This window comes from Camellia sinensis, chromosome 1 (genome assembly GCF_055761805.1).
Source record: "Camellia sinensis isolate YWXY chromosome 1, ASM5576180v1, whole genome shotgun sequence".
In the NCBI taxonomy this organism is placed as follows: domain Eukaryota; kingdom Viridiplantae; phylum Streptophyta; class Magnoliopsida; order Ericales; family Theaceae; genus Camellia; species Camellia sinensis.
This window is the reverse complement of record NC_138961.1, coordinates 94,189,513-94,333,691: the sequence shown is the minus strand read 5'-3', so window position 1 is coordinate 94,333,691 and position 144,179 is coordinate 94,189,513. Positions and strand designations below refer to the sequence as shown.

The 144,179-nt window shown below is 36.3% G+C and overlaps 3 protein-coding genes, 1 long non-coding RNA gene and 1 pseudogene across 11 annotated transcripts; 3 read left to right on the top strand and 2 right to left on the bottom strand.

Annotated features, from left to right (window-relative positions):
- Positions 1-25,227: 25,227 nt before the first annotated feature.
- Positions 25,228-25,542, top strand: LOC114318531 (uncharacterized). Its single transcript, XM_028265449.1, has one exon. The coding sequence runs from the start codon at positions 25,228-25,230 to the stop codon at positions 25,540-25,542; it is 315 nt and encodes a 104-aa protein (XP_028121250.1).
- Positions 25,543-27,151: 1,609 nt separating this feature from the next.
- On the bottom strand, positions 27,152-31,819 carry LOC114283032 (endo-1,3;1,4-beta-D-glucanase-like; annotated as a pseudogene). Its single transcript, XR_014336797.1, has 6 exons — positions 30,671-31,819; positions 29,179-29,305; positions 28,691-28,781; positions 28,471-28,560; positions 27,559-27,595; positions 27,152-27,470 (listed from the first exon to the last, which is right to left on the bottom strand). The product of XR_014336797.1 is annotated as an endo-1,3;1,4-beta-D-glucanase-like (transcript).
- A 43,201-nt stretch (positions 31,820-75,020) lies between these two features.
- Positions 75,021-75,362, top strand: LOC114318494 (uncharacterized). The gene has a single exon (XM_028265399.2). It carries the CDS (start codon positions 75,021-75,023, stop codon positions 75,360-75,362), a length of 342 nt encoding a protein of 113 aa, XP_028121200.1.
- A 4,374-nt stretch (positions 75,363-79,736) lies between these two features.
- LOC114318475 (uncharacterized) lies at positions 79,737-84,032 on the bottom strand. 2 transcript variants are annotated; one of them, XR_014336799.1, is made up of 5 exons: positions 83,897-84,032; positions 83,334-83,492; positions 81,813-81,939; positions 81,053-81,141; positions 79,737-80,200 (listed from the first exon to the last, which is right to left on the bottom strand). It is a non-coding gene; the product is annotated as an uncharacterized LOC114318475 (long non-coding RNA). The 2 variants fall into 2 exon arrangements; XR_014336798.1 differs by lacking the exon at positions 81,813-81,939.
- A 22,755-nt stretch (positions 84,033-106,787) lies between these two features.
- LOC145796047 (UDP-glucose:glycoprotein glucosyltransferase-like) lies at positions 106,788-111,447 on the top strand. Of its 6 annotated transcripts, none has more exons than XM_082881026.1 (7): positions 106,978-107,153; positions 107,300-107,406; positions 107,615-107,715; positions 109,570-109,638; positions 110,446-110,534; positions 110,778-110,940; positions 111,060-111,447. In XM_082881026.1, exons 5-7 carry the CDS (start codon positions 110,497-110,499, stop codon positions 111,123-111,125), a joined length of 267 nt encoding a protein of 88 aa, XP_082737152.1. In that variant the 5' UTR covers positions 106,978-107,153; positions 107,300-107,406; positions 107,615-107,715; positions 109,570-109,638; positions 110,446-110,496; the 3' UTR covers positions 111,126-111,447. The 6 variants fall into 6 exon arrangements, with proteins under 6 accessions (XP_082737167.1, XP_082737152.1, XP_082737156.1 ...); XM_082881032.1 differs by having other exon boundaries at positions 106,996-107,153; positions 107,676-107,715; XM_082881038.1 differs by having other exon boundaries at positions 107,016-107,153; positions 107,300-107,389; positions 107,676-107,715.
- The last annotated feature ends 32,732 nt before the right edge of the window (positions 111,448-144,179 follow it).

The window sequence follows — 144,179 nt, the reverse complement described above, 5'->3', positions numbered from 1 at the left end:
AAGTTTTCCTCAAAGCAATGGACAAGAAGAAGCATCCAACAAAGTCATCTTAGATGGGATTAAGAAGAGGCTGCAAGCAGCAAAGGGAAAGTGGGTGGATGAACTGCCAAGTGTACTCTAGGCATATCGGACTACACTAAGGAGATCAACTGGGGAATCCCCATTTGCCATGGCTTATGGCACAGAAGCAGTCATTCCTCTAGAAGTCGGCATCCCAGGGATCAAAACCCAGGGAGTACAAAATGGAACTAATGATGTATTATTAGCCCGAGATCTGGATCTGTTAGAAGAAAAAGAAGGGAGAGAGCTGCAATTCAGCTGGCGGCATACCAGCAGCAGCTTGCCAAGGCTTATAATAAGAAGGTCAACCCAAGAGAGTTTCAAGTTGGTGATCTCGTCTTGAGAAAAGTCGTCGGCAATAAGAAGGACCCCAGAGAGGGACCCTACAGAATCATCTCGGTATTGGGCAATGGGGCATATTGGCTTGAAGATAATGAAGGCAAAGAGTTACCAAGGCCCTGGAATACTTGTAATCTGAAATTTTTCTATCATTAGACTTTCTTGTTCCTTATTATTTGCCGAAGTAATAAATAAAGTTTTAGCTTGATTTTTCTACACTTATGATTGATAAGATAATTGACGATGTTTATGAAATACATATATAATAAGAACCCAAGTGGAACTTAAGTTCACAGTAGGGGACAGAGAGTTGGAAAATGGTTCCTGGAAAGGGAGAATTTACAAGCTAAAATTAGTTTAACGCTTGTTGATACTTGAGTTTACAAGCTGAAAGTTAAACCGAGGTCATGTTTAACACTTGTTGAAATTTGTAAAAAATTTACAAGTTGAAGTTAAGCCGAGGACATGTTTAACACTTGTTGAAACTTAAGTTTACAAGTTGAAGTTAAACTAAGGTCATGTTTAACACTTGTTGAAATTTGTGAAAAATTTACAAGTTAAAGTTAAACCGAGGACATGTTTAACACTTGTTGAAATTTAAGTTTACAAGTTGAAGTTAAACCGAGGTCATGTTTAACGCTTATTGAAACTTGAATTTACAAGTTGAAGTTAAACTGAGGTCATGTTCAACACTTACTGAAATTTGAGAAGTCAAACCGAGGTCATGTTGAACACTTGTTGAAATTTGGGAACAAATTTATAAGTTGAAGTTGAACTGAGGTTACGTCTAAACTTGTTGAAATTTTGTGAAGAATTTACAAGTTTAGACCAAGGATGTACCAAAAGAAGTACTTATGTACTTGCCGAGGAAAACCATTGGTTTGTATAACCGAGGTGTATCACCCCGAGAAGGTTGCACAGACTAAAGTATATGTTGAAGATATCCAAATTATTCCAAGTATAGTCATATAAAGAAGACAAACATACAAGCATTTGGAAGAGGAAGTTGTATTTATATTCAAAAGAAGGCACATCGGCCACATGAAGAGCTTACATTGTTTCAAAAAACGAGAAAAGTACAAAATACAAGGAAAAAAGGAGAAAAGCATCAAAACTAATACTCTTAAGCGTCTTTAGGCGGTTGGGTCTGGTGTTCGGAAGACTGCTGAGAAGACATCTCGGCGACCCTCTCAGTCACGAGTTCAGCATCGATTTCTTGAAGAGTTTGATCGAGGCTCTTGTCGGCGATAAGCACGTCCGATGTTACCTTCTCAGGAACAGTGTCTTTGGAAACCTCACCCTCCTCGTCCTGAGTCAAGTCTAGGACTTGCTCATTTAGAGTAGGGGACTTGGCCCCAGCAGCTTCCTTTGATTTCCTCACCAAAGCTTCCTCCTCAAACTCAGAATCATCTTTGGATTGGCTTGGAGTGGGAGGGAATGGCAGGCGTAGGACATTGACATTCTTGAGAGGGGAGTCCTTGGGGATGTCAAGCTTTTTAGAGCAGCCATCCAACCAAGGGTGAAACCCTTGTTGCATGCCTGCTTCACCTGCTTTTTGTAGTCCTCCTTGACGCCGGCCGCCCCCTCAGAATACGCCCTCTCATTAGCGGCCTTGATCTCGGCCTTCTTTGTGGCCAAGGCATCCTAAAGTTCTTTCTGGGCCTGGGTCATCTTTTCCTCGGTCTCTTTCTTTTCGTCCTCAAGAACCTTCTTGATGGCCTCTGCAGCATCGGCTTTCTCCTCAGCCTGGTCTGATAAAGTTTTCATCTTGGCCTCAGTCCTTTTGATGGACTTTTGCAAACCAGAGACCTCTCTGGTCTTGTCGGCCAACACCTTCCTCGTCTCAAAAGATTGCATTGAGAAGGAGTGGGCGTGCTGGATCGCCTGAAAGAAAATGGACAGAACAAAAGTTAGTAGAAGCTCTAAAGGAATAGAGAAAGAAAAATACCAAGTGTGAAAGACTTACTTGAATAGAATACTGAAGCATCAGAACGAAGTTTTCATACTCGCTCATATCGGCGTTTCGGTTAAGGTCATTTGGAAGTAGTAAAGCCGTGGAGAGGGCGATGCCGACTTTGAGGTCGGTCGCACTATCGCTCGCTCTAACCAACTTGTCTTCTATGGTGATCAGGGGAGCCCAGGGGGCATTTGATTTCATTGGCCCGAGGTCGTGGCAGACTCGGACCTCGGCCTCTTTGACCGTGTTGATTGGGATGGTTTGGCCTCAACGGGCCTCTTCTCGGGGACGGAGGTGGTTTTCTCATTTGAAGCCAATTTTGAAATTGGTAAGGTGTCCTCAGTATCAATCTGAGTCATCGTTGCCTTTGGCTGAGCCTTCTTCAACCTTTTTTGTTTCGGCTTTGGAGGCTGAGTTGGTGCTGGTTGAGCGTCGATGAAGGATGGGATATTGGCCAAGAGGTCTTCAGCAACTGCTTTTTTGCGGCCCATCTCAGCAGCAAAAATAGTTCGGCATCGTCATCGGCGTTGAGATGGTGGGATCAATTGCGGAGCTGAGGTAGATGGCTGCTCTGCTGGATCAGAGGTTGACCCTTGATCTAGCCGAGATGACGAGGTTACTGGAGGAGTAGTGGCAGACGGAGAAGACTGACTCTTCTTCTTCTTTGGAACGTCGGGAAGAACTGACTTGCAAGTAGGAATAAAATTGAGTAGCAGAGGGGCTCTCCGCTTGTGGACGGGCAAATTCAATAGCCTCTTCAAGTCTTTGCTGAAGAAAAAAGACTTGCGGAAGTCTTTAGCTAGTTGGGGAAGAGCTGCAAGAAAAACAGACATTAGAACAAACGAAGTATTGAAGACTTTAAAAACAAGTGAGTATAAACACTGGGCTCTTACCATTACCCTCTACAAAAACTGTTCAAGGGAGAGGGTAGAGGTGGAGATCCTCATCTGGAGCGAACTCCCAGTTCCCCGAGATAATGAAGTAATCATCCCCAGCTCCCTTGTTGGAGTCTGGGAGGTCGGCAACAATTTTGTACTCTGTGGACCTCGGTTTGAGGTAGTAAATATAGCCTTTCTCATTTTTTAGGCCACACATGGTGTAGTAGTATTGGATGTCGGCTAAGGTAACCCTAGCATTCTCTTGTTTGGCTAAGGCTATTATACCATTGATGACTCGGTAGGAATTGATGGCAAGCTGAATTGGGTTCAATTTATAGTAACAGATTATCTCACGGAAGAGGATGTTGAGTGGGAGCCTAAGTCCGCACTCAATAAAAGCTATAACGGGGAAGGGCATAGAATCAATTGTTGGCATGATGGAGTCATCCTCCCTAGCCAACCTCAGATGGACGTCGGCAGGGATGGAAAACTCCCGCCTAAAGTATTCTAATTTGGTCAGGGTGTCTACCCTATGCTTCCACATACCCATGACGTCGGCTTAAGGGGAAGGTGTATAAATTGGAAATAAAGGTTCTGTAAAGGCTTAGAAGACCTCGACAAAACCTAAAATTCACGCTGGGGTAAGAATTCGTGAAGATCAGAGGGGGATTCGTTTCAGTTTTCCCTAAGATTCGTGTGTTCTAGGGCAAATCTCAAACCTAAGTCTAAGCAAACGGAGATTGAAGGCAAGAATCTGGAGAAAATACAGAAAACACAAACAAGAGCAATGACTCAGAATCAAGAATAGTGGTGAATCATCAAGAACACTGTGACAGAGTGTTTGCAAGGGTTCAAGGCCAAGAACAGTAGCAAAAGTGAACAAATTTGTGAGCAGTGTGTGAGTATTCAAGAAAGGATTGGGCAAAAATAGAATCACGAAGCAAACATACTCAAACACATGGTGAAAATTAAGGTACAGATTAAAATGATCGAAGACATGAGCAAGTTCGCACAAAATGACAGAGTTCGAGGTAAATCAAGAACTGAAACCAAGAGGAACAGTGGCTTGCCAAAAAAATTAAGGCCGGTGTGGGGATCGCCGAGGTCAGCCGACGGTGGCAAAAGCACAAGAGCGGTGAAAATCAAGCTGGAAGAGGTGAATGGAGCAAAGTTGCAAAGCTAGGAAAGCTTGAACAAATGGCAGATTTTGGAGAAAAAGTTAGAAAGAGAAAAAGCTTCAGAAACAATGGTGTAAAGTGAAAAGACGGAGAGAGGAAGGATGTTTTGTCTAAAACATGAAAACAGCAGCAAAGAGGCAATTAATGTACCTAAAACAACATATGTGTCAGGCGGCGCACGCGATAAAAATTTGACTTATAGGCGCGTATCGAGTACGATCCAGTAAGGAGAAGATGCGTGGCAAAAATGGCTGATTTATTTTGTGTGACAGCTCATACGCATGATAAACTCTTGGAGTTCTTGGTTTAAATGAAGCAATGACCTCGGCTGATAGGAAAATCTCGGCTAAATAACTCAAATGAACTAGGTTATTGGTTCTAAAAACCTTAATGAGACAGACTATAGGACCTAGTTATGTGAAGTCGATGTATTGGATGATATAGCAAGATCGCCGACATTCACGATATAGGTTACATCACCTCTGGATGCCGAGGTAATAGAACCTAGGGGGCATTTGTGGGGATATATTTTCTAAGTACCAACACGTGGCCAAGGTGACGTCGACGTGTCAACCGAGGTGCCACGTGTCCTGGTCATGACGCCGAGATGATCTCGGCTAGGCTGAGGTTATTTCCGAAGATATCGGAGTCCGGGATAAGCGGATAAGGGACAAGAGTCCTAGAATGAAAAAGGACCTCAGCCTGGATAAGGATAAAGCTCTTAGGGAGTTTATCTTTATCTATTGAAGAGTCCAGGATAAGCACTGAGCTAAAGTCCATTGAAGCTAGGCTTCTATTAGGGCTAGGATTGAGTTGGCTATAAAAGATAGGCACCTCCAATGGGTCTAAGGTACGCAATTTGTATTCTGAATAGTGAGTTAAGCACTATTGATTATCTTTGGGAGATATTTGATTACTAACTTGATCGTCGAAGTGCCCCCGGGTGAACGAATCACCACCGGAATCTCTTCTTTCTATTACAAGTGATTCAGGCGCCATTTATTCTGCCAGTGCTCTCCAGTTGAATGCTGAGTTGGCAGTGTGGTCAGAAATTCACTCACACAGGTTATATTTGAGAATTTGGGACCTTTTTTTTGCAAGGGACTGACCCTTACTAGTTGGTAGTCCAACTGGATGGTCTAATCCGATCTATTTTGGACTCGTTTCGATAACTCAAGCTGTTCAATGTGTACGGCTCATTGAGTATTTTATTCCTGTAAGAAAATTTCATTGATCAGATATCAATATCCATTCGATCAGATAGTCAACAATTTATTTTTAAAACCATACTTACTATTTGACACAAATTTGATTTGAACAAGTGATTATCGGTATTCAATCAACGTGATTTTTGCAAAGATGAAATACACGACGAGTCTTACATATTGAACGGTTTAGATTATCGATATGGGCTCCATAGTGGACCCACGAAATTATTAGGAATCATATAATTTAGATAAATTTCATAGTTATAATCTAATTTTTCAATTTTTTGATGAAATTTATAGTTTTTTAGTGTAACTTCCTCATTTTAAGTATGATTTTTTTTTTTTTTAAATTGTATTAAAATTTCTCTTAATTAAGTGAACCAACTCCATATATTTTATAAGAAAAAATTAGACCAAGTAAATATTGTTAGTTAAGTAAGTTAAGAAACTTACTATTAAAAATGGTTTAAATTGTAAATTTGTAATAAAAAAAATATTTTTATTTTTATATAATTTTATACTTAATATTAGTCTTAATTGATAGATTTCGTTGTATTGATTCTAGAAATATAAATTTTATCAAACATAAATTTATATTGTAAAAATTATTTTGTTTTGAAATTTTGAGAAGTAAAATAAATGTCATATCACCATAATTTTTTATAAACAATTACAAATGATGAAAAATTATTGTTTGAAAGATAATTTTGTCTATTAAAAATTAATGGGATTTGAAGGATTAAAAAATCTTATTCAGGACTTAATAGAGTATAAGTTCACGAAATGAGACTTGTGTGTAAATGTCCATTTTTTAATTCTTAAATTATTATTCTCATATATTTAGTTGTAGACACCCCATTTTTTACTGTCCTCAAGACTTGGACGTCATCGTTTGAACAATCGATGATCATCTATGTTCGTGTTCGTTTTGAGTTCTCGGAGGTCTCGATTACGTGTCTTGCCTTAGGAACTCTTAACTTGACTGTTCTGTGCTTGGTTTTGCACCAAACACTTGTTGTTTTGCTTCTGAGGGTAGAGGAAGGCTTGTTGGCCATCCCCACACCTCACCGGCCATGGCTTGAGGCCACCGGCCCTGTTTTGCTGCTACCGGTCATTGGTGATGGCCGGTCGACACTCTTTCTGGTCGGTCGACCATTGCTTTGGTCATTTTGTCATTTTTGGCTGGCCGACCACTGTTCATCTGCTTTTGGCAGATATTTTATGCTAGCTGTGATAGCTGGCATCCACAATGCACCCCCTCCACACACGTGTATGGAGGGATTTCCCTCTTGCTTAGCTTGTTTTGTAAGCTTTGCAAGATTGGAATTCCTATAAAGGGAGGGCTTCTCCTCCCTCCTCAAGGGTTCCAAGAAGTTCCAGAGGTCTGGTTTTAGGGTTAGAGAAGTCCTATATCTATCTATCTCTATATCTCCCTCTCCTTTTGATTTGTGTGTGTATAAGGTGCTTTTGTTCTTAGTTTTGCACTAAGGCACCTAGTGCTACACCATACCTTGGTTGCTGAGGTGCCAAAGGGTTGTTCTTGAAGTTTTTGAGCTAGTTTTGACCTAAGGAAGGTGCTGGAGTGGTCCTTTTGAAGAAGGTCTTCAAGGGTAAGAAACTTACCTCTTTATTCCCCATTTTTGCACAAGCTTTTGACCTATCTTGCATCTGTTTTTAAGCTTAGTGTATAACTAGTAAAAGTTCTGATTTTACTTGCTTTTGAACTTTGTTTAAGGTTGTTTCGAGGTTTGGGGTTGTTTACCCCCTCTTAGGCCTTGTTTGGTCTCCTTTTTGTGCTATTTTTGGTGAGCTCCGGGACCACCTTGTATTGGCCTCCTCACCACAGTGGTGGGGATGGTGTTTTGAGGTCCTAAGAAGGAGAGGGCCATCCCCTCTCCTTGTTGTCTTCAAAACTTGTCATTTTAGCCTCATGTGTGAGCACCTTGATTAAGTTCATGTTGGCCATGTCTTAGTTGTTATTTGGGGTTATTTTGCCATGCTATAGCACTGTTTTAAGTTGGTTTAGACACACCATGCATGCTTTGCATACTTGTCTTGTAATGCCATGAAATTGCCTTAACATGCATCATGATGTACCATGACTTTCTAGCATGATTTTGGCTTAGTTTTGTGAAGCTTTTATGCATGTTTTGGTGTGCTTGAGGTCTGATTTTGGTTATTTGGGTCATCCATGACTTGCTTTGTATAGCTACCATGCAATCTCCCTTGTAAGCTTTGAGTATTGGATTCTCTAGCATACTCTATTTGCATCATTTCAGTGGTTTGGCACCATTAGTTATGTCATTTCAGTCCATATGGCATGCTTGTATGCTTGCATTTGATGCTCTTTTAATGCTTTAAAAGGTTGATGTCTTATGCTCTATGTTTGGACCCTTGTGTATGCCATCATGTGTAGGCATTTGAGATGCCATCTAAGTGTGTCTTTGGCTTTGCTTAGGTCTGCCTTGGGACTGTTTTGAGTCCCTTTGGCCCTTTGAGGCTTGGTTGGCATGGTCATGGCTTGAGCCCCTTGGCTAGCCTTGAGTTTTGGGCTTGGTTGCATGCTTTGCTTGATTTGTTTAATTGGTGTGGCACCTTTTCTAACATGATTTCAGAGCTTGCTATGTATGCCATATATCCATGTTTGTCCCTTTTAAGTGTGCTTAAAAGTTGCCCCTTTATGCTTAAGTATTAGACCAATCACCATGCATGTTTGTATGTGACTTTGTCCCTTATCCTTTAGCACTTTGGCCACTGTTTTGGACCTATTAGAGAGCTGTCCATTTTGGTGTAAGTCTATCCCTGCATGTTGTTGCATGCTTGCCTTGTATGTTGTCACATACTTGTTGCATATTTGGTGAATTACATGTTGTAGCATGCTAGTTCAATTGTGCCTCATTGTGTACTTAATCCATGACATGTTGTTGCATGCTTAGGTTGTAATGCATTTGGCATGCATTCTCTCTTTTAGTTACTTAACATGTTGTCTATGTTGCATCTTGCATGCTTGCATGGTTAAATTACACTTTGCATGCTTGTTAGTTTGCATGCTTGTTCACATGCTCATGGTGCATGCCTAGCTTCCATGCCTAGGTTGCATAACATTAAGCATGCATCTCTTGCCTCTTGAATTGATTATGATAGAGGTTAGAGGCCTTTTGTTTGTTTGGTGTGCATCTCATTTGATATCAAGATGCATACTTGACTCTTTGGCCATCACGCATTGAAATGCGCGATTGGTGGCCCGAGGGTCGAGTACCATACTCCTCTGAGTCTTAAACATGATAGGGAGGGTGGTTGTGCAAACATTTGCTTGAAAATGCATTGCCATGCCTTGTCTACCTTCTGCTGCTGTCAAAACAAGGTTCTGCAGAAAGATATGGTCGACCGACCATTCTTAGTGCCGATCGACCAACAATGGATGGCTGATAGCATCATAGATGGTCGATGACCACTTTACCATGGCCGATAGTGTTTTCTCTTGGCCGGTGACCTTCCACAGTGATCAGGGAGTGATTCTGAAGCATCCTTGGGACTTGTGTAGTCTTCAGAGATGTAGAGCAGTGTAAACAGAGGCAGCTTATGCATGGTGGTGGATTTCCGAGTGGAGCCGAGCACGCATGCATTGGACCCTCTTCTCGAGCCTGTTTTACCGCTTTATTAGCTTAGTTAATTTGCTTAACTAGTTAAGTGGTCTATAACTATTTAATTAGCTAGTTAGTTAGTTAAATTTGTATTATTCTTTTAGTCCCTCCGAGAGAGGGCGAATTGTGTAATAAGCGTGCGTGTGTGTGATGCATGTCTTCCAACCCCCACTTCTTTCTCCCTTTTACTTACCTGCTTTTGATGGTTAGTATTAGGACATGTTTTGATTAGCATACCTTATGCTATGCATGAGTGCATCCATTCATCTGTATTGCATACACCGGGCTCGGCGCATCATACTAACTAAATCGTACTTCAATTCCAATTTGAATACGTGCATCGAGTTGTTGCATTTCACATGACATCCTCAGATTAGCCGAGCCTATTCTAGTTGCATTTTGCCTGCGATGCATTAGCCATCTTAACATGGATTTGGATCATACATTTGATTGCTAACATGTTCATTGTTTTGGCTCGGAGTACACTGTAAGTGTTTATGTTTTAACATCTTGCATATATGTGAGTGTTAACATGAAAGCATGCTTGCCATGAGGCTAACTGCTTAGTTGATTTATTGCCTGAATGCCTGTGGGTAAAGGTTGGATTGCTTGAATTAGAATAATTCATTGAAATCCGTGTTTTAGCCTACTTGGGAGTAGCAAACTTCAAACTATTTTCAAACAAACGGATACGCAATGCTTTGTTCCAAATTAGGCGATCTAGTCTATACTGGTGTGTTGTGCGCATCACATAGCAATTCTAGCTAATTAACCGGAATAAGAACGCATGTGTTTTCGAAAACTAGATATCATGGTTAGTAGAGGCCGATCTTTGATCTGGCGAGCGGGGGTGCTCATAGCTGACCTTCTCCAATCGTACCCAAGTTCCCGAGCCGAGGCAACTTTGGTGATGACGGACATATGGCCTTAGGCAACGAGTCAGGGTTTCCTAAATTCCCCCAAAATAAAATATTTAGGTGGCGACTCTGTATCTGGCAAAGCAGTCCATGTTTGGCACTTCTTTCTAAAAATCTGTTTTCCAAAACGATTTGCCGGATTTGGACTCTTTGGTGATTTATCAATCTCACATTGCACATTGTGAGATCAGATTAAGAACCAACACAAAACGAGTCCAAACTATGGAGGCACGGGGGCCCGAGGGGCGTCCATATTAGTCTATAAATTTTGTTTATTTATTTATTTCAGTTCATGTAATCCAATTGCAAATGATTGTTTAGTAAACGTTGAAGTCTAATTGATGGTAAAAAAATGTTATTTAAAAATTTGAACAATTTAACCATATACCCAAACACCCATCAAATTGGTTTCCTTTGTAGTTTGTTCAAAATAGTAAGAAAAATGAATAGCTTGTTGTATGGTTTAAGTTGCTCGAATTTTGAAATGTTTTTTTTGTCCACCAAATCAAGTTTTAAGGGTTAAAGATTTGATTGTCGACGGGTGGTAGCCTCGTGTGGAGAAGGCAGTCATTTCCACAAGGGTGTATTAGGTTCGACTCTTGAAAGGTGCGAAATGCTAGCTTTGTCCAATTGACTCTCTTCGAAAACTTCACATTGTATTCTGATAGATACTTGACCTCTTCTGTGGCATGTAGTGTAACACTTTAAAGAAATTAATGGTTCTCTTAATATACATGAGCAATCAATGCAAGGCCAACAATGTAAGAAACTAGACTCATAATCGGTTCTAATGGCACTGATTTGATAATTATCAGATTTATACCCAAAAAGAACGACACTTCTGAAGTTACGGTTTTACAATAGTTTTCTGGACAGATTTGAACGCACCGGTTTATATAAATTTTGAGTCCCAAAAATTATGAGAAAATTCTGATATGCAGTTCAATATTTAATAAAGTTATTACAAAAATTTTAGCTTAAAATTTATTCGGTTGATATATTTCCTACACCTCTATTCATGGTTGTAACCTATAACAAACAACAACAACAACAAATATATTAAATAAAAGATGAATGTGCTCCTATCTTTGGCACCATCTACATCTCCCAAAGTCAACCTACGGCTGAAACACACCAACACACATAAAATAATACATAAAATATTTATCTATTTACGAGAGCTCCTTCCCCTCCTTCGATTTTTCACCAATGATTCTCCTCCTCTCTTTCTCTGCTTCTCTCTCCCTATCTCACTCTCACGGCTGTTGCTGTTAGGAGAGCTAGGATTGATTAAAATTATAAATACAAAATCTTTAGGGTTTACGTTCCCTAATATATATAACCAGCAGTCCAACTTAATTGCTCCATTGGATGCCTCAGTGGTTAAATTTGGCCGTCAATCAGTTATTTCGAAGTTAGGACCCGCGAATGCTGTGATATTCCCACAGAGAATTCTTATTTTGGGAGCCAAAAAAAAAAGGGTTAATGATTTGTACAACGGTTTTCAATTCAAATACATAAAGTGTAATAAAGAAAATTACGAATTAAATAGATGAAATTGATAGTATAGAAATAAAATAGAAAAATGATAATAATTTGGGAATAAAAATGGAATTAACCCAAAATAATAATTATTTTTTGGAAAATTTAGCCATAAACCCCTCTTAGCTTCATTTTCTTGTTAAAAGGACAGGAAAAAAAAAATTAGTACTTTCAAGACCCCCTTATAGTTGTAAAATTCTGTATAGAGGACAAAATTTGTTATTTGAATATTTTATTTGACCATTATACACTCTCTTTCTTCCATTTCTTTTACAACACACACACACACACACACACTCTCTCTCTCTCTCTCTCTCTCTCTCTCTCTCTCTCTCTCTCTCTCACAACCAACTCGATGTTTGTTCATCGTCTCCACCATCTTCATCGTCTATCAGCGTTGCTCATTCTCACGGTCAGCCGACAACCATCATTTTTACTATTAAACCACCACAATCTCAGATTTGATACCTACGAACTCATATTTGAGATCAATAACTTCAAATCAAAGATTAAAAAAAAAAAAAAAAAAAAAAAAAAAAAAAAAAAAAAACTTAGATTTGACAAAAAAAAATGAGAAATTGAGATATTGCAATGAAAAATTAAGGTAACGTTTGGTAGAACTTTCTAAATATGATTTGAGAATATGAGTTGTATTTTGAGTTTATGAGTTTTGAAATTATGATTTGAGTGTGAAAAATTTGTTTAGTGAATGAGTTTTGAAATGGGTTTTGAATTGAGTGGAGAATTTTTGATGTGACATATGATATTTGATATAAAAAATTACAACTTATAACCAAACACACAACTCAAAATTCTATTAAAGCTCATAAAAAAATTGAAAAATAATTTTTGTTGAATATATAAAAATTGACATGTGTCAATTGCAAAAATAAAAAAATAAAAAATAAAAATTGCACTGTTCCGGTCAACCGGCTGAATGACCGGTGAGACGACCGGTTAGCCAAAATTTTTCCTCCTTCGACCGAGTTTTCAAAAGTGAGCATGGAATTAATTTTTGAAAGATGCAAGCAAACGTCATATGCAAACTAAAGAGTGGAACTAAAGTTCCAAAACCCTTCCAAACACAGCCTAAGAATTTTTTGTTTGTTTGTTCATAGATCTAAAAGTAAAATTTGACTATAGTTCGTTCATTTAATATGTATTCTGTTTTCGTAACAGTAAAATTTTACTTTGGTTAACAACATACTGATATGCTTAATGACAGTAAAAATTTACTTTGAATCACAGTAAATTTTAATCTGATTCAGAGTAAAATTTTACTCTCGCATTTTTTAATTACAGAGTAAAATTATACTCTAAATCCGAGTAAAGTTTGTCATAATTTAGAGTAAAATTTTACTCTGAAATAAGCTACGATGATAGCTTTATAAGAGAGTTTTGTGTTGTGAACCAGAGTAAAATTTTACTGTTGAAAGAACATAGAATCATAAGAAGAAGAAAGAGAGATAGAGAGACAGAGTTCGAAAACAGAGGATCAAGAGAAGAAGAAGAAGAAGAAGAAGGAGGAAAGAGAGAGAGAGAGAGAGAGAGAGAGAGAGTGAAGGATCTCAGATTTGAGGTTTGCGAATCGTCGCAAATCGTCATTTTCCAGTGACGACAACTGTGAATGATCTCAGATTTTAAGTTGTGGATGCAACAAATGATGGCGGTGATGAAGACGGTAGAGAAAGAGTTTCATAGTGAATAACGGTGGTGCTGATGGAGAGCAGTGATGGCATCGATAAAGAGAATAGTGATAAGTGCGAGACGGAGAGAAAAGAGATTGAGATGAGAGAGAGTGATTACAAGTTGATATACACACACGCACACACACACGAACGCGCGCGCGCACACACACACACATACACATACATATATATATATATATATATATATATATATATATATGAGGGTATTATAGTAAAATAAATAAGTTTTAAAATATTAAGGTGCCGTTTGGTAACACTTACGTTTTCAATTTTCTGTTTATATTTACAAAAATTTTAAAAACTCAAATAAAAACTTGTTTGGTAAATTTTTGATTTATAAATCAGTGGTCTCAGTTTATAAATTTGGCCAAAAAATATAAACTCAAAAAATGTGTTTCCGTTTTGAGTTTTGAGTTTTTTTTTTTTTACCACCCAACACTAGCCACCACCTACCATCATTTTTCACCACCGTCTTCCGCCACCACCACCCACCCCCTACCACCACTTGCTACCACCACTCACCACCCATCACCCGTCACCACCACCTAGGGGTGCAACTCGGGCGGGTTCAACCCGAGCAACCCGAGCCCAGCCCGAGTTTTTTTAGGGCTTGGGCAACTTTATCTTATAATATGGACGGGCCTGGGCAGATTTTTGATGCCCGAACAATTCGGGCCGGGTTTGGACAGAACCAATGGCCAACCCGAGCAACTCGAACCCGAATTGAATTTAATATATTATGTAAATTATATAATATATAATATATATATATATAATTTAATAAATTATATAATATATATAAATTAAGTAACAGAGTTAGTCTTAATTTTTATTTTATTTTATTTTATTTTTTGGTTAGTCTTCCACCATTAGATTAGCATCCTTTATGTCTACCCTTAGATTAAATCTAAAGAAACCCTATCTATCTACCTTATCTATCTACCTACAGGTTTCTCATTTGGTGACCAGAAAATAACTTTGAATAATTCTCAATTCTTTGTTAATTCTCAATTCTACCTACAGGTTTCAAAACAAATCTACCTACAGGTTTCTGGACTCGGGCAATTCGGGCTAACCCGAGTTCAAAATACAAAGCTTGGGCCGGGCTTGGGCAGCAATGCTTGGGTTCATGGTCGGGCTTGGGCGGGTTTGGGCACTGCCAAATACAATTCAGGTTGGGCTTGGGCAGACCCCCAACCCGACCGAACCCGCCCGAGTTACACCCATACCACCACCCACCTGCTACCCACTCGCCACCACCACCACCCACCACCCACCTGCTATCCACCCGCCACCACCCACCACACGCCACTACAATCCACCGCCCTCCACCACCACTCACCACCCACTTGCTACTACCATCTACCACCCGCCACCACCAGCCACCTGCCACCCACCCGCTACCACCACCCACCACCACCACCACTATCACACACCACCCACCTACCTACCACCCATCTACCACCACCCACCACCACCCACTCGCTACCACCGACCACCCGCCACTGCCACCCACCCACTCACCACCACCACCACCCACCACCACCCGCCATCACCCACTACCACCCGCCATCCGCTACCCACCTGCCACCACCACCCACTACCACCCGCCATCCGCCACCCACCCGCCACCACCACCACCTACCACCCGCCACCACCACTCACTCGCTACCACCCACCATCCGCCATTGTCACCCATCCACCCGCCATCACCACCCGCCACTTACTCACCACCACCACCCACCCGCCACCCGCCACCACCACCCACCACCACCCACTCGTTACCGCCCACCACCCGCCACCGTCACCCACCCACCCGCCACCGCCCACCATCCGCCACCCACCTGTCACCACTACCCACCACCCACATGTCACCACTACCCACCACCCACCACCCACCACCACCACCACCACCACCACCACCACCACCACCCCCCCACCCACTACCACTCACCACCACCCGTTACCCACCACCCACTGTCACCACTTTTCACCACCGTTTTCCGCCGCCACTTGCCACCACTTGCCATTTCTCACTCTTTTTATATTTTTAAATTTTTTTAAATATTTTGTCAATTACCAAACGCGTTTGTAGTTTATGTTTTTCTAAAAATAAATAAAAAATAAACAAAAACCAAATAAAATTTTTGTAAATATAAACTGAAAACGTAAACATTACTAAACAGACCCTAAGAGATTTTGAAAGGATCTATATAATTATTGTCCTTTTGAAGGACAAGTTAGATATTAAGAGGTCTATCACCAAATCCCCTTAGTTTTTTATTGTTTGATTTTTCATGAAAAATGAACCCGTATAACTAATATCATCATTCTCTTTTATTGTATTTTCCTTGTAAAATTTAAAATTTAAACATAACATAAAATTCAGAATAATTTTCATTGTTAAATATCCAATATGAAAAAGACTTTCTTTTTCAAAACATAATAAATAAATAATAATATAAATAAATAATAAATAATTATCTTTTCTTACCGCTCACCATACCCATTGTAGAAAGATATATAGTTGTTTTTTGTGTGCCCAAAATGATGAGAGTGGGTCTCAACTGGTCCAGCGGGCGCTTTTTGGCACGCAAAGATGGAGAGAGGCCGAATCCAAAGGCCTCCAATCTATGGGTCTATTTTTGATAATTTAAATCGTTTAATATGTAAAATTCGTATAATATTATATGCTTATAAAAAATCATATTGATCGAATATCAATAGTTTTGTGATCAAATCAGTTTTGTATATAAAAAAAATGGACGGTAAAAAAATAAACGACTGACAGAAATCTGATCCGATGAGACAGCTATTGATATTCAATCAACGTTTACAGACATATAGTACTCGACGTTCGAATTATCGAAACGGGACCCGTGGTAAGCCCCCACAATCCCAACAATACCCTCCAGTCCGATCACGGACTAGAGGGAAGCCCAACCCACCTAAAATGGTATTATTTTTCTTTTCTTTTTTTAGTCTTTAATAACATTTTAAAATAAATATTCAAATTTTCACTTTTCAAAGATTCTTAAATGTTTACTAAAACAAATGTTGCTGAAGAAAAAAAAATAAAAATAAAAAACCGTCATAAAAAACCAGATTGAAAACCACTACCAAACCAAAATCGAGCTCCCTAAGTGTAGATGGCCGAGAGAATTTAGATTCACAATTTGAAATTTTCTTTTATCTTTGCTCTTGAATGAAAGTCACCGCAGTCTTTCTGATCCATATAATAATTTCTGACTTAAATGACAGCTTTTGATCATTGGATTGTTAGGTATAACCTAGCATTGATGAAACATATAACAAACATGGCAAAATTGCTATGAAAATGTAATTTATTTAAACTTAAGTGAAGGAAAACTCCTAAATAAAGAATAAAAACCTTTGCAATCAATAATTCATGATAGAATAACACAACATGAAGAAAGCTGTTGGAGATTCTTCTTGCTTAAACTACCAAATGGTATTATATATATTAAGGTTAGTTGCATAATCAAACTTCGAGGTGCAAGCATGCATGCAGGAAGGTAAACCATTTATATAGACCAGCCCAACCGGAAGGCGGTTGCGTGGTGATTTTTGGGTCTAATATTTTTAGCCTATTTTGTTCATAACATCCCTCTCTAAAACACTTGGGTACCCTTGGGGCACACCCCAAGTACCAAATCCATACCTTATAAACCTATTCAAAACTTCTCACCAAATCAATGTGAGACAAGCCTTATTCAAACCTGTAAGGATTTTCAATCAAAACTCCATTTCTATGGAGCATACTTTGGCTTCAATTTCTCATTCACTCGGTAATGGTTTTGAGCAACCAAATATACCACGTGAATCACAACGCGGCATAGAACGTGTTACCACTTTGACCTGCGAAAATCGACGCACGAAACCCACCTAAAAAATAAACTAAACTTAAAAAAAAATTCTGATTTTACTCAGAATTTTCTAACAATCTCCAACAGTTTAAACTCCCAAATGTTATTATATATATTAAGGTTAGTTGCGTATTCAAACTTCGAGGTGTAAGCATGCATGCAGGAAGGTAAACCATTTATATAATATGAAATCATGCTCCTAACTATTGTCGTACAGTAAAATAATTTCATAATTATTTTCTTGAATTTAGACAAATGGTCTCCCATGTGTCAAAGGCTGCCGAAGATTATGGTGGTGTTTGGTGTAGCTGTTAAAACAGATTATAGATTATAGCTTAACAGATTATAGATTATGACTTTAATCAGAAGCGGTTAATCTGTTTGGTATAGCTGTTGGATTATAGATTTAAGTTGCTGAGTAGTGTTTGTTAAATAAGCTGTGAAGTAACTTTTTCAATTAATTTTTATTTTTTATTATTCACTATCTGTCTACATTTTTCATAAAAAATAATAATAATATTTAATAGTCCATTTGAGTCTTTTTCTATTTTTAAAAAAATAAAAAATAAAAAAATCTAAGAGTATAACCGTGAATTAACATGTCCACAGCAGAAGCTGATAATCAGAAGCAAGGGGTGAGCAGCTTCTCAGAATCAGCTTTTTTGACTTAAAATAAGTTGTTAGAATCAGAAGCTGTTTGAAATAAGTTTAACCAAACAGTCCAAAATAACTTTTTAAAAGCCAGAAGCCATAAGTTGGCTTAAAAAAGCTGCACCAAACACCCCCTATACGTACCATTTATTTTCAGAGTAAGATTAGGGGGACTAATAATAAGGAGAATATTAATGTGAGAATTAAATAAAATAAATAAATTGAAAAAAACTAGAAATTCCCTAGATGTTGATTTGTGATTATGTATCAATTTTAAGCAGAATATAACAATCCCAATCAAACACTCAAGACAAAGAAACACAATGATTTTAACGTGGAAAAAACCACAATTGGACACCTCCAACTGTGATAAAAAAATCACGGGCAACAGCCACAAGAACAATCCACTAAGAAGATTTAAAGGAATTACACAGGTATACTCTCAATTACCTAGCGAATCCACAACGCCTAATTGAACCAACCTCTATGTGCCTCTTCCAACCCCATCTTCACCACGGAATTGTCTTTCTGATGAGCCACTCCGGATTCCACCAAAGCTTCAGGCTCGAATTCTTCAGAATCCACAACTGAAGAATAACTCTCTCTTTTGTGTAACAAAACAAACCTTTGATGTACTCTCTTTAAATCATGAGTTGAAAACTCAATAAAAATATCAAAGTAAACTAGCAAAATCTCTCCAAATATAAACCTTAAGATCCAAAAATAAGATCTGGAGAAGTTCCATCATACCCCAGTTTTTGGGAGAAAACCAAGTATTTATAGAGAACCAAAAGTAATCCTAGATTCAGAAGAAAACCAACTCCTTAATCAAATCTGGAAATCTGGGATCGCGCAGTCCGCTCGAGCTCAACACAGCCCGCTCGAGCGGACTGGCCAAAAACTGCGTGCGAACAAACTGAGATGCGCTCGAGCGTAGGAGAATCCGCTCGAGCGTAAAATCACACCCACCAGTATTTTTTGCTTGCCTTGACAAAATACTGAGACCTGCTAATCTACGCTCGAGCTCACAAGGCTCCGCTCGAGCGGACAGAACAAAAACACAAAAAATTACAATTGAATCAACACAATGTTTTGTCTCCGGATTTGACATACATAGGTAGTACCTTCTCTGAAAAGCACAATTCGGGTTGGATTCGCATCTAAACACTCATAGTCTCACTGAAATAAAAGTGCGAAAAAAATTACAACTCAAAGGAGTTTTGTCAAACGGGTTTGCCAAGAAATAAAACCTAACAATCTCCCCCTTTGGCAATGCCGTGACAAAACACACCTAACAAATAAAATCCTAAACACCCCAACCCATTACAGCCAACAAAACCAACTTCTTTCTCAAGGTCATGATCTGCAAAACAGTCATTAGTGCCACAATCTCCAAAACACTATTAGTCCCACAAGAATATATGAAAAAACAATAAACATAGGACAAGATTATCTTGAAACATGAGATGGAAAACATGAATAGATGAAAAACTAAGACTCAGGAACAACAACTCTCGAACAACAAAAGCAAGATCATAAACCACACAAACAATGATATGACGATGTAAATATCAGGAACATACAAGAAGGGCAAACAGTGCATATCAACATGCAAAACATATAGCCAATCTCCCTTATCAAACATATCAAAGTGTTCATGCTAAACAAACTCTTGCAATGATAAACCAAGCTCCATTACCAACCCAAATCAAGATGAACCAAACTCCCCCTCACTAAAAGCAACCACAAACACTGAAAACAGTGAACAAGAAGAAAACGATAAAAATAATATGGTGGAGCAAGCAAGGAATTTCAGATTAGTACCTTAAAACACATAAGATTATCCAAGAAGCACTATTACAAGAAAACACAATGTGCACAGTCTGTAGAAGATTCCTCATGCAAGAAAGTGATGCATTATGTGAAAAGCATAGATCCCATGATAAAAAGTGTGTGTGTGACTATTGGAGTTCGACAAACACTAGATTCAATCCTAGTAGTGATATGAAAGCCGGACCTCCGACAAGAGAGTCTTAAGCACGCCAAAGGAAAGTCAAACCACTAGGAATCAAGGGGTATTTGGTGAGTAAAGGCAGAGGCTCCCCCTCAATCACTGAATCTTTTTTTTTTTCTCTTTCTTTCTTTTGCACATGTTTTCTTTCTTTTGCATATTTTGTCTTCTTCTCTTTCTTTTTCTTTTTCTTTTTCTTTTTCTTTTGCACAATCATTGGGGGCTGACACGCTCAAGAGTATGGAAACCGAACCAGAGAAGCATGGATATAATAAGGATGGCCTGGTTGGTGACTCTGAGGTAGCCTTTTCCTCATGGCTAGACTGCAAAGAATTAAGGGGAAAGCCATGGAGGTGCAAAAAGATGGTAGGTGGTTAAGAGACTCAACATCACCCAAGATATGCTAGTATAGGTCAATTCCTCTAGAAAAGCAAAAGATACAATGCCAGAAGTCCAAAAAAAATAATCACTAAGGCGGAAGACTCCAATATTTGCTAATCCAAGAGTGTGTACAGAATGAGACATACTAATAAAAAAAAACACACACTCCAAAATGAGTAATGACCATAGAAAGCACACACATATTAACATGTAATAGGTTTTCTCATCAATTCCAATATGTACCAAGGACCACTCAAAAATTTCAAGCTTGCAAAACCATACTAAGAAAATCTTTTTGGTTTTTATTTTTTTTATTTTATTTTATTTTTTTTCAAAAATAAAGCAAGACAAAAAAATGAACAAGCACGCATTTTTTTTTCCATTAAAAACAAGACACAAAAAACCCAAAAGCTAAAACAAATAAACAAATTAACACAAGTCAAGTTTCCTCACCCAAATCTTTTTGATCTTAACAAAATTAGGTCTAGTGGTCTTGGTAAATGTCGTGGCATTGTGAACACCCTCATGAATCTTGGTATTCTGCCTGGACATGTAAGGTTGTCTCCTAATCCAAAAAGTATTCGAATTCCTACCCTTTTGAGACACTCTCCCATGCAACTTATAACAATAAGGGCGAATATGACCATGCATACCGCAATGATGACAAATAAAAACAGGGTGTACCTTCTTTTCTTTTACCTTACCAACTCTAGGAAGTTTGAGAAGTCCATCCTTGTGTTGAATTTTTTGTTCTCCCTGTCCTTGAGTTCTTGTATCATGAGATGTTGAAGCACTCTGTTTTTTCTCTTTCTTACCACCAAAGCCAATGCCACTCTTGTCACAACTCATTTGTTGAGACCCAATGATATCCTCCAAAGTCTTTGATCCTCTGTTCCAAAGACCAATGGTAGCCATAGCACACTTGAGCTCTTCCTCTTTCTTGATCATTAGTTCTTCCAAAGCAACTTGTGACATCTCGAGAGATTCAATCTTTTCTTCATACATGGCATGGGTTTGCAGTAGCTCATTCCTCTCTGTCTCACAAGTTAACAGTTTTGCACAAAGAACTTGTTGATCATCAGCTATCTTGATGGCATTGATCCTAGCCTCGGAAATCTCCTCCTTAAGTTTGACATTCTCACATTCACATGCTTTGAGTTTCTTTGTGAGTTTGTCATTCAATTTGAATAACTTAAGAGACTCTTTATACAACTTCTCATAAGCTTGCTCAAGCTCTTCATTATCACTCTCCGAGGATTCATCATTAACCGATCTCTTTGAATCCATTATCACAAATCAAACAAGATCTCGTTCTAAAGAAATTTTTTTTAAAAAAAATAGAACGACCTGCTCTGATACTAATTGAAAAATCCTAGAAATCCCCTAGATGTTGATTTGTGATTATCTATCAATTTTAAGCAGAATATAACAATCTCAATCAAACACTCAAGACAAAGAAACACAATGATTTTAACGTGGAAAAAACCACAATTGGACACCTTCAACTGTGATCAAAAAACCACGGGCAACAGCCACAAGAACAATCCACTAAGAAGATTTAAAGGAATTACATAGGTATACTCTCAATTACCTAGCGAATCCACAACGCCTAATTGAACCAACCTCTATGTGCCTCTTCCAACCCCATCTTCACCACGGAATTGTCTTTCTGATGAGCCACTCCGGATTCCACCAAAGCTTCAGGCTCGAATTCTTCAGAATCCACAACTGAAGAATAACTCTCTCTTTTGTGTAACAAAACAAACCTTTGATGTACTCTCTTTAAATCACGAGTTGAAAACTCAATAAAAACATCAAAGTAAACTAGCAAAATCTCTCCAGATATAAACCTTAAGATCCAAAAATAAGATCTGGAGAAGTTCCATCATACCCCAGTTTTTGGGAGAAAACCAAGTATTTATAGAGAACCAAAAGTAATCCTAGATTCAGAAGAAAACCAACTCCTTAATCAAATCTGGAAATCTGGGATCGCGCGGTCCACTCGAGCTCAACACAGCCCGCTCGAGCGGACTGACCAAAAACTGCGTGCGAACAAACTGAGATGCGCTCAAGTGTAGGAGAATCCGCTCGAGCGTAAAATCACACCCACCAGTATTTTTTGCTTGCCCTGACAAAATATTGAGACCTGCTAATCTGCGCTCGAGCTCACAAGGCTCCGCTCGAGCGGATAGAACAAAAACACAAAAAATTACAATTGAATCAACACAATGTTTTGTCTCCGGATTTGACAACATAGGTAGTACCTTCTCTGAAAAGCACAATTCGAGTTGAATTCGCATCTAAACACTCATAGCCTCACTGAAATAAAAGTGCGAAAAAAATTACAACTCAAAAGAGTTTTGTCAAACGGGTTTGCCAAGAAATAAAACCTAACAATAAATATTAATAGTTGTAATTGAGCTTGTCCGAATGGCCCAAATGTGTGCCTGTCGGACGACCACCCGGATAAGCGTTATCACACTTATCTATTACGGTTGTCACCTTATCGATCTCGACTATTAGCCTTCTTTCTGAATGACCAGCCAACCGATCGGCAAGCCAAAATTCGAGCCATTCGGGATAAAGATGAAATTCGAGCTACCAATTATGATTCAAGTGAAATTGTGTTTATTTTTATCATAATTGTTAGTATGTGGATTGTTAAATTATTTTTATACAAAAAAATATAAAATAATAAAATAAATAAAATCATGGTTTTTACTGAACAAAAAAATACAAAATATTAAATATTAATGTTCAAAATGTGCTGCCCAACATGTATAAAATAAATAAATAAATAAATAAAAAGTTTCACTTGGCCAGTTGAACTGCCAGACGTCTCCCGGACGACCGGTAACACTTTAAGCCGAACGAACTATTTTCTAATAACACCTCCTTGTCCAGACTCGTAATTCACTCCACTAAGACCTTAATTCACTCCACTAAGACCTTTAATACTCTAAAGGAACTACCAATCCGAACCTCCATTTTCAAAACAAACATGACATTATTTTACTGTTCATCATTCACAATGGCTGCTATGGAGAAAAACAAACAGCCCCTATATATATATATATATATCTTCGCTGGGACGTACTGAAGCTTCTTTAAATTTTTCTTGCTTTCTTGATTTGTTTATTTTAATTAATACATGTTAGATTTGTTTAAACTTCTTGTATTCCATCTGACCATCGCTTTTTTATAATTAAAATAAAATAAAATTGTAGGGTGAGTTGCCAATCTATTTCTTGAGATTTGCTTTATTTATGTGAAGGAAGTACTTTCGTAGATTCTAAAATTAGTTGAGGTATGCATAAATTAACCTAAATACTCGGTCATAAAATAATAATAATAAAAAAACTTCGGGAACTAAAAAATACATTGGCATCCTTGATAAATAAAAGTATTGGGATTTTAATCGAGAGAAGAACAAAAGCAAATAATACACTAGTTTTTTTTTAGGGAAAACTACACTAACCTCTCTTGAAGTTTTAAAAAAAAATACAATTAATAATTTTTTTTTTTTTGACATAATTAAATAATCTTTTTCGGTAAATTAAAATGATTGAAACTAATGAGAATAATAGACAAACAGTAAACTAAACAAAGATATATATATATATATTAATAGAAAAGAGATAATAATATTATTTTTTTATTCATACGACTAACAAACTATTAATAAAAAAAAATGACTTAACTATTATGTAAATTAAAATATTTTAAGAAAAATCAGTGTAATTATGTCAAAAATATGAAATTAATTGTACTTATTTGAATCTCAGAGGAGGTGAATGTAATATACCTAGTTTTATTGTTTCTGCAATAGTAGATGTATCTTTTTTGTTTTGTTCTTTTTGATCGAGAAAAGAAAAGGTTGATGCATCTACTCATCTTTTCTGTTAGGGTTGTGAGTTTCATGATTGTCCAAAAAATACAACGGCCTTCATAAAATATGGTGGTCTGTTCTGGTAATAAGCAACATTTAAGAAAGGATAGCTGATTTTAGTTAAGAGTTGGAACTATATTCCACATACAATAAGGTGTAAGCATGCATTTGAGATTGTAATCAATGCAAGGGTTGTCCAACGACTCCAGCAAAAATTAAAAATAAAAAATAAGAATCAGTGGGCTTTGACTTGAAGGTTATTTAAGTATAGAGGGCAGTTTATACACATTAGACATTACTGATAGTTGACTTTTTTGATTTGAACTTTCTAGAATGGCCCATATTGCCATAAATTGCATGACAACAATACAAAATTGCAAAATGATCCCTAATAAAAAAATGTAATACAAAAAAATTATATTAGAAATATTTTTATAGACTTTATTTTTAAAACAATTGGATTTATGGTTGTCATATTGTTCTTCATAAAAAATATATATATAAATGTTTTATATGTATTATTTCTAAATTTTTCATTTCTTTCTATTTCAAAAAAATGTTCAAATTAAAAAAAAAATGATGGATTAATGTTACGTAAATAGAAAAAAAAAATACAGAAAACATTTATAAATCTTTTGTTTGCATTGTGAGTCTATCATTTCAAAATAAAGAATTCATAACTATTAATTGTAAAAATGTCACTACCACATCATTTTAGTAACAAATCTTGCTCGAATTATGGGTAAGAATAACTTTTTTCTAATTTGATAGAAGATGATTTTATGAATCGTGAAACAGTTGAAGCTAAAATAAAGTCGATGGGTCATCCAATCAACTTGGCCCCAAAAGTAATGGCTAAAAAAAGTCTTCCACAATTCCATATATAAACTCCATAATCCATCTTTCATAAAAAATAAAACCCATCTCTCTCTCCCTCTCTCCCTCTCTCCCTCTCTCTCATATTAATATATAATACATGGCTTCTTCTTCTTCCATGGCTGATGCAACTTCATGGTACTGTGCCATGGTCTTAGTGGCTCTCATGATGATGGGGACTGTTAAAGAGAGCTCTCTCGTCACAGATGAACCAGTCAGAGGAAAACACTTCTTGAACCGGCCTTGCGATGAAATATATGTGGTTGGAGAAGGTGAAACCCTCCATACGATCAGCGACAAGTGCGGCGACCCTTTCATCGTTGAGAAGAATCCACATATCCATGACCCAGATGATGTTTTCCCTGGACTTGTCATCAAGATTACTCCTTCAAAACCTAGGAAGTTGTCAAGTTAGTTTTTTTTTTTATAGATAACAAGGCTTTTTGTCTAAATATTTTTGAAGAATAAATTCTCACAGCAAGTTCAACACTTTGTTACACAATGAATAGGCCAATGTGTTTCTAATATGTTCATGAATAATCGATTGTCACACAGAAAGGTCTTGAATAGAATACAATAGTTTGTATGTCTCTTGGCGAACGAATTCTTGTAGAAAGTCTGAAGATTTCACCTGTTGGATATCACCCAATGCTTTTCGTATCACGGGATACTCAAGATTGGTTTTTCTTTATTTACTTTTAAAGAAATAATAAAGATAGATATTATAATACCATCTATTTGGTGATATTAAACTGTAAAGATGGTCCAGGAATGGGTTTGGTCCAGGAATGGGGCTGATGTTCTGTTTTGGTTTTCTGTTCTTGTTATTTTGTTTGGCTTTGTTGGTTGGTTTCTCACCAACCTTTGGGAAAGTGCTAGCTTTTGTTTGGGTAAGTCATGCAGTACCATCCCAATTGGGAAAGTGCTAGCTTTTGTTTGGGTAAGTCATGCAGTACCAACCTAATTGGGATGGTGTACTTCTATTGTGAAGCTTTGTACACATCTTCCACTTTATTGATGTTTTTCCATTGTTGTATATTTATTTATCAATAAATTCTTTTTTTGGTGATAAAAAAAATAATAAAATAAAAAGGTAACAAAATAAAGGTATATGTAACAATCATCTTTACATTGTTCATGTAGCTTGTTTTGTATCAATTTTACAATACGATAAATTACAAATGTATCCCTGAAATTTACCTAAAACACAAATTTCTTCTTATAGAAATTACATCATATTCCTTCATGTTTCTAATCGTAAATGCATCCCTGAAATTTACCTAAAACACAAATTTCTTCTTATAGAAATTACATAGTATTCCTTCAAGTTTCTAATCGTATAACAAATAATCATTTTTATTAAAAAAAATTATCAAATCAATTAACCGTTGTTAATGGTATCAAAAATATATTTCAATTAAAAATTTAGGTAATTTTATTGCTGTATGGGATGATAGTCAGAAATTTCACTTTTTTTGTTAATTTTGTTAATTAAAAAATCCTAACAATAAGGTATTTATAATTTCTAAAATTACAATAAGCATTTCGTATTTTAAACAAATCTCAAGAATGTATTTATAATTTACCCTTCTAATTATAGCAACTTTATATTACTATAATTTTATAATTTACTTTTAATTACTTCACAATTGAAAAAGACTAACAAATTTGGACAGAATTAAAATAGAGGGGCATTTAGGAAACACTACTACAAAAATAGATAAAGATCACACTTTTTTTTTGTGTGATATTTGTTATTTAATCACACCTTTTTAATTTTATTAAAGTGTGGTCTTTGGGAGTGTGATTAAAAGGGGTCATTTTTAATCACACTTTTTAAGTGTGATTAAAAACATTTAGATCACACCTTTTAAGTGTGATTAATAATAGTTAGATCACACCTTTTAAGTGTGATTAAAAATATTTAGATCATACCTTTTAAGTGTGATTGTTAACATTTAGATCACACCTTTTAAGTGTGATTAATAACTAATAAAATATGTGATAATAAACATTTAGATCACAGATTTTAAGTGTGATTAATATCTAATAAAACACGTGATTAATAATTAGATAAGATCACATGTTATATGTATTTAAAGAATGTAATACACACTATATACTATATTTTGAATCACAACCATATATTGAATAGAATAACATCATATATTTCATAAATGAAAGTTCAATGTTCAAAAAATATATACTCCAAAGGAATTAGTAAAAAGTTTTTAACTGTACTTACATATATTAAAAAATAAAAAATAAAAAATAAAAAACTTGAAAAAACTAAGTTGTTGAATTCTTTGACCATATTTTGCATATCTCCAGGAAATTTTTGACCTGAAAAATAAAAACACAAATTAATTCAGAAACCACTAGAAGCATATGAATGAACTTACTATTTTTGTAGAGACTATTATTGTCATACAAAAGACAATTTTCTCATCACACTAACTCTTCATCCCCTGCATCAATAGAAAAGGAATAACAACTTTAATTGTTACTAGTATAAAACGTTTGTATTACCATATATAAATATGACATATACATAGAATCAATAAATCCAAAATAAAAATCTTCAATGTATGGCTAAATATTTTAAAGTCATAAAACCAAAAATATATATAGAATCAACAAATTTAAAATTATAAACCAAACATAACAAATCCACAGCCAAGTGGTTCATTCCATGTATCCTTAGAAATTGGAAATGCCCCATCAGCTTGTGATTCCCAAACATACCTGAAAGTCAACAAATTAGATACATCCACAGTTACATTTGTTAAATTTTCGACTGTAAGAACAACTACTCGAGTTCACTAGAAAAAGGATATAAATTCAGAGGCATACTGTTTATCTTCATTATGTTTGCTAATGACTTCAACATAGTCAGTGACAAGATAAACAGAGTAGAACCCAACACCAAACTGCCCAATGAGATTAAGGTCTCCGCTTGTCTGCATTTTCTCCACAAAAGTTGTATAATATTAGAATAAATTCAATTACAGACCATTAATTATTAATTCCCCCCAAGGAAGAAGTTGACATTGTACCAGTAAAACACTCAGCCTTATTGATAAAATAAAATACCTGAAGTTCCAGATTTAGCTATTGTTTCCAGTCTTTGAAGATACAAGAATTTATTCTCATAAAATGCCTAACAAAAACCCTACAAGCACAGAATGCATCGATGTCTCACAAAACCTCGGCTCCCAATATTGAAATTGGGCACTTAACGTTGGTAAGAACAAGCTATCAGTCACACACACACACACACACACACACACACACACACACACACACACACACATGTTATGAGCTTAAGAAGTGTGAAATTTACCTTCGATTTCATCTTCTGTGATGCGACCGGGATACAAAACCACTGCAGCCTGAATTTCATCAGTCCTTGCTAGTTTTACAACTACCACCCCTGAGTCAAACGCAAAAATAACCCATAATCTTAGCAGCCGAGTCCATGACTCGTTGGTGAAGAGCAGCCCAGTTCAACTATGTCAAATTTCACAGCTTATTTCATGTAAAAAGCAATATAAATATCTTACCACCCTAGCAAAAACCTGCAGCCCCTATTGAAGTGACTCCTTTGCTTCGTAAAGCAGAAATTACTGGCTTGGCATCTTCAAACCCTTTATCCTGGAATGCAGAAAGTTCACATTAACATAGCTAATTGAATTGTTGAAGAAAAAATTCTTTCTTTCCAAACCTTTTGTCTTCTAATAGGATCAATATGCTTCTCATAACATTTAGTGATGAATTTATCCGCCTAAAGTTGATCTTTATTGATTTTTTTTTTATTTACTTAACTTTTTTTTTAATTTTATTTTAATCATGTTGAAAAATTTTGGTTTTAGTCCTATCTCAATTGGACAACCCAGAAAATTTTAAAAATTATACATGACGACAATTTGGAACCTTGTGATGTTGAAATAGAGAAAAACTATGTGCACTATCACTTCTATAATCTTTGAAACTAGCATGCCAATTTCGATGACCGACTTTTAGATAAAGGGTAGTGAAACCAGAAACTAACCACGCCATGTGCCTTTCTCCATGATTCCCAGTCCATATTAGGGTTATTAAGATCAAAAGGTTCACCATAGAAGAAATTAGGAACCACTACTAGAAATCCCTCGGCTGCCACTTTGTCTACAAGTTTCCTTCAAAATGATAAAATGCAAAATGTTACTTCAACTAAATTACAAGAGATAATGATGCAATTAGTGACAAAATAAGAGAAAATAAAAGGAGAGGAAAAGGGAAGGAAAGAGGGGACAAAATAACCAATCATTTCCCCTTGTTTGGTTGAGAAGAAAGTGGGACAGAAACTAAAAGAAAAAAATGTAGTTTATTGACTCTTAGCGTTATTTGTTGCACTTTAATCTAAATTTAAATTTTTCTCCAAAGTTGCTTGTGTAATGAAGATTTTTACTTATCAGAGAGAGAGAGGGGAGGGGAGAGTGAAGATAAAATATTTAAAAACTTTCCTTCATTTTTCTTCTATTTTCTCTCCAATTAAGTCAACCAAACAAAAAAAAATAAAAACTTTTTGAATCTCTCCCTTATCTTCCCTTTTTTCTCTTCAACCAAACACACCACTGAGAATTAAAATAGATAATCACTATGGTTCCTCAGAATGCTATCCAGGTTTTATAATATTATTATTTCAATTGGCCAAAATTGCAGCATTCCAGCACCAGATTTGAGAAAGTTGTTAGCAAACTAAATTCCTCATCTCCTTTTAATCCCTTAACAGTTCCCTAATGTTTCAAAATATAGACGAGACATCATAACCAGTTATACTACTAACCAATTTAAGTTCCAACTCAATTGCTCAGTTTCAGTCCATACATGCAAACTATTTCCAGAACCTTGACCTTTCATTTTTTCCCTCTAAGTCCAATGTCACAATTTAATCAAAAGATTTTTTTTTCCCCATATACTAGCTCTCAATCAAGAAATAAGAGACAAAATTTATCTATAATAAAATGAATTTACACAACTCCTATGTATGCATATTAGTTAATGTTGGACTATACATAACCAGGGATTGGTTAAAATGTATAAATAGTCTTTAACCTAAATATGGACCTAATTACATTCTTTCTCCAGGATCAGAACAAAGGCTTGCAATGCCATGCAAGCACCCTTATTGCATGCAGATACACTGTTATGTACACTTCCTACATCAAAATCACATTACACTAGAATGCAATTCCACAGACTCCATGACTTGTCTATTTTGCACAGATTACTTATAAAAAATAAATAAACAAATAAAGGTGCATGATCATGAAAATGCCAAGCTATAAGTGGAGCTTCAACAAGTTGATTGAATGAATTGATGTCTTGAAGTCAAAAGGATTAAAAAAATAAAATATGAAGACCAACAGGTCCAACACCAAATCTCAAAACAAAAACTTTCTTAGGTAGTATCTGATGGTCTGCGGGTAAATATGCAAGTTAAAGACAACACCAACAACAATATTTTACTAACAACAGATAATAGTAACAATTCAGCATACCTCATATTTGGAGCTTCATATCCTGCAAAACATTTTAAGAAAGCAAAACATCTAAAGCTTAGTTTGTGAAAGAACATTGAGAACTCAAAACATATATCATAATGCAAACTTTTAAATTTTCATCGGAATCATCTTCTGCATTCGCGATCTTCTGCATTCGCATGTAACTTCCTACCTGGAGATGCAAAGACCAGAACAAGGTCGATTCACAGAACAATATGCATATTGTTTGGAACCATTACCATTATGTGTCCTAATACCGCGATTTAAAACCTTAGTGATTAATGATTTTAAAAACATGAAAACCTGAAGTTCATCATGCTCTTGTACTTCTAAGTTCTCACTAGACTAGAAAATAATGAGTTAAATGCTTCTAATTTAACATAATGTAATGAGAAGGAAAATTCATATTCCAACTCTGGCTTTTCACACATAACCAATAACAAGTTATACCTGGTATTTTATCTCTATCAGAACCTTCAAGGACTTCCAGGTAGTGAACAAATGAGGGAACAACTATATCGAGCTTTCCGTCACTGAGATATAAAATATGAATACAACATAAAACATGTTGTGTACCACAAATATTAAAATCATTAGGCAAAAAATAAAGCATGTTCCCTACAAATCCTTGATATCAAAGAATAACAGCTACTAGATATTTTATTTCGTTTTTGAAGTTTCTAGACATTGAAGGTTTCTCTGCTGAATGCACTCATCTCGGAGGGTATTTGAATGTGAAGCTCGGGAAAACTGTGTTGTCAGTTAAAAGCAGCCCAGTGCAAGAGGTTGCCGCCTTTGCAGGATTTGGGAAAGGGGTCAGATGCACCATGTGTGGAGAGGCTCTTTCTACATTTCAAACCCACAATTTTGTTTTGTCATTAAGCTACAGAAAAAATAATCTGTTTATTTTTTTCTTGGGTTAAAGTTTAATTTTAAAAAATTGCTTTATATTAATTCCAATGGGTAACATCAAAGTTTGGCTTCCTTTCCTAGAGTGTTTTCAAGAAAATTTTGAGAAATACTCTTAAAACAAGGCGAAGAGAAAAATGATTAATTCAAATGAAATATGTCACATGAATTTAAAACCAAAATTGGCGGCATAAAATACTTTAAAGGAAAGCTTCTTTTTTTTTCACCTGTTTATATCTGTAACGCCCCGACCCTTTACACGTCATCGATATTGTCCGCTTTGGGTCACGCCCGCACAGATTTGTTCTTCCCAGTGGGTCACCCATCCTAGAACTACTCCAGCCTAAGCACGCTTAACTGGGGAGTTCTAATAGGGATTTCACCACTTGGGAAAAGGCCTCGATGCTATATAAGGTTCCAGGTTTTTACTTTTATAGCCCAGGAACTCCCCCTCCATTCCCGATGTGGGACACCGGGGCCTTACAATCCACCCCCCATAAGGCTGCACGTCCCCGTGCAGTAGCCTGCCAGCTCGCAAGCCCGCCCACATGCACCGAGAGACGCTAGGGGCCTACACTCGGTACTCCGGAGAGTCGGCTCTGATACCATTTGTAACGCCCCGACCCTTTACACGTCATCGATATTGTCCGCTTTGGGTCACGCCCGCACGGATTTGTTCTTCCCAGTGGGTCACCCATCCTAGAACTACTCCAGCCTAAGCACGCTTAACTGGGGAGTTCTAATAGGGATTTCACCACTTGGGAAAAGGCCTCGATGCTATATAAGGTTCCAGGTTTTTACTTTTATAGCCCAGGAACTCCCCCTCCATTCCCGATGTGGGACACCGGGGCCTTACAATATCAGCAATCAAGGGGGTAGCATATACACTAGAACTAACTTATGTCTGCCATCTCAGCTCCAAATGTTGAGGACACTGAGTATTCAACAATTCATCTTCATCCCTACACACACCCACAAGAAAAGTAAATACACAATCATCCTTTGAAGCTATTGATTCTATATCTCAAGAGAGCAATGCAGTAAGAACAATCAATTCTACTTCACTTTACCACGAATCTCATTGAAGTTAACTGAAAAAACAACTGAGAAATAGTACATAAATATATACAGCTTGTTAATTGTCATCTAATTCTACTAACACCACATTTCAAATCTAAGAACCTCAAATTCAATTGCTTAGGCTAACCTAAACCAATTTAGAGCAACAAATATGGGTCCGTCTAACACAAGTAATAATATGAGAGGAGAGTTAGGTGTACCTCAAGGCTGAACCTAGAGCTGGACTGAACCAACAAATCTAGTGCAGAGTTCTGATCCGAGAAGATCGAGGGGTCGATTGAACAGAAATGGAGAGAAAAATTAGGGCAAAGATGAACTGTCAATCTTCCGATTTCGTTTCTGACGCATTAATGTGCATCGCCACCTAATCTTTCTCATCGCAATTAGCCCGTTCGAGATTGCCGTTCTGACGAGTTCGACGGTAGTCCTTTGTAGACAAAAGGTTCTGAAACAGTTAAGGGGAGTGTAGGGTCTGGATTCGAAAATATGGCTTGTGGAGGGATTGGAGAAGATCGAAGGTAGGATTAGGATTTTGGAACCGATGACGAGAGTGGAGAATACGAAGTAGACGACCAGTGAAGAGAATAGGAGCAGAGAGAGAGGGCGGTGAGGGAGGAGGCGATGGCAGCGGCAGTGGTAGCGCCAATAGTATTGAACGCACTCCATCTCCATCTCCATCTCCATCTCCCCCTCTCTCTCTCTCTCTCTCTCTCTCTCTCTCTCTCCCGTGTGTGCGTTTGTGATGAACCCTAGCTTTTGATTACAAGCAGCCAAAGAGTCAAATGTATTTTGAATTTATGTTTTTTTTTTTTTTTAAATTTGTGTTTTGGTGTTGGGGTTTTTTTTTTTTAAAAAAAATGGGAATTGTATATTTTATATAAAAAATAATTTGGAATATTTTATACAAGGGAGTGTGATTAAAAAGTAATAATGTATATATAATCACATTTTAATTAGAATGTGTGATTAAAAAGTATGATTAAAAAATAATAGTGTATATATAATTACACTTTAATTAGAATGTGTGATTAAAAAGTATATAAATAATCACACTTTAATTAGAATGTGTGATTAAAAATATATATATATATATATATAATTACACTTATTTAAAAAATGTGATTAAAAAGTAGTAGTATATATATAATCACACTTTAATTAGAAAATGTGATTAAAAAAATATATATATAATCACACTTAATTGAAAAGTGACATAAAAAATAAATATTATCACACTCAATCAAATTAAGTGTGATTAAAATATCAATCTAATTTTTTTTATCACACTTTCAATAAAAGTGAGATATATTTTTTTGTCAAAGTGTGATATTTAACTATTTTTGTAGTAGTGAAAGGAAAGATAGGCATCTGAATTGAAGGGAGCACAATTACTCAAGCTTATTTGTATGAAACCTTATTGAACTAGACGAAGGTCCCTACTCTGTACTGACGAAGGTCCCTACTCCGTACTCAAGCCTATTTGTATGGAGCCTTGTTGGACTGGACGAAGGTCCCCACTCCGAAGTGGGCTCTCTCTCTCTCTCTCTCTCCACTCTATGATGGGCCGAACTAAAGGATCAGTCTTGGGCCACTCCCCACTCCGAAGAGGGGAAGACCATGGGCCTGGCCCTAGCACCACTCCCCACTCCGAAGAAGGGAAGACCATAGGCCTGGCCCTAGCACCACTCCCCACTCCGAAGTGGGTAAGTCCATAACATGGGATCCAAGGCTCTCACTCAACGACAACATGAGTGCTAACAGATCAATCAATACCCTGTAAAGTAAACCCGCAAATGACGGATCTTGCTCCCCTCTATTAAGGGATGTGCTACCATCACGGCTGAAGACCGGGCGTAGAATGAGGGAGCTTGATAAATAAGTCATACGATCCTTATAAAAGGCAACCTGACTCTCCTTGAAAGGTGCGATCTCTTAACTCTAGAAACAGATTGGTCTTCTCTATCTTGTCTCTACCAAACTCCGGTACTGACTCGACCGTCGGAGGGGTTTCCGACCAACCCCCGGTCAGGCAGCCTAACTATTTGTTCCTCGTGCAGGCCTTCACCCATTGGTGCACCAGGATTCGTCCACGAAGTTCCATCTTACTCTATTGTGGAAACTAGTCCGCACATGAATGTTATATCTTCTAACACTACAACAAAAAACATCTTTGGCGACGCTTTTTAGCAACCAAACTGAAATTAGTCGCCAATTTTACATAATCGGCGACAATATAATTGTTTGTCGCCAAAAGTACACTATTGGCGACGAGTTAATATTTTTAGTCGCCAAAAAGTTTGGCGCCAACTTAATTTTTTAGGCGGGAGCGCCAAAAATATTTTCGCGACCAAATGAACATATAGCGACGAAATTTTGGTCGCCGATTGTAAAGTTTTGGCGACGGAAATGAAATAGTCGCGGAAAAGATGAACGGTACTTATGGCGACAGAAGAATTTTTGTCGCCAATAAATTAGCAAACGAAACTACGTCGTTTTGCATTTTTCAATTTTTTTTTTCTTTTAAAGTCTGGACCGACCCTTTTACTGAATAAACACACCCAAGCCTCATCTCATTGTATTCAGAGGAAAACGAGAAGAGAGGCAGAAAATAGAGGATTCAAAAGGGAATGGAAGGGAAGGGTAGGGTTTTAATCTCTCTCTCTGTGCACACTTCGACGGCACGGCGAAACTGATTCGGCAGCGGTGGCAATCAACGGTATGCACTCATCTATTCTCTTCTCTTCTCATTCAATATCCAAATAGTAGACTTCAAGAGTCCAAATAGCATACCCAAACGATTGTCAAGCATGAGCTAGGTAGCGAATGGCGAGAACGGTAGAGGTGCTTGGCGTAGATGAGGCAGGGAGGGGCGTGGCCGTGGGTTTGTTAGGCGTGGATTTCACCCTCTCTCTCTTTCTCTCTCTCTGTGTGTGTGTGTGTGTGTCTCTGTCTTCCTCTCTATGTCTCCTTCGATTTGGGGCTAATTATTTTCTTCATTTTGCTCACTATTTGACATTAAACAGGGGAATTTGGGGCTTTATTGGCATCAAACTAGAAAAGGTATGACCCTCTCCTAATTTCTTTTTCTCATGTTTTTTCTATTACTTAAGGGGATCGAAAAGGCATTGGTAGCATTATATAATGGGTTTTATTGGACTAGGATATGATTTTGAATATTGGTATATTAATTTGGGATTTGATTCCATAGTTTCTTTCTCTTCTGATCTTTTGGTGCTACATCAAGTTTTTTTTTGACCTTTGATAATGATCCTTTTGATATGTTTCCTCATTCTCACACATATTGGGTTATCCACTGGTTCATTGGTCGAAATTTTGGTCAAATACTGTGACAATTTGTTGATTTGATTAAGTTAATTTTTCTTTTTAGTCAATGAAATCTTAGTTTCAAATTCACACCAATTCAGGGTATCCGAATTCAAGGCTTGAGGGTTTTGATTAAGAATTGGATTAAAGGTTCGAACCAGGTTCTAAAATTGGAGCTAAAGCTCATTTACTGTGTCAACTTTTCCCCTTCCTCTTGTACTTTACCAAGAAGGGGAAAAAATTTAGAAAGAAGAGAGAATTGTTTTGTACTATGCCTTGTTACTCATGCCTTGTGTTTGTCTTTGTTTATATGTTTAGAAGAGAGAATTATTTCAAGATTTGGATCCACTGTTGTCGAACACTTTGGTACTATTACTGCCCTCTTGCAGGTATGCTTTATATTGTTCATAATAATATTTTGTAATCAGTTTTTTGCCCCACAATTGATGTTTGCTGTAGTGTTCTTCATTAATCACTGGCTAATCTGCTTCTCAAAGAACCTACCTTAATTTTCTTTTCCATTCATAATTTATTTTACTAGAAAATGCTGTTTGTCTTAGCTTTTCTTTTGTCTATCAGACATAGGATATGTTCCTTTATAGAGCACAGCAAACAAGGTATATGTTCCACTCTGTCTTGTGGCAGCAAATTGACGGTTCGTGCTATTGCAGCGTTGATTATACTGGTGACCTGTGCATTTATTGTTTATATATCTACTGCTGTGCACACGTTTTTGCATTGATCGTGCAAATTCTGAGTTCTACTTGTGTGTTACTTGATTATAGGATATGACTAAGAGATTGAAGTAGTATGTGAACTTGGTGGTGTTGATTTGGTGAAAATTGACGGCCTGATTCCTATAAAAAAATTATTTTTTGGGCCTAATTATGATGATTTGGTAAGTATTTACTATTGAAAATTATGCTTATTTGGATATTTTAATTTACAATTGGATGAATTTGCTTATTGAGCTAGCAGAATTATGTTGAAACATTTCTAACTTGGATGCACTATATGCACATTGTCATGTATTTTTTTTAGTTGTGGAAATTATTAAATCATATTTTGTTTATAATCAATCATTGAATCTTGAAAGGAAAACAAAATCCTACAGAACAGGATGTTGTTTTGTTAGAGAATGCACCGAAGTAATGGAAAAGAAACATTGACTTGACTTCAAACTGCTCTTTTCATAGATGACAACACACCACACAATGACAGGAGAATCCATGCCGATGCCCCCACAATATCTTGGCCCTCTTGGTTTCTCTTTGTAGCAAATAGGCAAGTTGACACTCTATTTTGTTGAAAAAAATTTGCTCGAAAAAAGTTACTTTTAACTATGAAGATAATTTATTTTAGCAATCCCCTCAAACCTAATTAAAGAGACATACTAATTTTTTTCTTCAAGGTGCAAGGAAATTTACTCGTATAAATGAATGAAGTAATGTTGTTAATTATGGCTGCATTTTTTGTAGGCTTCTTCAGAGATTATGAAGTAAATGGTTCTTGGACGGTTGAAAACTTATGGAGTTGGGTTGTTTTTGTTGTTTCTTTTGAAGTTGTTTAGAAATTGATAGGAAGCTTTGAAAAAGCGACATGAAGAGTCTTTAGAGCCTGGGGCAATACCTTTAACTCAGGAGCAGCTGTCGATCGAGATTCTTGGAAAGAAATCGGGATACTTAAAAGGCTTTGGAGTTTGTCCAAAACCATCATCATCCAGATCTTCTGTTACTGCACAAGCACATACTGAGGTGGTTTCAAGCCTACAAAAAGAACTAGAGTCATTGAAGAATTTGTCCAAGGTCCAGCAAGAACAAATTAGATTATTCATCATAGGAATCTTATTGACAAACACTTTTGTAAGTATATTTTTCATAATTTACTTTTCAAATCACTACAAGCATTTCATTTAATATGTCTAGTTGTGTTGAACAAACGGGACCTTGATTGGATCTCCAGTTAGAAAATTAGAAGGAAAATTGTAAAACACAAGACTTAAAAGGCCCGTTAGGGGGCCAAAATTGCGAAATGACCACCGAAACCACCGAAACTTAGCACGGACAGCTTGTTCAAGCCTAAATAGACTTGTAGGAACAAACGGGATCTCGATTGGATCTCCGGTTAGAAAATTAGAAGGAAAATTGTAAAATACAAGACTTAAAAGGCCCGTTCGAGGGCCGAAATTGTGAAAAGACCACTGAAACCACCAAAACTTGGCACGGACAGCTTGTTCAAGCCTAAATAGACTTGTAGGAACAAACGGGACCTCGATTGGTTCTCCGGTTAGAAAATTAGAAGGAAAATTGTAAAACATAAGACTTAAAAGGCCCGTTCGGGGGCCGAAATTGCGAAATGACTACCGGAACCACCAAAACTTGGCATGGATGGATTTTTCAAGCCTAAATAGACTTGTAGGAACAAACAGGACCTCGATTGGATTTTCGGTTAAAAAATTAGAAGGAAAAATGTAAAACACAAGACTTAAAAAGCCCGTTTGGGGGCCGAAATTTCGAAATGACTACCGAAACCACCGAAACTTGGCACAGACAGCTTGTTCAAGCCTAAGTAGACTTGTAGGAACAAACGGGACCTCAATTGGATCTCCGGTTGGAAAGTTAGAAGGAAAATTGTAAAACACAAGACTTAAAAGGCCCGTTCGGGGGCTGGAATTGCGAAATGACCACCGAAACCACCGAAACTTGGCACGGATAGCTTGTTCAAGCCTAAATAGACTTGTAGGAACAAACGGGACATCGATTGGATTTTCGGTTAAAAAATTAGAAGGAAAAATGTAAAACACAAGACTTAAAAGGCCCGTTCGGGGGCCGAAATTTCAAAATGACCACCGAAACCACCGAAACTTGGCACGGATAGCCTTTTCAAGCCTAAATAGACTTGTAGGAACAAACGGGACCTCTATTGGATCTTCGGTTAGAAAATTAGAAGGAAAATTTGTAATACACAAAACTTAAAAGGCTCATTCAGGAGCCGAAATTGCGAAATGACAACCGAAACCACTAAAACTTGGCACAGACAGCTTGTTCAAACCTAAATAGACTTGTAGGAACAAATGGGACCTCGATTGGATTTCCGGTTAGAAAATTAGAAGAAAAAATGTAAAACACAAAACTTAAAAGGCCCGTTCGGGGGGCCAAAATTGCAAAATGACCACTGAAACTACCGAAACTTGGCACGGGTAGCTTGTTCAAGCCTAAATAGAGTTGTATGAGCAAACAGCACCCGATTGGACTTCCCGTTACAAAATTAAAATCAAAATTGTGAAGTTCATATCGAGTTGTTTTTTTTTTTTTTTTGTCAATCTAATATTGTTTTTTCTTTTTTCATGTGACAGATTGGCAATGGTGGAAAATAGTTTGGGCTGCATCAGAAGATTTGATTTTGTATTTTTGGAAATATTTTGACATAGGATTTTGGTAAATGATTTATGGATTAAATGTTTAGCATCAAAATATTTGGTGTTGTGTTTTTACAAATATTTTGACATAGGATTTTAGTAAATGACTTGTTGGTTAGATGTTTAATATCAAAATATTTGGTTGTAATTTTGAAAATATTTTGACATGGGATTTGGTAATGTATTTATGGGTTTGATATTAGTAGTTTGTAAGTACTTTAGTATGCATGTTTTAGATTGTCAGAGAATTGTAATTATGTTTATTGGGATTTTTCATAGCTATTAATTTTGAATTAGTATGAATGTCTTGCACAGGTGTATTATTATTTACATTACATTTGTGTATATATTGTGCACAGGAAAATAAGTGTTTTGGATTATTTTGAACAGGAAAATTATTAAAATCAAAATTTGTATAGTGAATTTTTAGTAACAGGTGGTGTTTTTGTCGTTGTTAATATATTTGGCGACAACATATTGTTTTTGTCGCTAAAAGTTAGTGGTTATTCCAGGAACATTTAGGAACCAAAACTTACTCGTCGCTAAAAACGTGATTTTTAGCAACCAAATTAATTTTGTCGTTAAATAGTACTTTTGGCGACGCATTTATTTGTCACTAAAAGTACATAGCCTATCCAAATTTTAACCTTTTAGCAACAAATTGTAATTTTATAGCGACAAAATATATTATTTTTGGCGACCAATTTTGCTTGTCGCTAAATGTCTACATACGGTGACAATTTCTGATTTCGTCGCCATTACTTTTAGTGACAAGGCTTTGGCGACAAGTTGTATATTTTGTCGCCGATTCTTTTGGCGACGAAATTTGTACTTTTGGCGACGAAATTTGTGGGTCGTCAAATGTGTTTTTTGTTGTAGTGTAATTAATGTTTGTGTATTTCAAATTCAATACATTCATATAGCAGTTTTGAGTAAGTTGATCATGTTAACAAAGTTTAATATCTGGATGTGAGGAATCAAATTATTGACTTGTGGATGATGGACTGATACCAGTAAGGTTGAGGAAGAGGCACTGACTGAGGATAACTGGTTCTGCACATGATTTTTTAATTTGACTTGTCGATCCTTAGAAGGGAAAAGCCAGTCAACAATTATTAATTACACATTTTTCAAACATGATTTGGGAACACATGTCAAGATATATAAATAAATGATGATACAATAGAGTTGTTCTTGAAAAAATAACTTACAAAGAGTGGCCAAACCACCCCCAAGATAGTATCGCTAATAAGTGTCTGGGGTACTTAAAATATATATATATATATATATATATTTATATATATAAAGTGAGAGTTAGCAAATTAAGTTAGAGTGGCACTTACTAATTATAATTTTTTATTTTAAAAAAATTATGATTAATATTAAGATAATAATAATTTTATGAGCTAAATTTAAGCATAAAAAATTAAATATTTATTATTAATAGAAACAAATCAAAATTTTATAACAATGTGGAATAGTTCGGTGTGGGATAGTGATGTAAGTTTGTAATTTTAGCACAAAAAATTATAGATTAAAATTTCTAATTTTAGAAAATAAAAACACATCATTTATAGCACAAATTATTATAAAATCTATTTAATTTTTATTTCAAAAAAAAATATTAAAAATATTTTTAAGTGATGCTCAAAGCATGAGAAATCACAAATTACACTAAGTGATCTGTCAATTACCTGAAAATAATGAGCTCATTATATCAACTCTATAAGATTTTTCACTACACTATTAGTTTACACTATTACATAAAAATATCACATAATACTCCTAAAGTATCAAATAATTACTTTTTGTGAACAATATAATAAATCATTAATCAAAGAACATATTCGGAAAAAGAGGAAAATACATTTTGCATATGACAATACAAATAAATAAATAAATAAATAAGTTCAAAACTGAGCGGCACGTGACCCCGTGCCCTTCTTTTCCTGCGCCCATTACATATATTTACAAGAGATTTTGGCTAATATTTTGTTTGTTTGAATTGAAAATATTTTTTTACATTTTTCAACATATGGTTAAAAGAAAAATGTTTTTAGCGATTAATGAAAAAAGTTCTATTTAAGCAAAAAATAAATTTTACTTTTAAAAGATAAATATTTTTTAAACTAAATTTTTTTTAATGCCTCCACACTATTACTGCTAACATCTTCGCCACACCACACCATTGCCAGTAGACCACCACCATGACTTCCACTCCATTAACACCGCTGCTGTGAGTTGCCACCACAATCACCATTGCAGTCACTATCGCCACCACTACTACCACTCGCCACCACAACTACCACCCCACTACCATTAATACAAATTTGAGTATATTAGTTTGAAGGACAACCAAATATGGGGAATTTCTTTTCTTTCTTTTTTTTATCAGAAAATATATTTTGAATTTTTATTTTATTTTATTTTTTTTTTAGAAGTACTTTCCACTAAAATAATGGAGCGGAAGTTCAAAACACTTTTCATTGATTTCAAAGACATTTTCACCATTTTTCAAATTACATTTTATACAATTTCTACCATTAAACAATGCCGTATGAGCCTTTCTTAGCATTTTCCATGGATACCATTTAGGATCATTTACGATCACGGATAAAATAATTAGACCGGTGAATTTTCATTTTATTAATTTTAATATAAATTATAATTTTTCACCATATCTTTTGTATAGAAAAAATTAAATTATAATTCACAATTTGATTTTACAATTCAATTCACGAGTCCCTCTTATTGATCTCACATAAGATTTTATTTTAAAATTTCCTCTATGCCGTTCTGTTGTGCACTTGGGTCGACATCAAACCCAAACATCAAAGCAACCTTAAAATTTAGGCAATTCAATGGTAAGTGGTCAGGAATTTTTCTGTACTCAAATTTTTAAAATAGAGGCACAATCTTGACATTGTAAGCCAATGGTTCATCTGCTTGTTAATCAATCGTTGTGAATATCATGAAGGATTTGTTAAGAGTCAACCTATATTTGCAAATCACAACATCAACCTCTATTTTGGATAGGCTATCAATATGGTTCATGTGTTGCAGCCTCACTACTGAGTTTGAGAAGATTAAGATTCAGAGATGAACCAAATAGGATCAGAGGAATAGTAAAAATTTATCGTTTAAAATTTACAGTTCACTCACAATAACATGATAAGGGGATTGAATTTTATATCGTTAAGTTTGCGAGAAATTAAAAGTTAACAAATAATCTATTATTATTATCGTGTGTAAAATAAGATATTCATTTTGAAGGTGTCAATATTTTTCATGGGAAAAATAGCTTTTTATCCATGCGCATGTAATGTCCAAAGTATGCTTCAATGAGACACGTTTAAAGCGTTATGAAATCCCACCACCCACCTATGAGATGATATTGAAGCAAATTCGAGCTTATCATAATTAAGCTTTAGATTTGTGGTGTGGGTTGAGGAGGAAATCAATTTGAAGTTGTAGTACTGAGAAAGTGAACATACATGACTAGGAGAACAGTACAAATGATACTATTATAGACTTTTTAAGTGGACATTGACGTAATGCATTATGGTAATGATAAACCACTATAATTGACGATTCATTTCCTTTCTAATGTCATTATATTCCATTTTATTTACTCTCATCCAATAATATAACCAATTTGAAGCCACTGTAAGGATAATTTTTAATTGAAGTTGATTGTGACAGGTTTTTTTTTTTTTTTTTTTTTTTGTGTGTGTGAGAGAGAGAGAGAGTTACAGGCCTATATTATCTTCATTTTTAGATCAACATACCACGCCATACACCAAGGATTAGCTTTTTCCTTTAATTATGTAGAGGGAAAACTTTCATTAAGAAGTTATTTGATGGTCTTAGAATATTAGTTTACGGCATTTATAGAAGGATACTTATTCAATTGTTTCCTAAAAAGAGATAGAAATGTAGTAGATTCTACTTTTTAATCAATAAAAATCAAGTTAGTTAAAAATCAAGTTAGGGCACCACCTCATCTAGCCCCAGGTGGAATAAATAATATTCCATACCCTATCATAAAAAATGTATAATTCGCCATGAAAGGAATTGTTCTGAAATAATATGTAACATTATTCAGGTGGTGCTTCTAACTAATGACATAATGAAAATTTTATAGGTGAGATTATGTTGACCCACTTTTATTAAATAGTTTGGAGATGAGAGATGATTTACTGTTGCTAGACTTAATCCCACATCAACGATCTAAGTGAACCGAGCTTGGTTTAATAATGGAAGGAACTCTCCACTCATTGTCAATTGGTTTTAAGTTGGATGTTTAAACATGCCATCAAAGTTGGGTCTTGGGTGGTCTCCTACCTCTCGTGGTACAAATCTTTGCCCGAGTCTATTTCTTTCATCCGATCCATCTTTCAATCGGACCTCTCAATCACCTCCACGTGCTACCGGACTGCACGTGAGGGGGAGTGTTAGACTTAATCCCGCATTGACAATCTAAGCCGCCCACCGGACTGCACGTGAGGGGGAGTGTTAGACTTAATCCCGCATTGACAATCTAAGCCGCCCAAGTTTGATTAATATAATGTTAGGGTCTTTTCACTCAATACCAATTAATTTTGAATTGGATACTTTAACAACTGTAATTTCCCATTTGCAGAGAATACTATGAAAACAATGTCCACCTAAACATTCTTTTTTAAAAAAAAAGCTTTAAAAAGAAGCTGCGCCGTCTGTTTTTTTTTCAATATCCAAAAATCTCGGAAGTACATATAGTCTACCCTATATTTGGGTAAGTACTTGGCATAAACTATATTCTTCTTCTTGTTCTAGTTTAAAAGGTTGCTATAAAACAAACACCAGACAGATATTAATACTAATAAATGGTAATATTATCAAACAACTCTCCTAGAAGCAACAAGCAGCCTACAACTTCTTGTAATATCTGCAAATCTAGGCAATTTCATTGGTAGATTTAGTTGTGAGACATGTTTTAATTTCATGTGCTAGGTTTTGGGAGTATGGCTTTGACAATAAATGTCATTGAATTGAGGAAATGAGAGTGTATGAATTGAGATTGCATTGTTTCGGTATGAATACCACGGTCTAAGATCAACTCCAAGCCTGGAATTTGTACATAGTAACTGAAAATTGGAATTGTTTACAGAACTATATATATTTGGGTAAAATTTAGGCCCTTGTAGTTTGAGGCTAGAACATTTTACTCCTCTATAATTCAAATGTAGTCAGAAAATCTTCATATGTTTTTAGACCAAAGTGCAACCATTAACACCAGTAAATATTGATATGAAATCACAGTAATACTCTCAAACCCTATGCCTTTTTTGTTATTTTCTTTCTTTCTTTTCTCTCATACACATAATTTATAGTACATGACATTATTTCAATTAAATCACAATTAATTATAAATTCTTAACTTTTTATTCCAATTTTAATTTATTTATATTTTAGATCACAATTAATCTTAAATATTTAATGCATTATGGTAATGATACACCACTATAATTGATGATTCATTTTCTTTCTAATGTCATTATATTCCATTTTATTCACTCTCATCCAATCAAATGACCAATTTGAAGCCACTATAAGGATAATTTTTAAGTGAAGTTGATTGTAACAGTTTTTTTCTTTTTTTCTTTTTTTGTGACAGAGTTATAGGCCTATATTATCTTCATTCTCGTATCTTCCTCCACCTCTCAAGTAGCATCCTTCCCGCAGCGTTCTTGCCATATAATTGTCACCATTGGTATTTCTTTGTTGCGAAGTCGTTTTACTTGTCGATCCACAATTTCGATGGGTTGTTCTTCATATTCCAAATCTTCATCAATGATCAAACGTCGATAATCAATTACATGAGAAGGATCCCGAGCATATCCCCGCAACATAGAAATATGAAACACATTATGAACTTGATCCATTTCAGGTGGTAGTACTACTCGATACACCATTGGACTGATCTTTTCAAGAATTTCAAACAACACTATGTATCTCAGAGATAATTTCCCTTTCTTCCTAAATCAAGTCTAGCCCTTCATTGGAGTAACTTTCAAAAACACATGATATCCAACTTCAAACTCAACATCCATCTGTCTCAAATCTGCATAGATCTTCTATCTACTTTGGCTTGTCTTGAGTCATTGTTGAATCACTTTGATCTTTTCTGTAGTAACTTGAACAATTTTAGGCCCCAATATTGATTTTTCTCAACAAACCAGTGATTAGCGTTTTCTTCCATATAGTGCCCCATATGATGCCATACCAATGCTTGCTTGAAAGCTATTGTTGTAGGCGAATTTAGCCAACAGCAAATGAGTTTCCCAGCTTCCCTTGAAATCTAGTGCATACAAACGAAGCATGTTTTCTAAAGTTTGTATTGTCCGTTCTGATTGACCATCTGTTTGTGGATGGAAGGTGGTACTAAATTTTAGTTCTGTTCCCAATGCCTTCTGCAAAACTCTGCAAAAATCTAGACACAAATTTGGAATCTCTATCCGACACAATAGAAACAGGCATACCATGAAGTCGGATAATCTCATCTATATATAAAGTAGCTAACTTGTCTGCATTATAAAAAGACTTTACAGGCAAGAAATGTGCAGACTTGGTTAATCTATCAACAATGACCCAAATTGAATCTATACCTCTTGGTGTGCGAGACAAGCCAACCACAAAGTCCATTGTGATGTGTTTCCATTTCCATTTTGGTATGGAAAGAGGTTGAAGAAGACCGGCAGGCTTTTGGGGCTCGACTTTTACTTGTTGGCATTAAAGGCAACGAGAAACAAACTCTGCTATCTCTCTTTTCATGTTGCACCACCAGTAGACTTGCTTTAGATCTTGGTACATTATGGTGCTTCTAGGATGAATTGCAAACTTAGAGCATGTGCTTCCTGTTGGAAATGGTTATTTTTCCTCAAGTTTGGTCTATTTTTTAGGTGGGCCCCGAGTGTCGATTTACTCGGGTCAAAGTGGTAACGCGTTCTATGCCGCGTTATGATTCACGTGGTATATTTGGTTGCTCAAAACCATTACCGAGTGAATGGGAAATTGAAGCCAAAGTGTGCTCCATAGAAATGGAGTTTTGGTGGAAATTCCTTAAGGTTGTAAATTGGCTTGTCCCACATTGATTTGGTGGGAGGTTTTGAAAGGGTTTATAAAGCTTAGGGTGAGATACTTGGGGTGTGCCCCAAGGGGTACCCAAGTGTTTTAGAGGGAGAGGTTATGGGCAAAATGGGCTAGACCCATTGGACCCAAAAATCACCACACACGCGCGCGCGCGCCGCCGCCGTCCGTCCGGTCGGGCTGGGCTTGGGCTTGGGTGCGTGGTGTGTGGTTGGGTTGGGCTTCTAATCTTTTTGGGCCAAAAACATTTGAATTTAATTTTATTTTTTATTAAAATAAAATCCATAATTCAAATTAAATTGGTTTGGATTATTTGTTCATCCAAACAGGGCCCTTCCCGGTTTCAAACAGAAATAAACTGTTTTGGAATTAATGCACACCCAAACAGGGCCCTTCCCGTTTTACTATCTGTTTGAATTAATTCAAATCTGTTTGAATTCAAAACCCAACAGGTATGATACCTGTTCAATTCAAAACCAAGAGTTACATACCTGTTTATTTCAAATCCAAGAGCCACCTTCATATCTATAAATAGGACCACCCTCATTTGATATTTTGGATTCAGAAATTTCGTATTTCACTTCTGTTTTCTATTCTTCATCTTGCTGCATTTTATTTTCAAAAGAAAGAGTGTAAACACTTAGTGTGTTCGTAAGGCAAACAATTAGTAGTGCTGCTATTGTTTGTGGAAGATCATTTCATCCTGGGAGATAGACGTCCGAATTCTGAAAGCACCGTGGAGAGGACGAATCTGTCTTAAGGACACAGTGTTAAACACTGGACTTGATCAGAAAAAATAATTCGAAGAAATTAAATCAAGTAAGTTATTTAATTACTTTCAGTGTTGTTTTTTATTTATTTATTTATTCAGATTTTAATTTTGTTTTTGTAACAAAATAAAATCTGTTATTTATTTATTTATTTTTATTTCGAGTTTGATTTTTGTAATCAAACATATTCTCTCCTTTTCTCTATTTCTTTTATTCTTGTTGTTGTTTTGTACACAACAGAATTAAATCCTTTTAAATACGGTGAAGATTGTCCAACAATCTTAAGACAGAATCCTTTTTGGGTATCTTCATTGTATTTAATTTTCTGTGTTTTCAAATTAATATTCTGGTTGGAAAAACAAATAGTGATTTATGCTATTTGACAGATAGTAGTAATATACTGTCTCTTTTCTTTGACAACTACTAGTAGTACGATACTGGTGTCATTAACAATTCAGAATATTATTTGGTATTACAGAAAATTCTTGTGATATTTTATTTTTCAAGTTTTAGTAACAAGGAAAATAAAATTATTTTGTTGTTATAATTATTTTCTGGTTTTAGTAACTAGAAAATTAATTTGTGTTTTAATATTTTCTGATTTTTGTAATCAGAGATTATGGCTACTACAATTGAAACTGCATCTGGCAGTGGTACTCCTATGTGGTACTCCTATTGTTACACCTACATCGGTCCCTATCCAGAACCATGTTCATCATGGAGAAAAACCGGAAAAATTTAATGGTACCGAGTTTAAGAGATGGCAGCAGAAGATGCTGTTCTACCTTACAACTCTTAATTTGGCCCGGTTTCTCCATGAAGAGGCTCCAGCACTTAAAGAGGGTGAAAGTGATCGGCAAGTTGTTGCCGCTGTAGATGCTTGGAAACATTCAGATTTCCTGTGCAGAAACTACATCCTAAATGGCCTTGACAATATGCTGTATAATGTATACAGTCCTCTGAAAATAGCAAAAGAATTGTGGGATTCTTTGGAGAAGAAATACAAGTCAGAAGATGCCGGCACGAAGAAATTTGTCGTCGGTAAATTTCTAGACTTTGTTATGGTAGACTCCCAAACGGTAATATCTCAAGTTCAAAGTTTTCAAATAATTTTGCATGATATTCATTCAGAAGGTATGTCTCTTAGCGAGTCATTCCAAGTCGCTGCTTTAGTGGAAAAGTTACCACCGGCTTGGAAAGATTTCAAAAATTATTTAAAACATAAACGCAAAGAGATGACTATGGATGAATTGATTGTAAGATTAAGAATTGAAGAAGATAACCGAAAGGCTGAAAAGAGGAATGGGAAAAATCCCATTGAGTCCAAGGCAAATGTGGTTGAACAAGTTCATAAACCACATAACAAAAAGAGAAAGTTTACTGAAGATGGTCCTAAACAAGGCGATAGTAGCAAGAAGTTCAAAGGAAAATGCTATAACTGTGGCAAAACTGGACATCGAGCTTCTGACTGCCGCCGCCCTAAAAAGAATCATGGAAGTACAAGTAAGAAGACCACCAATCAGGCCAATGTAACAGAATTGGATTACATCTCTGACGGAGTGAATGACATCAACCTCTCTGCTGTGGTGTCTGAGGCTAACTTGGTTGGAAATCCCAAAGAGTGGTGGGTTGACACTGGAGCAACTCGTCACATATGTGCGGACAAGAAGATGTTCACTACCTACAATGAGGCTGCAAATGGTGAACAACTTTTCATGGGAAATTCTTCTACTTCTGCTGTGGCTGGACAAGGGAAAGTAATCTTGAAGATGACATCAGGGAAAGAACTGACCCTCAACAACGTACTACATGTACCTGACATCCGGAAGAATTTAGTTTCTGGGTCTTTGTTAAGTAAAAATGGTTTTAGGCTTGTATTTGAGTCTGATAAGTTTGTATTAACAAAGAGTGGTATGTATGTTGGTAAGGGATACATGAGTGATGGTCTCTTTAAGTTAAATGTAATGACAGTTGTACCGAAAGTTGCTATGAATAAGAATAACACATCTTTTGTTTATATTCTTGAGTCAAATTTATGGCATGGTAGATTAGGACATGTGAATTTTGATGCTTTGCGTAGATTAATTGGTTTAGATTATATACCAAAGTTTGAAATTAATCCTAATCATAAATGTGAAATTTGTGTAGAAGCGAAACTAACTAAGGCTCCATTTAAATCGGTTGAAAGAAAAACCGAACCTCTAGAATTAATTCACACTGATGTATGTGATTTAAAGTTTATTCAAACTAGAGGTGGCAAAAAGTTTTTCATAACATTTATCGATGATTGCACAAGATATTGTTATGTTTATTTACTTAGAAGTAAAGATGAAGCCTTAGAAATGTTTAAACTCTACAAAACAGAAGTTGAAAATCAACTTGGTAAAACCATTAAAATGGTTAGAAGTGATAGGGGTGGTGAATATGATGCACCATTAAATGAATTTTGTGCACAACATGGCATTATTCACCAAACTACAGCCCCTTATTCTCCACAGCAAAATGGCATTGCTGAAAGGAAGAATAGAACCCTAAAAGAAATGATGAATGCCATTTTACTAAGTTCAGGCTTACCACAGAACTTGTGGGGGGAAGCAATATTGTCTGCTAATTATGTTCTTAATAGAATACCCCACAAGAAAACCAAAAGCATTCCTTATGAATTGTGGAAAAGTCGACCACCTTCCTACAAATACTTAAAAGTGTGGGGGTGTTTGGAAAAAGTTGAAGTACCTGTTCCTAAAAAGACTAAAATTGGACCAAAAACAGTAGATTGTGTGTTTATTGGTTATGCTCAGAATAGTAGTGCATATCGGTTTCTGACTTATAAATCAGATATACCTGATATAAATGTGAACACTATTATAGAGTCAAAGAATGCTGTGTTTTTTGAACATGTCTTTCCTTACAAGAAAGGACAGGAATTAAGTTCACAGAAAAGAACTTATGATTGTACACAAAGTCAAGAGACTACTGACAATCAAACACAAGAGACTAGTAATAGTCTCGACCAACAGGATTTAACTAATGATGAACCAAGACGAAGTAAAAGAGCGAGAACATCAAAATCCTTTGGTCCAGATTTTCTGACATACTTGTTAGAAAATGAACCTCAAAACTTTAAGGCAGCAATGACAGGTCCTGAAGCACCTTTGTGGAAAGAGGCTGTTAATAATGAAATTGAATCCATTATGCAAAATCATACTTGGGAATTGGTGGATCTTCCACCAGGTTCTAAACCTCTTGGATATAAATGGATATTCAAGAGAAAAATGAAAGCAGATGGTTCAATTGACAAGTATAAAGCAAGACTTGTTGTTAAAGGTTACAGACAAAAGGAAGGTCTGGACTATTTTGACACATATTCCCCTGTGACAAGAATAACATCCATTCGCATGCTTATTGCTATAGCAGCGTTGTTTAATTTAGAAATACATCAAATGGATGTTAAAACAGCTTTCTTAAACGGTGATCTAAATGAAGAGATCTATATGGAACAACCCGAAGGGTTTGTAGTATCAGGGCAAGAAAAGAAAGTTTGTCGACTTGTAAAATCCCTTTATGGATTAAAACAAGCACCTAAGCAATGGCATGAAAAATTTGATCATGCAATGCTTACTAATGGGTTTAAGATAAACGAATGTGACAAGTGCGTCTATGTTAAGAACACTGACCAAGGATATGTCATAGTTTGTCTTTATGTGGATGACATGCTTATCATTGGAAGCAGTCAAAACATGATCAAATCAACTAAGCAGATGCTTAACAAAAGATTTGATATGAAAGATATGGGGGTCGCAGATGTTATATTAGGAATGAAAATTACTAAAACATCTGACGGATATGCATTATCTCAATCTCATTATATTGAGAAAATTCTTGATAAATTTATCAAGGATGATTTGAATTTAGCTAGAACACCTGTAGACATCAGTCTTTATTTATCGAAAAATAAAGGTGATGCAGTGTCTCAGTTAAAATACTCCCAAATCATTGGAAGCCTAATGTATCTAATGAATTGTACTCGTCCTGATATAGCTTATGCTATAAGTAAATTGAGTAGGTACACTAGTAACCTTGGAGAAGACCATTGGAAAGCAATCATTCGAGTTCTTAGATATCTAAGATTTACTCGTGATCATGGTTTGAACTTTACTCGATATCCAGCAGTACTCGAAGGTTATTGTGATGCCAATTGGATATCGGATACTAAAGATTCAAAATCCACTAGTGGATATGTCTTTACTCTAGGAGGCGCTGCTGTTTCTTGGAAGTCCACGAAACAAACGTGCATCGCACGATCCACAATGGAATCCGAGTTCATTGCTTTAGACAAAGCAGGTGAAGAAGCAGAATGGCTTCGTCACTTCTTAGAAGACATTCCAATGTGGCCAAAACCTGTGCCAGCTATTTGCATTCATTGTGATAGTCAATCTGCAATAGGCAGGGCACAGAATCATATGTATAATGGTAAGTCACGACATATTCGTCGTCGACATAATACCGTCAGGCAATTGTTGTCAAACGGAATAATCTCAATAGATTATATAAAATCTAAAGAGAATATTGCGGATCCGTTAACAAAAGGTTTGACAAAAGAGCTAGTGTATAGTTCATCGAAGGGGATGGGATTAAAGCCTATTACATAAGAGTCGTCATAATGGTAACCCTACTTATATGACTGGAGATCCCAAGAACTAAGTTCAAAGGGACAACTAAGTTATGTATGGCTCGCCAGAAATCACCAAGGGATTAAAATTCCTACCCATTCCTATGGTGAGAGTGATATCTGCAACATATGTTGTATGCAGAGGTATAAGGATAAGCTTTGCTTTTAATGATTACTTATATCTTGATTAAGGCATAAAATCAAGACGAGTATAAAGAGATACTCACAATAAGAATCACCTATATGAGTGTTGAACTGGGGCCGGTTCTATGAGAATGAAGAGGCTAAATTCTCTAGAAACACTTATGAAAACCAGGTGCGTTCAAGGCCAAAATGAACACAACAGTGAGAACCACGATGTGTTAGAAGATATTTTGTGTGAAATCTGTTGTCTTGGCTTACACAAACGGCTGAACAATTCAAGGCATCGCGTCCATTGGTTAGCCAGTAAGTCCGATAGGTTATCACTAGGGAAGGTTCAAAGCCGAAAACTACCTATCCTGATGCAAGATATTTTCGACTTATACTCTTTCGTTAAGTCTGCATATTGTTGCATTTCCGTTGTCATCAAATTCCATTCATGTGGGGGATTGTTGGAAATGGTTATTTTTCCTCAAGTTTGGTCTATTTTTTAGGTGGGCCCCGAGTGTCGATTTACTCGGGTCAAAGTGGTAACGCGTTCTATGCCGCGTTATGATTCACGTGGTATATTTGGTTGCTCAAAACCATTACCGAGTGAATGGGAAATTGAAGCCAAAGTGTGCTCCATGGAAATGGAGTTTTGGTGGAAATTCCTTAAGGTTGTAAATTGGCTTGTCCCACATTGATTTGGTGGGAGGTTTTGAAAGGGTTTATAAAGCTTAGGGTGAGATACTTGGGGTGTGCCCCAAGGGGTACCCAAGTATTTTAGAGGGAGAGGTTATGGGCAAAATGGGCTAGACCCATTGGACCCAAAAATCACCACACACGCGCGCGCGCGCCGCCGCCGCCCGTCCGGTCGGGCGGGTGGGCTGGGCTGGGCCTGGGCTGGGCCTGGGCTTGGGCGCGGGTGCGTGGTGTGTGGTTGGGTTGGGCTTCTAATCTTTTTGGGCCAAAAATATTTGAATTTAATTTTATTTTTTATTAAAATAAAATCCATAATTCAAATTAAATTGGTTTGGATTATTTGTTCATCCAAACAGGGCCCTTCCCGGTTTCAAACAGAAATAAACTGTTTTGGAATTAATGCACACCCAAACAGGGCCCTTCCCGTTTTACTATCTGTTTGAATTAATTCAAATCTGTTTGAATTCAAAACCCAACAGGTGTAATACCTGTTCAATTCAAAACCAAGAGTTACATACCTGTTTATTTCAAATCCAAGAGCCACCTTCACATCTATAAATAGGACCACCCTCATTTGATATTTTGGATTCAGAAATTTCGTATTTCACTTCTGTTTTCTATTCTTCATCTTGCTGCATTTTATTTTCAAAAGAAAGAGTGTAAACACTTAGTGTGTTCGTAAGGCAAACAATTAGTAGTGCTGCTATTGTTTGTGGAAGATCATTTCATCCTGGGAGATAGACGTCCGAATTCTGAAAGCACCGTGGAGAGGACGAATCTGTCTTAAGGACACAGTGTTAAACACTGGACTTGATCAGAAAAAATAATTCGAAGAAATTAAATCAAGTAAGTTATTTAATTACTTTCAGTGTTGTTTTTTATTTATTTATTTATTCAGATTTTAATTTTGTTTTTGTAACAAAATAAAATCTGTTATTTATTTATTTATTTTTATTTCGAGTTTGATTTTTGTAATCAAACATATTCTCTCCTTTTCTCTATTTCTTTTATTCTTGTTGTTGTTTTGTACACAACAGAATTAAATCCTTTTAAATACGGTGAAGATTGTCCAACACTTCCTCCATGATTTTCTTTTTCAACTTTGGTATGTCTAGAAAACGCAACATGCCTTCAAATTGTAGCACTTGTTCTTTGACTATAAACCCCGACCTTGGCTTTGAATCTTTTTCTTCAAAAATCTTCTTGAAGTAAACATCCTCCATTTATCTTTGCTTGATTTCTTTTATGATAAAGGGTTGAGCTGAGGTTGCTGGCAAAGTTCCTCCTATTTCATGTAGAGCCAACTCTATATCCATTTTTTTATGATCTTGAAAGTCTCCTTGTTTAGAGAGAAGGCATGCCAAATTCTCCATTGACTTTCGGCTAAGGGCGTCTGCCACTGTATTTGCTTTACCAGGATGATATTGTATTTGCAAATCATAATCTTTCATTAGTTCTAACCATCTTATCTGCCTCATATTGAGTTCCTTCTAGGTAACCATATACTTCAAACTTTTGTGGTCTATAAACACCTCACATGTAGCCCCGTATAGATAATGACACCAAATTTTTAGTGCAAACACAACTGCTGCCAACTCTAAGTCATGGGTTAAATTGTTGTTTTCATGTGGCTTTAATTGACGAGAAGCATTGGCAATGACTTTGTTGCTTTGCATTAGAACACATCCTAACCCTTCATGTGAGGCATCACTGTAAATAGCAAACCCTTCAGTACCTGATGGCAATACTAGAACTGGTGCTGTAATCAGTCTAGTTTTCAACTCCTGGAAAGTTGATTCCCTCTCATCTGTCCATACAAATGGTGTTGCTTTCTGTGTTAATTCGGTAAGTGGCATTGCTATCTTGGAGAAATCTTTGACAAAGCTTTTATACTCACCTGCCAGACCAAGAAAACTCCAAACCACTATCATATTGGTGGGTCTTGGCCAATTCACTATAGTTTCAATTTTCTGAGGGTCCACATAAATGCCTTCATTGTCAATTACATGCCCCAAAAATGTCCACAAAAATGCCTTCATTCATTAACCCCTTTATATTAATGCTACTCATTAGGTTTTAGCTCACTTCCTTCTCCTATATGTATGTAGGGGAGCATTTGGAAGATCAAGCTCAGAGTTTGTCGTGGGAGTCCACCTTTTTGAGAAGCCAACCGTGGTGTGCCTCTATGTTGAGACGTTTGCTTGGACTTGTGATTAAGCCAAGCTTTTGTTAAGTTTAATTTTTGTTAAGTTTTGAGTTTGGACTCGTATGTATATAAGTTGAGGTTTAAACTTTTTGTAAATATTATAAGATATGATGCAATGTTCTATGGAAGTTTATGGTTTATCATTTAAACACAGCTCAATAGACTTGTTTTATCATTGATTTTGCTTCCGCTTCAAGTCTCAATATTTAATAAATATTTTGTGTTTGTCTAGGAGGCCATAGGTAATCTAGTATTACTAATCGGTTATGTCTTTAACCTCTAGGGGTGGGTAGGTGCGTTAGGATCGTGACACTGTAGCTATGCAAAATACCGCAAAATCCTCTTATTAGTAAATTTCTGATTTGGAGTAAGATCGACAGAGATTAATCGACAAGAAATTCAAAAATTCACAAAAATAGAGATAATTATCAAGCAAAGTGGTTGAGTTTTATGTCTTGATAGATTCAAAAATTTCTTTACAGTGAGTCGATTGATAGAAACAAACAAATACTAAAATTATATTACTGAAATTGTCAATTGTTACACATTTTTAAACAAGAACAAGAACAATAAACAAGAAATATAAGAGTAATTGATAATCTATCAACTAATTGCTATTGCTAAGTTACAAGAGATTTACTCCTAAGACATGAAACTGCTATTCCTATTTTTCATAAGTATTGTAAAATGAGTTTGATGATGTTCCTGCCTTCGAATTCTTCGCTTTTATTCCCTTGCTTCGGCCACAACCGCTGTAGCAACGTGCCTCTCCTTGATTTTTGCAAGTGTGCTCGCTCCACTACTTGAAAAAGCTATCCACTCACTTCAACTCTTTTGTCTTCCTTCCTTATTTAGATGCTCCAAACACGATCTTGCATTGCAACGTTTGTCCACTCAGTATACTCTGCTCCAAACTTTTGATGAACAACTTTGGGCCACGTCAGCAGCTTTATTAACAGGTCAATTTTTATATTTAAAATCGTCTAATTTGTACCGATTCACCTGCTATTTGTGGTTTAAAATTTATAATCTATTTTTAAAATTTCTTGCTCTGTTATAGTTAATATATTTATTTTTATCTCTAATAAAATAGCAAAATAAAAATCAATTTAAGAAATATTTAAGATGTAAAATTTGTTACAAATTAGTATTATATATGAAAAATATTATAGAAAATTAGTTAGAGTTATATATATGAAAAATATTATGGAAATTTGTGTTATATGTATTATACAAATATTTAATAATTGTTTAATATTATTGTTCAACTAACTAACAAATTGAAACTATCTAAATTACGATTTAATTATTTTTTAATTTGCCATTTACGATTTAATTTATAATTTTATTGTCAAACCGTATCAAATCATACTGTGAATACCTTTACTTGAAATCATAGAGGGAGCACTCTCTTAGACTTTGACTCCATATCAATTTCTTGGGGTTATCACGTAATATGACTAACAATAAAACTTGAAATGAGATTAAGGATTGATTGGCCGATTAAATGAGAGAAGACCAATCTTATTAACTTGTGACCATTTGAGTCGCTATTATATTAAAATTTATTCCTAAATTAGTCAGAAATTGACTACAAAACTATTATCACAAATTGCAGCCACCAAGTTTGATTGTATGAAACTTCACATTTTTGACGGTTAAGGTCAGAGTATTGTAAACTATATTATTATATTTTCTTTATTTTTTAAATTGCTTCGGACAAATAGAAGGTGCTTTGAATTATGTTGAGAAGGTAATAAAGACACTTTAATTTTATATAAATTATATACTTTATTGTTCCTAGTTGTTACTAGAGGTGTTAGAAATTACCTAGGTCTCGTTTGAGAATATGTTTTTTTAGTTATTTTTTTATTTTTTAGTTAAAATATGATGTAAAAAAAATAATATGTTTGAGATGACTTTTTAGTTTTTACGAAAAGATGTGCAAAAATTAGAGAAAAAATGGAATTTTTGACTTTTTTGTATAGGTTGTTGGCTTTTTGATTTTTTTAGTAACTTTTTGACTAAAAAAGTCACCTGCCAAACGAGGCCCTAGTACATTGAAGAATCGATCTAAATTGATCTCTTTGGATTGGATTGGATTAGGTTGGTTTTTTAGTACATTGGTTTGATTTTGAGTCTTGAAATCATCAAATCAAAATGATTAGGTTGGTTCTTGGTTTATGTCTTGCTTAAATCAAACCAACTTGAGAATCGAACCTATATTTATATAGGGTCATGCTACATCCCCCTAAAAAACATCCCCCTAATCCCCCTAATTTCCATATTAAGTAAAGAAAAAAAAAAAAAAAAGGAAACAGTTGCCAGAAATGGAAATTAGGGGGATTAGGGGTGAGGATTTTAGGGCTACAAATCATTTCCCATTTATATATTCTAAAACTTTATTTATATTGATATGTTTTTACTTAATTGGCTCGTTATAATGGATTTGATTGCACCTAATAAGTTTTTTAACAATCCTGCATCTCTCTAATTTACCACTTCTAATAATATGACATTGAGGTTAGATCCCACGTGATGAAATATTTGACAAATCAAAACTTGACATTTATCATACATATCATTAGAAGTAATTTTTAGGAGTGATAAATTAGGGAAAAATGCCTCAGACCCCCAGTGGGGGTCACTGGGGGTCATGAATGGAGGCTTCCCATTGGGTGAAAAAAAAATTGTTTTTTTTTTTTTTTTTGTGATTTTGACGAATGGGGGGCTGCCACCTCACTGGGGGTCGACCCCCAGTGGGGGTCTGTAGCAAAGTTGTAAATTAGGTGTCTCAAGTATTTTTCTAAGTTTTTATATACAAGAATTATTAGGTAAACGAAGAAAAAATTGGAAGCTTCAGTTGGATTTCGTATTTGATTTAATTTCTATTAGTTTTATTAATGGATTTAATTTGTATTGGTTATGTTTAAGCTTGAATTAGATTTTAATTGTATTGGTTTACATTAAATAATATATTACTCTTTGTTTGTATTATATTTAAATATTAAAAATTTGTTTATTTTAATTATTATTTTTTTAATATAGTTAATATGTGGTTCTAATGCAACCAATATGAGTTACATTGGGTTGAGTTGGGTTAGTTCTACTGTATGATTAGTTTAATTGCAGATTCAAATTTTTGGAACTAGTTATGATTAGATTGATTATAATTTAGTGTCAAATTGAACCAAAGTGACCTTGAAACCCTAGTTGTTACGTCCTATTGACCTTTGCATTACAAAAAGGCGTTGATATTTTTCTATAATAATACAAGAAAAATATATAAAATAAATTAAATAGAAATGACAATATAATTATTTTTTATTTATTTAAAGAATGAAATACATAATAAACTACACAATTAAAATTACATAAATGAATTAGATTACATTACTAATTAAACAAATTATTAATATCGATAACTAAAGTTTATGACTCATCTTTGTAAACTAAGTATTGAAAAATTTAAGAACAAATGATAAGAAAAGAAGAAAACTAAAGCCTGCACTAGATAGTTTCCTTAAAATAAATTCATCGCCTCCTAATGGAAGCTGGAGGTACGCCCACGTCAATTTTCTAGGATACGACAGTCGAAACCAGCTAATGAAGAAGCTCCTTTTGAATAGCTTCTGTGAACTTAACAATGGATGCACTCTCTTTAATAAGAAGCAAAGAAAGGGCTAACAAAAGAAGATAAGAAAATTTTTTCTTAGTGTAAAATATCATCCCCAACTTTTTTATCTCAAAACACCATCTCAATTTTCCATCAAAAAACTCTTCTTCTAAGTTGGAGATGAAAGGCCATTTTTATACTCGTAGGGAATGGGTCTTAGCCATGAAGGCTACCATAAAACCTAGCATTAATGATCATCAACTCTAGTCATTAAGACTAAAGTTACAAAGGTGCAAAACTCTCATGTGCATAATATGATTATCAACTTTATCATCAAAAGATGAGAGTTACAAAGGTGGAATATATATATATATATATATAATACTATTTAAATAATCCAACTAGATGAATCGCAAAATGGATACAAGTGTTGGGTCACAACCCGATCCAAACCCAGTCTAAAACATATGCACAAGACAAGTCCAGTCTAGCATAACACAATCTAACTCATGCCCAACACATGCACATACACAAACCTAGCCTAGTTCACTCCAAGACTAAAACTAAGTGCAAGTCCAACCCTAGGCCCAAGCCTAACTGAAAATCCTACGTGATTTGTGATTAGATCAAGATTAACTAATTCCAAACCCAATAAATTCAAAACACTCAACCTAAAATCATCAAACACTTACGAGAGTGATTTTAGATTGTTTGTTTTTGAGAATAAACAATAAATCAACACAAACGATTTTTTACGTGGAAAAAACCACAATTGAAGAACCTTCAATTGTAATCAAAAACCACGGGCGAACCGCCACTATCAATCCACTACTGAAGAACGAAAAGATTACAAAGAAATCATACAAATTACCCAACCCTAGTCAATTTGTCTCTGAATCTTCTGTAACTCTTTTCACCACACCTTCGTCACGGAATTGATTCTGAAGTTGATTCCACACCACAACTTCACTTGTCGAATTAACGACTGCGTAGACTCAAACTCCTTTTGGATCCTACGCTTTGATCTTCGGAATCCACCGAAGAGAACTCACTTGAAACTTAAGAAGCAACCTCCTTGATGTATGAATTTCAATGCATAAGTTCAGAACTCTCTTAAGAACATCAAGGAAAACGATCAAAAATCTCCAAAGAAGACTTTAAACATAACCCTAGTTTGTTTTGATCAGATCTAGGAAAACGTGCTTCACAAAAACACCCTTAGCAGCTTTAAATAGAAAACTGGATCCGCGATCTCCACTCGAGCTCACAACAGCCCGCTCGAGCGGACTGACCAAAAACTGCGTGCGAAGAAACTGAGATGCGCTCGAGCGTAGGAGTTTCCGCTCGAGCGTAAAATCACACCCACCAGTATTTGTTGCTTGCCCTAACAAACTACTGAGACCTGCCAATTTACGCTCGAGCTCAACAGTCTCCGCTCGAGCGGACAGTACAAAAACACAAAAAAAATACTTTTGAATCAACACAAGGTTTTGTCTCCGGATTTGACAACATAGGGACCTAACAATCTCCCCCTTTGTCAATTCCCGGACAAAACTTTTCTAAACAAAAGTCCTTAAACACATGCACTAGACAAAATTAAAAAACAAATACTAAAACACTCAAAACAACTCTATAAACAAACAAGCTTTCCAATCTTGCCATATATCGATCCATCAATCCAATTCATCATCCAACATTCACCTGTGGAAAGACTAGCAACATACCAGAAAAACCAAAACTTGTGGAACTATATAAGAATATAGCAAAATGTATCCATTCAATAGAACCAAAGGAACAAAATATCAAAATATCCATGTGTCATAACCAAAAGAACAAAACAAAACAAAATATACCATCAATATCCATGTACCATCAATACAATATACCATCAATATCCATGTACCATCAATAGCAGAGCAGGAACCAAACTCTCCCCCTTTTTGACCGGGAATGAAGAAAGCAAGAAATCAAGCACCAGATGGAGGAGGGGGCGGCTGAAGCGTCAGTAAGGAAATGATGTGATCCAGCTGCGAAGTAGTGTGCGCAGCAGTCTGCTCCAGCTGACCAAGACGACCATCAAAGGCATCAAAACGCGCATCGAGAAAGTCTAACCGCCTGGTCATAGCCGCCTCAAAATGCCGAAGCTGATCAGGAAACGAGCTAGGTGGAACAGGTGGAGTAGGATCCTCCGCACCCCCGGAGGCAGCAGCATCATATTCAGCCTCCTCAGCAAGGCCAGCAGTGGTACCTGCAGAAGGATCAGCCCGAGAGGACTCCCCCTTAACATAAGCCCGACTCTGTGAGACAGTTTTCTTTGTGAAAGGGCGAGAAGGAGAGGCAAACTCATCATCATCTAGGATAGGGGTCCCAAGGTCAGACAAAAGGCGGTTGATCAAGCAACCGTAGGGAAGGCCAAGCTTTTTATGCCCATGAGCACCGATCATCTTTCTTATAATAAGAGATGCGAGATCAATAGACCGGTGATTGGCAATACAGGACAAAATGAATCCTTGGTCTTGTTTGACCTCGGATGAGTGTGTGGTGACAATGATGTTGGCGCAGACAATCAAATTAAGCAGTCTGAACTCCGGAAGAAGTTCAAACTGTTTAATCAAACCGCCTTTAGGCCAATGACGGGCAACACCACAAAGTTCCAAAGACACTTCATCAAAGTCACAAGTAGGACGATCAGGTACAGGAAACGGATAGTATTGGGGAAAAACTTGCTCAATCTGTAGAAGTTGGTGAATCAAAGCAGGGGTGACAGAAATGGATTTTGACCTAACCCAAGTAGTGAAAGATGGCTCATAATCCCGAATACCCTCCATATTACAATAGAATTCTCTAACCCAATCGAGATTCTGACGCCCAGAGAATAATAAGACAAGGTCACCACCTAGAGGGTCAAACAAAGGACGAATTTGGATGGACTCAAATGTATCGGGTTGAACATTCCGTTCTAAATGAACTGTGCGAGTCACAAAAGATTTATGGAAGGACTTGGATTGGGAGGCCGACTGAAACCTCTCAGGGTTATAGGTAGGGCGAGAAACGGTGGCCTTTCGGCGTTTTGGAGCAGGAGCAGACATACCGAAGAAGACACTATGACACCCAACAAACCAACAAACCCAAAACCCAACCCACACCAAAACAAAACCAAAACAAAACATTAGTGCAATAATCAAATTAAAAACAGGGCATAACAAAAACAGGGCATGAAAGCATGGTATTGAAGAACTCATAACTAATACACCAAATATGAGAGAAATTGCACAGTATAAGTAGGAATCATGAGAAAATCAAAGCAATGTAACCAAGCCCAAATTGATACCCACGCATAGAGACCTCAACAGCCCATTATAGTAGGAACACAGATAACTCCGAATACCACAGACACAACACAGAAAAATACACATAAAAAACAGACAATCGGACAAAGAAAAAGTGTGTGAGAAAGAGAATCACAAACACGACACACAAAACCCCACAAAACTACAAACCCAACCACCATTAGAACCAAATAGAACAAAAAATAGTGAAAAAAAAAGAGGGTAAAACTTACCAAAGAGCAAGTCAGTGGGTAGGATGATGAATGGGAGGAAAAATCTACCACAATGCAGCCACACGACAAACCCTAGATCGAGAGAATGAAACAGGAAGAGAAAAAATAACTCGAAGAGTCGAGAGAGGGAGTTAAGTATGAAACAGGTCCGCTCGAGCGTACATAGTACCGCTCGAGCGTAAAACAATGCAAGCAGACTCCCGCGCGAGCGTGCAAAGGGCCGTTCGAGCTCAAAAAACCATCTCTCAGAACTGCCAAATCACGAACAAACTGCTGCAAGAGTGAAAAACACGCTCGAGCGTAAAACATTCCGCTTGAGCGGAAAAAAGCATTTTTTTTTTTTATATTAAAAAACAAAACACACCTAGAAGGTCCTGTAACAAGTAAGAAGAGCAAGTGTAGACTAAACCACAAAGACAAGAAAATCCATCAAATTATGAGTCCGGCAAATTTTTAGAAAAGAGATGAAACACCAGCTCATGAACAACACAGATAGTATTAAATCAAAGCCACACGCATCATGAGAATGCATTACCCAAAAACACATATGAGAGCTCATGTAAAAATGTGTGTGTGTGCAATCCTTGAGAGCCACAAAGCTAGAGTTAATCCTAGTTGTGATCGGATGGCTGGACCTCCGACACGAGTAACTGACGATCATAGAGAAAAGTCAAACCACTAGGAATCACGAGGTATTTGTTAAGTAAATGCGGAAGCTCCCCCTCAGGTTTTTTTTTTTTTTTTTTTTTTTTTTTTTTTTTTGTTGTTTGTGGGCACTCACTGGTGGCATGCACGCTCAAGAGTATGGATTCCAACCAGAGAAGAATGAATCAAAATGATGGCCTGGTTGGTGCCTCTGAGGTAGCCTTTTCCTAATGCCCGGAGTTCATGTACTGAGGGAGAAGCCATGGAAGTGAACTAAGGCGGTAGATGGTTAAGAGACTTAACATCACCCATGATATACTAGTATAGGTCAATTTCTCCGCAAACGTACACGAAACACTGTCAGTGGTCCATAGAGAACTTTGATCACATATGCGGAAATCCCGGCAACAGTTGAGCTCAAGAATGTGTACAGAATGAGATCACGAAGTAAATGAGTATGGGCATTCAGAATGAGCTATGAACTAAGATGTAAAACAAATCTTGTAAGAAACATGAGCAGTGTTCAAGTAATATTTTGATGCAAAAGATACCAGGACTCAATCACAATGAGATTAACACATCTAAGAATAGTAAGTCAGCCACTCACACTCACCACACTACCACAGGAAACAATCTAGTTACTGAGCATTACACCTAAGGTCTTTCTAAGAAACTCAAAGCGAAGAAGATCAAGGGGTTTTGTAAAGATATCAGCTTTTTGATGCTCAGTAGGGATATGTTCCAAAACAACAAGGCCTTCATCCACTAACTCTCGAATAAAATGATGACGGATGTCAATATGTTTGGTGCGAGAGTGTTGGACTGGATTTTTTGAAATGTTTATGGCACTTGTGTTATCACAAAAAAGAGTGAGGGTATTCTGTTCTATTCCATAATCATGAAGCATTTGCTTTATCCACAACATTTGTGCACAACAACTCCCTGCAGCAATGTACTCAGCCTCAGCAGTGGAAAGAGAGATGGCATTCTGCTTGTTACTATGCCAAGAAACCAAATTATTCCCAAGGTAAAAACACCCCCCGGAGGTACTTTTCCTATCATCAGCACACCCTGCCCAGTCGGCATCAGAAAAACCAGTAATTTCAGCTGTAGTGTCAGTGGAAAACCAAACCCCATACCCCAAGGTCCCATTTACATACTTGATGATGCGTTTTACCGCAAGAAGGTGAGACTCTTTAGGACTGGCTTGGTAACGAGCACAAACACCGACACTGAAAGAAATATCAGGACGACTGGCTGTGAGATACAAAAGACTCCCTATCATACTCCTATAAAGGGTAGGATCAACATCAATACCAGAGGAATCTTTGGAGAGGTGAAGACTGGTGCTCATGGGAGTGCGTGCATGTTTGGCAGACTCAAGACCAAACTTAGACACAAGATTTTTCGCATACTTAGACTGAGATACAAATATACCTGTAGGAGACTGTTTAATTTGAAGACCCAAAAAATAAGACAACTCTCCCATCATGCTCATCTCAAACTCATGTGTCATGCAATCCGAAAAATATTTCACAAGATGTTCAGCAGTGGATCCAAACACAATATCATCAACATAAATCTGAGCAACAAGAATATGAGACTTAGTATGTTTCACAAATAAAGTCTTATCCACACTACCCCTTTGAAAATCATTGTCAAGAAGAAATGTAGTAAGTCTATCATACCAAGCTCGAGGGGCTTGTTTCAATCCATACAAAGCCTTGTCTAACTTGTAGACATGATTAGGACATTTAGGGTCCTCAAACCCTTTTGGTTGCTCAACATATGCCTCTTCTCTCAAGTACCCATTCAAAAAGGCACTTTTCACATCTATTTGAAACAATTTAAAGCCAAGAAAACATGCAACACCAAGCAAAATACGAATAGATTCGAGACGTGCAACTGGGGCAAACGTCTCATCATAGTCAACACCCTCTACTTGTGTGTAGCCTTGAGCAACCAACCTAGCTTTGTTCCTAACAACTGTACCATTCTCATCAGATTTATTTTTAAAGATCCACTTGGTACCTATCACATTCATGTCTCTAGGTCTGGGGACTAGAGTCCAAACCTTGTTACGTTCAAATTGACCTAATTCTTCATGCATAGCATTGACCCAACTATCATCTAGCAAGGCCTCTTTAAAATTTTTAGGTTCAATTAAAGAAACATAACACATATGTGATACCTCATCCCGAATCTGTCTTCGGGTTTTCATTCGATCCGAGACACTTCCAATCACCTGTTGAGCTGGATGATTTAGTTTCACCCTAGCTGATGGTTTAAGCTCAGGACTTGCGGTGACAGGGGCAATAGGAGTGATGTCCCTTGGAGCATTCTTTGGACTTGACCTTACCTGTGAAGATGGTTCTGTAACCATTTCTTGTGATGGGTCCGCACATTTTCCTTGATTTTGTGATTCCGTATCCACGATTGGCGACTCATCATTATCATCCTCATTTGTTGCTGGAGTAGGTGCACCTGTGTCATCTATAACCACATTGATAGATTCCATTAAGGATGAAGTTCGCATGTTATAGACTCTAAACGCCCTACTGGTGGTTGAATACCCTAGAAAAATACCTTCATCACTTCGGGAGTCAAATTTGCCCAAAGGCTCTCTATCTTTGAAGATGTAACACTTACTCCCAAAAGTTTTGAAGTATTTTACATTAGGTTTCAAACCCTTCCACAATTCATATGGAGTTTGTAAAGTGCCGGGCCTTAAATATACGCGATTTATGACATACACAGCAGTATTTAAGGCTTCAGCCCAAAACTTAGGAGGAAGTTTCTTACTAAGGAGCATGACCCTAGCCATTTCTTGAACAACCCTGTTCTTCCTCTCAACAACTCCATTTTGTTGTGGAGTAATAGGGGCAGAAAATTCATGCTTGATTCCATGCATATCACAAAAATCCGAAAACGAACTATTTTCAAATTCACGACCATGATCGGTTCGGATTCTTATGATACGCCCAATGGAAACACCCTGTTCATTTTGGATTTTAGGGACTAAGGCCTGGAAAGCATCAAACGTATCAGATTTTTCCCTTAAAAAATTTACCCACGAAAATCGAGTAAAATCATCAACAGTTAAAAAAAATGTATCTTTTACCTCCGATGCTTTCAGTGCGAGTAGGACCCATTAAATCCATGTGAACTAATTCAAGAGGACGTTTGGTTGTAAAGCTGTTCACCCTTTTATGAGGAGCACGGGTTTGCTTGCCAAGCTGACATGGTCCACACACATGGCTCAAATTCTTACCTAGTTTAGGTATTCCCCTCACAAGCTCTTTGTTGGCTATCTTAGTTAGGTCATTGAAATTCATGTGACCTAATCTTTGATGCCACAAGTCAATGTTACTAATGATGGCAGAGTGACAAGTGAGATCATTAGTAGTAACAATCCCATAGCAGTTATCAAATGTGCGAACCCCATGTAAGACAGTATTTCCCTTTTTATCCAAAATTTCACATTTATTTTTAGAAAACAATACTTCATGATGGGAATCACACATTTGACTAATGCTTAAAAGATTTGCTTTAAGACCATCAACTAGTAGAACATTATCTAGCTTGGGAAGACCAGCAACACTTATAGAGCCCTTACCAATGACTCTCGAAGTGCCGCCATCTCCAAAGGTAACAATTCCTCCTTCATATTTTTCAAGGGAGGTGAAGTAGGATTTGTTACCGGACATATGACGAGAACACCCACTATCAAGATACCACATGTGTGAATCACGTGCTTTTAGAGCAGTGTGAGCAACAAAACAAGTCAAATCCTCTTTTCTAATCCAAATCTTTTTAGTCTTGGTGTTCACCCTAGACATGTAAGGTTGTCTCCTAACCCAAAAAGTATTAGAATTTCTACCCTTTTGAGACACCTTACCAAGAAGTTCAAAACAGTAAGGACGAATGTGGCCATACCTACCACAGTGATGACAAATAAAAACCGGTTTTACCTCCTTTTTGTTGATTTTACCAGCTTTCGGTAGACGGAGAGAGAGATCAGCCTGGTCTACCTTCAATTTTCCCTTTGCTTGAGTCTTCTTGTCATGTGAAGTAGAGGCCTGTCCCTTGTGTGCTGTTGCACCATAGCCTAACCCGCTTTTGTCGCAACCCATTTGTTGAGACCCGAGGATGTCTTCTAAAGATTTTGAACCTTTGTTCCACATGGCAATAGTGGCTCTAGCAACCCGAAGCTCTTCATCCTTTTGACAGACTATCTCTTCCAATCTGGCTTGTGACAGCTCAAGACTTTCAAGCTTTTCTTCATATGTGGAATACACCTTCAGAAGTTCATTCCTTTCAGTTTCGGAGGAAAGTAATTTTCCACATAAGTCTTGCCTGTCACTCGAGATCTTGACGATATTCTGCTTTGCTGCTACAAGTTCTCCTTTCAGCCTGACATTCTCACTCTCACATGTCTTGAGCTTGAGAGAGAGTTTGTCGTTGAGTTTGGACAAATTCAAGGATTCCTCGTACAGCTTTTCGTAGGCTTGTTGTAGTTCATCGCCATTGATCTCCTCATTATCCTCAGATGTTTCATCATCCTCTTTTTGCTCTTCATTCTCCTTTGCCCCCTCCAATCTTGCAACTAAGACTGAAAAGTCACTGGATGGTGGTGAATGTGAGTTTCCTCTTTCATGGAATTGGCTCAAAATTTCCCATGCCTCTTTGGCCTTTGTGCAACGAACAACCCGTTGCTGTTCTTCAGTACAAATTGCTCTACGAATAGTGCTAAGGGCTCTCAGAATGCTCGGACTGTCAACACTTTCTGTATCTTCTTCAATGGCCTGCCAGCCTTCTGGATCAAAGGCTCTCAGAAAAGCCCTCATTCTGATTTTCCAAAACAGGTAGTTACTCCCATCAAAAGTAGGAGCATGATGCAAGTTCTGACCACGAGCTAACTCCGCTGGCTTTGGAAGAGTTTGAGTGAAAGTGGACCAAAAAGCCATAAAAGCACTATCCCCGTCTTCTCCAGATTCAGGTTCTTCGGGTTCTTGCTCCGACCCGCTTTCATCATCCCAAGTTACAGTGTAGACTTTCTTTCGATTCTTTTTCGAAGGGCATTCAAGGGCAATGTGACCAAACCCTTGACACTCATAACACTTGACCCCTGGTCCCCTTACAATCTTTTTTTCAGTAGTTTGAGCAAATTTTGGTGGAACAGTTTTGGGTTTGTCACTACTCTTATCTTTTGAAATAGGGGCTCTGAAATTCGGCTTCTTTTTCAAAAAAATTTTAAACTGTTTTGTAAGCATAGCCGTCATTTCAGACTCTAAATCAAATTCAGTCTCCGGAGGTTTTGCAGTCTCATGGGCACTCGTGAAAGCCATATTTTCTTTTTGCTTTTTCTTAGAAATTTGGTGGGCTTCATAAGTCTGCAAATTTCCAACCAATTGATCGAGCTTGAGCGTATCAACATTCTGAGCCTCCTCAATGGCTGTCACCTTTGGTTGGAACCTCTCGGGAAGGGACCTCAAAATTTTTCCAACAACTTTTGCTTCCGGGATTTTTTCACCGAGAGTGAAACAGGAATTCACGATATCACTGAGTTTTGCATAAAATTCATCGAACGTCTCATCGTCGCGCATAAAAAGGGTTTCAAAGGCGGACATGAGACGTTGAAGTTTTGCCCTTTTAACAGAGGTGGTACCTTCGTGAATCGTTTCAAGAATATCCCACGCCTCTTTTGCTATTTCACACGTGCAAATTCGACGGAATTCTTCAGGTGTGACAGAGCAGAAGAGGGAGTTTAGAGCTTTGCTGTTCCAACTCGAATTCTGGTAATCGATTGTGTCCCATTTATCAAGGGGTTTAGGAATATCAATCCCATCAACGGTGATTGTAGGTTCACTCCACCCAAAGATTACGGAGTGCCAAACTTTCTCATCGATGGATTTTAAAAATGCTCTCATACGAGCTTTCCAATAAGAATAGTTTGTACCGTCAAGTAATGGGGGTCTATGAGTGGAGTTACCTTCACGAATAGAATCCATGATACTAATCACACAAAATCACACTCCTATAGTTTTTAGAAAAAAAACAAAGAGTGACCCGCTCTGATACCAATTGAAAATCCTACGTGATTTGTGACTAGATCAAGATTAACTAATTCCAAACCCAATAAATTCAAAACACTCAACCTAAAATCATCAAACACTTACGAGAGTGATTTTAGATTGTTTGTTTTTGAGAATAAACAATAAATCAACACAAACGATTTTTTACGTGGAAAAAACCACAATTGAAGAACCTTCAATTGTAATCAAAAACCACGGGCGAACCGCCACTATCAATCCACTACTGAAGAACGAAAAGATTACAAAGAAATCATACAAATTACCCAACCCTAGTCAATTTGTCTCTGAATCTTCTGTAACTCTTTTCACCACACCTTCGTCACGGAATTGATTCTGAAGTTGATTCCACACCACAACTTCACTTGTCGAATTAACGACTGCGTAGACTCAAACTCCTTTTGGATCCTACGCTTTGATCTTCGGAATCCACCGAAGAGAACTCACTTGAAACTTAAGAAGCAACCTCCTTGATGTATGAATTTCAATGCATAAGTTCAGAACTCTCTTAAGAACATCAAGGAAAACGATCAAAAATCTCCAAAGAAGACTTTAAACACAACCCTAGTTTGTTTTGATCAGATCTAGGAAAACGTGCTTCACAAAAACACCCTTAGCAGCTTTAAATAGAAAACTGGATCCGCGATCTCCACTCGAGCTCACAACAGCCCGCTCGAGCGGACTGACCAAAAACTGCAAGCGAAGAAACTGAGATACGCTCGAGCGTAGGAGTTTCCGCTCGAGCGTAAAATCACACCCACCAGTATTTGTTGCTTGCCCTGACAAACTACTGAGACCTGCCAATCTACGCTCGAGCTCAACAGTCTCCGCTCGAGCGGACAGTACAAAAACACAAAAAAAATACTTTTGAATCAACACAAGGTTTTGTCTCCGGATTTGACAACATAGGGACCTAACACCAACTTTTATTGATGCTCACTTTATGAGACAATTTTCATTCACAATTTAATGGTTTCGGCCCATCATTTTTATGTTGTAATCTTCTTACTTGAGAGAATACAAAACCACTCAGACCCACTTCAACCAGTAGTTAGGCCCACTTTAATTTCGAATTAAAATTTTCGAAAACCCATTATTTTTCAACAAAAGGTTGCATTACTCAAGGTTAAATATCAAAATTATCAGTCATATTAAGGCCTAGTTTGGGAAGACTAAATAAGTGTACTTTTTGACTTTTTATGAAATATGAGTTGGGTTTGGGTTTGGGTTGGGTTTGAAGTGATGTGTTTGAGAGGTGATGTGATTTAAATAAGATGATGTGACTTAAATAGGATAGTGACTTTTTGACTTTTTGTCTTTTTTCAATCATGCCAAACTTGGCCTAAAGCTTATAGGCAAGACTAAAGTTGAAGATATTGTCCATTAATTTTCACAAGGTCCCTTATTTGAATATTTTATTATTTTTTTTTGATATATCATTCATTCAAAAATGTTAGGTCGGTTATTGTATTTCCCCCCCCCCCCCTCATTTTAAGTATTTTATGTATACTTAGAAAGTTTCATTTATCCTTTTCCTAGAATTCTCTATAGTATAACACCAATATTTTTGATACACTGACCTATACATTTATGTTCAATAGTGTGAAATATATATCACCAAAATCTAAAACTAACTCCTATTGTTAGGTTTTTATAATTGACAATTTTGTTTGACAAAATTACTTTCAGTTGTAAGTAATTTTATTTGCTCTTTTGTTTCAATGAGGTTATGAGTGTCTAGATGTGATCTAAATTGTGCCTTGTAGAGGAGTTTGTGATTTTAATCTTTTCATGTTTGCCACTTTACTAATTATGTACAAGGATCGAGTTGCCCAGTCAGCTCGCAGGGTCCAGGGGACAACACCTCATAGCGGGCCCAGGGAAACTCCCAGGCAGGGTCGAGGGGTAGCGCCCCCGAATAAAAAAGTAAAAATGTAGTCGAAATTGTTAGACAGCTAGATTGGTCATTTGTGCGCTTGAGCGAAGAAAATGACCATCCAGTACTTTTGTAAAGCGTCTATACTTTTGAGAAGAAAGTTTTATCGCTCGAGCAGTAAAAGTTGCACTCGAGCGATTAGCCTATATGTTTTGCATCGCCTTTAGTCATACTGCTTAAGCAGTGAAATGTGCGCTCTAGCAATCTTCGCGATCTAGTTTACAATAAAGTACGTTGTTTTCTCGTTTTAGGGTTTGTGCCGTCCAAATTTTTAAAGAAGAAGAAAAAACAAAGTGTTTTATATTGGATGGTGCTTTATGAGTGCATCCTTAATGATTTAAAAGTGATCAATAGATCCATGGACTTTATATTAATATCATCAAGAGATTTGTTTATTTTTTTTTTATGCACAAAAAGAGAGTTGTTATTCGGTGAATTCGGGAGAATTTGGGCCTGAAGTTTTGATGGATTACAAAGTGGTTCATCGTCGTGGATTCGACATCAACTTTGTGGATTTAACATTGGACAAGATAATTCCGAGGTGAAGACAGTGGTGGAAGAGATACATTATGGTGGGTTTAATTCGGGCGTAGATTCCCTAAGTAAATGAGAGTACACTTATGTAATTCTTTTTTGTCTTCTTAGTGGTTTGTTTTGTGGTTTTAGCCGGTGGCTTTTTTATCATAATTGAAGGCATTCCAATTGTGATTTTTTCACGTTAAATCGTTGTGTCATTTTGTGTTTGATTGTTTGATTGAGATTATTATTTATTGTTCAAAAATTAAAATATAATCAAAAATCAATATTTCATAAATTTTTAGATTTTTCACCTATGTAGAGACGAAATTGTAAACAATCTTAATTTGAAACTAATGCTTCATTTAACCAGTATGTGCACATTTAATGGGGTCAGTCTTGTTGGTTAAAATACTTACAAGCAATTGATTTACAAATAAAAAGATGCATACGAAATGCCTTATAAAAATAATATGATAGTGATGTTTTAAAATTTTAAATCACTTTAGTTGGCTTGATTTAAAATGAATAGACATAAATCTGTCATGTTATTTTATATGAATTTTTTGTAAAAAAATATTTTATTTGTTTATTATCACTCAAAGTTAAAAGGTTCAAATTTTTTAATAGGAAAGTCACTGGACTCGAAATAAAAAATAAGAATGTTAACCACAAAGTCAAATGTAAGATATCGATTTAATCTGATACCATGAGGATAGAATCAAAGTCTTAGACGGTAAATTTTGACAATTTTCCTGTTCATTTTTTTTGGGGGGGTATGTAGACCATCTGAAACTTATGAAATTTTATTGTATAAATTGTATAAAAGTTTTGTTTCTTCTCTCAATTGGAAGCTCAGTTATGAAATTTAGCATAATACCTTCTAAATTAGACTCATTTTTCAAACCTAATGATATTAATTCACAGGATTTGTTTGTTTGCTTGTTTGTTTGTTTTTTTTTTTTTTTTTGCTGACGCCTAGCTAGTTGAGCACGAGGACGCCTTGACTTTAAGCTGAGGGGCTAACAAACCAATCCATAACAAAAATGAGTGAGACCTCTAAAATTTGAGCTCTAAAGGGACATTAATTTGTCCTTTTCCCCCTCCTATTTTGTCTTTTACCTTCCTCTGTTTTTTTTTTTTTTTTTTTTTTAATGGTGACAGCTCATTAGAGCTGCTTTTGAGCAGCTCTAATTAGAGCTCTCTAGCAAAACCCCAACCCATAAATGAGTATATATTTTTTATTCAATTATTTTAAAATATTTAAAATAATTCTCTTTCTTAAATTTTATTAAATTATTAAATAATCATTTCACATATAAATCATTAAATTTAAAAAATAAACTTATATATAACTGTCCATAACGTTATCATGATCACCCAGTAAGGCAATATGTTCAACCATCTATATTTAAATATATATATATATATATATGAGTAAATGGGCTCAGGAAAGTTGACCAATCTACGTGATGGGTTGGAATGTAGTGCCCGTTCCATTTGATAGGTAACGAATAACCTCCATAAAAAAAGCTTTCTAATCTTTTCAAGAGGACACGTGTTTGATACAAGTTAATCCTTTGAATCTTCTTTTGATACGATGAAGGTGGCATTTCATGAGGTGGCATATTTTTTTGCTATAATATTTTGCAATCAATGACTTCGAACTCTTAGATAAAATAAATAATAGAATAAATTATTAATAAATCTTAATAGTTGGACTTAATTTTTATCAAATCCTATTAAAAATAAGTTTTAATAAAATTATCACAAAAAATAATTTTTTATAATGATTTTTTACATTTACTGTTAAAAATTAATAATTTGTGACTTTTTGTGACGTTTTTCTGTGACAATTTTTAAACTGTTACTGAAAGTTAAAAATTAATGATTTTTTTATGATGATTTTTTTAAATTGTAGCTAAAATTTATAATTAGTGACAATTTTTGTTATAAAATTTTCAAACTATCGCTGAAAATTAACAATTAGTGACTTTTTAATAGTGTTTAATAAAAAATATCATTAATTATCATAAGATCTATTGAACAATAAATCCACATATTAAAATCTACACGTAAATTTGTCAAATAATATAAAATGAAAGGAATAGATTATTAAAGTAGAACTTGTGATGAGATCACGAAGCTCAACAATATCCTTCCATCAACATGAGAATATTTGTTTAAAAAAAATAATGAACTCAATCCTACACCATTTAAAATATCAAGGGCACATTATATATACTTCCTCGAAGTTTGGCTAAATTACAGACACTCCCTGAGGTTTGAAAAATTACAAATTCCTCCCTAAATGCTATATTTGCATAACAAATTATAATTTATTATGAAATATAAACCTCAGTGGGCAAATTGTTAGGAAAATTCAAACCTCAGGGGGCAGGATGTAATTTCCGAAACCTCAAGAGTATCTGTAATTTAGCTAAACCTCGAGGGAAGTATATGTAATTTGCCCAAATATCAATAATGAGCATTTTCACACTGTGTTTAGTTGAAAAATTTAAAAAAATATTTAGAAAAGAAAAATATATATATATAAAATTAAGTAAAATTTAAATATATTTTATTCATATTTCATCTATATTTTTCTTTTTACCACCTTTTATGAGCCCATCGATTGTGTCAGTAAACAAACCTTTTAATTTGGTGTCTGATTAGTTTGTTAACGTGGTTGTTAAGTTTGTTGCGTAAAATGGATCAGTTAGCATGGGGAGAGTGCGCGAATGTTGACACTCCTCACAAATTTTAAAGTATTATTATTTAGATTTAAAAATTAAATTACTTTTTAGATTTAGTGATGTGTGTAGAAAATGATTAGTTAATATTTAAAAAGAAAAGTTAGGAATTATGAAAAAAAATTCATGAAAATGATCATGAAAGATTTATGATCCTTGGATTACCTTGATTAGTGTGTGGTGCTTTATTCTAAGTGTAATTCAAGGATCACAAAACTTTCGTGATTATTTTCATGAAAGATTTTTCATGATCCTAACATTGTTGATATTTAAATATTCTTTAATTATCTTTCGATCATCTTCTTGACACATTACTGAGTTTAAAAAATGTATCTAAAAAGTGGACTTATATGTTATTTTTCTCAAATTTTATTATTTGGGATGCACTAATTGGCCGCCCGAAGTGATTCTTTTCTCTTTTTATTTATTTATTTTTATTGTAATTTTTTCTTTTTAAGGTTGAATATTAGCAATATGTATTAATTTATACACAAAAACAAAATTGAAAACAAACAAAGACAAAATTTAGAAGTCCATTTGGCAATTAAAAGAAGAAAAAATTTCAGATCAGTATAAGGTTTAAAAAATAATTACAAATAAGTAGTAAAATTTATAAATATTAATAATTAAAATTATAAATTATTCTATAAATGTGCAATAATTTTCTTAAATTAGCTTTGATTAGTAATTTTCCTTTAAAACGGAAAAGTATTTGATGTAATGTATATGTAAGACTTGAGGTTTCGTTGAACCCAATCTCCACGCACTCCCCCACCCCCGCATCCAATACGGTGGAAGACTTCGACACGACACGCCACGCCTCGAACATAAATAGATACATAAAACCCCATAACCATTCTGTATCATCATCAGAACCCATCTCTCTTTCTCTCTAAATATGGCTTCATATTCTTCCACAGCCAAGTCCATTAAAGCATCAATAGCAATAGCAGATGCAGCCTCATGGTACTGCGCTATTGTCATAGTAACCCTCATCTTATTGAGCACCTTCAAAGACAGCTCTTTCACTGGTGAGCCTGTGAGAGGCAGCCAGTTCTTCGACCGGCCTTGCGATGAAATATATGTGGTCGGAGAAGGCGAAACCCTCCACACCATCAGCGACAAGTGCGGCGACCCTTTCATCGTCGAGCAGAATCCACATATCCATGACCCTGATGATGTTTTCCCTGGACTTGTCATCAAAATCACTCCTTCAAAGCCTAGCAAGTTTTCAAGGTAGTTAGTTATGTATACCTTTTCTTCATGTATACCTTTTTTTTTTCCCCCTATTTTAAAGATAATTTCTTGGTATGTAAAAAGCAAAGGAGATAGACAAGATTGTACTTTCAAGAAGTTCTTGATTTGTCATATATAGTGTGAAAAGTCTTTTCAATTCCAATGCTTCTATTGAGTCTAGAATCATTATTAATTCTCTGAAATGGTTGAAAGCTCTTTTTTTCTTTTCCTTTCTTCTTCTTCTGTTTTGTTTTCTTGTATAAATTCATAATTGCATACAAGTATTTTTGGGTATGTGGGAGGTGAGCAACCTAGTTTTTCTTTTTCTTCTTTTTCATAATTATTTATACAAAAAAATTGGGTAAATCTTTGGCCGGCAAATCGAGGTTTTTTATTATTTTTATTTTTATTTTTTTATGAGCGAAAGTTTATTGTTTGATTAACATTTATGGGAGTTAGTTGCCCAATCTTTGCAAAGCACAAAATGCTTGCCTTGCCACCTAGTTCAACTCCCCTTAGGGAGAATTGAACATATGGCCTCTCTAATCGTTTAGTAGAGTATGGTGACAAATTAAGTTAAGCTTAGTTGATTGTGGCCATCCTAAGCTAGGAGTTGGTGATATTTAGATTTGAGTTATACCACTTCAGTGTATAGTTTCTCCTTTTCTATTCCTTCTTACGAATTGTAAAATAAAAAAAATAAAAAAAAAATGTTTTGTCTACTCTATTTCTCCCCTACAAACTCCTCAAATGGCATGGTAAGAAAAAGACAAATTAATGACTTGCGTTCCTACACTCTATTCTCTCAAAGCTTTCCAGCCAACCTTGCTACATCATTCGAAGGATTTGTGGGGGACAAATTGTGTGGATGTTGAATAAAAAAATTGTAATTCATATGTACACATTTTTTTTTTAGGAAGTTAATTTGTAATGGGATTGTTACACTGAAGGCAATAACAAAATACAAAAATTTACTCAAAAACATGGAAAAAAATGTCACTGTTGCCCACGCCCCCTCCCTTCTAATTCACCTCCACAGAGATAACAAGGAAGAAAAGTGGGATTTCTTAGAGAAGAACAGAGCAACTAATGAAAAACAAGAAAAAACAGAGTATCATATAATCAAATTGCTAAAAATGATGAAAATATAACATTTTATTCTATTATAAGAAACAGAAAGAAGTGGATAAAAATTACGCTTTAGTTCTTAAAGTATGAGTCTTGTGTCATTTTGGTTCTTAACGTTTAAATTGTGATAATTTTATCGCTAATATATAAAAGTGTTTTAATTTGGTCCGTAATGTTTAAATTGGGTTAATTTGATCTCTAATATATAAAAAAATATTTCAATTTAGTCTCACAATCCAACCATGTTAATAGATGTAATTTAAATATGGAAGGATTAAATTGAAACACTTTTTATATATTGGAAACCAGATTGATACAATTTAAATATTGTGGACCAAATTTAAACACTTTTATATATTGATGACTAAATTGACACAATTTAAACATTACAAATCAAAATGACACCATGCTCATATTTTAGAGATTAAAAATATAATTAACCCAAAAAGTTTTTCTATTTGATAAAAATAGTCGATTCCCATATGCTAAAAAGTAAATAAAAAGAAAAAATGATTATAGAATTTAGAAATAAGTAGGAAACCAGTATGCATGGTGGTTCTTGTGGGTTGCAACAAAAAGAGAATAAAGAGCACTGTTTATACAATTCAAGTAATAGATATTGCATTCGCTCATTTTGTGCAACATAAAAAGAATAAAAGAATAAAGAGGACTGTTTATACAATTCGAGTAATAGACATTGCATTTGTTCATTGTATGCAACAAAAAAAGAATAAATAACAAGGAGCACAGTTTATACAATTCAAGTAATAGCTAAGGTTGTTAAAATCGGCATTCTAGGTAAGATCGTTGAGAGGGACTAATAGATTGGATCGTAAAATCGGATCGAGAATCATAAGATCCTATTTTTAATGCAAAATAAAATAAAAAATTATCGATAATGATAATCATTGTTACATAATTTTAAAAAGATTAAAAAAAATTGATAAATTTGATATAACGTATATTTATACTATATATTAAGCAAAAGGAAATTTTTAACCCGAAATCTTGTGGGAGATTCAATCTCCCAATCTAAATTTCCTGATTTTTTGATTTAAAAAAAAAAAAACTTAGCATTTATTAACTTCTCCCAACCCCCAAGTCTTACCCTCATAATAACACTTTAATGCATTAAGAACAAGCATAAAAAAAATTCTTTGAAATATATGAATTCCTTTAAAAGTCACAACACATATGATTATCATCCATCATAATAACACTTTAATGCATTAAGAACAAGCATAAAAAAAATTTCTTCAAAAATCCAACACATATGATTATTATCAAAATATTAAACTTTAATATAATATAATAAAAAAAAAAAGACAGTTAATTCCTTGAAAAGTCTAACACATCTATACTTCTATATTATATATTAAGCAAAAGAAGATTTTTAATTCCAAGCCTTGTGGGAATTTCAATCTCCCAATCTAAATTTCCTGATTTTTTGATTTAAAAAAAACATTAGCATTTATTAATTTCTCCCAATCCCCAAGTCTTACCCTCGTAATAACACTTTAATGCAGTAAGAACAAGCATAATTTTTTTTTTTTGAAATCCAACACATATGAATTCCTTTAAAAGTCACAATACATATGATTATTATTCCTCATAATAACACTTTAATGCATTAAGAACAAGCATAAAAAAAATTTCTTGAAAATTCCAACACATATAATTATTATCAAAATATTAAACTTTAATATAATATAATAAAAAAAAAGACAATTAATTTCTTGAAAAGTCTAGCACATAAGATTATTATTAAAATATTAAACTTTAATATAATATAAAAAAGGAAAAAAAAAAAGACATTTAAAAATCACAATTCACATATATAGATAATTGTAAATACAATCCGTGCATAGCACGGGTGATATGCTAGTTCTATGTTAACGTAAAAGGTAAATTATAAATACACCCCCTAAGGTTTACTTAAAATACATTATACCACCTATGGCTTGAAAAATTACAAATACCCCATTGTTAAAATTTTTTATTTAACAGAATTAACTAAAAAAATAAAATTCATAATTACTCTCTTATATAATAATAAAATTACTTAAATTATTAACTGAAAATATTTCTAACATCATTAAAAATTGTTAATTGACTTAATGATTTATTAATAAAATAAACGACTTGTTATGAAATTAGAAACCTCTGGATGTGGAATGTAATTTTCAAAACCACAACAGGTGATTCGTATTTTAATTAAATCTCAGGGGTGTATTTGTAATTTACCCTAACATTAAATTAGAGAAAATATTTGAAAAATGAGTTTATAGTCAAATTTTTTATATAAATATACACACACACACACATATATATATATATATATGAGAAATAAATAATAACAAAAAAATTTGGTAGGATCGAGATCGAAGTAGAAACAAGATCCACTACAGGAAATGCCACTTTTGGCGACCAAAATATTGGTCGCCAAAAGCCCCATTTTTGGTCGCCGAAACAATTAGCGACTAAAATATTTTGTCGCCAAACTAGTCGCCTATACCCTGTCAGCGATAGTATTGGCAACTAAACTATTTTTAGTCGCTGAAAGTGAACGTTTTGGCTACTAAACTCTGGTTAGTCGGCAAAGGTTATCTTTTGGCGACTAAAATATTAGTCGCCAAAAGTGAACATTTGGCTACCAAACTCTGAGTAGTCGGGAAAGGGTATATTTTTGGCGACTAAATATTTAGTCGCCAAAAGTGTTCAAATAAAATAAATTAAATTTTCAGCGACTAAAACTTTTTGTCGGGAATAAGTTTTAGTCACAACATTACTACATTTAGGGACTAAAGAATTTACCAAAAATATTATTTTTCATTTTATTAAACTTTTGGCTACTAACCATTTAGTCACTAAAAGTTCTACCTTAGGTGTGGTGACTTTTGCCGACTAAAACTGTTCGTAGCCAAAAACCTATTAAGATTCATTTCTTTACTTTTTGCCACCAAAAGTTTTCGTCGCCAAATAATACCCTTTTTTCCGTGACTAAAAAATTTAGTAGCCAATAGTTTATTTCTCTCATTCTCAAATTTTTTAGCTACTAATTATTTGGTGGCAAAAACGTTTTGGGTTATGTTTTTGCTACTAAATTATTAGTAGCCAAAACTTTTGATTACCTATTTGGCTACCAAAACATTTGGTGGCCAAATAATTTTCTGTTTTTTTTTTAAAAAAAAAAAAATTGTAAACAACCTGTATTCATTTATATTACATGTACCCTGTATAAACAATATAATCCATCAACACTAAAATATATTATCAACCATTAAAGCATTCAACATAATACATGAATAACCATGATTTAAATCCATACATAATACATGAATAACCAACGTCAATAATTTAAATTACAACCTGTAAACATAATACTTTCTATTACATTTGTAATTAATACAACAATGATACACAAACACCAGAGAAGATCAGACCAGCCACCTACAACGAGGAAGATTAGTGATTTGAAGCAGCTTAATTACGTCCTATAGCACCCAAAGCAAGAGAGATTTAGTCTTCTGTCCAGCTCTGCTCAACAATTTCACGCACCCTCCGGTTGTATTCACGCTTGTTCTCACTAAACAACAATGCTGCTTCTGAATTTGCAGGTGAGTTTGCATCTGGATCATAGAGCATTGACTGAAATGAGAAAAAGGGGAAACCTGCATTTGGGCTTGGGTTTGGGTTTGGATCACAGAGCAATGACTGCAGTGAGAAAAATGGGAAAAATAAAAAAACATCATACCTGAACTAGTGACCAGTAGCTTTGTGGAATCAAAACATTCCTAGAAGTTATATCTATTTGGTATGGTAGAGTCATGCTTGAACAATTGACAAACTGCTGAGTTTATTACATGCATTTGCCAGTTTTGCTCATTTATTTATTAGTAAAATGATTGCACAGTATGAATTTAATACACACCACGCATAAACACGTGCCCCAAGTTGTTATGTTATATCTATGAGCCTGTTAACAATTATTGAAAGGTTGGCCGCTATTTTGCCACACTAAATCCAAGGGATAGTATGCATGGAGTGGCCAACATGGGTTCAATTCTGCTACCTTATGAAAATTTGTTTAAAAAAGAAAAGTAAAAGTTCTGTTAAATAAAGTGGATAGATAGGTATGCACAAACCAATCAACTTTATTTTGCTGCTCTCAAATATTTTTGTATTTCATTCTAGATTTCTCATATTTTATATTAACTACATAGAGGAAAGTGGAAACCATAAAGAAAAAAATAAATAGCACAAGAGCCAAAGGAGATATGTTTTGTGCTAGCATACTCTAAATTGGTTGCAGGCTTGACGCCCTTTTTTATCAAAATCAACAAACCCGAGTCTGTCATACTCTACCAAAAAATTGACAGAAAAAGTTCTTTTGAATAACTCTTTTTCAAGCAAATTAACTACAACAGCTTCAGTTTACCATTTCACTAATCATTCGAAACTAGTATCTTTAAATCAAAATCAAAGGGTGATTTTTTACTACGAGCAATATCATCTGACCATTCCTAGCAATAGATATTTTTGAACCATATATACACTCCATCATACCTGGATAGATGTCAGTATAGCAGCTATATCATATATTGGACTCCACTGATTTTGTAGAATATCCAGACAAATACTTCCATCTGCATAAACTGGTCCAAGCACAAAACAATAGTATGAGCAACTAGCATAGGCATATATCTTAGTGACATTATGTTTCACCACATAAGAGAGGAAATCAAATATCAAGGAGCAATGAAAAGACACAAAGAAAGCAGGATTCTGTGCAACAAGCTCCAGTGGATATGGCACGAAGTGTAATAGAAGCATGCAAACTAATAAACCCCAAAAAAGCAATAGAAACTTATAAAGACAAGTAGAAAGCAATGTTGGCAGTCCTAAGAGGAGTAAACAGTATTGAAGTTAATATTAGTGGCAGAGCATGACTTCTGAGGATGCAGTGGCAGAAACTTATACTTTCCATAACACAACACAATAATCTGCTACCCTCTCAATCAAGAAAGCAAAAGGATTTAATTACTTATGACAAATAGATTTTACGTGGAGCCTTCTATAAACATATCCATTACCTTCCCACTTCTCAACTTCAAGCACTTAAAGCAAACCAGGCTCAACAACCGCTTTAGTTCGCTCACATAGGAAGGATGATATACTGGAATTGGTAATTCTATATACCTAAAGTGACCTGAAAGGTAAAAAAATGAACAAAACTTTAGCAATACTTCAATGTATCTAGCGGTCATGACCATTCAAACTTCTCAGTGTAATCAGAAAATAAAAAGGATTAAAACATGAAAAATACCTTCGCATGTCCCGGGTTCCGCAACACCACATGATTCACATTTTCCAGATTCAAGCGGCAAACTAAGGAACGGATTTGAAAGTTGACTAGCATGGCTTATAGGGAAATCACTATTGGATGATGTGCACTAACAAAAAAATAAATAAAAGGAATCATACCAACTTATTCAACCAGAATGGTCACAAGATCCAAAGTTGCACTTTATCAAATGCCAATTGTAGGACAATTTGTTCGGAAGGAGGTTTACATCCATCACAAGATCTAAAATAAGTCTCGAACAATATTAGGACTCAAATCTTCTAGGGCCCAGTTTTTTTTTTTAAGAATTTTTAAAACTATAAATGAAAAAACACATCTGAGAACTATTTTAGTTTCCAAAAAAAAGACAACAATTTTCAATTTCAAAATCTGAAGAAAAAATATTATTTTCAAAACAATTTTTCATTCCCTATCCCCTGCGTACCTCCTCCCTCCACTCACTGAACATTTTTTCTTAATCTCATTTTATATTTTTAAAAACATATGTATGTTGTACCAAATATTGTTTTTTATTTTGTTTTATGCAAAAACAAAAACATTATCAATTACCTTGCCATGTATCTTCTGGACTCTATTTACATTATGGTAAGACTTTGTCTATGAGCATTAAGACTCTATTTACTGAATTATTACCTTGCCATGAATGTCGTTAGTCATTTGAGCATTAAGACTCTATTTACATTATCAATTATAACTCATTTCTCAATGATTAATTCAACAATTATGTTGATAGAATATATATAAAACCATCTAAATAATAGAAAACACCTATGACAACCTTACAGAAAATAAACCTACTTTGCTATCCACATCTCTATGGTTATCAATCATTTCATCCTTTGTTATTAATCTTTCTAATTTTCTCACTTTACAGCAACAACTAACATCTATCCGATCCGAGTTTGGATAGAAAACAAATTAATACAGTTATTACATAACATAGGTTTAACTAACATAGGTTTTTGCATAGAGAAAAAAGAAAAAGAAAAAAACAGTGCCTAGTAGCCTCATTGGGAGCTTAGCTGGTTTCTTGTTCTTCATCATCTAGGAATTGAAAGAAAAATGAGCATATTCTCAATGGTAGTGTAAAGAAAGAACAGAGGAAAGCTTAGCACCTAATTGCATACCAAACATAATAATGAAATGAAGATGTGAACTTGTTCATCTCCTCCAACCTTCTCTTCATTTTTTAGTACATTAGTATTGCTTTTGTTTTGCCTTAAGTGGTGATTACATAGTAGATGTGGCTCAATTATTACGCTACTGAAATTTGAGACTAGTGTTAAAATTTCTTCCCATAACATCTTACACCAAGTTCTTCCCATAAAATGTCTTAACATAACATCTTCAATTGTCCTATATTTGTTAGTTATTTCATCTTTATTATTTTGAAAACAGTACACATCGCAGTGTAGTCAAAAGATTCACCAATTTGAGCTGTAAATTTCTAGTTAATGCCAGCTACACCATCTAACAACATACCTCTCCAGCATAATGGCAAATACCAAAAGCTCCACCTCTTTCTCCTTTAAAGCAAGGATTACCACTCAAGTGTTGCTTAAGCTTATTAGCAAAGGTCAAATCAGTGGCCTTGGGGAAATTTGAATCTTCATCCAACAAAGATATTAGCCCTATAGGTTTCTGCAAAATGCATAGCAGTGAAGCCATTAACACACAATCTACCACACATGAAGGAGTGAATTTAAATATGAAAACCTATAATTAGGTTTCATATAACATGGTATGATCAAAAAGATGAGAACTTGGTGTATAATTATGCTTAGGAAGCAATATATTCAATCTTTTATTTTCTTTACAACTTCAGTTTATAAGAAACAATATTACAATAAGAACATGGTTTGAATTATGCATGAAAGGCTAACAAAAATAGTCAGAGACCTAGGACGACCTATGTGGTATGGAATCATATGTATATGAAATATAGTCCAATGCTCACATAGATCAGCACAAGGAACTCTAAAAAACTCGACAATAAACATTTGAGTGTGTGTGCGTGTGTGTGTTTGTGTTAAAAACAGAACTACCTTCTCAAAGAGATCCAAACACTCTTGGTTGTCTTCAAAATCTACTTTTGTCCAATCAATTCCATCTAATTCATACTCCTAAAAACAAAATAAACAAGTTGCAACATTAATATACTGAGACATTCAGTTGTCCTCATCCAAACACTGTTGATAACAGATGCAATTAAATTGGAACCTTGATTTATTAAGGTCATTAATCACAAATGCAAATGAAAGACAGGGGAAAAGAAATTAAGGAAAACCTGAACAGATGCAAATGAACTACAAATAATAATAATAACAATAATTGACTAACCATGAAAGAGATTATACAAAGCAATTCAAAATAACTATACCAATGCCATGACCCATGAGCATAACAATTCAGCGAAGTAAATACATTTCAAAATAATGCAAATAACCATGGAGGCATAGCAACATAATGACAATCATAAATGCAAAAAATCCAAGAATATATGGAAACCTAAAAGCAGACTCTAAAAACATTAATTAAAACAAAAGACCAAGTTTGAAGCCATGCTCTCTCTCTCTCTCTCAATTAATCTATAACTAAGCTTGTTTAGTGTCCCAAATATTTGACATGATCTAATGGACTGACTCTAGTCTGGAATTGCTTTGTAAAGTTGATTTGCAATTAAGATGAATTCTTCTTTGAGGCATTTCATCAACACCCTGTCCACCAAGGTTATTATATAAGAGCAACACAGTAGATATATATATATACCTGTCCACCAAGGGATAATGGTCCATGTAACACAGGTGCAATGGAAAGGAAAGAAATAATATGTCAGGTAGTTCAAGTTAAAGCACTCCAAGGACCTCCATTTCAGAGCCAAAGCACTCAAACTCCCAAAACTGTTTACAATTTTAGTGAAGTTTATACCTATTAATCACGAATTGAATGTTGACTAATCATATTCTATAACGAATATACTTGAGAAATAAAGAAATAAAATTTCAAATCCAAATCGATTCATGTAGTAGTTTTCCCAAATTCAAAAGAAGAACAAACTCACAAAATTAGGCATAATCATCACTTGAATGAATCATTCACAGCAGTTTCTTGTGAGAAGAGTAAAGCTGAAGCAAACGCATACAAAAGTTAACAACAACATCAGTTTCTTGAGCCTCTAGGTAGATAATTTGTCCGTCCACCCAGTCAACAGCAAATTTAAGTAGCAAATAGACAACTGCAGACTAAACCGTAGGTTGGGATCAGCATACATTTATGAATCCTTTCGATTTTGACATTATATAGTTTATTAAGGTCCCATGCAACTCACATTAAAGTTGAAGAATATTAAAATGTTACAGGCAGAAGTTTGCAGTTAATTATCATTGAGTTCACCAAAAGTACAAGGGAAAAGTATAAAATAAAACAAAACAGAAGATTCTAACATGGAACAGGTAGCAAGGCACAGAGATCAAGTTTCTTCATAATATAAGGAAAAACTCTACATCTGGTATTTTCCAGATCTAGACTGCACACAAATCAGGGGCAAATACCTAGCCTCGAGCATGATATGCAGTGGTAGAGAGGGCAGGGCAGAAGGCACCACAAATTTGAGTCCTCAAAACCAAGTTTGCAATGCTTCAAAATTCAAGCTATGGTAGAGCAATACCTCAATCTAAAACTGAAATAACCCTGTAAAACTCAACATAATCAAATGCCACTTTACTCTACAATTAAGAAACAAGCAAACCCACAAATAAAATACCTTCTTCATTCGAGTGTTGACCTCGGATTTCTGAGCTTTGTTGTAGACACGCCTCTTCTCTGCTTGACGAGCTCTCTTCGCAGCCGAATCGGCCTTCTTATTTGGAGCAGCCTCGCAAATAATCGAGTGACAAGTCGGCCTCACAACAGGGCTCATCGAAATCAAACCTGAAAATATTACCATAAAACAATTTTTTAAAACTATTTAAGAACAAGGGTTTTGTGATTTGAGCTGAGAAAAGGCAAATGCAGAGAAATGGGTTTTTGAGTAGTACCTGTGGAGAAGACATTGTGAGAAGTGGTGGAAGAGAAGCTTAGAGACCTGAGTGATGAAGTGGGTTTGGGGTGAGTAGAAGAATAAGGGTAATTGAGGGATAGGGTAATTGACGAAGCTGCTCCGACGCCGCTCGCCGTCGATCGCGATAGAGAGAGAGAGAGAGAGAGAGAGAGAGAGAGAGAGAGAGAGAGAGAGGGGTGGGTAAGTAGAGATTGGGGATTTTTGGGTTTGAGATTAGGGATTTTTTTGGCGGGAATGGGAAAAAGAGGAGGGGGGCTAGGGAGCGGGAATGGAAAAAAAAAGAGGAGGAATAAAATTTTATTTTTATTTTTTTAGTCACAAATAAAATTTAAATAATAAAATAATGTCGTTTATTTTTTTTTATTTTTTTTTGCTGCGGGGGTTCACATCATCAAAAAATTTTATTTTTTGTTAAAATATATATTTTTTTGTAGTTAATAAATTTTGTTAAAAAAATTCCTTTTTTTTTAGTTACTAAGATTGCAAATTTATTTGTTTCATTTTTATTTTAATGAAAAAAAATATTATTATTTTTTATTTGGTAGAAGTAGGGATAATATTTTAATGAAAAATATTTTTCACTAAAATAAAAGTTAATTTTCTGTAGTCAATGAAAAATATTTTTCTGAGGCCTATTTTTTTTGGTTACTAAAAATCATGAACTAATTTTTTGTGGTAAAGGAAAGGGAGCGGCAGTAGTAGTGAAGATGGTGGATAAGAGATGATGGTGGTGGTGATGGGGATGGCGAAAGAGATTAGTGGTGAAGTTGTGGTAGTGGTAGTGTAAATGGAGTGGCAGGGGTGAAAGAGAGGTAATGGTAGTAGTAGTGGTAGTGGTGGTAGTGGAGTGGTGGTGATGATAGTAGTAATAGTAGTTGTAGAGGTGAAGTGGCGATAGTGGAAGTAGTGGTGGGGGTGGAATGATAGAGAGAAGAGAGATGAATGAGAGAGACAGAGAGAGATGAGAGATGAGCGAGAGAGATAAAGAGAAGAGAGATGAGCGAAAGAGACAGAGAGAGAAAAGATATGAGAGAAGAGATAGATGAGTGAGAGAGAGAGACAGATAGACAGACAGACAGAAAGAGAAGAGTGATGAGTGAGAGAGAGAAAGAGAAGAGAGAAAGAAAGATGAAAAAATGAATGAAAAGATATAGACAAAGAGAGAGAGAGAGAGAGAGAGAGAGAGAGAGAGCGAAAAGAGATAGACGAGAGAGAGACAGAGAGAGATGAGTGAAAGACAGAGAGAGATGAGCGAGAGAGATAAAGAGAAGACAGACAGAGAGAGATGGGAGATGAGAGATGAGAGAGATAAAGAGAAGAAAGATGGACGAGAGACACAGAGAGAAAGAGAGACAGAGACAGAGACAGACAGACAGACAGAGAAGAGTGATGAGTGATGAGTGAGAGAGAGAAAGAGAAGAGAGACAGAGACATAGAGAGAAAGAAAGAGATAGACAGACAAAGAAGAGTGATGAGTGAGAAAGAGAGAGACAAGAGAGACAGAGACACATAGAGAAAGAGAGAGACAGACAGACAGAGAAGAGTTATGAGTGAGAGAGAGAAAGAGAAGAGAGACAGAGACAGAGACAGAGACAGAGATAGAGAGATAGAAAAATGAAAAAATTGGTGAAAAGAGAAATGTTCGAAAGAGTAAAACAACGTCGTTTTTATTTTTTTATTTATTTTTTATAACAAAAAAATACCGTTGCATTTATTTAAACCATTTTATGACCATATATATATGAAGCTGTCTTAAAGCCACAATATATATATATATATATTTGCATTTATATTCTTATATTCTTCTACTATATACATATAAAAAATAAGAAAGAAAATTAAAAAAAAAAGAACGAAAAAAATTTTTAAAAATTTTTTTGAGCCAGCTCAACCCGTGTTTTTTTAGTCGCCAATTACTTTTATAAATCCCTCAAATTTAAATTAGAAATGTCTCCCTCCAAATTTAAATTAACAATAGTGTTTGATTATTGTTAACCGTGTATAACGTAAAAATAATTTTAAAAAGTTGAAAAAATTAATTATTAAATAGTTAAAAAATTTATTAAAATATTATTTTAATAATCAATTTTTAAAAAAAATTAATATTTTGAGATAATAAAAAATAAAATAAGATATTAATATTTTTGGATGGTGGGTGTACAACCTCTTCATAAAAATAAAAATAAAAATAAAAATAAAATAAAATAAAATAAAACAACTATTTTGTTTAGTCAAATTTTCAAGTGGAGACTAATGGTATTGTTGTTAATAAAATAAAATACTATTTTGTTAATTTTTTTATTTTCATTCGGCTACCAAACAATTTAGTAGCCAAAAGTAGGTCTACAGCGACTAAAATTTGCTTAAAATATTTAAAAAAGTTGAAAAAATTAATTATTAAAAAATTAAGAAAAATTTTAAAATCTGAAATAATATCAATAAGTCTTACATTTTACACACTTAGCCCTCGTTTTGATAATGATATTGAAAAATTGAAAAATTTATTTAAATGATAAATTATTACATTTTAAAAATATTCATTACATTTTAATAATATTAATTTTTCATTACAACCCTACAGAAATTACCATTACCTAAAGGAACACTTTACCATTATTAAACAATCAGCTACCAAAATATTTAGTAGCCAAAAGTAGGCCTTTGGCGACTAAAAAGTAATTTAGTCGGTGAATCCCCTGTTTTTGGCGACCAAAATTTTGGTCGCCAAAGGTATTTTATAATTTTTTTATTTTCATTCGGCTACCAAAATATTTAGTAGCCAAAAGTAGGCCTTTGGCGACTAAAAAGTAATTTAGTCGGTGAATCCACTGTTTTTGGCGACCAAAATTTTGGTCGCCAAAGGTATTTTATAATTTTTTTATTTTCATTCGGCTACCAAAATAATTAGTAGCCAAAAGTAGGCCTTTGGCAACTAAAAAGTAATTTAGTCGGTGAATCCCCCGTTTTTGGCGACCAAAATTTTGGTCGCCAAAGGTATCTTATAATTTTTTTATTTTCATTCGACTACCAAACTATTTAGTAGCCAAAAGTAGGTATACAGTGATTAAAAGAAATTTTGTCGCCGAAACTTGACATTTGGCGACCAAAAGTTTGGTCGGGAAAGATTAAAAATTAATTTTTTAATTTTCATTTGGCTACGAAACAATTTAGTAGCTAAAGGTACCTTTACGGCTACTAAATTTTTATTTAGTCGCCAATTGTCATATGTTTAGCTACTAAAAATTGTTTTAGTCACCAATTGTAATATCTTTAGCTACTAAATTTTTTTTAGTAGCCAATAATCAACATTCCCCTACTAAAAAAAATTAGTAGCTAAAAAGTTGACTTTTGCCGACTAATATTATTTTTGGTAGCCAATTCCGTGACTTTCGGCGACTAAATTAGTTTTGGTAGCTAAAAGTGGTCGGTAAAAATGCTTTTTCTTGTAGTGATCATATGCGATTCTAAATCATTTTATGACTAGGATCGTAGTGGCTTTAAGATCTTATTAAATTTAAGATCCTAGTGTGATCCGAATCGGTTACCCAACTAAGATCGTAGGATCGTAAAATCTTATGATCTGAATCGGGATTCAGATAATCATGATAATAGATATTGCATTAGCTCATTTTAATTTACCCATAACTTGAATTGAACCAAGAAGCCTCTTGCACTGAACTGTAGAGGTGAAGAGAGGGAGACAAGGGCAATGACAATGAGGTAAGATGTATAACTTGAATTGAACGAAGAAGCAGTTCTGTATTGAACCGCAATGGTAGAGAGAGAGAGAGAGAGAGAGAGAGAGAGAGAGAGAGAGAGAGAGAGAGTGAGGAAATGACAATGGCGGGCAAAAATTACAATTAGTTATGTTCTTTACTCATTTATAAATACTGTCTATATAGGGGCTGGGCATACCCCTTATAAATCTTGTTTATTCTTCCGTTTTTCTTTATGACTTATTCACCAAAAAAACAAAAAGTCTATATAGGCTCAGACCACAAAAAATTATTTGGACTAATAAATATTTGTCAATTTTTTATTCAGTTGGTTAGTCAATTTTTTATTCAGTTGGTGAAATTTGTGTGAATTGATAGGGTAAATTTAATGGTTACCTAAATTAATTATGAACTTGGCGTTTTTACATATTCATAATTTGGAAATTAACAAAATTTGTATTCTACTGAATTGACTAATTGTTTTTCTCCAATTAATTTTGTTGAATAAAGAAACAAAAATACTTGGTAGCTCGAAATTGTGTGACCCGAATAGCTCAAATATATTAAAACGACGTCGTTTTACCTCCAAAACGATATCGTTTTACCCCCAAAACGACAACGTTTAAAGATATTCGAGTTATTTAAGTCATAATATTTCAAGCTATCAAACATTGTTGATAAAGAAATAAGATCCGACTATAAAAAGTAGATACGAAAGAAGTTGGCACTATTGGCGATTGAAAAGAGAGATGTGTTCATGAAATTTGTATGTGTCCCAACTGAGGCCGTTAAGGTGACAAAAACAAAGTCTGTTATTTAAATATTTATTTTTCTTGTGTAAACAATGCAACATTGTTCCTCAAGCTTAATGGTTGCCTCAATTTAATATAGCCGTTAAAAAATAAAAAAAAATAAAAAATAAAAAAGAGGCAAAAATACCTACCAAATCAAGTACATGATTGGAGTGTAATTAATGTATACTTTTATCTTTTCCTCTTCTTATCTCTTTTTGTTTTTGCTTTTGTTTTTTTCATATCCATGGTCAATATATCTATTTAATTTAAGAACAACTAAAATATATTTACTATTTTAAAGATGCAAAGGTTTTTTTTTTTTTTTTTGAAAAATATCCTTAGTGCTGTACCACTATCTCCGTGCATCGTTGACAATTTTCGGTGACTATTGCCGATTGCTAGTAACTATTTTTCAGTGATTATTTGGGTGAGTGCCTAGTGAAGTGAAATTTTATTGACTTAACACAATGAAATTTTCCAACTATCAATACTGACTCTCCAACCAAGTAAAGTTTCACAATTCTAAGTCAGTAGTAAATGAAATTTCTCTAACTTAATCTAAAAGTAAAATTTTAGTGAACAAAGCCATTATAATTGCACAAGGTTAGCGAAATTTCAAAGATCAATTCTAGCAAAAAATCATAAAACAAATCATTCTAAGAAAAAACATGCAGATCAACCAACACAACCAAATATTTATTAATTCACATACATATGAGAGAGAGAGAGAGAGAGAGAGAGAGAGAGAGAACACAATGAAGTAAAAGAACAACAAATGTTGGGTTGGTGATGTGTGAATGTTTTATCATTCTACTTTTATTGCATTGGTTAAATTGACAAATGTTGAACGACAATAGAGATCTGAATGGGTGAGGCATAGACAATGATGTTGGAGACATGAATGGTGATTTGGAATGGTAAATGATGAAAGACGGTCCAGATCTGGATTGGTGATCTATGAACAATGGTCGGACAACGCCAGTGGATGGAAAGATAGTAAAGGGACCGAAGGTAAGAGGAGAAATAAGAGAGCATAGAGAGCAACGATAGAGTGAGAACGAGTTTTTGTTTTTTTTTGATCCGCAAAAGAAGAAACTTTATTGATGATAAAATTTGAGATCAGGTTGAGAGGAACATAGGTGCCAAAGAGAAACCTAGATTACTGCAATTTGGCATAAAAATTTGGCTCATCGGAGAAGATGGAAAACGGAGGGTGGATTCCAATAGTAAAGCAAAGGAAAAGGAGTGGAGTATGGAGTAACAAGGGAAGTAAGGGCTTAATCTCTGTTTTTGTGGATAACATCCCTTCTTCTATGGATCCGAAATCATTGTTTCATCTGTTCTCCAAGTTTGGACTAGTGAAGGATGTGTTGATACCTCGAAAGCGAAGAAGAAATACCAATACTCGATTTGGTTTTGTTAGATTTGATTGTTCAGTAGCAGCAAATGTGGCTGTACAGAAAACCGATGGTTTGTGGATGGGGGATAAGGAGCTTAAAGTCAAATTAGCTGAGTATGATCGTAGTGCAAATAGATTGGGGAGAAGAGATCAGGTTGGAAGGAGTAATGGTGATAAGGCCGCTGAAGGAAGGTATAATGGTGATCAGTTGGGTTTTCAAAGATCTTTCGCTGATGTGGTAACAGCAGGAGTTAAGGGACAGGGAGGTAAGGAAGGATATACGACTCAGGTAAATGAAGAAGGGCATGGCTGGTTGTATGATAGTGTGTTGCTAAAGTTCAAATCGGAGTTCTCAAGGCAGGGTATTGCGATGGTGCTAAAAGAGAAAGAAATGGGGCATGTGATGGTTAGAAATGTGGGTGGTAGGACTGCTATATTGACTTTCCCATCAAAAGAGGTTATGCTGTCACAGTTTGTATTGATCAAAGAATGGTTCCAGGAATAGTGCGAAGATGTCAAACTGTGGGAACCAGGTGTATATCCAGAGCAAGAGAGGTGTCTGTGGCTCAGGTGCTATGGTATTCCTCTGAGTATGTGGAATAGAAACATCTTCAACAAGATTGGGGGTATATGGGGTAGTGTGCTTAGTTTGGATGGGAATATCAATCAACCACAGTCCTTTAGTCATGGAAGAATTAGAGTTGCAACGCATTATATGGAGTATATAAATCAAACGATAAAGTTGGAATGTAAAGGCCGATTTCACTCAGTCTTGGTCTGCGAAGAACAACCGCATACTTTAGTTGTCTATGATAGCATTATGTCCAGTGAGGTGAGGGAGGATCTGAATTCAAACGTGGTGGTTCAGCATCAATCTGTTGGGGTTGATGTTGGTGATCAATTTGATGTTAATCTGGCTGTGGAAGATGAAGACGATGATGTTGCTCTTGTAAACAAACAGGTAGACACAGTGGTAGAGGAGACAGTAAGTGGCGTAGGGGACAACTTGGTGGTTGAGGAGCGTATGAAGATGGCGGTGGCAGAGAGTAGCCTACAGGATAATGATGATAATCTACGTGTGGAGGAGCAGATAGCTACACTCGGATTTATTCAGTCTATGAGTGGGTCAGCTGGACATGGGCCTGGTATTAACTTGGAAGTAAATTTGGGCCTTGTTCAAAACCCTGTGGTAAAGAACAGTGTAGGTGTTGGGATGAGAGGCCCAAATTCAAATCTAAATACTAATTCTATCTGGGAAGATACAAGGCCCAGTTTGTGTATGGGGCAAACAGAGCATAAAGGTTGTAATGTCAATATTTCTGGTAGGCTGAAGTCAAAACAGAAAAGGAAAATAAAGGTAAGTTTCTCCCATGAATCTAAATCCATCACTGAGGTCTAGTTATTCATTTTTGCTCGAATGTATGGTCATAAAGGGGCATCATCAAGCAAGCCCACTACTAAATGTGCTGTCTTTCGGGCTGCTGCTGCTGCCATGTCTTTTTCTGCGTCAGTTGAAAGTAGTTCTAGTAAATTAAATCACATTCTTAGTGAGGCACAAGCGAACATTCAGTTGGGGAAAATCCTGGGTATCAATTACAAAGGTAAAGAGTCTAAAGCCTTAGAAAAGATGGTGGATCTGGAGTTAGTGGACAGAGCAAGGAGGAAGGAGAAAAGGAAAGAATAGGGGCTTGGGTATCTATCTGGGCTGGAATATGGTGTTATATTTTGTTTAATTATGAAGTTGATGTCCTGGAATGTTAGAGGGTTGGGAAATTTAGAGAAGAGAGGAAGGATTAGGAAGCTTATTTATGAAAGAAATGCTGATATTGTGCTTCTTCAGGAGACAAAGAATGTTTCTATTTTGGAGAAGGAGGTTAGAGCATTGTGGGGAAAGAGAAACATGGATTTTATGGTGGTGGGTTCTGAGGGATCTGCTGGGGGTCTTCTTTGCATATGGGACCCAGATGTTTTCAGGATGGTGGATTGTTGCTGTAACAGAAGGCTTATTCTTTTATCAGGTAAATTGCTAAATTCATTTGATTGCAATATTTTGAATGTGTATACTCCAAATGAGGTGAGTAGTAGAGGTAAATTTTGGGACACCTTAATCGAATTAAAATCTGAATTTCCAAATCCATGGTGTTTAGGGGGAGACTTAAATGAAATTAGAAATATTGGTGAGAGGGTGGGTTGCTCCAGAAGAGATAAAGGGATGATGGATCTTAACTCTTTTATTCAGAGTTGTGAGTTGAATGATTTGCCTCTATTAGGCAAGAAGTTCATATGGTCTAATGCACAAGATGGGGAAAAATGGAGTGGAATTGACCGTTTTCTGCTTAATCCGGAATGGCTTATGAAGTTTAATTTTAAAGAGTGGGGTCTTCCTGGGTTGTTTTCTGATCATTGTCCTATAATGCTGATAGATGATGAGAGGGATTGGGGACCTAAGCCTTTTAGGTTTATGAATGCGTGGTCTAGTCATCCAAGCTTTTCCTTGTTTGTGGCAAAGGTTTGGGATGAATTTAGGATTATTGGGAAAGCTGGACATGTGTTGTTCCAGAAGCTAAAAATGCTGAAAGTGGAGCTGAAAAAATGGAATCTGAAAGTGTTTGGAAATTTAGCAATAAAACTCAAGAATGCTGAGGAGGAATTGGTAGAGCTAGATATTGTGGCTGAAAATAGAGGTCTGGTTGCGGCTGAGAAGGCTAGAAGAAGACAAGTGAGGGGTGAAGTTTGGAAGCTTAGTAAAATGGTAGAGTGGTTGTGGCAACAGAAATCCAGAGTTAACTGGACCATTAATGGGGATAAGAATACGAGGTTCTTTTATATTATGGCCAGCAGCAGAAGGAGTAGAAATTCAATTAATTCCATCACAGTTGAAGGTTAAATAATTGAGGAGCCAGCTAAGTTAAGGTATGAGGTGCTATAACACTTTAAGAGGCTATATTCAGAAAGTTGGGCCAAAAGACCAGTGCTAGTTGGTGTGTTTAAATCAGTTCAAGATAGCTTTGATTATCAGGATCTTGAAGCTACCTTCTCTGAAACCGAAGTAAGGGCAGCAGTTATGGAGTGTAATGGAGATAAGGCTCCAGGCCCTGATGGTTTTAATCTTCTATTTTTCTAGAAATGTTGGAAGTTAGTTCATCAGGAGGTTGTGTTGTTTATGAGAGACTTCCATGCTAGTAGCAAAATTTCCTATGGGATTAACAGCTCGTTTATCACTCTGATTCCTAAGACCGATAATCCTATTGGGTTGTCAGATTTTAGACCCATTAGCTTGGTGGGTAGTTTGTACAAGATTCTCTCTAAGGTTCTGGCTCTTAGACTTAAGAAAGTTCTTCCTTCAATTATTGGTGAAACACAATCGGCTTTCTTAGGGGAGAGAAGTGTTTTGGATGAAGTGTTTAGTGCTAATGAAATTGTAGATGGATGGAATAAATCAAGAAGAAAATGTGTGATTATTAAACTTGATTTTGAGAAAGCTTATGACTCTGTTTATTGGGAATTCTTGGTTTCTATGCTTCATAACTTTGGGTTTGGTTCTACGTGGGTTTCATGGATGGAGGAGTGTATTGTTACAACAAGGTTGTCGGTTCTAGTGAATGGCTCACCTACAGAGGAATTTTCACCTCAACGAGATCTCAGACAAGGTGACTCCCTATCTCCTTTTCTTTTTAATATAGTGGCTGAATATTCTAATGAACAGAGCTTTTGAGAAAGGTATTATCAAAGGGGTAAAAGTTGGTGTTAATGAGGTAGTGATTTCACATCTCCAATTTGCGGATGATTCCATAATTTTTTGTGAGGCAGATTTGGATCAAATAGTGTTCATAAAGCGGATACTAAGATGCTTTGAAATCCTTTCTGGCATGAGGATAAATTTTCATAAGAGTGTGGTATGTGGAGTTGGAGTGGAGGAGGAAATATTGGTGTCTTATGCTGATGTCTTGAACTGTAAGGTACAAGGACTACCGCTTAAATTCTTGGGTTTGCCGTTGGGAGCTAATCCAGGGAGGAAATCTACTTGGAAGCCAGTTTTGGATACAATAAAGTCTAGGTTGTTTGGGTGGAAGAGAAGGCTACTTTCCTTTGCAGGTAGATTAACGTTGATTAAGTTCGTTTTATCTAACCTTCTGATTTATTATCTGTCTCTGTTTAGAATGCCTTGTGGTGTGGTTAGAGAGATTGAAAGGCTTGAAGCTTCTTTTCTTTGGGGTGGGAATGATTTAAAGAGGAAAGTTCATTTGGTGAAATGCACTGAAGTTTCTAAAAGTCTAAATCAAGGAGGTTTGGGAATTAGAAGAATAAGGGATGTCAATGCAAGCTTACTTCTTAAATGGTGGTGGAAATTTGGAAGTGAAGTAAATGCTCTTTGGAGAAGAATAGTGTGCATCAAGTATATGATTGAGGAGGTTCACTGGCTCCCACCTATAAATTCATCAGCTAGACTTTCTAGAATCTGGGGAGATGTTCTTGTAGTTGCTAGTCTAAATCAACCTCCTGTGGAGTTCTTTGTGGAGAAATTTCAGATAAAGGCGGGCAATGGGAGTATAATCAAATTCTGGTATGATAAATGGGTTGGTGGTAGTTGTCGTAAAGATGAATTTCCTAGATTATTTAGTTTGTCAACAGTAAAAGATGGCTCACTGTCCTACTTTTTTTAGAGGAAATTCAGCTCTGGGGAGTGAAATTTTTGTTTCCGTAGGCCACTAGATGATTGGGAAAAGGCTGAGGCTAACAGGTTGGCAGAAGTGCTTTTGGTGACCCCTCCTTTAAGACTGAATGAGGAAGACTGCCCTGTTTGGAATGGATCTATTGGTGATGAGTTTAAGGTCTCAGATTTATATCGGTATAGCGATTCCCTCTTGGGCCCTTCTCTCCAAATTTGTAAGTTTGTGTGGAATAATGACATTTCCCCCAAAGTCCAATTTTTTGGGTGGTTGGCCTGGAGGAATAGAGTGAAAACATGGGACTTTTTAAAACATATAGGTGTGCTGCACAGTGAGGTTTCTGTGTTATGCGCCTTTTGCAAAGTTGAGAATGAATCTGCTATGTATGTATTACTCCACTGTCCATTTTCATGGCAGGTGTGGTCTGATGTAATGATTTGGTGGGGGTGTCTATGGGTGGTGCCAAGGAATATTGATGGTTTGTTTCATTGGTGGATAGGGTGGAATTATAAGAAATTAGCTAGGAGATTGTGGAGAGCCTTGGCTTCCATTATACTTTGGTCCATCTGGAAGTTAAGGAATGAATGTTTGTTTAGTGGAGTGCAACCTTGTGCATCTGACTTAGGGGAGCTGATAAAGATTAGATTTGCTTTATGGGTTAAAGCTTCTGTACGAAAGATCAGGTACTCCGTCTTGGATTTAACCATCAATTTGGTTCAGATTAAGGAATGCATTTGAGGAGGGCCATGGATTTTGGTCAACTTATAGCCTGCTGATTTGGATTCTGGACTGGTTGTTGGGGTGTATGGTCTGATATAATTTGAGGGTGTTGTGGGACTGAGGGGTGATAAGCTGCTGTGTGGCTGGTTTGCTACTCTGCATCTGAGGCTAATCTGCTATTCTGTATCTGCTGGGTATGGGTCTGCTGGGTATGGGTTTCCTACTCTACATCTGTGTGTATGCTGCTGTGCACTAATCTGTTGATCTGCTGCTGTTATCTACTGTATGGATGCTGCTGTGTGATAATCTGTCACTCTGTATCCATGCCTACTTTGGGTTTGTTTGTAGTTAGAATAGGTTGCATGCCTCTATTTTGCATCTATTTGAGTTGGCTGTTTGTTTTTTGCTGTATCTGTAAGTGGCTGTCTCTGTTGGTTCCTCACCAACAGGGTTTTGGTTTGGTGCTGCCTTGTGATGGCTTGCATCATCCCTCTCTTTTGTTAATGTTTCTCCCTTCCTGTAAGGTTTCCATCATCAATAAAGGGACCTTTGTTGTTGATCCCAAAAAAAAAAAAAAATTGATTACATCAATAAAGAAAGAGATGAAAGAAAATGGGTGCAAAAAGCATCAAAGCAAATAGAAGGATCCCAACTAGATTGACACCCAAAAGCACACCCAATCATATGCTAGCACACCAACAAGTTGATAAGAAACAAACCGACACCAAAATACAACCAAAATACTAATAATACTCCAAAGAAGAATACCTTCAACCTGATCAAAAGCCCCAGCATCAGATACATAACAACCAAAAAGAGAGCATATCAGCATCTGATTCAAAGTAGATCAACATCAGAGGTACACAATAGAAAACCAGAACAACCAAACATCAGCTAGATCAGAGAGGCAAAGTTGCCGCATCAGTTCACCTAAAAAACCAAAACATTTAGAACACCAAAAAAAACAAACCAGCAGCAGATATAGAGCAACCAAATCAGAAGCATAGTAACCAGCAGCAAAGAAACCCAACAGAGAAACAAAACCAGAACAAACAAAGTGAACCAATAGCCAACCATAGCAAAGAAACAACATAGGTATCATCCAACCAAGCTTGAACAATCACCAACCACCTCTAGCCCTTAAACGTTTTGACTCACCCATTTTATATTTGAAACAATCTCTTGAATGGAGTAGAAAAACCCCATATCATAAGACTTCAACCACATGGCCACTCTAACTTTTATTAACTTACATAATTCATCAATAGTAAGTTGAGTATTGTTAAAGATACAATCATTTCTGTATATCCACAGAGACCAAACAATAGAAATGAAAACAGCTCCCCAAACTTGTTTTTCTTTTTTCATAAACTTCCACCCTAACCACCATTGCATCAAATCTTCGAAAGATCTTGGTATCACCCATTGAATTCCCCACCAGTCCATGATTTTTGACCAAACATGCCACACAAAGGAACAAGACAAAAGGAGGTGATTGGAAGTTTCCACCTCAGCTTTGCATAACACACTGGGCCACATTCCAGAACCTGACAGAACTCCAATTCTTCTAAGGAATGTAGAGGTTTTCGGCCTATCCTTCCATGCAAGCCAAGTAATGAATTTAGCCTTTGAAGGGGCAAAGTTATTCCAAACCAAATCTGGTGAGCTATGAACATGTCTAGAACTTTGCTTGCACTAATTATACAGAACTCCAACTTTAAATAGCCCTAACTGTTGAGCTTTCCACCTGATTGAGTCCTTTTGATGAAGATGTAAGCAAGGCCCTACTCCCAACATATTTTGCAGTCTTATCACCTCATCTTCTTCCCAACCAAAAAAGGGCCTTCTAAAATTAAAGACCATTTGTTAGTGCTATCTCTACAAGAAAGCTGCATTTTTAGGGTGATCTCTTTGTCTAAATTCAGCTGGTACAACATAGGAAATTGGAATTTAAGACTTGATGATCCCATCCAAATATCATCCCAAAACTTCACCCTATTCCCATCACCAATCCTAAGCTCCACATTTTCCATAAAGAAGTTATACAACCTAGGATTTACATGTGCCACAACAAGAATATCTCTCCAGATAATAAAAGCAGAACCAAAGTCATTCAATGAAGGGAACCAACTACCCCCAGATACACCATATTTGGCACATATCACTGATTTCCACAAAGCCTCATCTTCCAAGGCATATCTCCACCACCACTTAAGTAACAAGCATTCATTAGTCACTCTAAGATCTCTAATTCCAAGACCTCCTTGATTCTTATTCAGTTACATCTCTTTCCATTTTACCAAATGGATTTTTCTTTTAGATTCATCCCCTCCCCAACAGAAACCTAGTTTGAATCTTATCAATTTCTTTAGCAACACAATCAGGTATCTTACACAAAGACTTATAATATATAGGTAAAGAAAACAGAACAGATTTAATAAGAGTGGCTCTTCAGGCATTAGAAAGCATCTGTCTCTTCTAACCAAATAATTTGTTTTTAATCCTGTCCACCACTAGCTGCCATATTTGTTTCCTACCTAGGTTGGCTCCAAGTGGCAACCCAAGATACTTTAATGGAAGGTTCTGACTCAGAAAATTCAGTTTGGCTACAAATTCTTCCACCAACCTATCTTCAACTCCCACACCACAAAATCATACTTTTATGGAAGTTTATCTTCAACCTCGAGACCACTTCAAAGAATCTTAAAATGCGTTTCACAGCCACAATCTCAGTCCATTCGGCCTCACAGAATATAATAGTGTCGTCAGCGAACTGTAGATGAGATATACTAACCTCTTTATCACCCACTACCACTCCTTTTACAATCCTCAACTCCTTAGCTCTTGACAACAATATGTTCAGCCCTTCGACAACGACATTAAACAAAAAAGAGAAAGAGGATCACCCTGTCTTAGCCCTTATTGTGGACAAAATTTAGAGGATGGTGAGCCATTAACCAAAATAGAAATTATAGTAGATTCCATTCATTCTTTCATCCAACGAATCCATCTTGATCCAAACTCAAAACTGGATAACATCTGCAGCAAACAATTCCAATTAATAGTGTCGTATGCTTTCTGAAAGTCTAGTTTAAAAATGAGGGCCTTCTTTTTTGATTCACCACCTCATTTGCTATAAGCACTCCATCCATAATATTTCTTCTCCCCATAAAAGCAAACTGAGCCTTATCAATCACACTAGGCAAGACTTGCATGTTTCTATTGGCCAAAACTTTGGACTGCACTTTATAGGGAGAATTTATCAAGCTAATGGGTCTATAATCAGTAAGAGAGTTAGGATTTTCCTTCTTGGGGATAAGAGTAACAAAAAAGAAATTTACCCCGTAACCCAATTTACTATTATTGTAGAACTCCATCATGAACTTCATGATATCAACTTTCAAAAACTTCCAGCCTTTTTGAAAAAAAAAAGCATGTTAAACCCATTAGGGCCTTTGTTACCATCACATTCTTTTATAGCAGCCCATACTTCTTCCTCCATGAATTCTCTCTCCATAGTGTCAACTACTTGATTAGATTCAATCTTCTTGAACTCTCCTCCAATGCTTGGCCTATACCTCCATTGTTCAGTGAATAAATTCTGGAAGTGATAACAAACGACTTGTTTGACCTCATTGGGTTCTTCAACCTCTACCTCATTAACCTCAATAGAGGCAATCAAATTTTTGTTTTGTCTCTTAGTAGCCATAATATGGAAAAATCTAGTATTTCTGTCACCTTTAAGAGCCCAGTCCATCCTCGATTTTTGCACCCACAACCACTCTTTTCTTTTCCTAAGCCTCCAAATCAAACCCCTTACCTCCTTTCTTCTGCCCTTTTCCACCTCATCTAACTCCCTCAATTCAAATTGTAAATCCAGATAATGTAGTTTAGTTTTAGCTTCTTTCAACTTTGAGTCCATATCACCAAACACTTCCACATTCCATCTTTTTAGAGCAACTTTCAAAACTCTCAGCTTTTCCATAATTACGTAGCTCGCCCATCCATGTACCCTTGCTGAATCCAAAACTTTTTTTGCTTCATGAAGAAAATTAGGGTGTAGAACCCAAGCATTGATGAACTTAAAAGGTTTCGGACCCCAATTCCTATCATCATCCATCAGCAAGATGGGGCTATGATCAGAAAAAAGTCTAGGTAGCCCCCATACTTTATATTTATGCCATTCCAACCACTCAGAGTTAACCAGAAAGCGGTCAATCCTACTCTAGTTTTGAGAATTACCCCAAGTGTATTTCCTATCCAACATTGGGATATCAACCAGTTCAAGGTTACTAATAAAATTACCAAACTCACCCATATCTCTGTCTCTCCTAATACACCATTTTTCTTTCACTAATATTTTTAACTTCATTAAAGTCCCCCCGTTAAACACCATGTATTAGGGAAAGCAGACTTCAAATTGACTAAAGTGCTCCACAACCTCCTCCTATTCACATCTTCGTTTGGTGCATAAATATTACCAACCACATAGTTAAGAGAAGAGTGCATAGTACCTACCAAAAGGATAAAACTTCTAGAGCAGTAACACTCCTTTAGTGAGAAAAACTCAAGATTCCAGATGCATAGAAGTCCTCCAGCACTGCTATCTGCATCCACTGCCATGAACTCCATCGAATCAATATGACACAAAGGTCTAACGACACTGATATCAATGCTTGATCGTTTTGTTTCTTGAAGCAAGACCATGTCTACCTTTTTCACCCTCAGTAATTCCTTAACCCTTAATCGTCTATCTACCCTACCCAATCCTCTAACATTCTAGGATAGAATCTTCATAACAACAGAAGTATTCACCAAACCCCCTATCAAGTGCTAGAATTAAGCACCTAGCCCCACCACTTGACCTTTCACTCTATCAATGTCTTTGTTTTCCATTTGAATTATTCGCTCCATAACTTCAGCGTCATTCCCAGTCATTACTAAGCCCAAATTGATTCCCAACTGCACGGTGGCCTCTACCTCTTTTCTAATTTTCTTTTGCTTGCATACATTTTTACTAATAGAGAGTGATGAAAAGGTAGCCCTTACTACAACTCGAACCAAGGCACCTTTTTGGAAGCCATTTCTGAATGGTGCCCCATTTCTCCCCTTTTCTTCTCTAGAATTTACCCTAAACTCCAACATCACTGAATTCCCTTGGTGTTCTTATCCTTTTACTTTCATTTAATTGGGTCTCTCATTTATTAGCCCAAACATATGCACTAGGTTGAGACACTTCTCCTTCATCTTCACTTGGGCTAAGCTCATCATCACTGTCTTCAACTTCCTTACTTGGGCTTTCCTCCTCAACGAGAGCTGTCTAATCATTTTCTGGCACCTTACTGTTCCCATCAAAATAGGCTTCATCTAGAACAACTTCCAAAGACATCTTGGGCTTAGTTAGATCTCTTTCACTTAAACTCCTCATAAGCCCATTTGGCACATTTGATGCCTCCACTACCTCAACTGCTCGTCTTCCACTCTCTTCAACCTCCCGTAATAATGACGTCTGCAAGTTGACATTGGGTACTGGGTTATTCTCAACAAAATTACGAATTCCTATCTCTACACCTATCTCCTTAACAATAGATATAGAGGCTGAATTACGCGTGTGCGTAGACCCTGCCCCTGCCAACTCATCATTACTCTTCTTACTCTTTGCCATGTCACGAATTTTCGCCACATCAGCCACAATGTTTTCCACATCATCATCTTCCTTCCTACTTTCATGGTACGTTGCAGAGCTATGATCACCACCGTCCATGGATTTCGCTGGCAAATCCCCAACTTCAACTACACGAACAGGATATATACTACCATATGGTTCCAGAATAACCATTTTATCAATACGTTCCAATTGAGACATACAAATTCAAACTTTCCCACACTTCAGAGACTCCATCCTTAGAACATTATGATCCAGCTCAACAACTTCACCAATTTTTCAGAAATGATTAACATTCCAGAGATTTGGAGGCATACCAAAGCAACTTACCCAAACAACTCTTTCATTATCCAACCTCACACCTTTATTCCATTGAGTGACTGACTCGCTCCACTCCATAATCCAATCACCAGAGCTATTCATCAATTGCTTCATGTCTGCTTTTGATTTGAAAGTTATAAGTGTGTTTCTCCATCCTCCTTCTCTGAGTTGAATGTCCTTCAGCCCTCTAATTCGGCATTCTGTTTTGAAATCATCGAAGCTATAATGGGTTTTAAGTTTAATTACTACACTTATGCGTAACCAACCAATGTCATATTCATCCGCCTTAATTCTGATGTTATTACCACTAAAATTCTTCCCTCTTTTCAGAACCTCAGCATAAGAGCTTCTCCCTTCAATACCAGTACCATTTGACCTCATTATCCCAATTGGTTTTTAAGCTAGGGTCCAGCTTGTCTCAAGTTGAGATCAAGACTGGACCCGTCCAGTTCGGCCCATGGGGCCCATTTTTTGGGCCCGTTTTGATAATCTAAACCGTCAATGTGTAGAACTCGTCGAGTACTACATGCCTGTAAAAAATCATGTTGATCGGATATAAATAGCTATGTGATCAAATCAATTTTGTATAAAAAAAAATGGACGGTGAAACAATTAACGGTTGATAAAAAACTGTTTTGTTCACATAGATATCGATATCCGATCAACGTGATTTTTTACAAGCATATAGTACTTGACGAGTTCTACACATTGAACGGTTCAGATTATTAAAACGGGACCCGTGGTGGGCCTCCATGGGCCCAATAGCATAGTCTAGTCCAATCTTGGACTAGGACTAGACCAAAGCCACTGCCTTTAAGCTATTACTCTTGAATGTGTTGGTTCCTTGTCTCTCCCAAAATCCACCTTTTTCACCTTCAAAGTTTTATCACCACACAATACTCCATTAGCTTTCTGAATTGCTATCCCGCTGCAACAGGACAATCATACCTTACAAATCCGAATCTGGTTCTTGTTGCTTTTCTCATTTTCTCTGGGATATAGACATCTTTGACAACACCGAAGTTTGAGAACATAGTGAACAATCCTTTAGGGTTCATCGACTCCGAATCTCATCCATAAAGATTGTGTGGAGCTTTGCTAACGGTCCATGCCTACCTTGTCTTCGTCAGAATACCAGCTTCCAACCACCTTCATCGGAGCACATTCTCTCTCCAGTGTCGGCGGCTTAATGTTTTAGAGAGAGAAAGAAGAGTTGTGGAGGAAATAACATAGTCTAGGGTTTTCTAGGATTCTAAGGCTATTTTTTGCATTATGTAATGGTAAAAAAGTATTCTTATACTTCTAAAATTTAAAATTTTAAAGACCTTACCTAATAAACAATCTTTTGGTAAACTTGTACAGGATGCATTCCTATTTTATTTTTATTTTTTTTGAATGTCAACAAAAGAAATGCCCTTGAGAAATGCCCTTAAATGTCAACAAAAGAAATGCTCTTTTTTAAATGCCCTTGATATATGATTTCTTTAAATTTTTTTTTTATCTTTTCAGTTTGGTCTAGACACTACAAGAATTTACACATTTGGCGACCACTTTTGCCGACCAAAAAAATTTTGGTCCCAAAAAAATGACATTTGGCGACCAAATATTAATTAGTCGCGAATGATCATTGTTTTTGGCGACCAAATATTATTGGTCGCAGAAGGTTATATTTTGGCGACCAAAAAATGAGTTGGTCGCAGAACGTGGTATACTTTTCCCGACTAACTACAAATTTGGTCGCGGAAGGTCACATATTTTTTGGCGACCAAATTTTTGGTCGCCAAAAATTTATTTTCAACAACCAAAAATAATTAGTCGCCAAATTTGTATTTTTAGCGACCAATATTTTAGTCGCCGTTGATTGAGATTTGGCGACTAAAAAAGTTTGTTGGCGAAGGTACTTTTTCTGCGACTAATTTGGTTTTTTAGTCGCCAAAAGTTTGGGAGGGAAATTCGAACAACCAGGAGGGGGGAAATGAAATTTTTTGGCGACCAAAAAAATTTGGTCGCCAATTAGAAAACGACATCGTTTTGTACCTGCAAAATAGAAAAAAAAAATAAATAAAGGCAAATCCAGTGAGTAGCCTTTGTGTATGTGAGACCGATTTGAACCCTTCTTCCTTTGTGGAATCTATGGAAGGGTTGACGAGTGATATTATCGCGATGAATGAAAGAGAGAAAGGGGTTGCATCGTTGCGGTTAGCTTCGGTGGAGGTTGCACAGGGGGATCCGTTTCGGCGAGTTACTCAGTCGAAGCCCTTTGAGGAGTTAAGAGAGGAGCTTAATCGTATGAAGGCTTCCATCACTACAACAAAAAGTGTCTTTGGAGACGAAAACTAATGACGAAAATAAATTTTGTCACGAAAGACGTACCTTTTAGTGAAGAAAATAATTTTTCGTCTCCAAATGTGCCATTTTTAAAGACAAAAATAAAATTTCGTCACCAATCTGCATACATAATAAAAAAATTACGTGACGGAATTATTTTGAGTCATTATTTATATTTTTTTTGTCACTAAATATTTTCCCGCTAATTTTTTGGATAGTGCCAAAATTTTCAGACTTTTGGTGAGGAAAAAATTGGTCACCAATAATAAAGTTATTAATGACGAATATATTTTCGTCACCAATAATTTTTAATATTTTATTATTATTTAGTGAGAAAACTATTTTCGTGGCTAATAATTTTATCTTTTAGTGAGAAAATAATTTTGCCACCAAATAAATGGTTTAGTTGCTAAAGGTTTTTAGAGGGAAATGAATATATTAGCGGCTTAGATATATCAATTCTTCTTCTCACACACAGATTTGACCACCAAACCTCATCCTACATGACCTCACATCCCCCTTTCTCTTCTCTCACGCCTCACGCCTCTGGCCTCTGTGTCTCTTCGCTCTCACGCCTCACGCATCTGCCCTCCTCCACTACAACAAAACTGACTTTTTATGCACTACAACAAAACTGACTTTTTACAGCACCACATCAACGACATACAATAAATGCACACCGTAGTTTCTCACTTTTATGACTTATTTTTTTTGCACGCCGTAAATACTTTTCCAACCACGGCGTGTCTATTGCGTAGATCGTAAATGGTAATAACGATCATTTTTTTACAGCTTGCAATGCACGCCGTAAATAATAAAAGTTTCCGCAACGTGCATATGACATGCCGTTAATACATCAATTACACACGATGCACATATGCCAGCCGTGAAAAGTACTTTTCACGGCGTACACAACGCCTGCCGTTAAAAGTATTACACTTTTTACGACACACACATCGCTTGCCGTTAAATGTATTGCTTTTTTACGACGCACAATGCATGTCGTGAATTGTATGATTTTTTTTAAAAAAAGCGCCAATATAAAATTTGGGGCGCCAATCACCAAAAATATATATATATATATATTTGAATTTTTTTTTCTAAAATAACTATTTTACATTCCTCTAATCAGAATAGAATACCAAAAAATTTAAAATAAAATAAAATCACAAGCCCTAGCTCTTCAGCCCACCCAAAAAAAAAAAAATCAAAATACAAGGCTTTGGCTTCTAAAGAAAATAAACCCAGAAGGTTTCATCAAAAGGGAGAATAGAATGGGCTTCCATTTAACTAGAAAAGCTCTCTAGAAAAGATGGGTTAGAGAGAGAAGCTCTCTAGAAAACGTTGTCTTCTACGGTTTCAATTGGTCATTGATTTCCTGATGTCTGTAGCTATTGTTACGATTGACGATGAAAATTTGGGGGTTTTTACTCAGAATTGTTTGGGCAATCTAGGGCTTGAGAACTGTGCGTGTGAAGCACTGTGTGCGTCTGCGATTAAGACGGTGGAACATTCTGGTTTCCCTTCCAAATAGATGGAAGAAATCAGTGACAGATTGAATGTGATGGAAACAAATATTGCCGGGGTAAATCAGGAGAAGGGTTCGTCTCATCGAAGAAGGGTTACCTGGTACATTGCTTCTTCCTCTCCTTCCTCTTATCTTTGTTGATTTCTATTGAAGTGATCACTCATTATTTCTTTTGTTTTGCTTTCGATTTCTATTTCGATTTTGATCATCTCATCTCATCGATTTCGCTTTCATCTCTCTATTGCAGATTTTCTTTCTTTTTATGGTAAACTACTGCTGCTGCTGCTTCTCTCTCTCTCTCTACAAAGCTAGGGTTTCGAAACCACCATGTCAAGAGGTGTTGATTGAACGACGGTAGATTTTTCTGTTTCTTGTGAAATTTTGTTCAGATTTTTCTATCACCATTTGTTCTATTTCATTTTCATGTATATGTCTAGTGATTTTTTTTTTTTTGGGGGGGGGGGAGTTTTGAGAAGTTAAGTTTTAAATTGAAAATTTAGGGTTTTTAATTGGGGGTTTTGATCGAAAAATTATGATTTTGTTGCCATTGACAATTTTTCAGGTAATTTTGATTTTTGCTTCTAATGGCTCCTATTTTACTTTGACCATTCTTTTTGTTCAAGATTTTTGCTAGGTTTTTGTTGGATAGAAAATTCGTATCAGGTGATTCTCTTCCTCATCTCTCTGTGATGTTTGCACATGTTTGTATGTATCTAAATATTAACATATACCTAAAATCATGACTTCATATGAAGATGATTTGTGTTATGTGTATGATGATTGCTTGTCTTTGTTTCTCTTTGTTGTCTTTGGCTGGTTATGTTTGTGTATCTATGTTTGCTTAGGTATCTCTATATATCTCTACTTTGTTTCTATTGTCCCGTAGAGAAGAAAACTATATACATGTTATTTATGCCTCTTAGGTGTTGAGTGGTTGGATCTTACTAGAATGTATGCTAAAATGACAATGACATTGGCTACAAGTAGATATCAATACATTCATACAGACAACTTACTTTTAATGTAACACAATTTTACTCCCATGTGATATATATTTCATAGCTCCATCTTGGATGTCCCTAAATTATTCTCCATTTTCAGAAGTCAATGGATAGTTTTACTAAATTTCCCTCAATGTCTCTCTAAAATTAGTACTAGTTGGCCAGAGATAATGCTAATCCATGTAAGGGTAAAATTGAAACCTGCAATGTAAACACATTAAATGAACTTCACTCAAACATTGTGCTTATTTCCAGTGTATTATAATTTTGGGTTATAGCATGTAAAATTACAAATTTAGCTTGTTTCTTTACTTTGATTGTATTAATAAAAAAGCTTGTTTAAACAAAAACTTCTCAAATAGAACTTATGTGAAATTAAGTGTACAAAGAAGAGTGTGTATATATGTTTTATGTATAAAATGTTCCCTTGCTTGATTCTAGGGGTTGTCATGTTGGAAACCCATGCTCTCTTAGATGTCCCTAAATGATTCTCTATTTTCAAAAAAGAAGTGAATAGTATTACTCAATTTCCCTCAATTTCTATTGCTGTAAAATTAGTACAACTTGGCTACTAGAGGTGATGCAAAGCCACTAAATGATAAAATGGAGACCTAAAATTGTGAGAATTCGGTCAATGGTTTTTATTTTATTGGATTAGTAGGCTTTGTTAGTATATTATGTTTCTATATTAATTTAGTAGAAATTTCTTAATCAACTAGGGTAGAATAAAAAAAAACTTTGACATTTAGGGGCGAAAGGTCACGGGAAAATAGTGTTGCATTGTGCCTTACTGGAGCAAGGAATAAGAATTGTTGTCAAATTTTTTATGAATTTCAATGATGATGAGCATTTCTGTTCTATTATCTAGGCTTTAATTTTAAGGGATTGTTCTGCCTTATTTTGCAAACCAGTAATGCCAAAGGTGACTGATATCACATGCCGTTGTATATATTTGTAAACAAGAGGTTGCTACTAGTCCTCCAGATATTTAATTGGGCTTAGCTACCACCTGACTGCCCGCCCATCCTGAAATTTATTGGTGGAGCCTAATTTGAACTTGGTCATAGTGGCCTGAACTTGAAGTTTGGCTGATCTTTTCCCAATATGAAATGAAGCTTTTAATTATTTTTTATGTTATATTTGTGTTTTTCAATTGTATTGTAGAAAAGCACAATCATAGAAAGAGGCGAGATAGGGATAAGGTATTTGAACTGCAGTTAGTTAAGTTAGAACTAAGCTTTAGCAGACTTTTTATTTATGCTGAGTAATGTTTCAGGTGTAGGTTGGCCTAACTGAGAGTCGTAGAAGTAAATTCTAAGGACTTTTTAAAACATGTCAGTAGATCTGTTATTTGGTATCCATTATTTATTTATTTAAAAGTTTTGTTGCAACACCTCATGATCTATCTGACAAACGAAATCATTGTAAGCAGGTTTTGTGCTTTGTGTTTTGTCCACTTATTCCAGAAATTTATTGTGATGCTAATGAAAATTGTTATTATGACTCTGTTTTGCAGATCATACGTCTTTTTATTTAAATTAAGGAACATCACGGGATTCACATGGCTTTCTAGTTTTTGAGCAATGTATGACTTTGGAATCTATATTATTCTTATTTGCATATTCTGGGATGTAAAAGAAATCATTTCTCAGTTTTGTTTCTTTCTCAACATTTTGTTGTTTTGCCGGTTCATGTTTTCTCTTATTCTCTGAAAATACTGAAACAAAATATAAAGACCACAAATCTTTGGACAAGTAAAGAAGTTCATGAATCATGAATATAAAAACTTTATGGAGACTCTTTCTTAGGATCAAAGGCCAATAAACATAAATGAGTGGTAAAACACATTCTTGATATCACCTTTACTGTTGCAGTTCCTGTCTCATGCTAATTTTGTAATTGCTATTTACCTCCATCTCATGTTTTTATGCACAGTCCAAACTTCAAATTGTTTGTTAAAAAGGGCATGCTTGAATATGTGATTAAAGAAATAAGAAAAACTACAAATTCATCAGATAATATATTCTCAAAAAAATCACAAAAAATAAAATGATACAATTTTATTGCGTTACTTACTGTTACCAGGTTCTGGTACTGGTAATTTGAGGAAACTCAACTCACTAATGTCTTGTCGCAAAGGTTTTGGTACTTCTGTTCTATTTAGATAGAAATGTCACCAATGTTTAATGAGAAAGTTAGGAGATTCTTTAATGGGTCTGGGTGTGTAATCCTGTGCACACTTCTGGATGTGTGTGAAACCAATTAATTGGCAATTTCTAAAGCTTCTTGTTTTTTCATGTCTTGTGAGTGTGTCATGTGTCTCAGGGTAGCATCATTAAATTCATCTCAAAATTGCTCTAGATTGAGTTCCATTTTACTTGTTATATGGCAGATAAATAAATTACGAATTGAGTCAGCAGATCCTACAGAAGATGCTCCTGAAATGCATCATGTGGAAGGGGCATTTGTTGAAACATTATTGTAAGTTTTTTTATTGGAAAAATTTTGAACTTAAAATTATTGCAAGTCTGAAAGATATTTTACAGTTGAGTTCATTGTTATGTGTACATAATGTTTCTGATCATTCTGCATGCATATTTAAGAGTTGATTATTGTATCATCGTCTTGTTATGTCCAATTGAGGTTGAAGTAGATGTTCTTAATTTCTTTTGGTTGATTGTTCCTTTTAGTAGTCTACCACTCAAATGTACTTATATTCTGTAGACCAAAGGCTAAATCTCCCCCTCAAGATGCTTTACTAAAACTGGAAACAGAGCAAACTTTCACTGAACTATCTCAAGAGAGCTCCATGTTTGTTTTTAAGCTGGGTTTAGTTAAGCTCCAATGCTGCCTCTTGATGAATGGGCTTGTTGTTGATGCTAATGAGGTACTTGCTCGAATCTCTTGTTGCTTCTTCTTCCTCCATAATAATATATTCTTCTATTTTCTTAGCTTTTGTCTTTGACTGTGGTAAGATTTCATTTAAATTTTGTTTGTTTTTTGTAGATTTCTGTCAGCATGTCGTATATGCTCTTACAAGAGATATGGGTTCTTAAGTTGGATTCTTCATGATCTCCCTTGACCATTAGCACAAGAATGACATATTTAGTTTAGAAGGCAAAGTTGATTATTCTTCTTTGTAACTTTACATATGATTGGCTACTTTTCTTCTCTTTTACTTTTGATCCCTGATTTTGTGACTCTCTTCCAGGTAAATCAACCCTTTAGCCTTACTAGGCTTCTGTCACTCCTAGTTTTCAAAATTTGTAAAGTCTTACGTCTCATGAACGATGAAAGGGATGTGATGAATCATTGTGTCATTCACATCATGGATGATGTTTTAAAATTATAGGTTTATTATGGATTGAATGAATTATTAGGAATTACAGGTGTATTGTTTTCCTTCTTTTGGCGATCAATTTATTAGTCGGGACAAATAAATAATTTTTTTTTGCAAAAAATGACAATTGCCGACCAAGAGTTTTGGTCGCAAAAAATACATATATTGCCGACCAAAACAGCTCTTGGTTGTGGAATCTCACTTTTGCCGACCAAAAGTTTTGGTCGCGAAAAGTAACAAATGGCGACCAAATTTTTTGGTCGTGGAATGTCACAATTGGCGACCAAATTTTTTGGTCGTTGAATGTGATAATTGGCGACCAAATTTTTTGGTCGCGAAAATATCACTTTTCGCGACCAAAGTGTTTTAGCGACAAAATGAATTAGTCGCGGTAATTAAATATTTAGCGACCAAAAATTTAGTCGGCAAATCCAACTTTTGCCGACCAATCAAAATTTTGGTCGCGAATTACTTTTGCCGACCCTCAATTGGCGACCAAAGTAGCGACTAAAAAAATTGGTCGCGGAACACTTTTGCCGACCAAAAATGGGCTTTTAGCGACCAATTTTTTGGTCGGCAAAAGTGTCAATTCTTGTAGTGAGAATAGATGGGATGAAGTGTGGTGTGGATCTTTGTTCCAAATCGTGACCGTGTGATAGAAAGGGCTTAAGTTGAAGGAAAAATTATTTGATGGTATTGTAGCAAACTGTTGTAGTAATTGAAACCATGATCAATTTAAAAATAAAAGTTGAAAAGGTCAAACAAAATTACAATTTGTAACAACAATTTTTATGTTTTTCTTTTTCTTTTTCTTTTCTTTTATTGACTGATAACAAATTATTTATAGAAAGAGAATTATATCAAATTGAACAGTTAACTACTTTAAAAATCTAAAAACAAATATTCATAAGTCCACCATCAGCCATCAACCATCAACCATCAACCATCATAAGCAATAAAAAAAATGTAAAAATAAAATACATTGCACTTCTGTATATAAGTTTTCCACCAATTTCTTTATTTTTATTTTTATTTTTTTGTCTTGATTGTGCTATCAATTCTCGTTCGACATTTAAATACTACAATAGAACTGTTGAAGTAAACCATCAATTGGGTCCCACCTGGAGGATAACATTTGATCCAAAAAGTCTACTGATTCAGAATTTGTGTCCGGAAAAAATTATTTGATTAAATTTGTTACAATATTTAAGAGAGAGAAAAAAAATTACGTTATGTGTATATTTAATATTATATTAAATAATAATGAAATAATGTATATAAGACTCCTTCATATAAAAAGAGAGAAATCTAAGTATGATAATTTTAAATATGGTAATAAATATAATATGACATGTATAATAGACAGAATATATAGTTATTATATTTAACACTCTCCCTCAAACTCAAGTAGGGATACCAACTTGAGTTTGGAGAGAAAAACTAAAACAAGAAATAAACTAAAAATAAAATAAAACACGAATAGATCCGAAACAAATAGATTACAAAGTCCGGATAGGAGCACAGGGGCACTTGAGATAGATCATAGGTCGAAACTAATGTCGGGAGAAAGATTATGATCGCATCGGACCGTTATAGAAGAAGAGTGAGTGCTGAACTAGCAAACATGGTATATACGTAACTTATGACGTGGTGCTAAACGTGATGACAGCAGATGAAGAAGTGTGCTAGGGGTGGCTTGAAAGGGAACCATGTGTGCCAGAGGGCGGCTTGGAAAGGAACAAAAAATGCTCCAAGAAGGCGGCTTAGGGAGTGTGCCGAGGGAGCGACTTAGGTAATAACTTATATAGTGCGCCAAGGGAGACAACTTAGGGTGTAGGCCGAGGGGGCGACTTAAGGAGCGTGCTAAGGGGCAGCTTGGGTGGTTCACATGTTATATAATCATGCTCATCATGATATATGTATAATACCCCCCTTCAAACTGAAATAGGGTTGAAGATAGAAACTTATTTGAGATTGAAGTAAAGGGAAAGACGGAGTGGAGTGAAATGGAGAGACCATATGAGAAAGAAAATAATAATAAGAAGAAGAAATAATGTTGGATATAATTTTTTTTTTAAAGGTGATGTAGGCTGTGATTAAAAAAAAAAATTGCTGGAAAAGGACAAAAAAAGGTATTAAAAATAAATAAATTAATTAAAATAATATGTCAAGACTTTAAAAAAGGGATGTGGTGTAGAATAATAAGAATAATAATAAAAGAGAAGATATGGAGAGAGCAAGGGAAAAGAAAAGAAAAAAATTAAAAAAAAAAAAGAAGAAGAAGATTATGCTCGGGAGAGAGCTAAAAGCCAAGGTGACGGTGGAGAAGGTTATGTAGACCGATAGCTAATAGAGGAGGAGATGGTGGTTGAGAGTGAAATTGGCAGAAAAGAAGACAAAGACCAAAAAGAAGCCAACAATTTAAGACGATGATTGAAGAGTTTTATCATCGTAAGGAAAATATGATAGCGGATTGGATTGAGGTCCGGCAAGCAGCCAAGACAAGGTCACCACCGCCCACCGGTAAGACAAAGAACACCAAGAGTTTAACTTATAGTTTTGATACTATGTTACAATATCTATCTGAGAGAGAGAGAGAGAGAGAATATTATATTTTGTGTATATTTAATATTATGTTGAATAATAATATAACAATATATATAAAACTCCTTTATATAGGAAGAGAGAAACATAAATGTGGTAATCTTAAATATGATAATGAATATAATATGATATATATGATAGAGAGACAAAATTAATATATTATAAAATTCATATTTAAAATAAATATAAATTATACATTAATATTTTTGATAAAATTTTAAATAAAAGTATGGGATTTGGGATCATGTGTATATCATGATTGAGAATTAGTTAGTGTTGTGGTCAGATAGTAGGATTACCCATTTGAAGTTATAATGAGAAGATGACTAGGAGCACAGGAAATCATAAGATATCATTAATTTATTTATCACTTCATTTCCATTTCTTTGCTTTCTTCTTGGGTCGGTGGGGGCGGTGGGGGCAGTGGTGGCGTTATTCTTCCCATCCAATAAGATCAGCATATTTTATATATATATATATATATATATATTTCTTTTTGTGTGTGTAGTAAGTTCTACTAATTTTATGGCCTCAATTCACCCATGTCAGATACATACGATGACTTACATAAAGTAAGCTACCAGAAAAATAAAAAAATAAAAAATAAATAATCATAAACTTGAATATGATCTTGTTATGCATGGATTACATCTATTTTAATATCACACCCAATTAAAAAAAAAAATTAGAAGTTTATGGAGCATTGTGTGTTATTGTCCAATATTTATTATTCATTATCACCTTACATTTATTGGGTAAAATTAAGGATAAATTACTCATAAATCCTATTTGAAAAGAAGTTATTCTATTTAGTCTTAAAAATTTTCTTTCAAATCAATTAGTCCCTTTTGTTTTGAGTATATTGCATTTCTTTAATTTGCGGGTTTGAAAGTTTACTTGTTTGCCCTTATGTGTGATTTTGATTGGATTTTTTTCCTAATGCTAGGTGTGCATGAATAAGGAAAGTTTTTACGTTTTTATTATTATTGTTTTTTTTTTTTTTTGTGGGGATTTTGTGGAACGATTTGTATGTAGATGATGTTACCCCATTTGTGGTCTTATTGATGTGGTGTTCGTTCCTTTTTGTAGTATTCGTCCCTATTGTACCATTGGCATTATCACATTGACATTATATTAATTAATATCCAAACGTAACACTAATGTAACATATAAAAAAACTCATTACTATACTTTTTCCAAACGTAACACTCCAATATAATACTTCAAAAAAACTCCTTAAGGTAACACTCTAAAATAACACACAAAAAAATTTATTATTGTAACACTCTAATGTAACACACACAAAAAAACTTCTTAGTGTATTTTTTCCAAACATAACACTCTGATATAACACACAAAAAAATTCCTTAATGTAAAACTCTAATGTAACACATATAAAAACTCTTTAGTATAACACTCTAGTATAACATACAAAAAAACTTCTTGATATACTTTTTCCAAATGTAACACTCTAATATAATACTCTAAAAAAACTCCTTAGTGTAACACTCTAATATAATACACAAAAACTCCTTAGTGTAATATTATAATATGACACACAAAAAGTTCCTTAATGTACTTTTTCCAAACGTAGCATTTCAATATAACACTCAAAAAGAATTTCTTAGCGTAACACTTTAATGTAACAAAAAAAAAAAAAAACTCTTTTGTTTACTTTTTTCCAAACGTAATGCTCCAATGTAACACAAAAAAATAAAATAAAATAAAATAAAATTCTTAGTATACTTTTCCTAAATATAACACTCCAATGTAACACTAAAAAAAAAAGAATGTGAGATTTTCAAACCATTCCAAAAGGAGTACAAATATTCTTTAGTAAGTTTTGAAAAAATGTATAATTGGAGCATTACGTTTAGGAAAAGTACACTGATGATTTTTTTTTTTTTTTTTTTATATTGAAGCGTTACGTTTGGGAAAAGTATACTAAATAATTTTTTTTTGAATGTTACGTTGTTACTTTTGGAGAAACGTACACCAAAGAGTCTTTTAGTGTGTTACATTGACATGTTATGTTATTGGAGTGTTACATTAGAGTGTTAGGTTTTTGTTCGTAATGTGAGATTTCTTCTAGAATAAGAGAAAATCCAAATCTTCTATAGTGTAAATTGCCCAAATGTGTTATTTTACATTTTTGAGAAAATCACTTTTATCCCTAAAAAAATTAAACTCAAATTTGTAAGTGACTACCTTTTTATATAATTTTCACTTTAATAGAACCTTTGAATTTATAAAAAAAAATGAAAGATTAAACCGTTCACAATATTACATTTTAAGATTTATTAATACGTCATCCTAAAATTAAAAAATTAATGTAAAAAAATATATTTTATTATATATATAGATTAATAACCGCATTTAAACCATGTTATAAATATCCTAGAAATATCCAAAGCTTTCTCCAACTCAACCAACCCACTGTATGAATGAAGAAAAGGTTGTTTAATTGAGCATTTCCAACGGTGGACTTTTTTTTTCACCAAATCTGAGTAAAAAATGATTCATTTTATCAAATTTGATATCACTATCTCCAACAGTGTGCATCAAATCCTGTATCAAATCCCGTGGGTCAACGGTTGGTCGACCGGTAAACATAAATATTTTTTTTTAGAACGCTATGTTTCTGAAATTATTTGAATTGATGAAAACCCACCAATTATATCAATTGATGAAAACTCACCAATTGTTTGGTTGCTGTCAATATCTTTGGCGTGAAAACCCACCAATTGAAATTGCCTTTCATTCTCATTGATTCTTCCACCAGTTGCAGCTTTCATTCTCATAGATGCATCAATTGAAACAGTTTGGTGGTGGGTCGAACGGTTGGTTGACCGGCCGGTCAACTGGTAAGGCAAAAATAATTTTTTTTTTTTGCTTGTTTGAACCTTTTTGGACCGGTTTGAACCTATCTATTTCAAAGGAATTCGGGCGACCGGTTGGTCAACCGGCCGGATGACCGGTTGCTCGACCGGGTTCTCCTTCCAACGGTCACCAACAGTGTTTTGGTGAAATCAGTATCTTGTCGTCGATTTGATCAATTATTTGATGAAATCTCAATCTGATATTGATTTGGTGCAACCGTTGGAGCTGTGAACAGTGGCTTTTTCATCAAAATTTAAATTTGATATCAACTCTGATGAACCGTTGGAGATGGTCTAATTGCATGATAGGATCATGTTTAAAACTTTTTTTTTTTTTTTTGTTATTTTCTTCAAGATCCTTCCTTACAAAGATCAAAACCAAAGAGCATGTCTAGGTGATGCATTTAAATACTATATTTTAGAATTATTTGAAATGACATATAACAAGGCATTGATCACATTAGTTGATACATCTGCACATATGATTAATGTCATTTAAGGTGTCATATAAAATAACAGCAATGCTACATCCCACTAAAAGTGGTGCTCTAAAGCACCACTAATGAGTTGGCACCCACTTAAAAAAAAAAAAAAAAAAAAAAAAAAAAAAAAAAAAAAAAAAAACAAGGCACAAAAACATTGTGGCATTAGGTGAGATCCATTACCACATCATTAGTGGTAGCACTAATTAGTGCTCCCATTCATTTTCCATAAAATAATACGTAAAACGTAATACTTAAAAAGTTGAAGAAAGTCCATAATATAGTAAAACTTGGTAAGTGGTGGAGGTGACTAGGGGAAAAACCTTACTTGGTTAGGAGAATGTTAATGTTGTGTTTGGTTGGAGAATTTGATAAGAGATTTGGAAAGGGAAATGGAAAAGGTAAGCGAAATGTGAATAAATTATGCCTATATTTCACATAATTTCACACACCTTTTTCCTTTTTCTTTCCAAATCTCTCTCAAAATTTCTTAATCAAACACAGCATGAATTGGTTGACGTTTCCCCCAACTACACCATTGTGATCGACTTGTTAGGAAAGGTCAACTTGATTTGAATCAAAGCACGCGATTTATGCTTATAGTAGTAATGACACGTGGTGCTTTGTAGGGCTTCCCTTCCACCTGCTATCATCGCCAGCTAGTTAAAAAACACATCACATAGCCTTAAAATGCCGTGGTTTTGTGTTTTGAAGCATTGAAACTGTGACCCCAAGAGATACACTCTGACGCTTATCACTCATTTTCATGTACACGGACCTTGAAGTCGTAACCCAAGAAGACACTTTCTACAAACCCTCATTTCTCTCTCGCACTTGAGTCTACTCTATAAACCATTTCTTCTATTTCGTACTAAAGCCCCTCTCTTCTGTCTCACACTTAAGCCCTTCGTGTATGCCAGCATTGAAGCTATTATCCAAGAAGGCACCCTATGCAAACCCACTATTCTTTCTCACAATGAAGGCCCCTCTTGCACACAAGCAGTTTTTCTCATTGTCTGAACCAACTCCATCCTTTCCGTCTAGAACACCCATTTTAGAAAAATCGAAGGTCAAAATCTCTCTCCACAAAAAAAAAAATAAAAATAAATAAATAAAGATAATTAATGTAGTTCTTTTTTTTTTTTGTGAGAAAAAATACAAAGAAACAAATAATAAAAAATTTGTAATTTTCAAAATTAATAGAAAACATTACCTTGTTTAGTATGGAGTTTTCAATAATTAATTTTTAAAATTTGGTGATAAAATTTATTTTCGTTTTAGAATGTAATCCAAACATGACCAAATATTATTTTTGTCGTTTCTTTTAATTCTTCTCAAAACTATAGGAGACAAAAAAAATAAATTCGTCCGAAAAAAAAGATGCGCAAAATTTTTTTCATGTTGGCTCCAATTATTTTAGCTCATTGGAGACGAACATTTTTGTCACAAAATTTAAAATTTTTTGCAACAAAAGGAATTCGTCACCAATAAATTCTAAACTTATTAGACGATGTCATTTTATTTTCTTCTTTATTTGGTGGCAAATATATTTTTTGTTTGGGAAGGATAAGTTATGGGAGACGAAAATATTTCGTCACCAATAAACTCTTCATGCTCGTTTTATCTTTCTGTTAATTAGGCGACAAATATATTTTTGTCTCAAAAGGATATGTTTTGGGAGACGAAAATATTTTGTCACTAATAAATTCTCCATGTGTTGTATTACATTTTGATTAATTGCGCGACGAATATATTTTCCTCTCATAAGGTTAAGTTCAAGAAGACGAAAATATTTCATCACCAATAAATTCTGCATCCCCACACAACGTTGTTTTTGTATTTTTGTTGATTAGGCAACGAACATATGAGTTTGAGACGAAAATATTTTATCACTAATTATTTCTCTTTATTAAAATGTCATCAGAAACTAAGAGACACTCTCACCTTAATCACTTACTTTCACACACACACAAATACTAAAGTTGTGACCCGAAAAGACACACTCTACAAACCCTCATTTCTCTCTTGCACTTGAGTCTCCTCTCTCACAAGTATTGAAGCTGTGACTCGAGAAAACAATCTCTGTAAACCATCTCTTCTATTTCGCACTGAAGCTTCTCTGTTCTCTCTCACATTTAAGCCGTTTGTGCATGCAAACATTACTATCCAATAAGACATTTTGTGCAAAGCTACTATTCTTTCTCACAGTAAAACCCTCTCCACAAAAAGAAAAAAATATATATAATTAAATAAGGAAACAAAATACAAGAAATCTAGGCTATTGTGACAAAATTTGGTGACGAATTTTTTTTTTTTTGTCTTAAAATTTAACCCAAAGATGACAAAATATTAATTTTGTCGTTTTTAATTTTTCTCAAACGTATAGGAGACGGAAAAAAATTTCGTCTGCAAAATTCAGGCACCAATTTCATTTGCACTGGCGCAAATTATTTTAGCTCATTGGAGACGAACATTTTCGTCACCAATAAACACTCCATCATGCAAACGATGCAATTTCATCTTTCTATTAAATGGGCGACAAATATATTTTTGTCTTGGAAGATAAGTTGTGGGAGATGAAAATATTTCGTCACTAATAAATTCTGATTGATTGCGCGACGAATATATAACTATAAGAAAAGTGGGCTTAAAGACGGAAGCATTTGCGACGGCATACTTGCCGTCTCAAAAAGTGACTTTTTGCGACGGCACAACTTGCCGTCGCGAAAAATGTGAGTTTTTGCGACGGCACAACTTGCTATCGCGAAAAGGTGAGTTTTTGCGACGGCAAAAAATGCTGTCGCTAAAAAAGAAAATATTTGCAACGGCAGAAATTGTTGTCGCAAAAAAAGAAGAGTATTTGCAACGGCAGAGATTGCGGTTGCAAAAAAATAGAGTTTTTGCGACGGCACCAGCTGCAGTCGCAAAAAAAAAAGTGTATTTTTTGCCATTGTAATAGGCATCGTTGCAAAAAAAAAAAAAAAAGTAAAAAATAATAATATTGTGGCTTTGAGATGGCTTCATATATATGCAGTCACAAAATGGTTTGAATAAATGCAACGGTATTTTTCTGTCACAAAAAAATTTAAAAAAATAACGTCGCGTCTTACTCTTTTGATATAACATTTCTCTTTTCACCCTTTTTTCATCTTCTTATTTCTCTATCTCTATCTCTGTCTCTGTCTCTCTCTCTCTCTCACTCATCACTCTTCTTTGTCTATCTGTCTGTCTGTCTCTCTCTCTCTCTCTCTCTCTTTTTCTCTATGTCTCTCACTCATCTCTCTTCTTTCTCTCGCTCATCTCTCATTTCTCTATCTCTCTCGCTCATCTCTCTTCTCTCTATCTCTCGCTCTCTCTCTCTCTTTTTCTATGTCTTTCTCTCATTCATCTCTTTTCGCTTTCTTTTTCTCTCTCTTTTTGTCTATTCTCACTCATCTCTTGTTTCTCTCTCTTTTTCTATCTGTCTGTCTGTCTCTTTTTCTCTGTGTCTCTCGCTCATCTCTCTTTTCTCTCTCGCTCATCCATCTTTTCTCTATCTCTTTCGCTCATCTCTCTTCTTTCTATCTCTCGCTTTTTCTCTTTTTCTATGTCTTTCTCTCGTTCATCTCTTTTCACTCTCTTTTTCTCTCTCTTTTTGTCTATTCTCTCTCATCTCTTGTTTCTCTCTCTTTTTCTATCTGTCTATCTGTCGGTCTGTCTCTCTCTCTCTCCCTTTCACTGTGTTCGCCTTGCTCACTCTCACTCTCACTCTCTCCATTTCCTCTTCTCTATTTATTGAGTTCCCTCTCGATTTATTGATCCACTACAAGAAAATGCACTTTTAGTGACCACTTTATCTCTCTTTTGCTCATCACTCTATCTATGTCTCTCTATCTCTCTGTCTCTCTGTCTCTATCTTTCTTCTCTGTTTGTCTCTTACTCATCTCTCTCTCTCTTACCACCCATCTCTTCTACCACTTTCACTACTACTGCAAATGCTATTCCACTACCACCACTACTACCACTATTGCCATTCCACCTCTACGACTGCCATTACTACCATCATCGCTACCACTCTACTACTACTACTGCCATTACTACTACCATTACCTCTCATCCACTACTGCCACTTTATCTCATCTACCATTACCACAACTTCACCACTAATCTCCTTCGTCATCACCGCCACCACCACCACCATCTCCTCTATTCCACTAGCTTCACCACTACTACGACTCCCTCTCCTCTACCACAAAAAATTAGTTACTGATTTTTAGTAACCAAAAAAAAAAAAATGGGTGGCAGAATTTTTCATTAACTACAAAAAATTAACTTTATTTTAACGAAAAATATTTTTTATTAAAATATTACCCCTACTTCTATCAAATAAAAAAATAATAATTTTTTTTCATTAAAATAAAAATGAAACAAATAAATTTTCAACCTTAATACCTAAAAAAAAAATCAAAAAATCAAAAAAACAATTCATTAACTACAAAAAAAAATATTTTAACAAAAAACAAAGTTTTTTGGCAACGGCAATCCCTCATCGCAAGAAAAGAAAAAAAGAAAAAAAAAGTTAAACGGCACCGTTTTGTTGTTTAAATATTCATTTGTGACTGAAAAAAAAAAAAAAAACCAAAATCTCAGGCTTAGCTTTTTCTTTTTCCATACCCGCTCAGTTTTCCCCCCTTCCCCAACCAAAAATCCCTAATCTCTTGAACCAAAATCCCCTTCAACCAAAAATCCCTAATCTCTTCTTACAGCTCTCTCTCTCTCTCTCTCTCTCTCTCTCTCTCAACAGCGAGCGGCGACAGACGATGGCGAGCGGTAACAGACGATGGCGAGCAGCAGACGACGACGAGCCGCAAACGACGACATCGAGCAGCGTGCGACGACGGCCTGTGAGGGACGACGGTGCTAGTAGCAAACGACGGCGGTGAGCGAGCGATTTAACTGAAAGTTGGATACTTGAATCATCAGGTAGCTTGTAAGTTTTTTAATCCAAGCAGGTTTCCAGGTAGCTCAAACTAGAACTGGTCAGAATCAATCCTTCGAGCATTTAAACTTCATTATCATCATAAGGTTGACAAAGGATTTCTGTAATCTCTTAGTGCTCATAGTGCTGACATTAAAATAATTTGTCTCCCTCTCAATTTTTCATCATATTTGGTTGAAAGCAAATATTTGTGGAAGCTGCATGATTTACACAATTATGAAGCAAAAGCGTTGGATGAAATTCATCTTTTGAAAAACTTACTAAGAAAATTGAGGTTTATTTTCTATTCGTACTCAGTTTAGCATTCACCCAGCTGCCAGAACCTTTCAAAATTTTTGAATTTGACTTTTGGAAAAGGCTAGAAAGCCAAGGCAAAGCCAAGCTGCACATAAAGGCAACTAATAGTTCATGCTGTTGTTTCATGGTATATATGTTGGTACCGTAATTACTATTTTCTGTCACAAATTTTTCTAGGGATGGTTATTCCAATATCTTGGTTTCTTTTTCAGGTGGGTACTTCAGCTTGATTGTGAAGGGACAATTTTCTATTCCACTGGCCCAAAATGGATAAGTTTCCCATTTAACAAGGAGTTACAGTTATCATTCCCTAGTGAGTGAAGGTGTTTTACATTACTTTCTGTAATTATAATGTTCTAAAGTGGTGTTTGGAAGTTGCCTTAGAATGAGGAATCAATTAACATATAAAGCATGATGCTTTTTGGTTAATTGCTGATGTTGTCTCCTAGTCAGAATTAGGGAACAAAGAATTGAAGGCTAAGGATAGTGCTAAAGCATGTGACTTTAATGAAACACACTGTTTTTTCATTCTCTTAGTTGGACATCCTAAATCATTTGAAGAAGTAGGTCATATCTACTTCTAGAAATCACACAAGTATTTTGAAGTTGGTTGCAAGTAATTTAACTAGAATTTAGATCTTCATCTGAATGCATTAATGCATCTTTTATTGTACCTAAGACTTAATTGGAAGTAACGTATTTACGAAGCTACTCTCAAATTTAGCCTAGGAAATTATACATGTCTACTTTCAGCAAAGGGTTCAATTCTTGAGCAGCTCTTAGTAGATGGTGAACTAAATAAGCTTACACATTGGGATCCTCCGCATCAAATTCTGTAATTTGACGCTCAATTAATAAAAGGTGCATTTTATGATTGTTATTTATTTATTTTTTTAAATTGGTTTTCATTTTATCAAAATTTTAATTTTCTTTGTTTCTTGTTTAGGTTCAGGGTATTGGTGTGACCACTGGAAACAATGTGCCTACTTAACACCATCAAACTTAATAGTCCTCAATATAATATGCGCAAACAATGCCCCCCCTCTCCCCCCCAAAAAAAAGGATAAAAATCTCAATTAAGATAAAAAAAAAAATTTGAATTCTACAATGGTTTTTCCCCCCAATCATGCTGAAATGTTCTACTATTGGAGCTGTGAACAGTTAATAGAATTACTTCCATTTTATTTCATCTACTTCTCTACTATCAAATTACTTTGTGAAACTCTGCAATGAATGAGGAATGAATATGGTTCATGATACATTTTGATTTCACCTTTGAAGATAATTTTCACCCCATGCTTACATACATTTGTATTCTCTCCTGTCTAATTTTTCTTCTCTGGTACTGATGTATGTGGATATCAAGGGTAGAGTTACTACATTCATCTTTCTACTCTCATACATATTATACTTTAGAAAGTGTTTGTTAAGAGTAGAAAGGCCTCTCTCTGAGTTTACATCACTTCCAATCAAATAGAAAGCCACAAGGGCACACCATATCTAGTTTTTATGAAGTTTCCTCCAAAATGTTACAGTGTTTGTCTTCTAGTCAAACATGATGTGAATTGCCAAATTATCAATAGTTGATTTCATCCATTTCTTTGTTTATTTTAAGCAACTTTTATTACTATAAGCTGCTGCAGACCAATTATGAAATTGAATGTAAACACCGGGTATTTCACTTTCTATCTGCATGTTAAGCTCTTGGTTGGTGAACCGTTTTATTATGGAAATGATAGCATGCTTCCATTTTACGATGTCTTGATTTGAGCATCAAATAGTGTGTCTGAACTAGGAAATATTGCTTTCAGTTTTGTCTCAGATTGAAATGCTTAGTTTTGTAAGAATATCACTTGCAATGATCATTCTGGATGTATTAATGAACTTGGCACGCACGACCGCCTAGGCATGAGAGACTTGTGGGAGAAGACGGGTGTATTAATGGTATGAAGTCTTTGTTGTATAGATCAACTTTAGGAGTCTATAATGTTCTCAATGGGTCTTATAAGACCTGCAGATTAAGTTACTCTATCACCTGAGAATGTCATGATTGAGATTTAGACATGTTTTTATGTGGCCTCTTCATTTATAACTGTTATATTTAGATGTTGGGTTTTATTGCCACAAAAATTTGAAATTAGAGATTATTGTATTTCTAATTGATGAGTCAATGAATTGGCCACTCAAAGGGGAATGCTAATTTCCATTGGATGTAAAGTATCCTTCAAGGTTCTCTCTCTCTCTCTCTCTCTCTCTCTAGTTTTTCATATTTTAGATGGTGGGGGCATGAAAGAGATGAAGATTGGTGTTGATCGTAGTATGTCATTGTGCCCCTATGGACATTGCTGCCATGTAGATTAGACTAGGAGCCTGTTCCTCCCTCTCCTTATGCTAAATGAGGTTTAACAATACATCAACTAGAATTTGGGGATATTTGCCCCCTCATATTTTTTAATGGTCAAAATACATTCTCCAAGCGCACCATACTTTTCCTCCCCAATTAGATATACTCGTTAGTTTACCACAAGATAATTAATTAGCTTTTAATATTTATAGTCATCTTTTTTCTTTCTTTTCCTCTTTTTTTTTTTCAGGCAACCATTGGGGCCACATATTGATCTACGGGATTCTCATTTCCTGGCTTTAATTGCTGCTGAGCGTCAGTTCTTGCAATCAGAGTATGATGACTATGGTGTTGCAAACAGTAGCCTTGCTTGCATCCGCTCTGTGGCTATCATTGAATGTAACCCAAATACCTACTGAAAATTTGACAACTAGTATTAGTTTTGCCTTCCAAATATTAGGAAATTGGAGTTTTAAGTATTCTAAAAAAGCTATTTTATGAACCTTTTGTCTTGAGGGCAAAGCATAAATTTAGAGTAGTGAAGGATTAATCAAAAGTTTGCTATACAGTTGATGTTAATCTTGCTTATACGCCAAGTTCTGATGGTCACTAGAGATTTTGGGATGGTGCAAGAGTCGTCAACATTCTTCAATGTAAGTCCAAGATGATGATGTTTAAAAATTTTGTGTACATGTTTAAATTATCACACAACCACAGATTTGTATAGGAACTAACAGAACACCTTAGGAGGGACCAATATAAGTTGTATGAACTTACGGCACATTAATGGGATGTACCATTTGTGAATTAGCCTTAAAATTATTTTTTTATTCTCATAATCTCGAAAAAAAAGTCTGTTAGAGGGATAAATTATATAATTGATCTAATTGTAAATTGATGAGTTACTAATGTTTTTAATCTTTTGTATAATTAATTAATTACTAAAGCTTTTAATTTATTTTTTTGTAGATTGGATTGGGGTGGTATTTTTGACGTGCAACAATGATGTAATTTTCTTGAATGTTCATTTTGTTTGATAAGGATACACATACTTTTTGGAGTTACACTAGTTATTGTTGGATGTTTGGTGGAATTGTACAATTAACTTTTGGATATTTTGTGGATATTGCACTCTTTTATTGTATTAGGATGAAATTATTTGTAATGATGAATGGGTATTTTCATTTTGTTAATTCGAAAATGTGTTGATGACAGGTTAGGTTAAGTTGTGAATGAAATTGTTGTATTCAACAGGTTTCAACATGAACATGGTTATATTTGTTAAACTAAAATTCAAATTTTGATAAAATAGGTATATAATGTGGAAAAAAATATTATGAAATTAGTGACAAAATTTTTCATCCCTAAAGAAGGTTTTTTCGTCTCTTATTTGTCTTAGGTGGAAAATTAATTTTGTCATGAATTCTTTATTTCATCGCTAAATGAATTTGTCATGATGAAAAATATTGTCACATTTTGTCACTATTACTCTCAATGTGTGACGATTTTTTTTGACATTATTTCATCATTTTTAATAATGAATTTGTTTTTGTCTCTATTGGTAGCTTCTTTGACAAAAAAATTCCGTCTTCATTTATATTAAACGTGATAAAATTATTTCGTCTCTAATTTCTTTCTTTAATGACAAAATATTTTGTTGCTAATTACTTACAAGTATGTTCCCAACAGAGTGTATTGGAGATAAAAAATTCGTCACAAATTTATCATTTTTAATGATGAATTTATTTTTGTCTCTATTGGTAGCTTCTTTGACAAAATTTTTTCGTCTTCGTTTATATTAAATGTGACAAAATTATTTCGTCTCTATTTCTTATATTTATGAAAAAATACTTTTGTCTCTAATTTCTTCTTTTAATGACAAAATATTTTGTTGCTAATTACTTACAAGTATGTTCCCAACAGAGTGTATTGGAGACAAAAAAATTCGTCACAAATTTATCATTTTTAATGACGAATTTATTTTTTCGTCTCTAAGACCCTTTAGCGACGATGCTTTGGTGACAAAACGGGTGACGAAAAATATTCATCGTAATTAGTTTGAGTGACGAAATATATACATTTTGGGACAAATTTGTTTCATCTTTAAATCCCAAATTTGTTGTAGTGATAACATCAATAAAGTAGAGGCATAGAGCAAAAACCACCACAGTGAACCCTTTCATCCCAACTATGTTGGCACTAGAGGAAACACCCAATCATATGCTAGCTCAAGCCAAAGGGTTGGTGAAAAACCCAACAAAACAAAAAGAACCTACAGCAGAGAAGAAAACACCAACCACAAAACATCCACAACAGCTCAATCAACCACAATAGACAGAACAACAGCAGCTCAGGCGACAACAATAGCTCAATCTCAAGCAACAGATAGAACAAAAACACCCACAACAAACAGGAAAAATGTCTATCACAGCAGCAGCTCAAGCAACAGACATAACAAGCAACAGGCAGAACAAAAAACATCCACAAAAACATGCACAACAGTAGCCCAATCAACAAATAGAGAAAAAAAACACCCACAACAGTAGCTCAATAGCATGCACCAAAATAAATCCTGAACCCTACACCCAAACTTCTCCATACCAAAATCAGCTTATGAAGATCCTAAACAACTTCTGACTTGATGAAAATTGAACATGACATCATTAGTTGAAAATAAGGCACCACTAATATGAGATCTCATCCAAATTGCTATTCTCACTTTGATACACTCACAGAGATCATGAACACGGGGTTAAATTGCCTTGAAAGCACATTCATTACGATATCTCCACACAGACCACAATACTGCTGTTGGTAAAACCCTCCACACTTAATTAACTTTCTTCTTAAACTTCCAACCCAATCACCAAAGTAATAAACCATCAATGGATTTGGGGATAGCCCACTGAAAACCCCACTAAACAACAATAACAGACCAAATTTTCCAAACAAAAGGACAATGAAGCATAACATGGTCAATTAATTCACTACCCTGACGGCAGAAAATACAAGTTCGGACATCTTCCCCTGCCAAAATTCGAAACCTATGTAGCATCTCTTTTGTTTTTAGTCTACCTCTCCAAGCTGACCAAGAGAAAATTTTTGCTTTAGGTAGTGAGAAATTATTCCATATGATAAGATCAACTAATCTGTGACAGGGACCAACATTAATCAAACCCCAATCATAAACAAGATGAACCTGGAATGTAGCTGACTATGAGGACTTCCATCCTAAGCAATCAACTGAATCACTTCTTAGAACAGGGCCAGATCCCAAAGTAGTGATTAATCAGTCTAACTCACCTTCTTCCCAAGCCCAAAGTGCTCTTCTAAAATTGAAACCCCACCCAGATTGACTAGACCTTCGAGCTAGTTGTATGCTCTAGGAACTCTTTTTATCAATAACAAATTGGAACAATCTAAGGAATTGGCTTAGGAGATTTGTTGAATCTAACCAAATGTCTTTCCAGAAACTAATCCTTTCTCCATTTCCTATTAAGATTTCCACATTATCTTTATAGAATTGAAACAAACTTCCATTCCTGTGGGCCATTGATAAAGATCCTTCCAAATTTGAGATGCATGGCCATGAGCAGCCTGATCAGGGAACCATTTTCCTCCAATAAAATCATATTTCTCACACATAACTAGCTTCCACAATGCCTCATCCTCCTGACCATACCTCCACCACCACTTCAAAAGCAAAACTGTCATTAGCGAGCTTGATATTTTTGATCCCCAGACCACCCTGTTTCAAACTCATACAGACTTCTTTCCACCGGACTAAATAAAGCTTCCTGTTTTGCTCTAAGCCACCCTACAAAAATGATGCTTGAATCCTGTCAATCTCTTTTGGAACACACTTTGACATTTTAAAGAGAGACATGTAATACACAGGTAATGTAGATAACACAAACTTAATGAGTGCAACTCTACCAGAAAATGACAATACTCTTCTCTTCTACCCAGATTACTTCTTCTTGAAATTCTCCACAACCGACCTCCAAGTCAATCTCCTACTATGACTGGCCCCTAATGGTAGTCCTAGATACTTCAGAGGCAACTTCTTGCTTAAACAATTCAATTTTGCAGCAAACTCGTCAACCAATACATCTGCCACACCCACCCCGCACACAACACTTTTGAAAAAATTAATCCTTAGACCTGAGATTATTTCAAAGCACCTAAGGATTCTTTTAATAGCCAATATTTCAAACCATTTTGCCTCACATAAAATCACCGTGTCGTCCGCAAATTGTAAGTGGGATACATTGAATCCAACATCATCTACCCATATACTTAGCTCTTGAAATAAGAATATTCAAACCCTCAACTACAACATTGAATAGAAATAGGGATAATGGATCACCTTGCCTTAACCCTTTTTGTGGATAGAATTCTGGTGATGGTGATCCATTAATAAGAACTGAAAATCTTGCAAAGGAAATGCAACCCTTTATCCATTTGGTCCAAGTAGTACCAAAGCCAAAATTCTCCAACATTTGAATAAGGAAGTTCTAGTTAACAGTGTCATAAGATTTTTCAAAATCAAACTTAATGATTAGACTCTTTCTATTAGATTTCTTCGACCAGTCCACAATCTCATTTGCTACAAGAATACCATCCATAATATTCCTTCCACTAAGAAAAGCTAATTGAACTCTATCAATAATTTTTGGCAGTGCTACTTTAAACCTGTTGGCCAGCACTTTGGACACCACTTTATGTACTGAACTAATCAGACTGATAGGCCTAAAATCTTTAATTGAGTAAGGACTATCAACTTTAGGAACAAAGAGCAATTTATTCCATTACCCAAAATACCATTAACATGAAACTCGTTAATGAATTCCATGATATCACCCTTCATGAATTTCCATCCCTTTTGAATGAAAGTCAAATTAAACCCATCTGGACCTGGAGCTTTATTGCCATCGCATTCCATAATTGTAGCCCATACCTCTGCTTTTGAGAAGTTCTTCACCAAACAATTCTGGAGCTAACATTGATCAACGCATCTAAACTCACCCCCTAGTCTTGGTCTAATCTTCCACCCTTCAGTGAACAAATCTTTAAAGTGAGCCTACACTACCTATTTTAACTCCACATGTTCCTCATAAAGAGTATCATTAATCTTCAACGAGTCAAAAAAAATTCTTACTTTGCCTTCTAGAGGCCATTATATGAAAGTACCTGGTATTTTTATCCCCTTTTAAGGCCCAATTCAATCTGGATTTTTGCAACCAGATCCACTCTAGCCTTTTCCTAAGTTTTCATACTTCATTTCTGACCTCAATTCTTTTTCTAACTTTGTCTTCTAAAAGATCTCCCTTCAGTAGTGAGATCCCAAGAATGTAACTCATCTTCAGCTGGTTTGAGCTTAGACTCCACATGACCAAATACCTCCACATTCCAAATCTTCAATGCTTGTTTAAGTGATCTTAGTTTGACCATTAATCTGAAACCAACCCACCCCTCCACTTGTGTACCAATCCAAACCATTTTAACTTCTGTAGATGTCCCCGAACGTCCCGGGAGAGAATCCCATTTTGTTCATTGGGCTTACTACTATTTAGGACTCAATGTCACGATCCTGTATCTAATCTCACAGAGTGCAATGCAAGACCGATGAATCATCAAAGAGTCCAAATCCGGCAAATCATTTTGAAAAACTGATTTTTTAGAAAGAAGTGTCAAACATAGACTGCTTTGCCAGATATAGAGTCGCCACCTAAATATTTTATTTTGGGGGGATTTAGCAAACCCTGACTCGTGCCTAAGGCGACGTGTCCGTCATCACCAAAGTTGCCTCGGCTTGGGAACTTGGGTACAATTGGGGAAGGTCACTTCGTGAGCACCCCCCACTCGCCCGATCAAAGATCGTCCTCTACTAACCATGATATCGAGTTTTGAAAACATTATGTACTCTTATTTCGGTTATTAGTCTAGAATTACTATGTGATGCGCACAACATAAAAGTATAGACTGGATCACCTAAGTTGGAACAAAACATCTCATGTTTGTTTTTGAAAGCGGTTTGCTAGTTGCAAGTAGGCTAAAATGCAGATTTTTCCACCCTCAAGTGAGCTTAGAAAACATGGTGATTTGCTACTCACAAGTGGGCTTAAAACTCGTAATCGATGAATTGTTCCAATTCAAATAATCCAACCTTCACCCACAAGCATTCAGACAGTTATATCACATAAGCACATAGCCTCATGGTAAGCATGCTATCATAGCAGTCACTCACACACATGCAAGGATGCTAAAGCATAAACACTTACCAAGTACTCCGAGCCAAAGAAAGAAGCTAATTAGAAATCATGCATGAATCCTAACTATGCTAAGAATGCCTAATGTAACACATGCAAAAATGTAACTACAATAGGCTCGACTGTTCTAAGATGGCATATGAGATGCAACAATCGATACATGTATTCAACTTGGAATTGAAATACAATGCAGTTAGCATGATGCGCCGAGCCCGGTGCATGCAATACAGATGAATGAATGCAAACATGCGAACATATAGATGCTAATTGAAACATGCCCTAAAACTAACCATCATAAGCTGGTAAATAAAAAGGAGAAAGACATGGGGTTGGAAGACATACATCACACACACGTACACTTATTACAACATTGCCCTCTCTCGGAGGGTCCGAATAAATAATATACAACAAAATGGATAACTAACTACAGCTAATTATTACATAACGCTGACTACTTAATAAATTTAACTAAGTAAGCAATAAAACTATCATGCAAGCTACATGAAATGGACTGCCTCAGCTCTGCCTTGGATGGAAAAGAATGCATGCATGCTTGAATCGCTTTGTCGGGAAATCCATCGCGATGCTCCGACTTGCCCATGTTTGCAATTAACCTCAGAACACTACACAAGGCTCCAGAAGGCTGAAACTCCACCTTGGGAAGCTGTGGGAAGGCTGCTGACCAGCCCTTGGCCTTGGAGACCACCTACTGACCACCTTTTGTAGTGGAGACCAAAAGAGGTGGTCGGCCTGCCAGAAAAGCTGGTCGGCCAACCAGTTTCTGCCTCCTGTTCTTGGTTTTCTGCAACACAAAGCAAGAGAGAGGCATAGCAAGGTATTTTCACATATGTATGCACGACCACTCTCGTCATTGCACAAGCTCTAGGGAGTGTAGACCTCGATCCTCGTGCCACCAATCACGCATCTCGATGCATGATGACCGAGGAATCAAATTGCATGTCTCAATATGAAATGAATGCACATATAAACACAACAAGGCCTAAACTCTATCATGGGTGATCCGGAGTGTCGGCGACCGGGAATTGAGACACGTTTCATCACTTTGAGTACGAAACGTCTCTCGTTTCCCGTGTTTGGACTAACCCTACTCCAAACACAATGCAATGAGATGGCATACACAATGCGGCTAACATGCAACCCTAAATGCAATGCAACCTAATCATGGTGGAATGCGAGGGATGATATGCACGCATGCAATTAGCATACGCAATGCTATGAACCTAGAATGGCATACTCAATGCACATGAGCTATATGGCATACACAATGCACACATACGAAAATGGACATACACAAAGACATAACCAAACCATACACAATGCGATGGTCAAACGTGCAACAACATGAGCTAAATGGCATACACAATGCAAGATGGACTTAAACCAATATGAGTGGACCTCAGCCACACTCAAATCAGTGGCCATTCATGGTGAAATTAAAGGCAAGAACACTCATGCAAATATGCCCAATGCAAGGGACCGATCCTAAAGCACCAAATACAACTTTATCAAAGCATGGCAAAGGATGAAATATGGCATACAAACACACATTTTCCAGCTCTAAAACATGATGCACCATGGTCCCGAATCATGCAAATATGTCACCCAATGCATGCTAGATGGCCTGAATACCGAAACTAGTAAAGCGGATTACACTAGAGGTACACAAAACAATGCACAAATGACAAAACTGACCCCAAACAAACCCTAGGCAGGTCCAAGACAGTGGGAAAATGGCCTAAAATGATGGCTCAACATGCATAGAAATGAAGCTCACGCAATGGTCCGAAAACGAGGCATTTATGCACAACTCACAAACGCATTTAAAGAGTGGAAAACATGGATATATGACATACATATAAGCTCTGAAATATGATATGCAATGGCCCTAAAATATGGAAACACCTCAACAGAAGCATGCAATAGGCCCCAAAACTCAAAGCTAGGCACGGATATTGTACTACAAGCATGCAAAACAAGCATCATTCGACCATGAGACCCAAAAACAGAGCTAAGGCAGTCCAAAACATGCACAAAATCAGTTTAAGGCATGGCCAAAAAGTGCTAAAATCAAGGGCCAAAGCAACATGCAATACAAGCTAGTGAAGAGGGTTTACACTACAAGTATATTAAGAATTCCAGAGGCCACTAAACCAGAAAAAGTCAGAGGTATTATATTCCAAATAAACCCTAAAAACCCACTGAAACATGGTCTATGCATGCAAGAATGATAGGCTCCTTTGATAGGCTATAAAGAGGGTTGTTCTACACATGCAAGAGGGACACCTAATATGGTGAAACTACCTCCAGAAAGAGGTTATGAGGTCCCTAAACTCACTGAAAAGGGCCTGAAATGAGGCTAGGAACCATGCAAGTAAAGACTCCTTTGAAAGGCCATGGAGAGGGTTACTCTACACATGCAAGAGAGACACCTAATATGGAAAAATCACCTCTGGAAAGAGGTCATGCAGGTCCTAAAACCCACCAAAAATGGCCTGAAACATGCTCAAGAAGTGTGAAAATATGGGCTCCTTTGTAAGGCCAAGAATGCTAGTAAACAAGACAAGGGATGTGAAGGCCACCCCTCTCTGATTTTGGGGCTCAAAACAGCATGCTATCCACTGAAAATCCACTAGATTTCAGTGGCTAAAAGACCAAACAAAGCACAATACAAAGGCCTTAATGCATGGCTCAAAACAAGATGAAAACAAGCATGCAAGGGGGTAGATGACCCCCAACATAAAAATGACCTTAAACAAACTTCAAGAGGAGCTCAAAATAAGACTTTTTTCAGTTTATGAAAAAGCCCAAATATGCTTGAAAATATAGCTAAGATATGAAGCAAAATAAGGACCAAAAAGGGAATAAGAGTGTTACCCTTGTAGCCAATAACTCCAGCAACTTCTGGACCAAAACAGCAACTCCTTAGCCTCTGAAAATAAGTTCCAAGGTGCTTAGATAGATGATGGAGAGGTTAGGTTGTGAGGTGGTGTGCAAAGGAGGGCAAGAACTTCACTCTTTTAAGCTTAAAAGGGAGAGACAAAGAGAGATATATGGTGTATGCTCTCACCAAGTTCTGAACCCCTGCCAAGGAAGGTGAGGCCTTCCTTTATAGAGCCAAGGGTCCAAAGCTTCTCTTGGAAGCTTAAAACCAAGATTAAACATCCTCCATACACGTGGAGGATGCAGCAAATGCCTCCCAGCTGGCACAGCTGGAACACACTCAGTGAAACAAAGCTGCAGGTAGCTGGCCGACCAGTTCAGGTGGTCAGTCGACCCCTTGCCCTTGTCGGCCGACCAAGTTCAAAAGGGTCAACCATCAAAAGCTGGTCGGCAGCCCTGATTAGTGGTCTCCCAGGTGAAAGCAACTCAGTGGTGGTATGGGAGACCAGAAAATGTGGCTCAAAAGTGAGAGAGACCACTTACCTATCAAGAAAATCGGCCGACCGGGAAAAAGTGGTCTCCAAGGAGAAAAGGTGGTCTCCCACCCTAGTACCACCTTCCAAACAATGAAAATAGGGTCCATGCCAAAAATGAACCAAGACGGATGCAAAACGAGGGTTCGGGGGCCAAAACGCGCGGCCGGAGGCCCCGAAAACTGACTGTTAAGCATAGAAAGTGGCGTGCGACCACGAAGGTGGTCTCTCGGGCCACAGTGTCCCTCTAGGGAAAGGAAACAAGGTGTGTGCCAAAAAATCGGAGAAAACGAAGAAAGTTAAGCGGTCCCGAACCGAGGCACATGGCCGACGGCTCCGAAAATCGGAAATTGGTCTCCAAATGGGAACAATGGCTTACGACCACGAAACGTAGCCTACGGCCATTGAGAGATGATCTACGAGACCTCTCCCTCCCTTCAGGAAGAGAAAACAGAACCTGGTTCGCAAACCAAGGTGAAGCATAAAAGAGTCCCGAAGTCCGAAGGCAAGGCTCTCAGTCGAGACTCTGTAACCTCAGAACGAGCACAATATGCACCATCACCAAGCGCTTAGTCGATGACGTCCGAGTCTTAAGGTCAGTCAAAAATGGGGTGTTTACAGTTGCCCCTCTTTGACAGAACTTAGATGTCATAAGTGACGGGAGTGAATGTCAAAACCCAGAGACGACCCATTTTTGACAAGGCCGAAGACTTGGACAAACAGGCGAGATAAACAAAGATGTGCCTGCAGGCATGCCCGCAAGCAGGGGGCAAGATGCAAAATGATATGCAAGAAGATTTTGACAATTGGACTTATACACTACGCGAAGCCGATTTGAAAATTAGACTTATACGCTACGCGAAGCCGATTTGATAATTGGACTTATACGCTTTCGCGAAGCCGGTTTGAAAATTGGACTTATACGCTACGCGAAACCGATTTGAAAATTCTGAATTTATGCAATGCAATGTAATGAACAATGCAAATGATATGCAATGTATTTGAGATGATCAAACCACAAGCAGCATAAAACCACACAAATGTCATAAAGATGATGGAGATGCAAAATCCGTCTACCATAGAAAAGGTGCCGACACCCTTAAACCAGAATCCCATCAGTGGAATAGGCTCGTACACATGCAGAACTGTGTGTGTAGACGGAACACAAGATACAAGTAATTGGGTGGCATGATATAAGTGAGGAATGATCTGCTGAAGAAAGATCATGATCCTAAATGCTGGATGCAACACACTATACTACAATGCAATGAATGCAATGGATAAGGCGCGCGGCCAAACCGTATCTTGCCGAGGAAAGGCATGGACACAAACAAACCACATCTAACACGGAAATGGTGTCGTCACCCTCAAACCACAATCCCATTAGTGGAATAGGTGCGTACACAAAATCTCATAACCATGTTTCGACGTGAAAAGTATGGGCATATACCAGACCAAGCTCAACATGGAAAGGCGCAAGCCATAAATGGATAATGTAGTAAATGCATGCAAACTATAATGCAATGTATTCTATATGCAATGCAATGGACATACTAGACAATGTAGTAGTTAGGAAGCGAAGGTACCTTACAGGGGCATTTGGCAATGACCTACCTCAGCAATGTCCTACCTCATGCTGATGTGGGAATCTTCCCCTTCTTCTCAATTGAACCACAGGTACTACTTTTCTCCTTGACTATGGTCGCAGCTTTCCCTATTCTCTAACAGGGTGACAGACTAGGTTGATTCGGTATCCAGAATTGAGGCGCATATACATGCTATCTCAATCTATGGGGCTGCCATACAGATTTCAAGCCGAGGATAGACCCCTGGGTATTTAAACCAGACTTTAGTCTCGGAAATCCCGAACCTTTGCGTTCTAGGTATGAGCCATTCGAACTCTAGTTTCTACCGTCTTAGTTGGTCTCCTAGGAACTCACCGCAAACATAGACAGGTGGCTATACCAGACCACCTGAAGTCGTTCGGGCACGACAAACACCAAAGGAATTGCACCTTTAGAGGATTTAAGGTCTCCTAGACCAGAGGGTGCACAAGACAATTCGAATAAAGATGCAGGATTTAAGGTCTCCCGAACCAGAGAGTGCACAAGACAGTGCGAATGATACAAAAATACAATGTGCACAAGACAGTGCGATGCAGAGTGAATGCGCAAAACAGTGCTAAACAGATGCACAAAATAGTGCGATGCTAAAGATGTACAAAACAGTACGAGCAGGGTGAATGCACAAAACAGTGCGATACAGATAAGGTGCGCAAGATAGCGCGATGCAATGCACTAACAAGTGTAGGTAATGTGCGCAAGATAGCGCGATGCAATGCACTAACAAGTGTGGAGAGGTGCGCAAAATAGCGCGATGTGACATGCAAAGCACAAGACAGTGCGATTGAGGTGCGCAAAGTAGCGCGAATGAATGTAATGCACAGGACAATGCGATGCGCAAAATAGCGCGAATGTAAACTGCACAAAACAGTGCAATGCACAAAATAGCGCGAATGTAAACTGCACAAAACAGTGCGATACGCTAAACAGCGCAATTGATTTGAAATGCACTAACAGTGCGATACGCTAAACAGCGCGAGTGATTTGAAATGCACTAACAGTGCGATACGCTAAACAGCGCGAGTGATTTGAAATGCACTAAACAGTGCGATACGCTAAACAGCGTGAGTGATATGCAATGCACAAGATAGTATGAGTGAGATACAACCACAAGATGCACAAGAAAGTGCTAGTGAGATACAAAGTGTAAGTGCACAAGACAGTGCGATAAAATGCATCTTCTATGCAAGTATGGAGGCATGTTCTCCGCAACAGATACGAGCATTTTCTATGCAAGTATGGAAACACATTCTATGCAATATTGAAAGCATATTCTATGTATGAGACAAGCAAAGCATATTCTATGCAGAATCGAAAGCAAGCATATTCTATGCATGAATCATAACGATGTGCGGCACGCATGCAACAACAGTGTATATGAAAGTGCACATTCTATGCAATAGAAGGGCATCAAACATGTACTCTGGTGCCTCCGATTTATCTCTCAGAGGGCTTTGCAACACACTCAGCTCGAAAAGGGTATACCCCGTTTATGTTGGCAAGGGATAACATCTGTATGTGAAAACCACATGTGCTGCTTAGACCGCCATTTTGACTTGAAGTAGGCTTACACTTGAGGTAGAGGCGCACTCATACTTCGGTAGCATTAACAAGGTCTGAGGAGGTCCATATGGAATGCAATCTCGAAATTTTCTCAAGGTGAAACATGCTAAGATGCCCCAAATTTTCCTTCTTTTCTTTTGCTTCGCAGTCTGGAACCCATATAGCTTCAGATAGGTCCTGGTTTTACTGTTCTCATATGACCTGGGTTGAACCCTGCGGTTTTTGAAAGAACAAAATCTTGTTTTGCACAAATGTGGAGAACGACACGGCACTCTGAGCACAAAATGATTTTTTTGAAATTAAGAAATGAGTTCTCAACCAGGTATTGAGCCTATAACTGAACACGGTGCATAACGACTCAACAAAGAAAAACAAGAGGTAAACAACCTAAACACATCGAGAAACACTCAAAACGACTCAAAACAAGAATCAAGACAAAGCAAAAGACACGACACTCAGACATGCACAGGGAGCCTGTTTCTCCGGGTATTGTTTCCCACCCTTTCTCATTTGTGATCCTCACATCACTCGGCCCTCAAGCTCTGTTTTTTTGAAAAAGCCCTTTTCCTCACTTTTTCTCTCAGCGCACATCTCTTTATTCTTCAATCTCTCATTTTTTATCCCTCCCCTGGATGGTTGATGGATAAACAAGAAATTGCGGGCTCTTGCCCCTAGCATGCTGCTAGATTCTCTTTCTTCCGCTCACAGCCAGTGAGTTCCTCCCACAGAGGGGTTGCACTAAGATGGGGTGTGTAGCAAATTTGCAGCTGACATCAGTTGATGATGCTTTGCTGGGGAGTTTGGACGTGATTAGATCTGTCCAGATGAGGAAGTGGAATATCTTGATCCATTCTAGTTCGTGCTTCATACTTGGCTTGATACCTCGTTGCTTGGAGGATGTGAGAGCTGTCTGCCCGTTTGCGGTCAGCTTCAGTGGTGCCCTTTTCTGCCGAATACGGTGCCCTTCCCGACAAGTAGAGTGCCCTTTTTGGCAAGTGCGTTGATAAAGGGGAAAAGACAGAACACCTGACTCAACTGTGCCCCTAGTTCATCATTTTGACCATTTCTTGTTTTTGGCTTTCCACTAAAATAATTTTGACAAAAATGAGAGTTAGATTAACATGCTTGTTCAATTTTATGATTTGAAATCATGCAAGTTAGGCTATGAGCACTAAAAAATTTCCTTTTTTGGGTCTAAGAAATTGTCCAGTTTTGGAAAAATGGGATAATTTTCAAGAGAATCAGTCAACCTTAGTAAAAATTCTCAAAAACCATTTTGGCAAACAGCCACTGCTCAACGAGCACAGAACTTACTCTTGAGATGCACAACCTCAGATCGGAAGGAAAACTGCCCCTTGTCCGAAGGACACTGCATGGCAACGGAAAGTTGCCCCTTGTTTGAAAGGCACCGCAGCGCATTGAATGGCAACGGAAAGTTGCCCCTTGTTTGAATGGCACCACAGTGCATTGTAGTTAGTCCTCAGAGTAACGAATACAACCAAACTCTTGGATACAGATAAGGCAAAGATGATCAAAACCGTTACATGGACATAATCAATTTGGAAGTGTTTGTGGCTGGACTTCAAGATGAAGTTTCCTACGTATCCCAAACATGGGAATCAAGCCTTACGTAGTTCCGGTTAAGGTACACTCAGGTATTAACCTCTCACTTTTTACGCTCTAACTTTTGCTGAGGCCGCCCTTCTGGGTTTTTGACCTTGCGAGCTATATTTTTCTTTTCTTTTCAATTCTCTTCATTTCTTTTCATGTTTTTTCATCTTTTCTTTTTCATTCTTTCTATTTTTTTTCTTTTCTCTATTTTTTTTCTTGCTCTAACTTTTGCCTGGGTCGCCCTTCCGGGTTTTCAGCCCAGCGAGCCTCTCAAGGGTAAAAGTGTAGCTTTGTCCATGTCAAATGGTTTTGAGATCTTGAAGTCATCTAAATCCAGGAGAATGGCTGATGTTCACTGATGATGTAGGAGTCCATCCAATGGGGGCTGAATTTGCCCCTAGTGTTGTGGATAGGAACTCAGTTGTCCTTCAGCACAAACTTTCTTCTTTCCTCCCTTCTGGGATTTGGCATTCTTGCCAGTCTTCATTGATTTGCAAGATGATCCATCTTTGGCTCTTCGAGCATATCTGACATTTTTCTGCCCCTAGGTCGAGGGCTGCTTTGAATCTGGCCACACAGGCCTCACATTGCAGTTGACCGTTGAACATTCTGAGTTAAGGTTCAAGGTTTGAAAGCAAAGGGGGGTCGAGTCTCGAGGCTGAGGGCGATCCTAAGTTGTACAATCTCAAGAGCGATTCCACACAGGTCTTCGCAGGACTGCGCAAAACATTTTTTGAAATCTTTTAAGAAAGCGAGTAATCGCTCGCGCAGAAGACAATGTAGAACCAATCTGGATCAAGCCAGGATCCTTCTCGGTACTCTCATTAACAAACATGATTTCATTCATTAAGGGCTTAGCATGCCTCTCTTTCTCTCAATTGATCAATTTTTTACAAATCCCGAGGAACTCTTTCCTCTTCGTTTTCATCTCAGTGTTCAAAAGGTTTTGAAAAACTTAGGTCAATGCAATGCGTTAGAGGCACAGAAAAGTAGGTGAAAAGCACTGCCATTTCATTCAGAAATTCTGGCATAACTAGCACAAGGCAGAAGCGAACACAAGAATGTGAAAATCACTACTGTTCATTCAAATCTGTTGGCATTACTGGCTCCAAGGCAGAAATAGACTCAAAAGAAAATGAAAAGACAAACACAAAACAAGCAAGTGATGTCCGAGGTAACACCCCCGAAATCACCCAACTCCAACAAAATAGGACTGACTCGGTACAACAAGACAGACCTAACTGACTCAGTAAGAAAAGACTGACTCTGTACAAAATAACAAGACTGACCCAATACCCAAGTCAGAAGGTACAAATTAACAACATTCACAAATGTGCTCAAAACAATGCATGCCATCTACCATATCTGGAGTAAACTGAGCGCCATCCGCAGGCGGTTCATCCCCCGATCACATGGTCACATTATCCCCCAAGTTCACCGATCCAATGCCGATAGACTTTGCAGGACCTGACGCGAAGAAGACCCTTTTATCAATCAGATCTTGTATTTCATGGTGAAGACGAAGACACATGTCAGTGTCATGGCCAGCTTGTTGATGAAAGACACAGTATTTCGCCGGGTTGTGGGAGAGAGGAAGTTTATTCAGTAATGGCCGCGGCTCTAGGGGCTTCAGATGTCCCTTTTCGATCAGGACCCCCAGGGCCGTTGACAGAGACATGTCTAGTGCGGTGAACACCCTCTGGCCCCGAGGTGGGTATTTGGCAGGTTGTGAGCTGGTTGTGTTGGATGTACCAGCGAAAGGGTCGGTAGGTGCTGACTTTTGATGATCTCTTCCGAGTGTAGGATTGGAGCTGAAAGGGGTGTTTCTGGTATAACATCTCTTGTCTCGGCTTGCCCCTTGATTCAAACTACCCCCAACTCAAGTGGCAAAAGTATCATCTACAGTTTTGGCAACCACTGCAAGCACTTGCTGTTTGTTTAGTCCTTCGGCCATCAAAGCCTCAATAGCCCGTTGAAGGTGTTCATGGGGACCAATTCCTGTCCCTACCCTGTTCTTACCACTCGCCCGCCCCCACTTTGCCAAGGGATCGACCTTCTTCAAATGTAGCCTGTCCTAAGATTGGGGAGCCTTTTGTCATGAAATTCCTGGTATGTGATGTGGTTGATGAGGGAGCCAATGTCTCGGAGGCCAGATTTGTCACAGTTCTCTGAAGATCTTTGATCATTCTCTTTAGCTCAGAAGTAGTGGGCTCACGGGTTTGAGATGATTGGGGTCCAGATGCATCCATCATACATAAGTCCATGCTTTCTAGAATGAACACCTCAGGCTTGGGTAGATGGGCCGGGGTGATGTACATGCTGGGGTCGAAGGTGGATGGTAGTATATGGATGAGATTGAGGTGGGCAGGAGATGTTTGGTCATTGGGGTCTGAAAGTGGAGCTATCATCCGGTTGTCGATGAGATTTTGGACCTCATGACGCAGGCGGTAGCAACGGTCGGTGCCATGACCGCGCTGCTGATGGTACACACAGTACTTGGAGGGGTTATGTCTGGCTGGAAGTGGGTCAGGCAGAGGTTGAGGATCGAGGGGTTTGAGATACCCTCTTTCCATCAAGATTTTTAGTGCGCTAGTCAGGCTCATATAGAGAGGGGTGAAAGTTCTGTCCTGAGCTCGAGCTGGGCCGGCGGTTTGTAGGCTTGGTTTGGCAAAAGGGTTGGCTGTGGCAACTGTATTGATTTCAGTGGGTTTGGGAATAGCGCTACTACCATCATTGGTACTCCCTGAAATCACCCTCCTTGTCGGTTCACTTGTTCTGGGAATGATCCCACTGTTGAACGCATTCTCGATCTGAACCCCCAGTTCATGCAAACTTTTGAAAGTGAATAGCGGAGCAACTGTCAACTTTTGCAACATATCATGCTCGAGGTTTCGCACCATCATCTGCACTTGATCCCTCTCAGAAGGGCGGTGATCTGTCATCTATGCTGCCTTTGCTCTCCACCTCGCAACAAATTCCACAAAAGGCTCTGTTGGGTTCTGGCGGGTTGCTTCAAGCTCTTGGATGGTCATTTCAACTTGGGTATTATAAGAATACTAATCAACAAAGGCCTCAGCCAATTCTTTTTAGTTTTGCTTCACTGTATTCTTCAACTTGGCATACTAAGTGGCTGCTACACCCGATAGGGTTCTTCCATACAAAGAGAGTTTCTGTGGCTTAGTCAGACCCATCGGCTTCAGGATATCCAAGAAAAGCCAGATATGTTCCATAGGATCTCCAGACCCGTCGAAACAGTCAATATGTGGCATTTTGAATCTGTCTGGGAGCCGTACGATAGCCTCGGTGTACCCATCCTTAATGTCGGGAATGGAGTTCAGGCCCTGTGCCTTTTTGAATTGCTTCTCAAGGTTTGCGATTTTCACCGCAGTCGGATCGAGGTCACTAGCATCAAGGGGATAAAGCCTCTCATTAGGCTGCACCAGGGGTCTAAAAAGTCGGGCTTGAGCCAACCTTTCTCGAGGATCTGTACCCTACAAATCTTCAACTAGCGGAAGTGGGTCAAAGTTCGGCTGGGGTCCCAAATCTGGATGTGAGGCAGATGCCCCAGATGGGCGCTGCGTTTCAATACTGGTCTCAGCCTGCATGGTAGTTCCCTGATTTAACGCTGCTATCATGGCCACAAATTCTTCCGAACCCTGTGCCATCACGGTCTGCTGATGATGTGGCTGGTGACTGATGGATCAGATGAACCGGTGAGCCTTGACTAGCCCTTCTCTGCCTTGCCTCAGCGAAGGAAAACACTGGCTGCTCTGAACTGAGGCTCTGACTGGACAAAGTCTATCAGCATTAGTCCAATGTACCCGGGGGATATTGGAACCTTCTGAAGCTATGATTCCAGGACTACTTAGCAAAAGAGAAAATAGGCAGCATCTTAGCCCATTTTTGCCAAAACAGATATGAGCGTAGCTGAATGACCGTGCTCTCTACCAAATTTTGCCCAAAAGTCCGCCTGTAAACTGATACCCTCAGGTAAAACTGATTCCCAAATACTGATGCCCGCAGGCCTGATACCTAGACTTGCAAATTGTTACATGCATTCCTGTAGGGACACACCCTAAAAGCACATAGCAAGCAAATGAGAGCCAAAACACCCCTATGTTGGGGTAGGGTTTCCCTATCCTATTTTGTCAGGAGCTAGGGTTTCACTACGCACGCAGTGGTTTCAAACAACCTATAATCGGGTAAGCAACCTGTCCTAGCTTTGGAATGGTCACTATGGATTCCGAATATGCACTAGGTCGAATGGTCAAAAAGGGTGCCCCGGTAAAACCGGGGTTTGTGTTCCCGTCGTGGCAGAGCTCGCAACCGGTCAGCCTTCTGGCACACTTCTCGAAGCGAGCCTCCGGCAAACCGTTCAGGAATAGCATACGGCAAACACGGTGTCCTAGGCGCACCAATGCACATGCAATGCAAAGAAACACTTAAGTGTAGTCAAAACAGGATATCATGAGTTCGAGTCAAGTTTTCTAACTCCCCAGCAGAGTCGCCAGAAACTGTAGACGTCCCCGAACGTCCAGGGAGGGAATCTCGTTTTGTTCATTGGGCTTACTACTGTTCAGGACTCAATGTCACGGTCTTGTATCTAATCTCACAGAGTGCAATGCAAGACCGATGAATCATTAAAGAGTCCAAATCCGGCAAATCATTTTGAAAAACTGATTTTTTAGAAAGAAGTGCCA

Bases quoted from the DNA above. Each gene is read 5' to 3' on its own strand.
- LOC145796047 (XM_082881041.1), top strand. From the start codon at position 110,497: ATGCATCATGTGGAAGGGGCATTTGTTGAAACATTATT. The intron at 110,535-110,777 runs GTAAGTTTTTTT...TATATTCTGTAG, and splicing joins GCATTTGTTGAAACATTATT to ACCAAAGGCTAAATCTCCCC. The intron at 110,941-111,059 runs GTACTTGCTCGA...TGTTTTTTGTAG, and splicing joins TTGTTGTTGATGCTAATGAG to ATTTCTGTCAGCATGTCGTA.
- LOC114318494 (XM_028265399.2), top strand. From the start codon at position 75,021: ATGGCTTCATATTCTTCCACAGCCAAGTCCATTAAAGCATCAATAGCA.
- LOC114318531 (XM_028265449.1), top strand. From the start codon at position 25,228: ATGGCTTCTTCTTCTTCCATGGCTGATGCAACTTCATGGTACTGTGCC.